The 116,053-nt window shown below is 40.8% G+C and overlaps 2 protein-coding genes across 2 annotated transcripts; one reads left to right on the top strand and one right to left on the bottom strand.

Moving 5' to 3' along the window:
* The first annotated feature begins 20,889 nt into the window (after positions 1-20,889).
* Positions 20,890-72,819, top strand: col22a1 (collagen, type XXII, alpha 1). The gene is made up of 64 exons (XM_073463608.1): positions 20,890-20,980; positions 21,067-21,633; positions 26,042-26,122; positions 31,891-32,002; positions 33,340-33,463; positions 33,810-34,085; positions 34,214-34,294; positions 35,735-35,851; positions 35,964-36,008; positions 36,112-36,174; positions 36,404-36,442; positions 38,090-38,143; positions 38,231-38,284; positions 38,378-38,431; positions 40,853-40,906; positions 40,997-41,041; positions 42,900-42,953; positions 43,071-43,124; positions 43,627-43,662; positions 44,302-44,331; positions 44,758-44,811; positions 44,957-45,010; positions 49,739-49,792; positions 50,417-50,470; positions 50,585-50,638; positions 50,765-50,818; positions 52,180-52,233; positions 52,361-52,405; positions 52,504-52,566; positions 52,920-52,973; positions 53,161-53,202; positions 53,352-53,384; positions 54,153-54,206; positions 54,786-54,839; positions 54,919-54,972; positions 55,070-55,123; positions 55,258-55,311; positions 55,973-56,077; positions 57,531-57,575; positions 58,101-58,178; positions 58,274-58,309; positions 58,392-58,445; positions 59,375-59,419; positions 60,050-60,085; positions 60,552-60,665; positions 60,987-61,040; positions 61,330-61,383; positions 61,527-61,580; positions 61,737-61,790; positions 61,957-62,010; positions 62,125-62,178; positions 62,329-62,382; positions 62,473-62,517; positions 65,416-65,469; positions 66,308-66,361; positions 66,536-66,589; positions 70,111-70,182; positions 70,280-70,315; positions 70,404-70,448; positions 70,665-70,844; positions 70,956-71,022; positions 71,156-71,338; positions 72,453-72,530; positions 72,626-72,819. Exons 1-64 carry the CDS (start codon positions 20,890-20,892, stop codon positions 72,817-72,819), a joined length of 4,869 nt encoding a protein of 1,622 aa, XP_073319709.1.
* Positions 72,820-78,197: 5,378 nt separating this feature from the next.
* On the bottom strand, positions 78,198-104,953 carry LOC140993498 (uncharacterized). Its single transcript, XM_073462955.1, has 38 exons — positions 104,907-104,953; positions 104,736-104,821; positions 103,120-103,191; positions 101,989-102,118; positions 98,106-98,502; positions 97,642-97,722; positions 95,441-95,458; positions 94,849-94,938; positions 94,669-94,704; positions 91,979-92,050; positions 91,843-91,887; positions 91,722-91,757; positions 91,588-91,611; positions 91,427-91,480; positions 90,573-90,644; positions 89,869-89,907; positions 89,619-89,675; positions 87,573-87,626; positions 87,315-87,368; positions 87,161-87,214; positions 87,025-87,078; positions 86,864-86,917; positions 86,732-86,785; positions 86,591-86,644; positions 86,403-86,456; positions 85,155-85,199; positions 84,940-84,993; positions 84,780-84,833; positions 84,536-84,589; positions 83,877-83,948; positions 83,730-83,765; positions 83,581-83,625; positions 83,449-83,481; positions 83,046-83,192; positions 81,700-81,754; positions 81,370-81,564; positions 80,679-80,765; positions 78,198-78,772 (listed from the first exon to the last, which is right to left on the bottom strand). The coding sequence occupies exons 1-38, from the start codon at positions 104,951-104,953 to the stop codon at positions 78,573-78,575; spliced, it is 2,865 nt and encodes a 954-aa protein (XP_073319056.1). The 3' UTR covers positions 78,198-78,572.
* Positions 104,954-116,053: the final 11,100 nt, after the last annotated feature.

Genomic DNA, 116,053 nt, shown 5'->3' with positions numbered 1-116,053 from the left:
AGGTGGATTTTTCCTTTAAGCAGCGACCAAAGTGCAATGAAATGACTCCAGCTGAATTCATAAGCAGTGTAAATTTTAATCAAAGGCCGTGCATGATCACGCTCCAAAGTCCTGCGTATTGCGTTATGCATGCCTGTAGCAGCTGACCCTGAGTCTGCTGATGAAAACCAGCTCAGATCTAAACAACGCAGCACCGAGAGCAGAGCTCTGTGCACTGACGTAGAAGCATGTAGATCTAAACTGACACCTCTCCAAGTTTGGATGCACTTTGGAGCCATTAAGGAAGCACAACCTGATAAACGCATCAACACGGAAACGAGCGGAAACGGTGAGGATGAGTTAATGTGAGGGGACGGCTGAAGATCACAGATAAAACAGCTGAATAACATCAGTATGATCCTTTCAGTTTCTGTAAAATATCCGAAGAAGAAAAAGGGATCGGGATGATTTTTTTTATGTTTGAAAGAGCTGATAAGTGCATGAACTTTATATGATGAATGGGGAAATTATTTCAAAATAACTTTAAAAGTATCTTAATGGCAAATACTCTTAAGAATGATTCACATCATGAGCTGTTTTTTTGCCAAAGTCTTTTTCATTCAAACTGTACAATAATGTTTGTTCTCAGGTTTGAATGAACCACCTTTTTGTTGTTTTGCTCCTATAATGAACACAATCCCAGAAGTGCAAGTGCATTGGCCAAACAATACAATGTACGTATCGAATTTTCATTCCACAACAGCAGGAATTTTCCAAAAAAGTGCGACTGAGATGCATCATCTCACTGAGGCCTGTGTCGCATCATTTTTGAGAGCCACATGTAAGCAAGTCTGGATATTTATGTTGATCACAGGCCTTTTTTTAAAGCCCAATGCGCCTTTTTTGTCACAGCTGGCCCAATGCTAGCATTTTCACTCTCACTGAGCTCCTAAATTAAGCAGGATTAAAGCTATAAACATCATTTCTGAATGCTTTTTAAGATGTAAATGTTTATTTAAGTATGTAAAGACCGGAGCTTTTTTAAGTTACACAGGGCTGGGAGCTATTTTATCCTTCAGCAAGTTCTATCCTTCAAAATCAATCAACATTTCTGGAAACCGACAAAACTTACACCAAATTTCTGGACTTTGACTTTCAGGAAATGTTACCTTCAGTATTCTTTGCAGCCTTAGTGTTTAACAGGCTTCTATTAATTTCCCGGGTAGCTGAGCATGCCTCACAAGGTGAATGCCACTCTGTTTGGGCGAATGGTGAAATGCCATGGATCCTATTCAGTCGTGACAAACATAACCAGGCGTGGAGTCCGAGATAAGCCCTAAAAGCATTGTTTCATTATTGGAACTATACTGGCTTGTCTAAATATCCTGTACAATATGTTTATAACAACCTTTGGAATAAAAAGGCCTTTTCATGGCTGAGATGCATATGTATTTTTACACATTAGCATATACGTGCCTTGAAGAAACAGCAGTCAGTGTTTCTGTTGAAGTGGGCACATTTGAATATGGTGGCTGCAGATCTGTTTGTGCTTTAGCAAACCTATTGGAAGATCATGGAAGTCTGGCTTTGGGGCTGATAGGAGAGCAGATGTGGTTAATGTATAGACAGATCAAAGTCCTGACAGACAAGTTCCCATGAGGAGATGAAAATCAACAACTGATCTCATATCTACCTTCTATAACTGTATACACACCCAGCGCCAAAGCAGACTGAATCGCTCCCATACAACAGATTAAATACGGAAGCCAAGAAAGGCCGTTGTTGCAGTTTATTTTTTTAAAGCTGTTATCTCGAGATCACAAGTTAATTACTACATTATGTCGAGATAACAAAGCTGGTTTTCTTGTGACAAAGGGTTAACTAACTCGAGAAAACAAAAGGTTGTTTCCTCTTATTACTTTTAATGTTTATCAGAGACCAGGAGTGCCATGCCAGCATGTAAAGATGGCGTCTTAAGTAGCCATTGTTGATCGAGGCATCAGACTATACTTCAGTCTTACCTTTTTATATACATACTTTACTATACTATTCAAACACCCACCAATGTGTATAGTTTCCTTTCCCTATGTATCTTATGAGCACGTTTTCTGGTGATAAATTTTCTCATTATCTTGTCTGTTTGTTTTCTCGAGATTACCTCACAAGAAAATAAACTTCATTATCTCGAGATAACGCAATGATTAACTTGTAATCTCGAGGGATTAAAAAATTGGGCCTGTAAAAATAAATTGTGGCGGTTCTTAGCTTCCGTACTTAAAGGATAATTCCAATGTAAAGCAACTTGGGTCTTCTTTCTTCTTCTTGTTTTGGCCATCACTCTTGTTAGTCATAATAGCATACTCACAGAAGAACTTGCTGAGGTTTGGGAATGCCACAACAATGCTTAAAAACAGGCCAGATGGTGCAAGAAACATAAACAGGCAGATGATTAGACAGGTTTAAAGCTAATTAACGCTTGCGATATTCCACTGAAAAATCCCGAAGCAAAACCAAAAAGGAACTGATCCTACAGTATACTAATTAGTATTGTCTGTTTAGCTTGAAACATCTTATCCCCATGTGCCATGCAGCTCCACTGTTGTCCAAAACTATTTAACAAAAGCACATAAATGAGCCACACTGTTGCGCTGGGTGACAGTGAGGAATATTAGGATGAATGTGGGCATTGTAGTTTATTTTGATCCCACATACTTTAACCTTCTATAAAAACTCATTAGAGCGTGTGTATTGATTCATCCATACCCCCGAACAAATGATAAACGACTGAATAACCTGTCTTTAAAGCTGCATTAATTGATTATTCGGCCGTAAACACAACATTGTGTTTACATTTAATTTAGAGGTATGTATCTGGAGACCTGATGAAGCCCAATTATCACTCCCTGTTTTTGTCTCTACCAACTCATCAGCTAGCTGCTGAATTTGTCTGCCTGCTGGTTGTAACTGGACAGGTGACACAGTGCAGTGGGTTTATCTGAGCTTTTTCACAGAAAGAAAAGGTGCCTGGAGACAAGGCTGAGGAGAGTGGGCCACAAACACCAGAAGATTAATCCAAAATAGACTTTGTAGAAGAATACCGTGGGTTCATCTCTACGAGCATTTCAATTCACCTCACACGTAGTTGAACCATTGTAGTGCAGCTTTAATGATTCACCTCTAGTGGGAACAAGTGGACTCACAAATTGTTTGTTTTTAGTCTTTTTATAGGATTTTTTGGCAAAAGAAAAACAAATAATTGCAGAATAATTTTGGCCTTCGGCTAGACTGTTGACTAGCTGTTAGTTTCGCGCCTCTTTGCTATTAGTTGTAGTGATGTTGCCTTGCTCGCAGGTTTAAAGTATTACAATTGTCAAAACAATGTTATAACCATAAGGAATGATGGCCAAAAGTGCAAAAATAAGACCCGACTTGTAATAAATCAGAAGAATCCTTTACATGTTTCTAATACTGATAGGGTTGAGCATATATCTACGTCGATCAGTGCCGCCTGCCTTCCATTCAGTTCATAGTCAAACTTTTCCAAGCAACATTTTGGGGAATGTATCAGCCATAATGGACCTTTTTTTGAGAGGAAGCAGCAAACAAATGAACTCATTTGCTTTTCATGAGCTACAAGTCACATCGTTTTTCATCGCCCTCCCACATGCACACATATTACTCAGATTTGTCTGCCATCATGCCATATTGATGGTCCTCGACTGAATGTTACTCTATATCACAGATGGCGTAGAGAAACAGCTGCACACACACCATCGCCCCTCAACAGACAAACAGTGTGACATTTTGTTTTCTCTCGTGGTTCCCTGCCACGTGGCATCAAACAGCACCAAGATGGATTGATACCTGATGGTTATTGGCTGTCGTTTGTTCTTCGGCATTTCGTACGTAGCCCTGCTTGGCTTCCAGGCCTCATTTACTGCATGTGGCAGTATGTGCAGGCCATTTTCTCTGTCAGTAGTGCCATGTTTTTCCTATGGCAGGGACAAAGAGACACAAATTGCACTACTCTCTGTGTAATACAATATAATAGAAAGGCTGTGTTCCATAACTTCTCTTTGTGAAATATCCTTTGCAATAGTTTCTTCTGTAGGTCTAATGAACAAATAATACCATGTACCATATTCTTACAGGAGATTATATCCCGTCTCGTTGGCATCCATGTGGTTTGACGGTCACGTTGAACCGACTGACGTCTTCTGTCACATTTTTGAAACTGATGTCTGTACAGTACACTCCAGTATGGGTCCCCTCTCTTTTCAACACGCAGAGAAGAGATTGTTGAGAATTGTTCAGAGTGAAATGAACATTTTACATAGCATTTTACATTTGTATGTTTTCTGTTTTCTTTTTTTCTTTTCTTTTTTTGAGTGTGTGTGCATGATTTGGTGTGGATGACTCACTGGGTTTACACGGCCTGGGTGAAGCCATAACACACTTGAATAAAAATGATGAGCCTCCTTCTGAAAGCCTCTGTCGTCTTCTTCTTACTGCCTAACATCACCGGCTCCACTGAGAAGTTGTTTTAATCCACAAATGAGTTTTTCATTGTTAAAAAAACAGTCAAATTCAGGCCCGCAGCTATAGTATTACTTATTCATTCAAACAACACTTTCAATGATTTCTAAATGTGCCGCAGGCTGCTTTCTCAAACTAAACAGATTCTAGATCAACTTTGAATTGACTTAAAAATTCATGAAAACTACCTCTTGGGTATGTTACATTTACAAAGCAGAAACCAATACTTTTCTCAAGATCCCGAGACATTTTTTTAAGTCAAGGTTTAGAGAACTGTGTCTTTCTAACACTGAAAACTCAGGAAGCCTGACCTCCAACAGTATCTGTTGATTAATAAAAAGAGACGCTGTGAGATAAACTGAACCGTCTTAGTGTTCAATATTCACACTTTCCGGCGAGGATCAGATCAAAGTGGAAAAATATTAGCTGTGAGAGAAAAAAATAGATGATTTTAAGCTAACCACATCACTTATTCTAACCTCTGTTCAGCTCATTTAACTTTCACTTTATTTTCACAACTCTCAGGCCTCAGTCAGACCAAACCAGACATTACAGTGATTAGCAGCAGCTTGTGGGGTGATGTGGGAGGACACAACTGGGAAAGTATCATCGTATAATCTGTGAACTCAGCCTGGTTAACGCCCGGCTTCTGCTCTGGCCCTTCAACAACTCTTCCACCAACCACAACAAGTTTTATTTCTCCTCAGCTGCTGGTGCAGTCTCCTTGCTTGCACAGCACCGAGCAACATAACAGAAGTTCAGAGCAACTTGGCAAACCTCTGAATGTTCAACAAATCCTCGCACCTAGACAACTTAATAGGACGATTTAGGTTTAGGAAAACATTGTGGTTTGGTTCAAAATAACAATGTTACGTACGTAACTGCAGTCACGTTATGTACAAGACCTAATTTCAATACGTTAGCAAGAGAGCAGAACTCACCGTTGACTTCTGGTTTCACACTGGACACGAACAGCTGTCTCCTGGTTGAACGTCTTGTGCTTGTAAAACCCAACCGTCCATCCCCGGCCTCCTCGCTATGTGGACTTCACTCTCGACACTCCTTCACCTGACTTCCTCCCTTACTGCTGCAATAATTATTACAGCCACTAGAGGTCGCAGCCTAACAACAAAATTCAATATGGGTCTTAATAAGCTTTCATTGTCAACCTATACTTTATGGTTGTTTTTCTGATGAGGACGAGCTGGAATGTCAATCAGGCATTTTTCTTCATTTCGAGTAGCCAGCTAGGCTAGCCGACTGGTTCATCTTGCTAGTGAGGTGGTTATCACTAAATACCATTGATATTTACTAAGCTAACTGTGAAAAGTGAAGTAACTGACTTAAGGATGAAAAAGCAGTGTGATCACTCTGGTTGGAGGCAAACATCATTACTGTTGAGCTGACAGGAGGTAATGCTAAATGACATTGTGCATGTAAAGTATTAGCAAATTAGCCTTAAAAATCTCACGTCAGAGCAACTTTATGGTGTGCTACGTCTGAAGAACGTGGGCAGAATTTGGCTAATAAAGCATCTCTGCTGTCCAGCGGGCTTCTTCTTCTTTGTTAGTGGCCCGAGTAGTGCAGCTGGATGTTCAGTAGGTGGGAGAATGAGCAGGCAACATCCCTTTTTATCCCTTCCCACACCGCAGTAATTATACTGTCAGCTGTGAACGTCAGGCAACGCACAGGGCGACACAATAAGAACAGTGGCAGAGGGGCGTTAAGGCCATCTCTTGGCGTCAAGCCTGTAATTTCGCATCTTAAATGATCATGTAAGCGCAGCCAAGTTGCTCTGCAGCGGGACCGTCTCCACTATACCAATGATATGATGAAGCTTCGCAATAAGCAGGTGCTGACATGCTGCTTTTTTCGGGGCCCGAGGCGAGAGAATGAGACAACGGAGAGCAGGAGATTTTCAACGATGATTGAGTCTGTCTGCCTGATGAAAAATGGATCTACTGTAGGAAGCACAACTGCCCGCTAATACGACTCTCATCCATCGCAGGGAAACTCGGCGACAGTCTGTCTCTAAATATAATAAATGAGGCTGACGTGGGAGCGATGGAGCTAAAATTTAAAACAAGCTGCTGTCTGAAAGTGATTAAGATCTGCAGATATTCCTGCAGGCAACACACCCCACATCATTGTCTTATCTAGCCTGTCTGAAGATATTTACCCTGAAAACTATTACCAAAGCCAGGGGCTTGGAAGAGAATCTGATCAAAGTTTAACTCTGGTGAATGTTGACAATATTAAGGACCTCTCTCTGATATTGAGTTGAAGCACCTTTATCCACTATTCAGTCATTTTAAAGGTTACAGATCTTAATTTCTTTCTGTGACAATTGTACTTCCTTTTTTATCTCCCTCTTTGTGACTGGTTTGTAGTTAATAAAAGAAGGTAAAAAAGACATCATAGATTCATCTCCTCAGTTTATTTAATAAAAAGCATCTTAAAGATAAATCCAGTGAATACAAGGCTATAAAACACCACAAAGTCACAATGCTGCTGCAGAAAATCACATTTTTAGTTTTTCATTTGGCACATTTTTTGTTAAAAGGCAATCAGTTCTTCTATAAGATAGAGAAGGAAACAATGGCTGCACTGCTGCCTATGGGCTGACACATTAAAGGATAAATTGAAAATGTAGTCATTATCTACTGCCGATAGAAAGTTGGGTGAAATTTCCTAATCCACAAAACATTTCTGGAGCTTCACCACACAGTGTTGTAGCATTTTCCTAAATAATGAAGTAGATGGGGACATAATGGCTCCATTCAACTCAATCCAAGCCTCTGGAAGATCCCAAATTCATATCAAAATATAAATTTGCAACTTCAATTACATGGTTAAGCTCATGCACCGACTTGAGACATGGTGCACACTAACGTTTTTAGCTTAGCAGCTATCGTGAGGATTTTGTCTTAAAAAAGGCTGAAAATAAAGTCTTTTCAAATCAATTTGGTATCTTCTAAAGACCTGGATGACGAGCTGTGTGGAACGTTTTATGATTTAATGTTGTTTCTCTTGTTTTTATTTACAGTTTAGAACAAGTCACAAAGGTGATATCAATTTACCATTAAGAGCAAAGACCTGGTATTTATAGCATTAGTGGTACTTAAATTACCTCTCCTGTCAAAAATATGTTTTTCTTGTTCCTACAGTTACATTTTTGAACTTTACTATGTAGAATGATGTCGGGGGACAGTTTGATACTAGAAGGCTGTTTTCACATTCACTGCTGAAAATGTAAATTTTCTCTGTGCTCACTGAACATCTGATTTTGAGAGCCAGGCCTATACCAGCATGATTTGTGACATCACAAATAGTTTGGAAGCCAATCCTGGTCCAATAATCAGTATACATTTTTACTAAAGGAGAAGAAATACAATTATTTTGTTATTTATAAGTTTGTCTGCAAAAATCACATCAGACACACATTATGGAATTTTTTGTATCGTGTGTGGAGTGGGCCTTTAACAATTTGGGCTTGTAATGTTCCCTACTGACCTCTCATCACAAGCAATGGCCTTAGTGTAGACATGGATTGTGAACAGTTTAACCAAAGTGATTTTCCCTCTTGAATTCTTTCTTTTGAAGTATTTATATAGAGCCTGAAGAGTCAAATGTAAAACAGAGATTTGTGGAGATCATGCAGGAAAAAAAAATTGTTCTGTGTAACCCAACAACCTGACACATCGCATTTTTCTCGTGATGACTTGAGGGGTTCTATTTTCATAAAAGCCCTTCTAGGGACGGGTGTTGCAAATTAGCATCTGCTACAAACACTGTGATACTTGCATCGGACAGCTGTTTCAGTTTGTCTATGTATAAACTATCTGTCCCTATCAAATAAACCATGAATAAATGCATACTAAGCCCCAGCTTGAGAACCACTGACATAAATATTTCCAAAGAAAATAAAACGGTGTACTGGGATACTGTAGTATGTGTCTATGTTAATAAATATTTCAGGGGGACTGTATCTTATCTATTCTATCCAAATCTGAAGGCACCACATGCAGACTGGGCTTGTAATAGATGAATTCACAGTAACCCAACATGAGGCTGTGTTGTGCTGATTTCCACCAGTTTCTCAACAGCTGCCTGTGCTTCACACCTAATCATGATGAGGCCACAACGCTGCACCGTTGATGCTGATACACAGAGGAGGTCTCTGGCACCATCTAGTGGTGAGTGGCGTTAAAAGATTCCTGCTCCATTTGACTTATTCATCATCATTTAACATCTTACTATTCCTATAATGTCAATTTAAAGTGGCACTGCAGATGATGAAAACACACTCTTATCAACACCACTTTGCCATGAGTGTGAATATTGGCTGCATTGAGCTGGAGATCATTAGTGATCACTGTGCTGCACGGTGACCCTAATCTGCCTAATAACATTATGGCTGCTAAAACCTTTTGCAGCTGCAGTGTCACTGCCTTTGGCCAGGTGACACAGAGCAAACACGCACAAGGACGACAGCAACAACAACAACACTGTGGTTCTGCTGCGCTGCAAGAAGTGATTCAGCGAAACATCGAGCAGGAGATGTTCTCCAGAGCTGTGAGTATACAGGAGCATCTCAACAACACAAAGTTAACTAGCTTTAAATTGTTTGTTTGTTGCAATGTGCACAGCTGATCTTAGTTTGAGTGATATGTAGTGAAAGTGAGGAAGTTGTTCATAGCAACCTGATCAGCTGCTTTAAGTATACTGTATACTGTGAGACATGTGTACTTTGTTGACTGCTCGTTAATTTAACATGATTTATTTAGGGTATTGTGGACTCTTCAGTTTGGCATTAAAGACAGTCAGGGTGCATGTGTGAATATAATTATCATCTTGTAATATTCTCTATCTTAAAGTTGTTTTGTGACTAATTCCTTACAGGGCGTACTTTATAAAGGGTGCATCATTTCTAATTTATGGCTTTAGTAACGGTTCATAAATTATTTACAAATGGTTTTAAAATGAATTAAAACAATTTGTACGAACATCTGGCTCTGTTTGGCACAACTTGTATTTTGTCTTTTTAGCTTTAGATCTCTTTAAGTCATCACAAACAGCCCTCCAGTGGACCGCTCAACCACTTGTATACCCAATCGGACAGGGGTGTCCAAAACTTTATCCCTTGGAGGGCCAAAACTGAAGGTCCCAAAAAAAAATCTATTGATCCATTTTCTGTCTGATCTAAATTGTTTTCTCTTCAGTGTTCATGACTTAAGAAATATGTGAAACAAATGTTTTGCCAGAATAATCTTTTAAATCTTTTTACCCTGCCTGGGCTTCAGTAGGATCCAAAGGGTCATTCTGCTCGCTGTGCTCAGGTAATAGAAGACGATTAATAAGTAGGGATCCTACATTTTTAAAGAGGTTTTTTTTACCTCACAAAAAATATTATAAACAGCATTTTATAATTTTCTTTTTGTTATTATTATTTTTTTCATGAGAAACATCCGAGAACCAAATCAAACCTCATGGTTGGCCTGGTCAGCTCTGCTCTCTGGAGCTGGTTCCCAAACTGTTTTGTGCCCCTTCATTATGAAGCAATATCACAGGTTGCATGTCTTTAGTTGTGAGCATTCATGTGGACATCAAGACTGAAGATTACACATAATTCTGAATGTCAATATTTGGATTTTTCTTATTACCCATTACTGGTTGTATGGGCCCAGACCCCCACAGATGGGAACCACTGTTCCAGAAAAGAGCTGCCAAGCATTTGGTCCAAAAAATAAATTCATAAACAACTTATTAACATTTACATCTCGAAACTTGATGGATGATAGCTGCAAAACAGCCATTTAATAATACCAACAGACCAATGTTTTTTTCTTTTATAAAGAATGGAGCCTATGATCCCTCACTGATGACTTACTCGTTTTAAATCAGCCATTAAGCCTGCAGTTCTAAATGTTAGGAAGCAATGAGTTTCTCAGTTTATAATAAGCCATCTAGTCTGCTGTTGTAAAAATTAATCCGTTGTCCGCAGACAGCAGCTCAGACGCTCTGAGGTCATTTTTCTTGAAGTAAGTGGTCACATTGTTCCTCAGAGGGTCTTTCTGATGAATTAAAGAATTATTTAAAAAAATAATACAAAGCTGCTATTTTTCAGTACCTAGCACAAAGTTGTCCTCATTAATGGTTTACTCTCAGTCTATAAAACATGAATAAATAATTTATTTACATTAATATACACCATAATTAGGGTTAGAGACCTTTATTGAATATGCCTTATTGGAAAAGTGATACCTAAGTTATTCATCTTCAGCACTACACATTGGATTGGATGCTTAACACTATTGTGGTAAAACTTTTTCAAGGTTAAGTTGTTCTATATAGAACAGAGGCCATGTTATCGTTTCAGTAATATGACTGATGTGAGTTACTGATGTGTCTTCTGTTCAGGGGGCTCCCCAGCGAGAAGAAATGTCGACCGTCCAGGTTAAAAATACCATGTTGCATCTGACTGGTCAAAACCTCCGACTGGCAGCTAAAAATGGCCGCAATTCAAAAACACCTGGCCTCCATCTGTCAGCAGCACATGGAAAGGATGCAGTGGCTCGGCTTACGGCCTGCTCGCCGACCCGGGAGGGCACGGCACAGTTGGACTCGCTGCTCAAGTCACCCCGGCCTGACTTAGAGAGGGAGGTCGAGAACCAACCGGTCAGGCGCCCTCTGACGCTCGCCCCGCTGGAGCTGCCGGAGGAAGTGAGGGAGACTCAGAGGCAAAAACTGAAGTTTATCCAGCAGGAAGCCAAACCTGCCTCCTGTAAGGCGGATGTGACAGTGAATGAGCCCCGTACGAGGAAGGTGAAAACCTGTGCGCGGCAGAGAGTGGTGAAAACCGCAGTGTGCCCTTCTGCTTCCACTGAGCCGCTCAAAGCCCAGCAGCAAAACAGATCGTCCAGGCCTCAGCTGACACGCTGCAACCCCATACCGCAGAATGGAGACTGGCATCTGGAGGAGGTGGTGTGTCTAGGTACCCCAGCTCCTCTGCGCAACAAGCCGGCCCCTCCTTTACTTCTCCCCCATGTTAAAGCTCGGGCCGCACGTGGCGCAGAGGCAGCACATCAAAACCCCGGCACCCTTGAGGGGGAGACGGGGAGGCGGCGACTGAGGCTGAGTAGAGCGCGATGCCTAGAAGAGGATCAGTGCAATTCAAACACGTCAACGGGGGGATTATCTGGGGATAAAGGCAAGCTGGCCCAAGGAGTCCAAGGCAAAGGGCAGCGGTTGGAGAGGGCTCCGAGAGGCCAGCCGCATGCTGGAAAAGGCATCAAAGAGCCTCTTGCAGCCTCCCGCGAGCACGGAAGCGTCAGGAAGAGCCATCAGGAGGATTGCAGTCAGCAATCTGGAAGATGCACTCTGAACCGACAGTCGGCTGACGGTGGAAGCAGCGAACACGCACTTGATGGTGCTAAGCCAAGTGCTTCTAACTGGAGATTAAAGAGGAAAAAACCCTTGATCACAAAGCATAACAATGCAGTCCCTCTGGACTGTCTCCACCTGTAATTAAATTGGATGTTTCACTTTTGCAGCTCAGGAAAATGATGTCATGCTTAGAGATGCACTTGTGTCATTAAGAGAGCCAGCAGTAACAGTTTGGCAGCTAATACATAGTCTACTAAACAGGATCCACGCTCAGATCATTTAAAATAATTGTAATAAAAACATGTAGGAATCAGAAAATGCTTTCTAAAGTTGTGCCATCTGCTCTACAGGAATGATGAAACTGGTTTTGTTCTTTCTACTCATACACATGACAACATGGACAACAATAAAGCTAATTTCAGGAACCTATTCTCAAGCGTTTCATTTAAACAGCTCAGTCTGTCATATTATTTGAACAACTTCTTTTCTCCCATCCCTTTATTAAATGAAATGTCCCGTACAGTGTACTGCCGTGAAATCTCCGAGGGAAACTGCAGTGGAGCAGATATCTCTGGCAGAAAGCCCGACCAATCTAAAGTTCATTAATGGTCCGACGTACTTTCCCTTGCGCTCCCAAAATAGAAAATAAATAAATAAATAAATGAGCAACCTTTCATAAAAGTGTGTGCCAAGTCGCTCTAAGTTATGGATTGTCCCATTTCCAAAAGCTATTCCCCAGATCAGAGAATGCACTGATTCAATTAGGTGAGGCAGGCGCAGCACAAAGAGAGGCTGCTGGCACATCACAGGGAGAGTTAAATCACTATAGATGATCCAAAATAACGAAGCAGCACGGAGATGTCTCCTAGAAACAAAGGTGGTGTGATCAGTAATTAGGGGGGAAATTTAACAGACATGATATTGACCAGCAGTCAGTGAACTTCTTTATGTGGCTGTTTAACACCACTTTCATCAGTCATAATTGTGTATCTATGACTATGGTGCATATTAATTATATAATCCAATTTTCATCCGGTTTTGTCTGCTAAATGTCCCATGCTAATAACTATCTATATGTTAGATCACAACAATATCAAAAGAGGTTACATTCACTTCACTTTGAAAGACATGACTCTGTTTCGTTGTTGTTCCATGGCCCTCCTCCCCCACCCACAATCCCCTGCACTCTGGCAGATTAGGCTAATGCTCAAGTCCTCCTTGAATGATGCTTGATGCGACCCTTGGTCATTAGCCAGACAGGTAAACATTAGCGATATAGCTCAGCATTAAGTGGCTCCTTATGATCTCACTGCCTGTGCCATTATCCTCTGTCAGATGTTTGGTCTTGATGCAAAGAGTGTCTGTTCTTTGCTTTTCTCTCTACACTAACCTTCACCGAAGACGATGAACACTCTGAAGTGAGTTTCCTCGTCTTTCACTCAGAGGCATCAGTTAAGAACACCTGAGAGATGCCACAGAGCAAAAGTTGCCAAGGTGTAGCTTTAGTTCGACAGACTTCGTTTCACAACTTGCTGTTGGGTTTCTTTTATCGATCCCTCTTAGTGAATCACGCTCTTGCATAGAAGATGGTGACTGTAGTCAATCTGAACTCAGAAAACAGTTTCCATGGACTCCAGTGAATAAAATAAAGCATAGAAACTTCCCAAACCAAACTTCATCAACTGCATTAACTGCATCAAAATCTGCTACTTGGCTTTGATAGGAGGTAGTCACACTTGTCAGATGTTAAATGAGCTGTTCAACAATATCCAAATATTGTTGTTTTATACTGTAGGCCTATGTTAAAATGTGAAATGTTAGCATTTTAACCTGAAAAAGTTAATACTGCTAGCATGTTAGCAAACAGTTATTCACATTTGCATTCATTTGTGCTTCTGTTTATCTGTCAAGTAAGATGGTCACTCTGTTTTGGTCTCTTCCAACTAGTAGCTAGTAGCTTATAGTGGATTTCATATTATTCACTGAAAACAGCTTCCTGCACTTTAAATAGAGCTTTTTAACAGTAGCCATTTTGCCACAAAACAGTTGGGTACACACGGGTGTGTGATACTGATTAAGATTCTGTTTCATTCAGTCGAGGTGCTACTATTGTGCATGTTGGCTCACTGGAAAGTCTCCGCTACACTAAATTGAACGGAACCTTCATTAATTGTCATTAATTAAACCTGTGTTTACCTTCTATTTCATGTCAATATGGCTGCCGTGGGCGACGAGGTGTGGTCGTCAGCCCCAACTGACACTGACTCAAATGGCATCACTTCAGCTCCCTCTGAAGACACTGAAGCAGGGGTCTTCAACGTTTTTCAGGGGACACCTACACTTATATAGAGACGGAGCAGGGACCCCTACAACATATGTTTTATAAAATTATATTGGATATTAAATTTGGCCTTTAATGTGGCTCACAAGAATGTCCGTACACTTGGGATAATATTACAGATAACTGGCCAATATGTTTCAAAAACCTGTAATTAGCTTGTGAGCGTATTAGTTTTCCATAATGGATAGGTGCTGCACTGAGATTTAGCAGTCACAGACTCTCGTTCATCAAGAAAACTTTTTCTGGTTTTCTGCTGATGTCCTCCAGCTGCTCTGCCTCAACACTCTGTGATTTATGGAGTTTCCTGATGGACAGTTAGCTTTACTTGTCCTTAAAGTAACCATTAACTGTAGCTATTTCGCTCAGTCTGGACTGGGAGCTCAGAGCACCAGGGTGTGTTGGTGTGAGTCTTTACACGTTTGTAATGGCTATGTACTTATGTTTATTAGACCGTATGTTTTTGGCATTTAACCTTTTTTTTTTTTTTTTTCTTTTTTTTTTTTATGATGCAATATTATTTTTTTTTTCCAAAAACTGCAAAACTCTGGTCCTGCCAGGACCAGAGTTTTGAAGGGCAGCACCATCTTGCTGTTTCTTGCTGTTAAGCAGTACAGCAGGTTTCCCACTAAACTGAGTCATCTGGTGGCATACATGGTGAAACAATGTGTAAAAATGAATGTGACTAATACAATCATATGGTGAAAATGTTAACTTAAAAGTTGAACCTAAGTTCTATCTTTAAAAATTCATAGTCTCTTCTGCTTCAACTCTGTTTCGCACATGAATATTTTGAACATATTTTGGAAGCAGAGCCTCTCTCTGACGTGGGAGGATGAAAGCTGGCTGTCAATCAGATGACAGATGGCATTCTCTAACACTACATGATGCCCGCAGCCTCTCGCTCACCCAACATGCTGGTCACCTCTTTAGCCCTCTCACATAAGGCGACAGACGGTTCCTCAGACTGACACCATTACTCATAACGTGCATCTGCCCAGAATCGTCAGCCCACTTCCCATCCACTTCACACTGAGCCTATAGATAGCCTGGCCTGCACTTACTTGCCTTGGCTACAAAGGCCCTGTAAATAGGCCTGGATGTAATGGCTGACATGTTTGTTGTCCATGACATTCAAATATTGACACTGTTATTTAGAGAATTTTGGTGCCCCGACAGCTCCGCGGCAGATTTGGATGCGTTTTCCTCCTAATGTAGGAGAAACATGTGGCGACGACTGTAGGAGCACTTTGAAGAGGAAAGTTCAACCAAGAGCAGCCAACATGAGATTTGTGATGCAGAGGACTGTAGAGGAGAAACACAGAAGGTCTGCCAAGCAGGATGTCTGACACACACGGAGACAGAGGGCTGGTGTGTTTCACTGCAGCTTCCTCCCCTGCCAGGGAGCGTGACCACACATGATAAGGACATCAGTGTACACTGAATGTGAATTACAGTCATCCTTTCAATGTGCATATCATACCAAGTCACATGCAGATGTAAAGGTTGGCAAACTATACTGACTTTTCTATCAAGGAGGGCTGGTTAGAGAATTAGAAATGTGACTATTCATCCATGAGTTGTTTGCAATGTGTCTCGTGTCCGTTTGCTTGTTGTAAATAAATAATCAGAGTGGATATTATTAAACTTTCATCATGTCTGAGGCAATTGTGCTATTGCCGAGAATAAAGTAAATTGTTGGTATCAAGAAAAAGCTTAGAACTGAAAAAAATGTCATAACACTTGTAGCATAACACACAGATCCACACATTTCATGGTAAGTAGGTGGTAATAACCAAGTTACATATTTGAATTTTCTCTGAAATTAACCCCTAATTACAGCAATAATTAGCTCATTCATTATAATATTCGACTATTTTCCATAAAGCAGCTAATAAACACCAACGTCTTTAACACATTTCCAGGAAACTTCCAACCAGTTTCTGCTTAACTTCTGCTCATCATGACATTTTGATTTCCAACTCTGTCTAACTTCAACCAGTGTCTATCACTTTAGCAGATCAGTTCAACTTCGGATCAAGTTTCCTAAATGTAAGTTCTGTTATAGTTAGCCAGCATAAATGCTAACGCTAATCACTGACAAATAGAACTACAAAATCAAGAATATAGTTAGTAATTAATCATTCCTTAATTACTTACTGAGGCATAATAATAATGTCTTTAAGACAATGAAGTTAAAAGTCAGTATTGTTTTTATTTTGAAACAAATTAATTCATAAAAGGGAAAAACGTTCATAATTACAATAATTTAAGTATGTGCATATAATAACTGTGTGTGTGTGACTGAGAAAGAGAGAGAGCCTGATTGTTGACTGATGAATTGGTGAGAATGTACAGTAAGTGGTTTAAAAATCGACAATTTACTGACCTGCAGGAGTTAGACAGACACTAGAAGTTCCCTGGAAATGTAACAGAGAAATTACTTTTATTATTTACTAATTATTGGGGTAATTTTCAATCAGTTTTGGGATGATTTATTGTTGGGGTCATTTCAATGAAATTTACATTTTTTCCCTTGTAATTACCACCTTCTTACCATGAAATTTCAGGACCTGTGTTAGCAAAATGTCAAAGTATGACTCAGAACAACAGACACTACTAAGCCAAACAAAGAAATTAATTAATAACTATATATTTCATATGAAGAAGTGTAAAAACATGACAGATGTGCGGCCTGACATGATTGTAAACCTGTCAGAGCAGCACGACGTGAGTAATATAGATCACAGAGCTTTACTGTAAGTCAGTGCAAGGACAGACATTTAACACAAAGCTGCAAGCATCAGTGTTCTGTAATCATTTCCCCAACTTAAATACAGCCCTTCTCCATAAGTGTGTGGCTGGTTGAAGCCAAACGCGGCCCGGCCCACCACCAGACCCAGGGCGGCTCCGCTGTGGCTATCGCAGTGGACAGTTGAGGTGGTTGCCAAGTAGCTGTGCCTTTTCTTTGAGGGCAAGACTACAGATGGGTGCAGCCATAAAGAAGAGAGAAAAAAAAGAGACCAAAATATCCAGAAAGTTGGGTCTATAATTGGCTGCGCCTCTCAGCCTTTTTTTATGTGTGAGCACAGCCCAGTGAAGAACCAGTGAAACCCTACACTTTCTCCTCTCGCAGTTCCCTCCTACTCTGTCCACCCGTGCACAAGGTTTCTGAAGCTCACCTCACCTCACTTCTCAACAACACTGTACACTGGATTGTCACCCTGGATTATATAATAATCTCATCTTGATTTCTGGCACCTGCAGGGAGGATATTTTGGATTATTATCACCTGATAATGATGCTGCCCAGGTGCTGATTCAGGCTGTGAGTGCTGGAAGAAGAGAGACAGACACCTCAGTAACGCTGACTGAGTGACAGGCCAGGTATGAAAAAAAAAAAAATCATAAAACCATCCATCTGTCACTGCTATCTTCCTCTAAAAGCTGATTCTAAAATAAATATTTATTCTTTAGCTGTTTTGACTTGTTGGCAAGATGTGCTTTTTTTGTATCCACATGCTGTTCACATCCTCTATCAGAGAGGAGACTTCTTTTTTCCTTTTCTTCTTGGGTTGCACTTGGAAAAAAAAAAACAGTTTCTGTTTTTTACATTTTGGGAATGATAAACGCGGTGCTTCTGTTATAGACATCCTCATTGCAGTCCCAGGTTTACCATTGGGAGAGGAAGTGGAAACAGGCCTGATGATACAGAGCAGCAGTTTGTAAGGAATCTGGCCTCAGGTCGGGATGTTAATAGAAGCAAGCCATGTTGTTTGTAGCGTTACCTCGGATACTGCATCTGCTTGTAAAACTATATACGGAAGAGCCATATAGTGGATTAAAATGTAATCAGAGATGAAAGGGAAACAAATGAGAATATGTTAGATTTGTACAAAGTTGAGTAAAAAAGATTAGGAGCATGAATCCAAATCTTGTTCAACTGCTTTCATCGTTTGTTTTTCACTGGAATCTTGCTGGACTGAATATCTCTGATTTTTAAATGCACACTAATTGGGGCAATTAGAGTGATTCAGCTAGCGTGCCTCATTAATAGCACAAGTGAGACCAAGTAGCAGAAATAGCCTAATGGAGAATCAGATAAGAAAAATTGTGTCTAGAGGCCAAAGCACTTTCCTTCACCCACAGTAAATAATGCACTCTCTATTTCACAGGCTATATAGGTCAAGCCACAGCCATTGGGTTGCTGTTTTTAAATTTGTGTTTGCTGGAATTTTTTCTGCTATAATTACTTTCTATTTCAAAATCATACAAACATATACTCTTATACATTTATTATCCTGTCATACTACTTGAAATTCATTGTATGCCCAAACTTCCACTGACTGTTATAGTCATTAAAAGTCTAAAATATGCTACAAAGATATCAACATATTCACTTCTTTCAGTGCAAAGGGAACATAAATAATCACAGCCTGTATCAGTTAGTTACAATACAGCACAGTACAATTGGATCCAATAACTTTTTAACTTATTCTACTGATGTATTTCAGTTATCAGATATCGTCACCGATACATGAACTGATTCAGGTTCCATAGTCTTGATTGATCATCAATTTACACTCTTTGAAATGTTGTTATTTTTTAACACATGTATAAAAATCTACGTACTAATAGTTAATAACTGTGCACTTGGTTTGTTTAAGTTTTTCAATTCATTAAAGGAGTTGTCATGGTAATTTGCTCTGCTACACCTGTTTGCAGTGGCGGACTCTGGATGTTTGAGGGGCAGGGGCAAAGAAAATAAAAGGGCACCACCCTATAGGGCACTTTATTACAATTTGTCCACTGGAAGGGCACATGAGAGGGAGCTGTATCAGGTTTTATTTACCATAGGGGCATCCAGGAAGGCACTTTTGTGGCGTTTTTCGAAAATGTGTGTACATTCTTTTTCCATGGTAATAGGAAGTACTGTGGTTTGCAGCTTCCTGTACATAATACCTGAACAACAAAATTTATGCTAATAATGATCATAATAATGATGAATGATGAAAGGATGGACAAGACTTTAATTTCTGTCTTTTATTTATGATCCTTCAGCTGAGAGATGCTTAACTTAGACTGGGAGCAAGAGCAAACAGTTAGCCTACTGCCACTTCATTACATAAGCCAACTTATACTCAATGATTAATATAATATTTATTATTTGTTTAATGATTGTGTAAAACTAACAATGTGCTCTTTTACCAGAGGTTCATAGAGCATGTGCACTAGCTGGCTGACTTCCTGTTAGTTCCCCACGAATTTCGACTTACGACTTCAAATGAAACGCACCACAAGCTCTGCTTGAAGTCACTGCTCTTGGCCAACAACTAGTCCAGCACATAACCCCCAATAAGACTTTCAATTTGTCGTTTTTATACTTCAGTTTTTGTACATAAAATACAAACATCTAGTGAGCCTTACATATCTTTTTTTTACATTCTAACACAGCTGTACTAGCTGTTTCCAGTCTTTGTGCTAAGCTATGCTAACAACACTTCCATAAAGCACATTCATGACAGGATGCCATTCACCTCAACGAAACAAATACAGTTACAGAGACATTCAATGGAAAGAACTCAGAAGGGTGATGCACTTTTCCTGGTAAAGGATGTATTCAGAACACAGGGGACTCATGTCATTGCTTTCCAAGCTGTGCATAACTCAGACTCTCCTCAGCCTCCCCCAGTGACCCCCGCAATGAGACACTCTCCCAGTCAGGATGAGTCCGTGTTATGGCTACAGTCAGTCACACATGAGCCCTAATGGCAAGCAACACAACCACTTGTGTACAATAAGAGCAAGAATAGTTTTGTGTTTATATGGCAGGTGTCTGTCAGGTCCATCCAGGCTCATAAATGAAACCAACAGAGATGGACTGATCGGTCCTCGAATTACATTGGTGCTGCACAAATTTTATTCTCGGTACTCAAAATGACAACTAGAGATGCCAGCATAAATTTAAAACAAAAACATCAATGTGGAAAAATCTTCCAGTGCAACATCAGCAAACAGCACATCCCTACATTGCTTTTTTACTGTTCTGTGGGTGGAGACGATAAAAAACTGTTTTTGGCAGCAAGTTGCAACACTCTTTGGTGAGTCCAGTTTTCACTCGCTGTTGTAGAGAGGTGTGTATTTCAATCTTAGGTTTCAATTATCACATCTTGAGAATGGAGAACATTTCCTGCCAGCTTTCATAGCAGAAAAAATTTCAAACAGGAGCCAATAGAAATACTGCACAATAGGGAGGGTGAGATAGAGATTTGTTTTTGTCGGAGCCCAAGTTTCTATATACATACAAAGTGCCTAATTCAGTCCTGAATCAGCTTTCCACCATTCCCTTGCCAATATAGAGATGTGGCAGCAGTCACTGTAGGAGGCCTGCTTTTTTTTTTTCCAGCAATCTCCCTGCACGACAGGAAGTGCTTCACCCATTTTGGTTTCACTGTTGGAGAGAAATTATTGCAACAATCCTGTTTGCCAAGGGACAGCTTGGCAAACAGGATTTAGATTTTGAACTGTCTTATTTTGTCTGCTAGAGTCCATGTAGTCGTGAATTGTTGATGTTTCCACTGACCTTTCCACAGACTGGACAGCTTGATGGTGGTAATAAGCTAAACAAAACAGACCCAAACTGAGGCCGAGATGGAATTACGACTGGGATTTCGGATCACCCTGGTCTTGGTCATCCTGGCCTTGACTCTGTCCGGCGAGACAGTGGAAGCACAGAGGGCAGGTAAGACCATTAAGATTGAATATTCTGATAACTCCAGTGGTAGACATTATATTCACACTAAATCCTTCTGTATTTATCTGTGGCAGGATGCAAAAATGTCCACTATGACTTGGCGTTTATCCTGGATACGTCATCCAGTGTTGGAAAAGAGAATTTTGAGAAGATCAGGCAATGGGTGGCCAACATTGTAGAGTCTTTTGATGTGGCACCGGACAAGACAAGAGTAGCTGTGGTTCGCTACAGTGACAGACCCACCACTGAGTTCAACCTGGGCAGACACAGGACCCTGGAAGATGTGAAGCGAGCCGCCCGTAACATTCGCTACCTGGGGGGGAATACAATGACTGGGGACGCTATCAGCTACACCACCACCAACATCTTCACAGAGCAGAATGGAGCGAGGCCCATCGCCAGAGGCATTCAGAGGGTGGCCATCCTTCTCACAGATGGCCGAAGCCAGGATTATGTTCTGGAGCCTTCTAAGGCAGCTGCCAAAGCTGGCATCAGGATGTTTGCTGTGGGCATCGGCGAGGCGCTGAAGGTGGAGCTGGAGGAGATCGCCGCCGAGCCAAAGAATGCCCACGTCTTCCATGTGACGGACTTCAATGCCATTGACAAGATCAGGGGCAGGCTGAGGAGGAGGCTGTGTGAAAGTAAGTCAGCCATCAGGCCCGGTGCCAACACATCACTCACACCGCATGCCTTCTGTTTGAAGCCTCGCTTTGAAGACGCTGCCTCACCCTGAACGTGCGCTAAATCAAATTAGACTTATTTTAACCTTTAAGTACCATGCGGAGGAAAGACCCCAACCACAAAACCCCACCCCGACCACAAAGAGGTGCAGCACATGCACACAGAGCTATCATGGCTTCTTTTTGACTGAGTATGAAATGTGTGAGGGGGCTGTTGCAAAAATTGGCTTGTAAATGACAACTCTCTAACCGAGACATTTCTGTGGCGTAGCTGCCTTTTCGACTGCTGCTTTGGTGCAGAGGTGTTTAGCACTGGAAAGCCTGTCTTAAGCTAACCTCAATGGTTTTTCCACTAGTCTGCTGAGAAAATCTTTCAACACAGGCACACAGGCTTAGAAAGTAGCTTACAGAGCCAAACAAATTCGCTAAAATAGGCTTAGAAATAGAGTAATAGCTTTATGTTGTCCAGTAGCTGTGCAGAGAAGTGAAGAAGTGTCTGTGTGCGAGTGTTTTCACAGAGGAGATGGATGCTTTGCACTCCAACGCTTGAAATTCCTGCCTAAAATTAGCCAGACAGGAAAGAAAAGGATGCCATAAGTCTTAGCCGCAAACAGTAAATACAAAAGCGGAAATGACATGATTACATGGTTTAAGCGCACAGATGAGCAAAGATAAACTCTCAACTCTGGCTCTAAATTGTCAAGATTGACGAGGCAAAAGTAGAGACTCCTCAGAAGAAAGAAAGCGTTGATCCAGACTCTAAAACTAAGGGCGTATCATCTTGCAGAGCGATACTGGTGCAAGGGCAACATGGAGAGTCATTTTAAAGCCACTGACCTCTGACCTTGCTCCTTGACTCCATAGACTCCCAGTCTGCCAACCAATGATGTAGGTTATATTATTATAAAACATGTTGTACATGCAAGTTCAGAGTACAATGAGCTATGTAGAACTGACCAAAGGCTAAATTTACACTAAAAGACAGTTCCAGTGTTTTCTTTTCTCTAATCTCTAAAGTGGCCACGAGTGAGTCTCTAAGTATATCAGTGGTCAGCACGACTGGCTCACTGAGCAATGTAAGTTATTTTCACCCAGAAAATTATAGCTCTAATGTTTCAAGTGGGTCCTTTGCAGCCACTCCAGTGTCCATGTTCAATGCTTTCACCTTTTAATCTATAGGTTTAAAAAAGGACACTACTTATTACAGGCTGCACTGATTCAATAGACCATGTGTGGCCTCACCGGCCTATAAGATGACACACTTGACCTGACATGACTCCAGTGATGGGACAACTCTAATATCAGAGCTCTTGTCTAACACCTGCAGGGTATTTAAAAAATTCAGCAGCCATAACGCTGACAGGTAACACTGGTAATAGTAAGAATTAAAAATGTATCAGTCTCTGAACAAATGGCGGCTGTTAGGTGTGCAGTGCTCAAGCTTCTGCTGATACTGTGAACCTGTCTGAGACATTCATTTCCACAGGCAGGTTTTTACATTGCTTCCATTTTACAGCCAGATCCCTAAATTATAGCTTTAGGGCCCACAAGTGCAGGGAGTAGCTCAGCTATCTAGCATGCTAAGTCTCAGGGCTGTGCAACAACACCATCTGTAAAGAAGAGTGACGCACTCCCATTCATTCACAGAATGGTAATTTTTGGTAGACTCGCTGGCTTTATAAACAATATAGAACTTGTGAGATCTTCAATTATAACAATAAAGACTTTAAGAATGAAAAATAGAATCCTCTCATTTGAACAAAAAACAAACAGATGACAGACACAAATGAGCACAAACTGTACAGCTGAAGTTAAAAATAAAGCATGGGAAATGGAGATAACACCACTTGTAGGATCACTAAAAAGTATGCAAATGCTGACAGCCAAATTAGCTGCTTGGATTTTCCTATTACACGTTCTTTGTGCTTTGCATGGAACAGAAAAACAAGCCATGTCAACGGAGCTGTCCTCAGGTTAAAAGCCACTCTGACATGATGATTTTGATAGCGGTGTTTTAAGAAAATTGCAGGGTTTCATAGTAGATGTTTGGCAGATACTTGATCTATGTGGGGAGCTGGAGTGTCTCACAGTGACATTCTCAGCCACATTGATAATATTTGAGACTGACAGTCGTGATACAGACAAATTGTTGGGCTATTTTAGTTTTAATAGTTTTAATGAGAAGTTCCTCTGAACTGATTGATTACAAGCTGATGAAAAGACCCTGCATTTGCTGTCACACTCAATCAACAGTGTGGACATGTATCTTGCCCTGTGGGATGGATGAGAAGGTTTTATTTATGTTCATCTTGTCAGTTGTGAAATGAATGCGGGGAAAGAGATCAAAGACCATCATCGTCAAACACTGATGAGCCCAGATTTGTCTTGATAGAAGTAAGATTCAATCTGTGGCATTAGTGAGCTGGGACGGGTCATTCTTTTCTGTTGCAGTCCTGCTTTTTAGCCTCATTTACATTGATAAATTGAGTGTTTTGTTACATAAAAACGAGTCTAAAACCGTGCTACAGTAGCTGGTCTGTAAGGCACAGAGATGCATTAAGCTGAATGCTAATGTCTGAGTGCTAACATGCTGATTCACTGGATGTAGACTGTTGGTATAACCCCTGCCACTGGGCAACTATTTCAGGCGGCATTCTTGTCTCTTCCGCTATCCGTGTGCTACTGCTTTCGACAACTTCTGCACTAGCAACCTACGCGTTCAAAAGTTAGTCGCAAGTTACCCCAACTCTAACCTGGTTGCTAAAGTTACAAACTTTACAAAAGTTAGCAGCTCTTGTATTTTTTTCAGCATAGATATTGAAGAACTAGATAGTGAACACAAAGATGGCGCCCATACAGTCCAATAAGAATTGCTTGCTTGGCACATTAGGCAATAAAGTTATCTAGCGTCTAGATTTATATCCCAGTTAAGTGTCCTACTCATTATGCGCAGTAGAGTTTGTCCTTCTAGCTCCGCCCACGACTTCCTGCTCTGCCTAAAGACTTTACATCATGAAGACGTCATGGTTTTTTAAATAGCCTTTCTTGGCTTAATGAAACTTTAACAACTATAAAACCGACATAGATCTTAAATTCATAATAGAAAGAGTCATAATCGACTTTGTTTGCATTTTGAGGTGTCCTGTCAACAGTTTTACAGATGTCTCTTTTATAACGGTGACCTCTTGGGAAAATGCTTTTTTGGGGCGCAGGGGAATTTTTGCTGCAATACCAGAAGTGGCCACTGAGCAGAATTAAAAGACTGAGCTATGCCCTTGTATCCAGGTCTGTAATACACTCATGGGATTTAGCGATTTTAATGGGCTGAGCACCTTAGACTTTCAAAATATAAATGTTTACGATTTTCACCATCTTAGTATATGTGTTAGCATGCTAGAGGTTGGTAAAAAGCATCAATATTAGTCATTACTTTTGCAGGTATTTGGTCATAAACCAAAGTATTGGACAAAATGAAATTTGACTAAATCCTCAGCAAGATGTCTGTAGAAGATTTCAAGGCAATCTGTCCAATAGTTATCGATATTTCAGTCTGGACCAAAGAATCCACCATTGACACTGCCATCCCGACAGACACGGTGCAAACATAATATTTTGACGTCTTTCCAGAAAGGCTACAAACCCTTTTCCCAGGGAAGTATTTCACAGGCAGAAAACATCTCCAATAAAAAAGCTGTTGATAGTGCGGTCTGAGAAGAGACGAGAAGACTTTCAATTTTCTAAATGAGAGCCATAATCAAAGCTCCCCACCTCTAAGTGACAAAACATGTTTGTTGTTTTGGGTAATTAAGGTGCACTGACCCATTAAAAATGTCACTTTCATCACTAAGCCAATGTTTACATCTATTAAACTAAACAGGATCCATATATGTGGTCTTTAGTAGTGAGGCTGGCATGTCGATACAAATAGAAAATATCCCTCCTGCCAATAAAAACTGAACCTGACACTGTTGCCTTTCTCACTGTCATCACCATCACTGAAATATGTGTGTGTTGAAATATAAAACTGTTGCTGCTTCTCGGGCCTGTGGATATGCCTCCTGTTCTTAGAGCCACCCTCCACCCACACACTCCACTCCTCAGACATCAGACAGCAGCGACGGATGGCAGTCTGTCTGTCAGATCACATATTAGTCTAAGGCTGCACACCTTCACACCTTTTTCCTCTGACCCCTCATAAAGTTTCGGAATGTTACTCGTCAGCAATACCATGATTAGATTTCCAACAGTAAGATACAAAGTTACCAATGAAAGTGTTTCAACAGTTCTCTTTGCCTACCCTTTGTTCCCAAACAAGCATCACATCCTGATTTACAGCATGTCTCACCGAGCTATTGTCTTCTCTCCTCAGATGTCCTGTGTCCAAACATGAAGGTCCAGCCTGATCGTTTTAAGCCCAACAGCACCAGTTATGGTCTTGAAGAAGTTCCAGGTATGTGCAAAGTGTTGCTCTCTCTCACGACAACACGCAGCGCTGGCGACACTTTTCAACCACAAAGTCAGCTCTTTACTTTTGAAAGCATTTCCTACACTCCCACATTTAGCTTTTCTACATCAAGAGAAACAACATCAGGACATACCTTCTTAAATGCAAGGATATAGAGCGTTTCACTCACAGTTCCTCTCTTTCTATCTGATTCGAAACTGAATTGGTTTTATTCATGACTTGGAAAGTGCTACTTGTACGGTACATTCATTTTCTATCTTGTTTTAGGCTGCCATTAGAAAAACTCAATACACTTGCAAAAACAAAATTCAGACAGCTAACCATTGTGGAAACCAAGCTACAATGTTTAAGAAATGAAAATTTGAAATTTGTCTCTGGTTCCACGCAGCTACTGGCATACAACCATCTCCAAATGAAATGAAAATACGTTCATGTACCATTCAAACTGGCTTGAGTTGTATAATCAATACATTCATTTTCTAAAATGCATTCAAAGACAGTGAAATGTGAAGCAAACGTGATCTGTAGTTAAAGGAGAAGTTTACAAACAGCATAAACTTTAACCTGATTACATATCAATTTAAATGATTACATCATCAGTTTTGGAAAAAAATATCCACATGAAAGGTCTTACATTATAATAATGTCATACCAATATCAGTCTGGACATTTTTTTATTTGTCAAGTTAGCATGTGGGTATATTGGGTATCACAAGCCATACACATGCAAAATGGACGCTACAGGGGTAGGCAGAGCGTCAGAGTTGGAGGATTAGGGCCACTGATGAGTTGCCAGTGGTTTTCAAGTTCAGCGGTTGAACTTGTCATCTACCAAGTGAAGCACATTACTAGTTCTCCATCACTGAATTTTTTATTTCATATATTCCGTGAAGGTTTCTCAGAACTCTAGAATAGCGTTTATCCAGAAAGGTCGGATGTTGTTACAAGAGTGTCTTTGGGGGGATCTGAGTTCCTGTCTGTCTCCCACCCACATCCATCACGCTAAGAGAAAAAACAGATGCCCAGGCATTGGTGTTTGGACTTCATGGAAAGAGAGTTGTCAGACCGCTGAATGTTGTGTTTTAGAAAGTTTGACTCTTACCACATTTGGCTGGCACACTGACACCAACATGTGCTAAAACACGATGGCAACAGATATGAGTTTTTGATAGTAAATTACTGACATTTTGCTGAGGGACTCTTTTGTGCCAGTATCCAGTTATTTCTTTCCAAAAGTCAAAGCAGTCTGTGTTCCTTGTGAATTTCATTCTTGTCAAGCTGTAAAAGTCTCTATAAACAGCATTTCAGCCTCATGGGTCACTAAAACTCACTGAAACCCAGAGCAATGAAATTCTTCAAGAATCATGACAGTGCTTCATGATGGAAGACATTCCAATGAGCAATTTGTTTCAAATATAAATGTGGGATAATGCTATCCCAGCATGCACTGGATAAGAGGCCGGGTACAACTTGAACAGATCGTTCAGAGATGAAAACTACAATAATGAACCATCACACGGCCAATTTAGTGTTTCAGTTCATGGAGCCATCTTCTTGTTTTTGGGCTAAGGGAGGAAACCAGAGTGCCAGGAGGAAATCTATGAGACATATGCAAACGTTTATGCTATCGGGCTACTATGGTAACTACTGAGCCCAGAAATAACATAAGAAAAAGAGACTTAAATGTCTTTGCAAGTTTCAAACCAGCAGAGATAAATGACAATGACAGGCTGATATTTGATATCTAAAGCGTTTTTAAGCCTTATTACAAATCCGGTAATGATGCTTATTCCAGGGGTTACCTATAAGTTACACAGCTATTAACTGCTTTTTACTTTTTCTTGAAGCCAAGCCGTGGTGGAAGAAGTATTTTTTTTTGTTTGACTTAGTAAAGTAGCCCTACCATATTGTGAAAATTAAAAAGTTGAGTCCTTCACATAAGTAGCAAAATCAATATTTACAATAATTAATCAATTCTATATGCAATTAATCCTTCACAACATGGTCTTGTTAAAGATTTGTTTGTTATAAATCCATTGTAATGTAGTGTTGGATGTTTAAAATGGATGCCGTTTGGAGTAAAAGGTACCACATCTCCTAGAGTGGTATATAATGGAAATAATCAGGTAAAAAGCTCAACTAAATTATACCAGAAATAGAGAATATCTCAAGTATGGCTTTGAGTAAATGTACTTTTTACCAATAAAGCCACGTTAGTGTTTCCCCCCACTGTTAAGTAGAGACAGTTTTGAGTTTTATATGACAAGTTGACAGATAAAGTTAACAAGTTAAGGAACAGCCAATTAGGGATAATCTGGAAATATATACTGTGTGTGCGTCTGATCATAGCTGACAGCTTCCCATCTCAATGATGAGACACATCATCAGATCCTCTCCAGTGGGCAAGTGCTAATTATGTGGTTATGCTTTTCCTCTAAACTGCAGAGGAATCAGACCAATCTTCAGATAAATCACTGAAACCACTGATGTTTTCTTAAGCAGATGTACCACTTTGTCAGATGTGTTGTAAGCACTCTAATTGGAATAAATCCTTTTGGGCTGTCTTTTGCTTGTCTTTTAATGTCAGTTCCAAAATCTTTCAAAAGTTGCAAAAGCCAAAAAATGATATGAGAGTCTCTTACATCTAAAATATACGACACTACTCTGATTTAAATTTCTTTTACATTTAGCAAAAAGCACCACAAATCAAATGGTCCCCGCTCAGAGCTACCAGTCACTATAATCATTCTAAATCCTCAGTTACTGTCAAAGTAAGATTTCTAATTTAGAAATGGATTTCTATATCTTACCAGTTCTCACAGTACGGTCCAAAGAGCATCAGGATTACATAAAGAGGCCACAGCAGGTCCCCTGAAAAATGTAGTTTTCATTTTACACAAAGTGAGAAAAAGTTTAAGGACGATTATTGTCTTTCTCTACCTACAGTGTAGCACAGACAGTTGTAATAACCAGATCTAAGAGCCCAAACCTGCACCGGGCCCCACTTGGGGCAAAATGTTATCAAACAGCGGTCTGAGGTCTGAAGCTCCCTGACATGACAAAGATGTCCGGGGTTTTCCAAAATGCAGTAAGTCTGTAACTGTGGCCTTGCTCGAAGACATACATTGTCAAACTTACTTGGGTAAAGTACTTTATTTTCAGATTGTGGCCGAGCAGACATACAGAGAAGAACAAGATAAACAGTATTTATCGTCACTGCAGCAGCAGCTCCTGTACACTCCCACTTATAATTACACAACAAATGCTCTCTACGCTGGTGCAGAGAGTGTATTCCTCCGTGAGAAATGTCAAGACTATTTGCCACTGATTATGATTTGACAGCCAAGAGAGCTGTGGTTTGAGTCAGACTTGTATTTATCTAGTCTGACCCCTCGGGGGTACTGAGCGCACACAGGAGGCTGCGGAGTGTCTTTGCGGCCCTGTGCTCACTATCTACTGCACAAATGTTGCCATCTGCTCTGATCAAAAGAATGCTGTGTGGATGCGTTTGCTTTCCCAGTCAGTGAACTCATCTGGCTTTTCCCGCAGATCACCCATTGGCCGCTTTTGGCTGTCCAAAATAACTTTTTGGGTTGATTATACGCTATCTGCTGCCAGTCCAAATTACAGCTCTGTGCTGAGATGGCCCGCAAACAGCCAAAGAAACGGCGCGGTGAGCGTATGTGCACGATGCGAGCGTGGTGACGGAGGGGATCAAGGCCAGTAAAACTCACAGCTGCACGGCTTCCTCGAGAAACCCTTCAACAAGACTGATAAGCAGCAAAACATCCCGTTCACATCACCAATGCTTAAAAAGATAGAGCTGAGCATCGGAAAACATTAGTCACTTGCTAAATGTTGGACTTCTGCTCTGATTCAAAATAAGCCACATCCTTTTACATGAGACTTCTATCAGCAGAATTCAGTAGCATTTTGTCAATTAGCTGCGTGTATTGAGATGCAGGTATGACTTGAAGCTTGAAGACAGGTACCATAAGAGAACACAGCGACAATAATGGATCAGACTGCTTCAGCACCTTCAGATATGCCACCAGTCTCTGTTCTTAGTCTGATGTCTTGCCACGATGTAAGCATGTGATAATGCTACAGTATAAGAGCCATACTGTTGTTACCAGATAAAAAGAATAAATTATTATAAAAGTAACTGCACTGTTATTGAAGGTACAGTGTGTAGGATTTAGTGGCATCTAGCAGTGAGGTTGCAGAATGAAACCATCTGAATACCCCTCCCCTCACTCACCCCCTCCAAGCGTATAGGAGAAACTACGATGGTGCTAAAAATGCTAAAAAGTCAAGTCATCCACCACAGCCAGTGTTTGGTTTGTCTGTTCTGGGCTAAACATGGTTGTGCCCCTAGGAAGAGTGCCAGGCTTTGAAGCATCTGACTATCATAATTTGAGCCATCTGATCCGGTAACACTTGGAAAGTCCAGAAGAGCCACATGATCAAATAAGATGAATAAGTTCATCAGAAGTTAGCCACTTGGCAGATGGAAGTCTCTTGTGCGCACGCTCTATGGGCCCCACAATGCAGAAGCTATGCGGAAGATCTGCGTAATCTAGAAGGATCAAGATCAAGCACATCAGCTGTTAGAAAACTCCCAATACAACAAAAAATCAAAGCAAACTGGTCATTGTGTTTATATTAATAGAGACAGCACTGTCCACTGACCAGAAGAGGTGATTGTTAAAGATGCAAGTGAACAAATGGCATCCAAAATGAATGGAAGTGAATGAGAAACGTCCTTCTTCACTCTATGGTGGATGTAAAGAGTAATCTGACTGCACGGTACTCTGTCACCACTAACAGTGCATCTGAGACACTTGCTGGCCTTCACTGACAGACAGAGTAGCATGGCGGATGTCTGGCCCTCTCAGTTATTCAGTCTGTCGTGATGGCTCTTCTTCTACTGTTATTTTTTACTCTGTTGCTAATGGCACAGGGACAGCCCGTGTGTCTAACCACCTGTTTCCAGGCTATTTCTAATGACATCCACTAAGCTTTTGCCAGACTCTCACATTACCACCTTAATGTCCCAGCTTCCTCTTTGGAAGATTAGTGCGCCGGTGTTAATATTCCCACTGGAAACTTTACATCTCATAGATTTTGCTGCATTACTGAGGCCATGCAGGAATATGTTGAGGCAGTCCTCATCCAGTCGGCTCACTAATGGCACAGTCTGCATCCAGAAGGGCTCAATCCACAAACATGACCACCAGCTTTCAGCAAGATCTGCTGGACAAACTGGCAGCATTAGTGCCGTTCAGGCTCTCATCGTGCTGCTGGCATTGCCATAGCTACAGCACTTGTTTGTTGTACAAGGGAGTGTCCTTTCTAAACCACCTAAATATGGTCTGTGGTTACACCACTTCAAATCACACACTGCAGAGCAATGTACACACACGTGCACACACTCTCAGACTCACACGAGGACCTTACCAGTGATGCCAGCTAGTTTTTTTCCTCTGGCAGCAAATCTAACAAATGTTGAAGGGCCAACAGATAGCCCTGTTTTCCACTTATTCAGTAATACTGTTATTTTAATCCTCCTCTCAAAAGCCACAAACACAGAGGCTGCAGGGTGTGGTGGGACTGACCCAATTAAACCCCAGTACACCCTGAGAAATCTGACAAAACCATAACTCAACCTCACAGCTCAAGAGCCCTGTGTGCTTATTTATGTGTGTGAGAGACTGTCTTGAGTCCAACCAGGCTATTTACTGTTGCTGCAGGGTTCGACCTGATGGAGTACTTCAACGTGAGAGATGTTCTGGGAACCAGAGATGATGATGGCCAAAGTTCTTACGTCCGCCTTGGAACCATGCCCATTGTACAGCAAACAGAGTAAGTGACAATCCAGTTAGACAGCAATACATTGTACATCTTCTTCTAAATATTCGTAAAGATGTGACCTAAAGTTGTCGTGGTAAGAAACACACACAACACACACACACTGCCCTTGGGTAGATGTAGTACATGCAAGTTCTCAATAAGTAATAATATTAACTAAATGGTTTTAGTGTGATAGTTGTGTGTAATCATACACAAAATAACTATATTTAGTTATATGTATCAAAGAAGCACAGCATTGCCTAAAATAATAATGGAGACTGAATTACATTTTGACACAGGCCCCTAAAAAACAAGAATTACAAGTAATAATGCAGGGGTCACTTTAGTTGACCAAAATTTCAATCATCAACTTACCAAAAATCAATTAAATTGTAGCTGTTAATATGAGGTTACAGCAAGTAGGTGGTTATTTTAGTACAAAGACTGAAAACAAGGAGAGACAGCTTGCTTGGCGCTGTCCAGAGGTTACAAGCTACAGTTCCACCTACAAACATCTCAAAGCTCACTAATTAACACGTGAGATCTCTGTTTGCTTAATCTGTACAACAACTGAAGTGTGAAAAGGAAAGGTTCTGGTTGGTTGGGGCATGTGAACTGTGCAGATCCAGGCTACCCCCCTCTTTCCAGTCCAAAATGTATTACATAACAAAGAATGTTTTCATGCATTTTTCCTCATCAAATGCTTAAACAACGTAATCGTAATTTCATTCTCCACAGAATTTATGAAATAGAGAGGCACACCTCATTTGAATAAGACATTTTTCAACTTGAGAAAGTCGCAATTTGTCATAAAACTGTGAAAGTACATAATTAGAAAGACTACAATCTGAGCAGTCATGTAAGTGATGTGGTTCTATTTAAGGTGACAGCCATGTATTGGCATTTTACTATTTTAACGACAAACTGTGACTTTCTTGACAGGCAAAATGATCTTTTAAATTGTCAAACATCATATGTGTAGTTCAAGATTAAAAATGTGTCTCTCCCCATTGACTACTGTACAATTTTTTACTGAAATTGGGTCCTATGGTGCACACTGGAAGGGGCGTGACTTCACCTCTGTAATATCAAACAGCATGATGTGTCAATGTTAAATGTCAAAATAATACTGTATGAAAATGTTTTGTTTGTAATCAAAATAATAGAAAGTCTCTCTGCATAGGAAGCAGACAGAGTACTGTATATATGAGCAAAGCTGTTACCAGGTGAATCATAGACACTGTTTGAGTTGAGGTTTGTACATTACTTGGGTCACTGCAGCTGTGTGTATATCACATAAAACAAAGTGAAGTTTATGTGAACAATAACAATGTGCTTTTATTCTGCAGAGATGTGTTTCCTCAAGGGTTGCCAGATGAATACGCCTTTGTGACAACATTCAAATTCAGGAAAACCTCAAAACGTGAAGATTGGTACCTCTGGCAGGTTTATGACAAATATGGAATCCCACAGGTGGGTCAGCAAAATGTAAACAGTTATAAATGTGACTATTATGTGTCTGGATTTAGCCAATTACACGGTTAACTTAGAACAGGCTCAGGTTTCTATTCATATCCTTTTTAAATTACTGGGCATAAAACATGGAAATAGTGTATTTACCTCTGCCAGGCCAGATAAAATTAAATCCAGACTCCTGATCCTAATTTTCAAATAGAATATCAAATTGTAATACGCCAATTTCGTAATTGGCCTCAGGGGAAAAAGGTTTTCTCTGTACGTCTCTATATTTTGACTTGAACTTGATCACCTGTATGTTTCAGCTTCTATTGTTAACATGTTCTTGCCTCTGACTTGTCAGGTGTCCATCCGCCTGGACGGTGAGAACAAGGCGGTGGAGTACAACGCTGTCGGGCTGACAAAGGATGCCGTCAGAGCCGTGTTCAAAAACCCTGACGTTGACAACCTGTTTGACCGCAGCTGGCACAAGATTGCCCTCAGCGTGGAGGCCAAGTCTGTGTCTCTTTACCTGGACTGCAAACACATCCAGACCCTGCCAATTGAAGACAGGGAGGACATTGATATCCAGGGGAAAACAGTGATTGGCAAGAGGCTGTATGACAGTGTGCCGATTGATGTGAGTCTTTACTTGTATGTGAACAAGGCTGATATGCTCAGCACTCAGGAGATATTATATTCTGTGCAATGCTCGGTTATTTTCTCGAGGTTGATCTGTTCATCGTTTGTTTGTCTGTGTTCGTGTAGTTCGACCTCCAGAGGATGATGATTTACTGTGATTCCAAGCATGCAGAGCTGGAAACTTGCTGTGATCTTCCCAATGGACCTGTGAGTATTTTAGGCAAATCATGAAGATTAATTAAAGATTTGGTTGTCTCCAAATACGCTGCCCTTGTGTAAATTATGAAAGAGGGATGCGTGAAAAAGACGGGATCTGTTTAAATTAATAGTTACAGGCAGATCATGCAGATTTGTGTCCAATTGCAGGCCACTTTAAGCTCTCTTGTCTTTATCCCAAGCTAGTCTCTAATTTAAAACACTTGGATTTTTAGCTGGAAAACACACAACGAGGTTAACGTGAACATTAAGTATTTGACTGTGTGGCAGCTAACATGCCACCTCACTAAATTTGGAAAGCCACTTAATATTATTACAGGCTTACAGATGTGCTCAAAGCAACGGCGGTCAGCTGCTAGCTAGACAGCTAAACTAAAAAACAAAACTAATCAGCTGTATCAGTGACAAAGATTGTAGTTCGCAGTCACAAAAGCACATAAATCAACCATTTTTTATGTGGTTGAGCCAGACAGTCTTAAATGTGAAGGTGTAGTTTAACATTTTGGTAATTATGCCTGGAGTCTCTGTTGGCTGGCTAGCAACCTCGCGGTGAAGACAACACTGTGCCGGCCATTGTTAGCTAGAATATATTTACAGCATATAATTTCCTTTAAAACCATTTTTTATGTTTTTGTTTTTTTCCAATGGATTTAACACATATGATAAAACATTTTAGTTAGGTAGCTTTAATGTGTATTTTTGGACATTGGAGCCAGTCTAAATGTTTCCCTCCATGCATGTAGCCTATTATTATTTAGACCTGGATACGATGGCGCCACTTAGCCTTTCTTCCAGTTTTGCCCTGTGGCCACTTGCGGTATTGCAGCTAAAAATTCCCCTGCGGTCCAAAAAGCCTTTCCCCATCGAGCACCAATGTTAAAGAGACGTCTGTAAAACGGTTGATAGGACACCTCGATTTGCAAACGGGATCATTTATGACTCTTTCTATTATGATTTTTTGATCCATGAAGGTTTTATAATTGTAAAAATGAAAGTGATGTAAAAATCTAAATCATCACAATGTCAAGTCTATGGGCAGAGTGAGAACTTGTGGGTGGGGTCAGCAGAAACCCTACTGCGCATAACCAGGAAGTAAACCCAGAAGATAGGCATGTTTTTGCAAGCAATTCTCATTTGACTGATTAGGTGCCATCTTTGGGTCTGGTATCTAGTTCCGTTATTAATCTATATGGTTCCTCCCTGTATGTCCAGTCTTTATGCTAAGCGCCTCTGGCTCTACTGCCCTGTATATATGATTTTTCCTATCTCCATACTTAATACACAGGCATGAGATTGGTACTGGTACGTGACTAAAATACATTTTTTGTCATGTGGCTCGATGCTCATCATATCCTCTTTCCCCCTCATTCATATTAGCTTTCTTTTTTATGGTTTGATGATCACTGTTGGCTTTTTGTAATCTCTTTTCAGTGTCCAAAGAAGGTTGTGACAGAGGCCCCCCCTGTGCAGATTCCCACTCCAACGCCCACTGCTGCGGAGCAACAAAGAGGGCCTCATGTGAACTGCTCCTGTCCTGCAGGAGAGCAGGTAAAGCCACCTGACCTTACCAGACCTTATCCCTGCCTATTACTTCCATGGATGAGCGGGAATCCTTTCTTTAATAGCTTTCCAAAGACAAATGTACTTTTATTTCTCACAGGGAGAGATCGGCGCACCTGGTGTTGCAGGTCCTAAGGGTGAAAAGGTCATCTTCCATTGCTTTTAAGTACTAGTTTGTGTGTGACACAATTGTATTATGTTCCAGGGTTTGTTTTCTGCTTTTTTATTGTATGAACATACGTTTTCAGGGTGACACTGGCACTAAGGGCGCCATCGGACCGCCGGGGCTCAGAGGACAAAAAGGAGAAACTGTATGAAAACTAAAAATGTGCAAATTTACAAGTGTTTTCTTTTAACAGTTCATTGATTGAGTTTCTTAGGCACATTGTGTTTAGTGCTGTAACGATAGCTTCAGAGCTTTGTTAGCACTGCAGATATACTATCATACACATTTCAGATTGCATGCCTTCCAGCTATTATCTCATCTGCCTTTCCTCCTGCCTCGATAATAATTGATCCTTATCGATTAATTATTTGCAGGGCAGAGTAATCTCTGTCAAAGGTGACAGAGGTGAGAAGGTAAGTAGACCTGCTCTGACTGATGCTGCATGAGCATCATGTTAACCTGTTTGTCTTTGTGCATATTTGATATGCATGTAAATATAAGACACTTTTCTAATTTCTTTCTGTAAAAAATACATTTCATATCTTTCCCTTTCCTATCTTTTGTCTCTTGTTTGTCTTTTTTGGCCTCTTTTCCGTCAGGGAGTGGCGAGGAAAATGCTCATAGCTGTTATTGTCAGAATTACAGGACAGGTTACCACAGAGGATGTGTAGCAGAGAGCGCAGGCCTGTGCAGACGCCCACCCAGTTCAAATCACAGCCTCTGTACTGCCTGGCAGTGCCAGCTGGGAGTCTGGGAGTATAATTTATTCCTTCAGACAAAGTCCTCTGCATGCATCATTCAAGCTGTCCAGAGAGGGACACTTAACATGGCCACAAGAGGTCTAGAAAACGAGACATGGTCCTCTCATCTTATTATCTAGTTTGGTTGTAATAGTTTTGAGATGTTTTGGATAACACAGAGGTACCTGCAGTAAATAACTCTGTTCTCTCATTTAAAAAAAGATGAGAAGGGAACGTTTTCATTTTAACATCAGTAATGCAGTCAGACAGGCAGCAGAACTCATTTCATGATAAATTTATTTTCCTTTTGTAGTGTCTTGCTGCCGGTTTGATAAAACTGCATTAAATCAAACTTTAATGCAGAGCATCCCTGTTGCTTTTTCTATTCCTCGCTGTCTGCATGAGCATCTGTCTCCACTTTCTTCAAGAGAAGGCTGCAATTTGTTGTTATAAGCTTTTTTCGAAAGCTGATGCAAAAACATGACGTCAGCCGACGACTTCAAGCTGCGGTTCCAAACGGCTGTGTCGGTCATCAAGTCGTACGGGGTGAAAGTGAATCCGTCCTGCTTTGATTGCTTCTAATTGCATCTTTAACTGACAAGAACAGGCAATTCCCCACGTAGCAGCGTTTAGATAGATAATGTCTTTTTCGTTATAGGGCACAGAAGAGCGGAGGCCTTTCTGCTAATCTCTGTGATGAAAGAAATGACGTGCGTTAAAATGATATAAGCTCCTAAAATAATTAAAGGGCAACCTTGTGTGACTTGTAAAGTGGTTTATGAAGCAGAGGGAAGTCTTGCGGTGGGCAAGACCTCGTGGTACTGTGTAATTTAACAGCCATTACTTTTCACTCAGTCCAGCGTTCAGATTCCACGGGATTCCTTGGCATCGTGTACGACATCAGTGTACAAACCAAAAGTGCAACAGTGTGAAGACATTAGAAAGCCATTGTTCCTTGAGTCTTCGGTTGGATGTGCGACCAGACCATAGTGGGTCTCGGTGAAGTTGTTGACAGCTGTTAGCATATTCTGGCTCCCAAACATTTACTCAAAAGTTTGTGTGTGTTGTTGTGTATTTTTTTTTAACTCTTTGTGTTCTAATTTTAAGTGTGAATTTCTCTCTTTTGTCCAAATGTCTTCGTCAAAAGTCATTTTATCTCTAACTTTTGTACTGTGTTCTACATTAATCCTCCAACCACCATGTACTAAACCGTGTTGTGTGGTGCTACCAGGTTGACAGCACGCCATCGTCGCCATCGGCCATCTTGCATGCTTCTGTATTACAGACCAGTCAAAGTAAATACTTGCCTTCTGTTTGCAGGGTGATACAGGCAGCATAGGGTTGACAGGTGCTCCTGGACAAAAAGGAGAGAAGGTGTGGCACTTGAGAAACTGGACGTGTGGAGGATTTCTTCAATATGTCCATACCGGTTTTAATTATGTGTTTCCAATCGTCTGACAGGGACTCGGTGGTGTACCAGGTATCGATGGCTTATCTGGAGACAAAGGAGATAAAGTAAGGAGCACACTTTTTTATTATTTCAGTCAGGGTTTGGGAGACGTTTGTGCAAATGTGAATGTTTTCATCCGTGTGTTTTTCTGTAAACAGGGTGCAGCAGGAGCGGCTGGTGCTCAGGGGCAGCCAGGCCTAGCTGGACTGAAGGTGTGTAAATGCGGTCCTTCAATTTGCTCACTGTTGGAAGGATTTTTAAATGTGTGATGCAAAAGAAAAAAAGGATATATTTAGGCGTTCTGGTTTTTCGGCACTGGTCTCAGAGACACACTTGTTCTGTTAAGTGGGCGTACATACGTTTTTCTGGACAATTACCTCTCAGCCGTTCATCGATTTCCTGTGAAAGAGGGGGGCAGTTTGGTTGACTGTCCCTTGGACGAAGCAGCAGCTGGTGAATGAGCCAGCGGGGAGAGGAGGGAGGGCTGCTGGCTCAGGGTTTGGCCAGTGGACTGTGACAGGCTGCTTAAGCGAGGACTGGAGAGAAGGATCGCCCCCTTTTGATAGAACACAGGGAATAATAAACCACTTCTAAATGCTTCTCTCATGGGACTGTAGATGCATGTGAAAGATAGAGATCAGCCCCTAACCCTCGCTTTGACATACTGTACAGTATACCACTCAGATTTGATGTGTAATTGACATAATACAAAATAAATTCAGTAACAGATACAGTATGTATCACTCAGTGAAGAGGAGTACACTCATACAGATATAACTACAAGCCTAATATACCTCATTTTGACAATAACTTGCCAGCTAGCTTTGTAACATGATGCCTAATCTGCAGAATATGTGATAAAATATGTTTTCTAATGTTGAGTGGGATGTGTTTTTTATTAAAACACCACGATTTGTTTTTAATCATAGCCTAGCTAATGAACCAAATGACTATGGCTACAGTAATGGAAAGGGGTCACCCACAAAGATTAGGCTAACTGACAGGTAATTATCACCAAATACAGCCTTTAAAAGCCTCTTTTAACTCATTGCTTTGTTTTTTATTGCACATTAACTTCATGGTTTAGTGTTTCTGCTCTCACTAGACTCCATTACCAGCAACACAGGCTAGCGTATCTTATGTCTGTAAGCAGTTGTTTGCTACCTTGTTAGCCATTTTAACTGTATAAAGCAACACTATTCCAGGCTGTGGTTAACTGTGGAGTTGTCCTGATCCCAAAGAGTAAAAAAAAGAAAGAAAAGAAAATAATATAATAGTAATGAAGCTTTTAAGCTAGGCAGTGATGACAAAACATTTATGCCAGCAGGCTGTTAGCCCGACCCTGGAAGACAGCTAACTTACTTTATATGACAGTATAATAGGCCCATTTCACAGCAGCAGATGCAGGAAAAGCACAGGTGCTATCAGTAACATTAATGCTGACACTGTGACATAGAGCCAAATTCAGCATATTCATTTCATTATTTACACCTGAGCTTTTCCTCTGTGACAGGTCAGAACGTCTTTGCGTTAAAAAGCCTATTGAATGGATTCTTCTTTACGATACACCGGTTAATGATCTGATTAAGTACTTTTTTCTGCAGTCCAGTTTGTTTGACTACTTCCTTGGCCCTGGCACAGTTGGAAGGGGTGTGCTTCGGCACGGTACGGTTGCTCATGCACGAGCTCAAGCACGGGTTTGCACCGTGGACGTGAGGTATAACCATGCATATTACGCCACCTTGCATAATCAAGAAATCCAGGAATGTTAGCAGGCCGTCTGACCAAAACAACACAAAATAAGTCAGTAAAGTTAGTCATGTGTTGTTCTCCATTGTGCTGCGACCACGCTACGCTGTCATGGCTTATGTACAAAAGGTAACCGTGCTCAGGCCCGGTTGCAGCCGGAGCAATTTGAGTGCAGGCCAGCAGGGGACTAGGGAGGAGGTACAATCATGCATGGTTCGGCGCAATTGGGCCAAGTGTGAGAGTGCCCTTAAAGAGACTCTATTACACAGCAGTATCATCATACTTTCAAGTCTTCAATACAAGTTGGTAAAACTGAACAAAGCATCATTTTCCCCTCTGTGTTAATTGTGATAAACCTGCTGAAAAGCAAAAAGGAAACAAAAGCTGTCAGTTATTCTGTCCTCACAGCTTCAAATGAGTTCCACAGTGTAAACAAATGGCTTCAGATATCAGTCAGGGCGACAGCTATTCTGAGGCACAACTGCAGTTAAAGAGAACAAGCCGAGCTGTGGTGTATTATTTAAATGAGAATACTTTCTGCATGAATACCTTACCGAAAAACAGAGCGGTGACAGAAATAAAGTGTGTGCGAATGATTGCGAGAGGACGCATTTCTTTCATTCTTCGCAAGAGAGAAGAGTGAAAGTGAGGTGAGAGTTCAAAGGTCAAGGTTCTCCCATGAGGAGGTCTGGTCACTGACATCTGCTGTTTCTTTTTTGGAGGTTTCAGGTTTCTTGGTTGGTCCGTTACACTTCTTACATTGATTCAGCTCTGACTCAGCAGTCTCCCAGTTGGCCTGCTGTGTATTGCTGAGTCACTCTGACACTTTTAGAAAAAGTCAATAACGTCCATGAATATAATGTTGTTCACTTTATGTCATACAGGGAATTCAAGGGGATGCAGGAACGCCTGGCATGCCAGGACCGAAAGGCGTTACAGTGAGTATAATCTGAAAGCAGTGGTCAGGATCTGACACTGGTAAATAATAATATTAAGTTTTTAAATCATATTGTGTTTTTTTGTTGTAGGGTGAATCAGGCGTAAAAGGTGAAAAAGGAACTCCAGGAGACAAGGTAAGTGATACCGCCTCCTTTTTCTGATAGTGAAAATATCAAACTTGAATTGGGAGCCTCACACAGTTCCACATGTTCTTACATATGACCAGCCTGCTACAGCTGCTGGTGCTGAACACATAACACTACTTCAACCAACAGGAGTTCAGTAGCTTCCTCAAGAGCGCTTAATCAAAACAGTAGTTCCTTCGGGACAAGAGAGAGCCACTCGTTTACTGTCCATGTTTTCCCAGCTTGTCCTGGGGTTTGAACCATGATGTTAGATTGAACCTGTACAAAGTAGAGTTCATACTCCGAACCCTGACAACAGGGTTAACTTCTGAGAGGGACCATTCTTCACAGAGGGACGGAGAACTGAGGGGCGTAATTGTGCAAACAGATGTGGTTTCCTTGATTCACTCTCCACACTTCCTGTCTGGGACTGTGTGGGGGCGTTTGGCTATAATGCAGCTCATTCAGGTCGGATAAAGCTTTGTTGATGTCTGAAGTTTCCCTCTGAGCTGTGAACACCTTCCACCTCTTGTAGCCACAATGAAGTTAGAGTGCAATTCAGACTAATGAATCAATGAAAGGTTATCTCCCAGCATCAAAACTGGTTGATCTGAAGTCAAGTTGTCAGGATGTTTTTGTGATTTCAGTGAGACTACAAGTAACAGATTGAGCAGGGCGATATAAGAAACAGTGGTAGCAGTTACTTTGTATCATACTGAGATGTCAACGTCAACTTAAACTTAAACAGCTTTAACAACTGGTCTGTATAAAGCAGTAAACACGGAATGAGTACACTGATTACTTTTGCATATGGCATGAGGATGTGGAGCAGGATCTAGGTATACTGGAGCTCCATTCAAACATGCTGAAGCCAGGTTTCAAGCTTTCTGTCAGTCAGTCAGTTATTGAGCAATTTCCTGTAGGTGAAAACTGGAAAAGTACTTGACTCAGTGAAGTGATAAAGGGAATAGGTTCAGAGGAGTCACCTGGGGTTGAAGTCAGGCCAGTGTTTGAAAGGTCAGAGGTGTGTTTTGGGTGAAACATCACTCACCGCTGTTTGAAATCTGTTCTCTTTTAGAGTGGTAACCTCTAGGGATAGTAACACAGGTCTCCATTTTGGATCGGACAGAAATATCTCAACCGGACGGATTGCTGTCAACATGTTAACATTGTGACATTGTGAGCATGCTAGAGTGCTGACATTAGCATTTAGCTCAAAGCACCGTTGTCATGGATGTTTCTAGCAGAGCGCTGTGCCTCACAGAGTTACGAGCGTGGCTGTCGACCCTTGGGTCTTGTATTCTACCTTCGCCTTGTAGATCGTGTTTTTCACCCGTGTCTCTCTGTTTGTTGGTTGGTACGTTAGCAGAATTACACAGAAACTACTGACCTGATTTCCATGAAACTTGGATGGGGAATGGGTCTTAGCCCAGAAACTTTTGCCGCTGGATAAAGGGACAGATCCAGGATCTTTTTCTCACTTTCTGTCACATTGCTGGTTAAACCCTCAGGGAATAATGTATGGATCTTGAAAAAATTGAGGTCTATTGAGGTGGCTGGTATCTATGAGTGAGTACAATTTGATGCTGATCTGGTGATCTTAAATTATGGTTCAGCAGTTGTGGGTGGTTAAACTAAGTGATACTATCCTATAACCATAGATATATTTTTCCATTTCGTTCACTACTGACAGGTCTTTTCCTTTGGATTTTCTGTTGTTGATTCTGTTAATATTTGAGTTTCTTGACCTTATACATACCTATATCATTTATGTATATATGTGTATATATATAAGTTATGTTATATATTATTACATATTTCCTATAGCAGTACTTTAAACATGCTCTCTTGTACACTTCCATTTTAGGGCGAGTCAGGTTCAGCTGGATTTCCTGGCAAACCTGGTGTTCCTGGAAAAGATGTAAGTCGTGATCCTGTTGAAGATCGTGCAGCTACAATCAGACCACAGATATTAATCTGTGACAGATTAGATGAGTCACCCTTCATACTAATGAATCTGTTGTCTAAAATGTATTAGGGCCTGAGAGGACTGGTTGGTGCGCCTGGGCCCGGCGGAGTAAAAGGCAACAAGGTACGCCCCAAAACACTCTGTTCACTTGATTAGAAACAATTCAAAGAGGATTTTGCATGTGAGCATAATGTTATTAAGCTGCATTGATATAAATCATGAAGAAGTATCATCGGTTTGCCGAGCTACTGTCTGCACTCTCCAGACATTCCTCAGTCTCCTCTGTGGACCATCAAAGTCAGCCCACTCATTTGTCTGAGTTCATTTGTCTGTCTGTAATTACTGACTTTGATGATTCTTCCAGTGGTGCACACATGCTGATACCACACCCATACGCATGCACGAGGATGCACGCATTCACACATATGCACAGAGAATTTCGGCGGTCGTTCACGCACAAGATTCGCTTTTCCTTTAGGCCTACGATAAGTGCGCTCTTTAACGAGCGTCATCTCATAAATTATGGTCGTTGCCGTATCATTATCATATTGCCCAGGGTGCTTTACTCTGAAAGCGTCTTGATTCTAATGATGGGGTTTTCATCCTTGTGTGCACTACGTCACAGGGGGAGAGAGGCCTTCCCGGATTACCTGGGGACATGGTGAGTACCGAAAATAGACCAAAAGGATGGAAGAATTATATTCTTGTGGATTACAGGCTTGTTTGGGGGTGAAGAACATGATGGAGGGATGGAGTTAGAAAGATTAACAACATTTTTAAAAAGCAAACCAAAACAACAAACAAACATGTAACTAAGATATAATTAAAGACAGTTATGCACTTTTATGACTATTATTTTAACAAACCAGGTAGTGATGGACAAGATTGACCTACTGACCTCGTTCTTCAATAGAAAGCACATATCTAGACGGAAGAAGCTAAACAATTAGTTGATGAACTGGTTTATCAGAAATGAATAATCAGCAGATCAGCAAAAATTCTAAATATAATGCCGAGCTCTGAAACTATGAGGTTGTTGAGCCTTTTCTTTTTAAAATGTGATACCCGACATCACATTTACATTGTGAATACTTCATGTTATAGGTATTTTTAATATTTTTTTACATTTTTTATGTAAAAGTTTCCTCAAAAAATAATGAGCAGAATGATAATTTCCCACACAAAGCCACAGAGGGTTTGAAACACAGTGATTAGCCCGAGGTATCACGATGAATCGGATAATGATCATTTTAAAAAAACATAATGTGATCATTTATTTATCTTTTCTTCTTTACTCCAGGTTCAACAAGAAGGCCTGCGGGGTGAAAAGGTAAGTAACTGCTCAATGATGAAATAGTTTATTGTGTTTACCACATTAACATGTAAGTCAATATTTAAAGACTACCTCGTTGTATTGATGATATTAGTAAAGTATAATTAACTGCTGGTTATTAGGAAAAGAGGTGGGTTGCAGATTAAAAATGTGTTAATGTGTTAATGTGCAGTGTTAATGCCATAATTACAAATGCAGTCATCAACATGAACACAAATACAACTATATACACCACCATGCACTATGTTGGTGTATTTACTTTATATGAAATTGTCCTGAATGTGAAAAATAAACTACATACTGTATGTTTCCTCAACAGTGTCAACAGAACCATGTCAACTGTGACTGTAATCTCCAATCATAATACCAGCTATATCATACAGTTATTTATTATGGCTTACTCATGTGTTTGACCTGTTTTAGGGAGAGGCTGGACCTCCTGGGCCTCAAGGGCCTGAAGGCCCTCAAGGGCCTCCTGTAAGGATCATGATTTATTACTTCCTTCCTATGTTTTCTCTCAGCTGCTGTTTCACGTTTCATATTTTGTTGTTGTGGAAAAACACCTGTGCAGATGTAATGCTGAGCAATTCAAAAAAACACTGCTGAACGTTTTATTCCACAGGGTCCTCAGGGTCATCAGGGTCTACCAGGGGAGCCTGGAGAGTTCGGCCAGAGGGTAAGAATTTAATTTTCTTTTACTGCTGTTTCTGGCAGTTTTAATATCTACGATTGAGTTCACAGCACATATCGAGCGGAGAAACTGGGGTTCTCTTGTAGATGTTTGTTCCGGAGGCAGAGCAAACTTCAGTGGAGTTACAGTATATCATTGGACAAAAGGAAAACAAGTCTGGTTACTGGATTGGCAAAGAAAATCTTTAGTGTCCATCCATCATTCCTTCTTTTTATGAAGCTGGCACTCATGATTAAGGCTAATATGGCAAATATGAACTCTGGCAGAACCATTAACTTATCACCAGTTACTAACTTCAGCCACTGAGGCAGTACTTCTCACTCTACAAATCACATCACATCAGTTTCACCAGAGGACAATAGTATATATATGCAACTTCTGGTTAGTTGTGTTAATATGACATATAATGATTTTTATAATGTCATTAATGATGTCAGACGATCACGGTTTGGTTAGGTTGAGGCTCCAAAAGAGATTGTGTTTCAGGTTGAACTAACTACATTCAGTCTTGTAGCGTAATATACTTTTACTGTACAAGACAGACTTTGCATCAAAGAGGGATGTTTAACTGTTGACATGTGACTTGGTAACGTTAGCACATTTACCTTAAACTAATTACAAATCCACGTCTCACTTGTTCCAATTACTGCTCAGAAGAGCTTCATAACGTTCGCTATAAGAGCCAGGGGTGTAGACAACCTCTTACTGACCCTCAGACACAACGTTACCTTGATAATCTGTCCCATTTACCTCGTAGTTAACTTCTGAATTGCTGAAATGCAGTCACAGGTAAAGTGGTCTGGAATCAGTTTTTTAATCTTCAGTTCACGTTATGCACAGTAATAATGTACACACATGATTGGCACCAACAATGATAATGCTGATTCATACCAAAGACTTCAGACTATAACATTATATAACGAAGCATAAAGCTCATTAATGTTACGAGCTTGAGAGTCAAAATACTTAAAAACATCTGGAAAAAGCTGTTCATTGGGTAAAGTTCCCACAATGCATCTGTGCATTTGAAATTTAAAGTACTGGTCCAAGTAACACTGTATTCATGAATATATTGAATAATATATTGAATAATGAATTTACGCAACATAAGTCATGTACGTCGACGTACACTTACATCATTTATGCAAATTAAAGCTGCTGTAAGTGTCATCTGTCATCGGTTTAGCTAACTTCCTGTCCATTTTGCAGTTATCAGTCCCCTCCCTCCTCTCTACGTCACCACTACGTCACTAGTTGCCACACATAGTTCACTGCTCTGATTGGATAAAGTGAGCAGGGATACCAGAACATTTATTTTGTCTTTTACTGCATGAGTAGGGGGAGGAGAGACAAGGGTTACTGACCAATCACTCTATAACAGTGATTACTGTTGGAATATAAAGGTATTTAACACTAATTTTAATTAAAAAAATACATCACTTGCAGCAGCTTTAACTTACCTGCATCCTAGATTAAAAACAAATCACTGTTGAGTCTGGAGGGAACGTGAATTACAACCCCCGACATCCACTTCAACAAGAACTAAAGGGGAACCTACAGCTTCAGACTTAGAGGCGTAGGGTCACAGACGCGGCTGCTGTGTTTGACGCGTTGAAAGTGGGAACGTGCTGGGAATGGCCACACACTTAGTTTAGACAGACAGACAGACAGACAGACAGATAACTTTATTAATCCCCGAGGGGAAATTAGGTTATCATAGCAGCGAGTACATTCAAGTACAAATACAATCAAAATACAAGGGCAAATATAGAAACAATAAAATGCTTAAGTAGTTCTAAAATAAAATAAAATAAAATAATATACTGAGGTAAATAAAATAAAATGCTGAGGTTAGAAACGATTGTTGTGTTGGTCAAACACTGACGAAGTCAACAGTGACTGAAAGCTAAAAGTAGAAACTGTGTCCTTCTAACTATCTGACACCACAACACTGTTTGTTTTTGTGTTTACAAGAAACTGAACCTTGTAACGCTTAAATAAAATGTGATAATAAGGGAAAAAATACACGAGAGCTATTTTCATGCTGGGTGTTCTGGGAGTTCTGCGCTTTTTTCAGCCTCAGTCTGACTTTACATATGCAGAAAACCTGTCTGCTGAGCTTTAACTAAAGTGAGATTATTGTGCCTCCAGAGAAGCTCTTGCAGAACAAAACTCTAATAAGCAGTAATTGGAAGTTTACACTGTAGTCCCATAACTGCGTTTATCATAGTCCACTGGGATTATGTAGAATTAAGAAAACTGATATTTATTCCTCATGCTAATGAGAATTCATACTGTTGCTTGTGTTTTTTATCTACAAAAACTGTCCCTCGTCGCTCGTATTCTTTCCCTCGGTCTCGCTCCACGCCGGTCCCGTCGCACAGCAGTGTGTAATTAAAACAGACACAGTGCTTCGACATAATTTGTTCCTCAAAAACATTAACAAAGATAGTGACCTCCGTTCCCCCTTTCTACTGGGAGCAATTAACTTCTCATCAGCAATATGTTGGAATTAACATTTGCAGCTGCTCAGTTGGGCAGCAGAGGCGAGGCGAGGCGAGGCGAGGCGAGGCGAGGCGAGGCGAGGCGAGGCAAACCTCCTCTGGCCACAAATGAAAGACTTTTTTCCACCACCAGAATGCTTTGTCCTCCGCCAGACAAGCTTCTGTGAGATCGAGGGATTTATAGTTTATTAACATGAATAACACGATCACATTGGGTTCAGATTCCACAATATGAGGAAAATTGTCCTCTGTGCAGCCCTTTATTTTTTTAATATCATTGGAGGTCCCGCTGAAGCATTTTACAGTCCCACAGGATGCTTTCCAAGTGTATCCTAGAAGAAACAGACAGATGGTGAGGAGCTTGACCTATTTTCCCCAGCTTTAGGTTTGTTATACCTCAGCTGAAGATGCACAGGGAGAGGGTGTGAGGGGGGGATGAAGGTAGGCTGAGAGCTGTGATAATAGGGCAGTCTCCACTGCTGGCAGTGCTGATAGAGAGGGCTGTATGGTTGAGTTGGTATAGATTGAGCCACTCTCACCTCCACTGCAGCAAAGCTCTCATCAGTCGTGTGTGTCAGCGCTGCTGAGGCCTGTCTGTTCACCTCTATCCTGATATGACAGCTGAGAGCAGCCCGGGCTGGAGTGTGGACGCTCTCATAGGGCTGCAGTGGACAGCATCAATAGAAAGAAATATAAGACAGAAAATGGTTTCAGAAGCAGGTGGCAGGGTGTTCGTGTTGACAGGCGAATGGAAATGTGACAGTATTTTGGGAATGCCAGGGGAAAAAATAGTAACATTAATATAATAATTAAGTTAAATTATTCAATAATTGATTGGAAATGTATTACTTTAAAAAAATATATATATAAAGTTAGCAAAAACCAAACCAAATCACGTGATTTTCCCTGGCAGGAAAGTTATTGCTACTCACTTAAGCTAGTTACATTAGCTTTAGCAGGAGTTTTGGGTTTAGCTGCTGCCTCACTTAGTTGTGGAGTAACCGACTGAATTATCTGACTGGTTTACCTTTTTCCCCCCTCCAGTTACAGAGAACAGTTAGGGTAGAAATTTGCAAGTAAATTTAGTTTACAATATAGCTTAGCTAAGGCTAGCTGTAGCCGTCTCACCAGCTTGCTTTCACTGGGAGAATGTAGCTCTCTGTCTTCAACAGTTTCTATGTGACAGCCCAGGAACTTTAGACAGAAATTGAACACGTTTATGCCATAATGATTTTTAAATGTTAAAACAGGTATGAAAGATGTTAAACTCTAGTATTAAGAACATTTTGACCAAATAGAGGTCGAGTTCATGTGTTTTGACTCTGTAGAGCAGAACTGCCTTTTAAGCTCCACACAGCTAGCTAAACATCAAACTAAATAACCATCTCAGATTTGAAATTTCAAAGATGTAATACGTCACGACCGCTGATTACCCAAAAGTATAAATATATGTCTCACTCAGATCTCAACAAAGTTAATTAATCTCAATTTCGACAATTTATTCTTGTGGAGGAAAATGGAAGTAGGCTTACACTTCTGTGTTAAAATGCCAAATAATGGCCGACTAGACCTTGACTGTTGTATATTTTGTTGAGTTGTGTACTTTATTTCCAACAACGTTCAGCCCCAGACAGAAAAGAACATCATTTTATTCAAGGTTTGTTTCCTTTGGTTCTTCTGGGACTGAGTCAGAGAGCGAGGAAGTTGGCTGACGTACTACACAGAACGTGAATCTATTAAACATTAGCTTGTCTGTGAATATTTCTATCCAAGTCGTGTCAGATAGCATTTCATCAGCAATGGTTACTTAACAATAACAACAACTCCCATGATCCCACACTATCCTACTGAGGTATTATATTTAGAGATTTAGAGATTACATCCTTTGCAATTAAATGACAGACTTGTAAGTTTAGGTGTCACTGTTTTATATTCTATCTTTGTTTTCTAAATGTTGTTTCAGAGCCCTCTCTAACCTGCATCACTCTGGTGGAGAGTGGTGAACAGTTAAATAAAACTGAGTTTAAAATTGATGGGCCTTAAAAATGCAACTACGGGAGTGTTTAAAAGCAGCTTGATTTTTTAAAACCCCACAGTGGGAGAAATTACATGACGTCATTGCGTCAGTAGTAGCTGTTAAAACCTAGAAAACAGCTCACCTTATGCATTGAATGTTTTTTAATTTGAATTTCTGTCTGTTGTCTTTCAGGGAAAGAAGGGTGAAAGTGGATTGCCTGGAGTCGACGGCCTTCCCGGACCCCCTGTAAGAACAAATTCCAGTTTCATAACGAGCAAAACGTACACACATGTTGGTAACACACTTGTTAAAAATGACCCTTTTGTTTGTGCGAGAGCTCCTGCTGGTGCTTGTTCTTGCACCTCAATGACCTCTCAAGGAGAACCGAGGAGAATTAATTTGGTGTTTTAATTGCGTGGGTTTGTGTGGGATGGATTTGTGTGACCCACAGAGCACAAAATTACTGCTCTCTCAAAGGTGTCTTCACTGTGTGTTTTAATGGAGGGAAAATAAACAAGCTTTATTAAAACCAACAGGTTATGTCAATTAATTTTCCAAATTGCTCCCTGGAGCAAAATAGAAATGCACCTGTCTTCAAGTGGTATCCAAGGCTGAATGAGCTGTGAACAGCGCTGTAATACCGCCCTCTGGTGGCTGCTCACTGGTACTGATGTCTAAAGAGGTCCAGATGGATGAAATTCTAGGTCTTAAACACATTTGGCAAGAGAGTATTCAGCATATATGGCTAACTGGCGCAGTGTTTCTATTATTTCTATCTACAAAACCCACATTATATGAGTATAATCATGAAATGCTGATCAAGTTATCAGCATTTGATCGTTCTCACTGATGTTATTGTTTATTTTGCAGGGTCCTCAGGGTCCACCTGGGCCAGCAGGAAGCCAAGGACACACTGGACCTCCTGTAAGTGACGAGACGTCATCATGACACATTAATCCTTATGATCATTTGTTTTTGGCAACAAATAAATGTCTGTTACAGGATGAATGCTCACATACCTTTTGTTTCTTTATGAAGGGTCTGCCTGGTGAAATTGGATTTTCAGGCAAACCTGGCGAGTCTGGAAAGCCTGTGAGTTGGCCTTTTATTCTCAAATAAAAATACATTGTATTGTAAATGGTACTTTGAGTCATCGGTGTTCAACCTCGTCTCTGTTCATGTCACTAAATGTCAACCTTTTGTCATTTATCTTCAAAGGGTCTTCCTGGAAAAGACGGTCTGGACGGTCTTCCTGGAAATGACGGCGCAATGGTGAATGTGACCTTTAAAATGAATTTTCTTTCTCTCTTTGTTTCTTGTTTTTCTTGTTTTTGCCTTCCATGCTCACAGTGAACAAATCTAGCAGGTAGAGTTTGAAGCCGCACCAGTCAATAATTTAATATGAACAGTGGCTGATATCATTTGTTGTAATGTGAAAGGGTTCACTTATATTGACAAAACAACTGAGAGTTATCACCCAAATCAGCTTTTTTCTGTCTTATAGCTCATTGTTTTGATTTTCAGTCTGCAACTTTAGTGTTTTGGTTCACTCTCACTGCTCTCACCTCATCTCGAGCTGCAGCAGGCAGCCAAACATTTGAAAACCTACCGTATGCTACCAAACAGCAGACAAAGTTAGACACTAGCTGTTTAACAAAGGTTAGCATCTAGCAGCTTAAGATATGTTTCTATGGAGTTGGTAAAGACAACAAAGGTTCATCAGATGACCAGAAACATCACTTTAAATGGATGCTAATGATGATTTGTGTTTGGATGTGTAAGCAGGCGACTGTTTGATAACATGTTAGCCGCGTCAACTCTACAAGGCCAGAATATGTCAAACGTGTGTTGTTTAGCTCAGCTCTGTGAGGGGTGTGACTTCAAAGTCTCTATGCTACAAGTCACAAGTTAATAGAATTTGCTCCTTTTTTAATATTTGAGTAGCATAACACATAAACATATATATATATATGCTAAATAAACTGAATGTGTTAGCTAACGGTTTTACGAGAGAATCTCAATGTGAAGCTAGCAGCAACTAGCCTAGTTCTGGGCTGAATCTCTGTTTGATATATAAATCAAGTGAGACATAATAATAGTTCAGTAGCATTTTAGGCTAAACAACAGTGCTGGAATGTAACTAAGTTATTTATATTTACTCAAGTACTGTTATTATTTACAATTTTGAGTTATTTGTACTTGAGTATTTTGGAGGCAAATCCTGTACGTTTTACTCCACTACATATATGAGATAACTTAAGTCACCAGTTATTTTGCAGATGCATGCTGCATCGGAGCCAAAGCAGTGTATCTTGAACATAACTTTATTCTGTAGGCAGTCAGATGAAGAAGAAAAAAAAAAACATCCATTCTGATAATCCCAAAGATCCCTAGTGTACAGTTTGCACAGTACACACATGTAAATATATGTATATTTTTAAGAAGCTTCTCACTTTTTTGATTTTTTTGAAGAAACATACCTTGTTTAAGACATTTGGCTCACACAATAAATTGACACTGAGCTGTATTGGTTTTACCGTTAAGCCTGCGACACACAGTATCTGGCAAATGTTTCTGGTAAATACAGTTCTTCGAAAGTATGACATCTAAATCGAAATCTCGTGTCTCTGAAGGGACCCAGGGGAGAGCGCGGAGCAGATGGTTTTCCTGGCAAGTCTGGACCTAAGGTACTCTGTCTTAATCTTACCCAGCAACACACTGGACACGACCGAAGACATATGCAGCTTATGAGATAGCAAGTGTATTTTCCATATGCAAATCTAACATTTGAATGGCCGTGCGTCTTCTCCCCAGGGTGACGACGGGCCTCCAGGACCAAGAGGACCTCCGGGAGAGAGAGTGAGTGAACAGCTGTTGACTTTTCTTTTTGGTTTGGAATATTTTGCAAGATAATGGAACATAATTTATAACGCCACATGTATGTTGCTGTTTGACAGGGAGAGGGTGGTTCTCCTGGACAGCCGGGTTCTGATGGAGCAAGAGGAGAAAGAGGTGTCCCGGTAGGTGTGATTGTGCTGCTTACAGCTTTTTATCGAGAATCACCAGGAGTTTGTTCATTCACAGCTATAAACCTGCATTTTACAAAATTATTCCTGATTTAGTATTGAATTGTGTCATGTCTACAGCGGTGCATGGGGAGATGTTATGAAATAAATCCTAGTGAAATTACCTGTTCCTAATTTGGCTGGGTTGTCTCCAGGGACAACCTCAAAGGGCCGCTGGGTCTCCCCACATGCCGCTTTGAGCACTTGACTTCCTTCTTCCAATTAAAAAAGTCTCTATTTGCCTGTTTTAAGGTGCATATTTCCTATGTGAAATGTTTTAAATCTTGTTTTTGGCTTCTCTTTCATAGGGAGAAAGAGGACAGGATGGACCACTTGGGCAGAAAGGTGATAAGGGCGACAAGGTAAATAAGAAATAAGCATTTGTCAAGTATATTTAAATGCAGGAGCTGAATCCACGCTGCGTATCCTACAGTGCCACAGTAGTCACAGAGTCATCCTCTTGTGTCTCAGTAATGGCCACCCTGCAGTATTAGCTGTAATAAGGTCATTAGTATGCAGACAGTGTGAACATATTGTCTCTCGCCTCAGGGTGAAGCGGGTGCTCGGGGACTACCTGGCGCTCCAGGAGATGTAAGTAAAACTTCTGCTGTTTCTCATGTTCATGCTAACATGGAGTTAAGTCACAGCCAGGCAATGTATGACATTACCATGATGGAAGAAATGGAGCCGGTGATTCTGCTTTACTGTGTTTTATACTGTCTGTTTTTTATTCTACACAGGTGGCAAATGTCATTCCTGAGCCTGGTGAACCTGTGAGTAGACTTCTGTTATTACACACACCAAACAGATGTTAAGATGTAGCTTTTTTTTGATGATGATTCAAAGGTAGATATAGTGATGAATGTAACTAAGTACATTTACTCAAGTACTGTACTTAAGTAAAATTTTGAGGTAAATGTGCTTTACTTGAGTATTTACATTTTTTCTGCTAACTAGTAACTAGTTATCACATCTGATAATCTGCTAGGATGGTAATCTGTTTACCCACAGTATACAGTATGCACACATGTACATATATGTATAATTTACTTTTACTTTTGATATCAGATACTTTAAAGGTGCAATATGTAAGAATTGGCCACCTGTTGAATTCATACTCAATGCAAAAAGGAGGTAGCATATCACCAGTGTAACTGCTAACCACACCTGACAGCAACTGCCTCTAGCTACTTAGCTCAGTTAGCCGTGCAGCTAGTGGTACGGAGTGGGAGCTTGGTAAGATTTGTGTTTTTTGACCGCTAACACCGGAGGTTTGGAACCAGGGCTAGCTCGTTAGCATGCTAACTTCAGCAGACATCTCTGCAACACAGTACATAGACGTCTCTAACAAAACATTAACGCTGTTGTTTCACCAAAGTAATATTTTGGGTACTTTTTACAACAAAAGTTAGATATTTGTGTTTTTATATACAGTCCTGTACGGTACTATATACAGAGCTGAAGAGCTGAATCTTCTTTTGTTCTTCACCTACTTCTGTTCTATCAGCACTTCTCATTGCGTTGTTTGCTCACGTCTTTAGGGAAGACCTGGAGAGAAAGGAGAGAAAGGGGATCAAGGGAAGCCAGGAGAGATGGTGAGTGTCTCTCTCTTTGTTGTCTTCTTCCCCTTCACATGACCAAACTTCACCTGGCAATATGCAGAGGCTTCCACTAGATGTCAGTAGAGACTCAGTATGGCAGCGTTGCTTTACCTGTGAACTCGGGGGACTATCTTTAATTGGCTGAGTAAATTAAACTGTAAGAGAGAGAGAGTATTACACTGGCCTGATTCTCTATCCACTTCAGTTTATACTACATTATAGTAGTTGGACCAGAATAGAATGAAGAATATATTAGTAAATTTAGGTTGAAGTTGGCCTGGAAGCAGCATTATGCACCACATTTAAAACCACACTTGCTAGCCAGAATGTATTTCCATTATCTTTGGCTTCCTCAAGCACCCTGTGAAGATGATTAATAACAGAACATTGTAATAATTCTTCATGGATGGATGTTGCTAGTATCTATAGCTTTCATTGCACAAGCCTCATTAATTTCATATCTTCTATCTTTATGAGAAACATGACATCATAACTTTGACAAGATTATGTCTCTAATTGGCTTGTCGACATACACTGTTAAAACTCATGTTATTTAATGCGTCTTCTCCAAAGGGTCAAAGAGGGTTACCTGGTGAGCAAGGCTTTAAGGGACCAGCTGGACCGATGGTAAGACACCTGTGATCCTGTCAGTGTGCTGTAGAGTGATTTAAAGTGGAATAGGTCTAATTTGACATTTTAACTCCAGGGTCCAAAAGGTGACACTGGACCTACAGGAGAGACAGGACGTGTTGGAGACCCTGTAAGTTGTCTGATTTCATGTAATACACCTTTTTTACACCAAATAGGAAGATGTTACTGTACAGTTCCAGCTGTAACGGCTGATGTGTTTCTCCCAGGGTCCACCTGGCATAGCTGGTCCTCCAGGTGCCCGTGGATTACCAGGGAATGTGGTAGGTCCTTTGTTACTCCTCAAATTAAATTAAGGTGCAAGTCATTGATATATATCTGCATTTTCTGCAACAAAATACAAACAATATCTCGTGACAATAAAGTACTTAACTCTTAAACGTTGTTTGTCTTCTAGGGCATACCAGGGATCATCGGGCCTCCTGGTCCAGCTGGACAGAGAGGAGACAAGGTCGGCCTATTTTTTAAAAAAGTGTATGCTTGTCTATGATTGGATGTTTCTTTGGAAGTATTCTGACTACATTCAGACCGGTTCTGGCAATGCAGATTCTGAATCACACTGCAGAGGAGAGAGTGACCTTGTACGTCCTCCATTATTGTTTCAGCAGTCTTTGAATTCATTTCGATCCTGCAGCAGCAGCAGCAGCAGCAGCAGCAGCAGCAGCAGCTACATGTGGCTGTGAAGTGTCTTTCTTCTGTGTCTCATGGCTTTTTTGTTGTCTTTATTTTCACTCTTTGTTTTTTTCGTATGTGGTTTTATTCAGAGGTTACTGCAGTGTCACACCTTGAATGTGTGATTTGTTCCCACCTTGTCTTTAACGTTCACTCACCTACTGTAAGTTAGGACGACTACAGGCTGATAGTTTAGCATTTATTAACAGGACGTGATGCATATCGGTTGTCAGTGTGTGTGAGGCTGTGGTACTAATCACAGTGCAGTTATAAAAATAGAATAGTATTGTTTGTCAATAGCAATCCGCCATTAAAATTAGAAACCACAGCCAGTGTAGAATTCTGAACAATAACGGCTTCATGTAAAAGTATAAAAGGCACCTGCTTGTTGTATCGTTGAGAGTCAACAAAGTTTTTCTTAATTGTGTTGTTTCTTTTAGGGCGAAGCAGGTAAACCAGGACAAGCAGGTCCCACAGGCCGACCCGGAGAGCCTGGTGTAATTGGACCTCCAGGACCACCAGGGAAAGGGAAAGACGGGCAAAGTGTAAGACACATATGTTTTCTGTCACACTATGTTTATCACTTAAATATACTTAAGTTAACCTCAGACATGTTGTAGATTTGCACAGATTTCCCTTTTTGAATGTATGTGTAAGTATCAGGGCATTTAAAGGGAAAAAGAGAGACTGGGAAATATTCTTTTTTAATTACTTACTTTTTTTAAATAATTTTTTTCTTACTTTTTACTTTTTCATATGTCATATATATGACCTTGTGATTTCTTGTATTCACTGCTACCATCGGATTTAAAGGGTAGGTTCAGCATTTTCAACCAAGAAATAGTTTCATTAATGTTGTTTCCTGTTACTCGTGATGAGAAAGAGTCTCACTGATGTGTCTCATATCGTCTATTTCCAGTGTCTTCAATGAGTGAAATATTTAAATATTTAAACATTAATATGTGACAGTGCCAGACCCAAATGTAATTCTTGATTATAATCTTTGAATAAGCTGTTTCAAGTTTAAGAGTGCCGTTGTCACATTAGAGACACATACTGGCAAATTTACACAATTAGTAATATTCTGCTAGTGTTCCTGACTTATTTGCAGCATCGATGTTGCGTAAAGGTTTATTTTTTCACATTTTCCATCTGTAGTAGTAGTATTGTGCAGAAGAAGAGTCAAATGACACACCAAATGCTCCGTTGTATGGGAACGTTAGTTAAAGAAGAATGTCTGAAGCAAGTCAATAACCATCATTGTGATAGACATTATCTGTGGCTGGAGATTCAGGTTTTGTCGAGCCAGCTCACAACCTGGCTCTGTCAAACTTTTTTTTTGTCCCCTGTCCCCAGTCACATTTGCTTCATAGTACAGGGCCCTGATCAGTGAAGTTTGAGCTACAAGACATGTCACTAGTAAACGTATTAAAAGTAAAGGTTTCATTAGGGTAGTGCTGTGTGTGATTGTAAGTCACAGGAAACAATATTTTGATAGTAGAAACGTATGTTCATCAGCTCACTCATTCTTCCTTAAAGTAATAGAAACCTCATTTACGTGCAGTCTCGCGTCTTCCACATGTGTTCTGCTTGTAAACGTCTCCCAGCCGGCAATACATGTTGAACCACAGCACAATATGACCGGCTGTATGGGGAGAAAACGAGCCTGAGTAGGCACATTTTGCGCTGCAGCTCAACATGTCTCTTCATCATTTTTCACCCCAGACATGTGGCCGTCCTGCTGACGAGGCGAACAGGAAAAACATTGTTAAGACATATCACGTTAAAGCAACACGGCAGCACAACAGATTTGGCTCACAGCAGCTCTGCTTTTTTACAGCTGCCAGGTGCGGCCCTGAGGCCCCGCTGCAGATTTCGTGCATGAGGCATCGCAACACGTGCACGCTTTTAAACTCCAAGTGATTTATTCAAAAGAGGCTTAATTTTAGTGTTGGAGTCGCAAAATACACGTAATTGTTGTGATTTGTGATATTACAGGGAGATCCAGGACCACAGGGAATTCAAGGACCCCCAGGACTAAAGGTAATGTAATTTCAGAAGTTTCCAAGAAAGTCTGTTTGTGTGTGCATGTGTGTGTGTGTGTGTGCGTGTGTGGGCTTCATAGGTTGCCTGAGGTGGCTTTTTTTCATGCACAGGTGTTCTTTTGTTGATTTTTTTTGGCGCGGATAAGAAAAACAATTCATTTTTGTTGAAAGCAGCAAAAGCAATTTCTATGTCCACCGCACTGTGACCGCTGCTCTGATTATGAGCGTCTCCTTGCTGTGAAGAGCTTGATGTCGAGGGCACCGAATGGGAGAGGCTGGACAGGGGCATTTGCTGGATTTATGGTGTCAAATCGCTCACCCTCATCACCCATTCGTTTTCTCTTCTGAGTACCAAAATGTCAGCTGTAGATTGTTTTTTTTTTTCTTCGCAGATTAAAAACAGAGTGGTATTTTTGGGATCAGCAGGCATTGCTGATTGTAACAGTTTCTCTGCCAAACATTACGGCTGAGCTGACATTATCTGAGGTGCAGGATGGCGAAGTAAACTTTGTTTTTCTCACAGGGTCAACCCGGATCACGAGGAGAACCAGGGTTACCAGGGGACAGGGGTCAAGCAGGAGAAGGCAAAGTGGGACAGATGGTATGAGCGTCGACGTCAGCCAGTGTTACATCTGCATCTTCCTCCAGTGCTTTTATGTTAACGTTTTTAAATGTGCAATGTTCCTTTTTTTATAGGGGCCTCCGGGAAAGAATGGGGAACCTGGACCTGCGGTAATTATTTTCTTAAGATTGATATCGAGTTTGTTTATGTCTATAAAAATGTCTCCCTCTAATATCAGTTCATCTCTTCCAGGGCTTGAGGGGTCTGCCGGGAGTTGCTGGTCCTCAGGGCCCAGCAGGACATAATGTGAGTCCACAAATGAAAACATGAGTGATTGGATTGGATGAATAAATAAATGTCCTAAAATAATAAAATAAATAAAGGTATTGAGACCCATTAAACCCAAAATGACCGCAACAGCCTATTACCTGTCTGGCTCCGATCTGCTTGCCTTGGTTAGAGTTCATAAACTGTCATAAAAAGTGACATCATGAGATGAAAACTTGTTTTATATTTTATGGTTGCATCATAAATTTTGTCTGTGTTCACTCTTGTGATTAATTCTTTAAGGTTAAATTTATGACACTTTGAACACTAATGTAGCAGCAAATAAATATTTGCCATGTAAGGATATAGTGGAGCAACAGCATCCTGAACCGAGTATGAGGTCACACTCCCTCTGTGTGTGTTGTTATCTGAGTTTCTCTGTTTATTGTTTTGGTAGCCGGTCCAGCCGAGCGCGCGTGTTAGTGCATGTGAGTCCCTGTGAGTTTTTTCCACGTCTGTTTTACTATAGCTTATTATAGCTAAACACCAAAGTGTGGTTCTGAAAACATTTTCAGGGAGAAACAAGCAATATAGTAACAGAATCTTGATTCATATTGATCAGCACTGCCTAATTTGTCAGTTTGATCTGTGTTCGGTTTCAAAGCTGGACACAAAATGGCTGCCATCTGGTCATGAACTTCCCTTGTTTCAGTAAAAAGTACATTAAAATGTGATTCTGAAAACATCCCAAGCATGATATAGACGATGCAGTAACAGAATCTTGATTCACATTTGATCACCACTGCGTAGTTTGACAGTCTGATCTGAGCTCCGTCACCATGCGTATATTCTGGTCTGAGAAGCTGCTGCTCTGGTGTCTAGTGGCAGTGAATGTTGTGTAATTTGCTTTTAATGTCTTAATTTTTTTATTTGGTTTATTGATTCATTTGCCTTTGCTCCACATGCAGGGTTTACCAGGAAGACCCGGAGAGAAGGGATCACAAGGAGAGCCTGTAAGTACAGAAAATTTTTTTAATTACTGATGACATACACAAAGTTAACTTACATACTATATTTCACAGTCAGATGTAAGGAGAGAATGATCGTGCACTATTAAAACACAAGTCTGTGTGTGTAATAAATGTGAACATAATCATACAGACTCAAATAACCTGCCTCATTAAATAGATTAAATAGATGATATTTACGCTCTTTGGTCAAAAGTATGTAGACACTTTTCATGATCTGGGTTACCTTCTTAGCGAGCTGTCCATAAAGAAACAGTTTTCCCAGTTTGGTGTAGCTGAACTTGGCTGGCCTGCACAGAGGTCTGACCTCAACCCCACCCGACACCTTTGGGATAAACTGGAACACCAACCATGAGCCAGACCTCATCACTCATCGACAGTGTTAGACCTCACTAATGCTGCTGTGACTGAATGGGAGCAAATCCAGACAAGTGGAGGCTGATTAAGTAACGTCCATGGTGTCAGAATGAGATGAGTTACATAAAGGTGTTAACATGTAGAATGTACTAAATGCGTGAGGACATTTTTGGAACAGAACCCTCAGTTAGCTGCTGAATTAAGACCACTAATCTTGTGTTGGCTGATTGATTAACTCTTTCATTCGCTGTCTCTCAGGGGAAGGCTGCAGACCTGTCTGACCTGGATCTGAAGGTAAGGAGCATCTCCACCAGTCTGCAATGAGAAATGTTCACACTTTGTATTAACCATCATTAACAAATGGTAAGTTAATAGTTAATTCAACTCTAGTTAATAGTTATTTCACTTTTAACAACCAATGCAATACTTTACAAACCATTCATCAAGCAGTCGTTAAGGTTATAGACTTTATAATTGCCATCCAAATAATGGTTATAGATGAACTACACAGAATTTATTAACAATTTACAAAGTATTATAGACATCAGTTTTAACCTTACAATAAACAATTGCATAATAAATGGTTTGTAACGCTTGTCTTTGTTTGTTAACACTGAATTAGCTGTTTGAGAATGTTTCATTAACTATTAATTTAGCGTTTGTTAATGATGGTTGATATAAAGTTTAACCGAAAAAAACTTTATTGCATGGATCCTGAGACCGACCTCTTTATCACAAACATGTTTCTGCCACCTTCCAGGATGTTTGCTCAGACTGCCCTGCAGGTCCACCTGGACCACCCGGTCTCCCAGGAGTCCCAGGGGACAAAGGACACCAGGGACCTCCAGGGAAAAATGGTGAAAATGGATACCAGGTACAGCAGGATACAGCTATTAATATTCAGCCATCATAACCTCACTTCTCCTGTAATGAGAGGGCTATTATGATAACTCTGCTCTTCTTTAAAGCTGTATTATAAAGTGTGTGTCTCCACTGTATTAGCCCTAAGTGAGGCATGAGGTCCTCGCTGCACGTTTGTCATCATCCATCACAGTTGGTGTGACGGATGGAGAGCCTCTCTCTGCATCATTAGCTCGGCCTCCTCTGGGGGCAGCAGTGAACGATAAGGACCCAGTGACGCTGCTCTCTACTGTCCGCCTGGACAGAGACTGATGCTGTGCTGGTGTCATTACAGGGCCCGCCGGGAGCAGCTGGACCTCAAGGACCCCCTGGAGCTGACGGTGGAAAGGCAAGTCTACATACTAACTGTGCCCTTATGGCTCCCAAAGGGCATGATGCTAATTAATTGCTATTGTCAACATTTTGCCTCACAAGGTTCAGTTAATTGGATAAAAGCACAACTCATAAAATGCATTGAGTCATATTTCAGAGCGGTGTAGCTGCTGCTTCATCCTCCTCTTTGGTAACATTTGGAACATTTTGAGGTTTTATTTTCTGTTGACAAACAGTTTCTCAGATGGATGCTTTCCTCTTGAGATTTGACATTTCATATGATCTTTCTCTCTTTTTCACCACAGGGTATTAAAGGTGATCGAGGACCTGCTGGAGGCCCTGGAGACAAAGGAGACAAGGTATATTTGTCGCTTATGACTCATGAGTCTCGCCCTTAGTTGTCGCTTCCCCTCCTTTCTTTTTGTGTTTAAACAGTTTCATTGCAATATTTTTGTATGATAAAATGACATTAGAGTTTAATCACTTTCCTCTCTATAAACAGGGTCACCCTGGACCCCCTGGCCATCCAGGAACTCCTGGCTTGATGGGTGCACCTGTAAGTCACTATTCTGGGCTTATTTGTTCATTTTATGCTCTAAATTCTGTATTTAAACTCGGTGTAAACAGGACTTGTTTGTCTGGATTTTTTTATCTCACAGTCAGGCTTTCTATTTCTGTTGACCTCCACTGACACTGTCTCTTTCCTCTTCAGGGTAACGATGGACAGCCTGGTTCCGTCGGCCCCCCGGGGCCCCCTGGAGAAAAGGTCAGACTGCACTCTGCGTACTTTCCCCTCAGAAAACTTATTACCCATGTGTCATTATTGTACAAACCTCTTCCCTCTAGCATGTAGGTCAGCCAGCCTGTGTGGTAATAGTGGCCATTAATCATTTCTTTTCCTTTGGTGACGCTGACCTGTTTGTTTTCACCAGGGCAAAGAGGGTCTCAAAGGAATCCAGGGACCACCAGGTCTTCCTGGCATGATCGTAAGAAAAGCAATTTGATGTGCAACATCGTGAATATACATACAGTCACTGCAGTGTGGTGTTGACAGTCTTTAGAGAAGCGGACACTAAATGATCACTTTCATTGATCTGCAGGGTCAGTCTGGAAAAATGGGAAAAGATGGCAGACCAGGTGAAACAGGAGAACCTGTAAGTAGATGGAGATGTTCACCTTGACATTGATCCAAAGAGTTTATAAGTTTTGAACAACAACAATAAGGCATTGTCTGCTTTTAGGAAAAAAAAATAAAATAATGTGACCAGACAATGATGATGTAACTGTGTCTGATTTTATTTCAGGGCAAACAAGGTGAACCTGGACCACCAGGAAATCCCGGGCTTAGGGGACTCCCAGTAAGTGAGCACCAGTAAACAGATCTGATGACAGAAACTGGTGGTGCAAACCTCTGTGACTCATTCACTTTTGTTTCTCTTCCTGTACAGGGCTTTAAGGGCCACAGAGGAGAACCTGGAGCACCAGGACCTAAGGTGAGCACAAACAATGAACACAAACAATTTTTACAATATTTGTTCACATCCAAATAACTCAGTTTGGACAAAAGAAGATCCCACACACTGCTCTCGCTCACCATTACCAGATTTATTACTAATTTGTAGTGTAAATAAATGTGGTAATCCCCAGCAAGACCAGAGTCGGGGATGAATCACAAACCCTGTTTGTTCTTTAGCACCATTTTCCTGCCTAATGAGCTGCAGCATCTGTAGGGATTCCCAATTACTTCCTGTCTGGTAGATTGCTCACCTATTACTGTGATGAAATGTGGAGAAAACAGGGACATGTCACCAGTGGCCTAATAATGTTGAACTGTACAAATGAATTTATGTATTACTTATTCTTGTTTTCCATGTGTTGTTGGACTCACATAGGAAACTTCTTACCTTCTTATTTTGTTCAAGTATGTTATAACAATACATTTGTGCAGTTCACCCGTATCTGCAATGCCATGAATAAAAAAAGAACACTTGCCTTCGGATTTCAGAGGATGAGAAGCACCAACATGTCTCATTTTACTTTGACAAGGCCACTTGTCACATAAAAGCTTTCGCATTTTATGCCAGCAGTGTTCAATTCAAGTTCAGACCTTAAAATGGTTTAATCTGATGCTGTATAGGAGAGCAGAAAATCAACCCCAGTGAAGCTATTATTAGGTGACAGTGTTTTACTCTATTTTGAATAGGAGGTAAAGAAGTTTATAGAGACAACATTTCGATCCCACTTCTCTTTATTAAACTTCTGTGGCATGGAGTGTTCAGTGTCCAGGCGTTACGTTCTATTTAATCACGCATTTTCATTACAGCCTTGCGCCTTAGTGATGTGCGTATAACCAGCCTCTCCTTCTACTAATTGACAACGTAATAAAGATACAGCCCATCAGACAAATGTGGAAGAAAATTGTCTTGAGGTGTCAGCATTTTTGGATTTGTAAACACTCCTCAGCTCCACAGTCATACACCCTGCAGGAGTTCAGGGAATGGTGCAAAGCCACATTCAGATTTCGTCACGCTGCACTGCCATGTTAATATGCATCATGCACTTTCTTCAGACACCTTCTCTGAGAGAGTCACTGCACCTGCTGCTTTGTCTCTCACACAGCACACACCCGCAGGAAAGGTTTCTGCCACAGTGCCATGACCAATAGCATGGCTCATTACAGACGGCTCTGACTGAGCCCCAGTGAGGCGCTGCCTGCACTGCCTCACCGACAGCAGACAACTTATTAGAGGAACTGTGGAGTGTTTCCATAGACACACCGACAATTACCCTGCACTGCTTATGATTTACTGTCACTAAATGTCAGTCATACGGAAATTATATTCACTATTATTCAGGAAATTGAAAGTTGATGCCGACAATAAGAAGTGCAGATTGAGCACAGAACCTCAGTACAATGCAGAAGTGTCATATCAATCCTTATAATTAACTCTGTGGATCTCGAGTCTGGTCTTTATTATGGAGCGCCAGAACTGACAAAAAGCAGTACAAGATTATCAGATGAGGCAAAAATATAACTAAATGAATTGTAATTCGCAAAACAATTAAAAAAAGAAAAGAAATACAAGCTTTCCATTTTTCTTTCAGGGATGTGATGATGAGATGGGGTGTTTGTGTAGGTCCAGGAAATGTAGCTAGCTTACGCAGAAATGCTGCAGGCTAAACCTTGTCAGGAAGCTAACTAGCTACAGCTAATATTAATAAGACTACACCTGTGAAGGTAATCATCCATATGCTGCTGAGTGACACTGTGCAAACTCTTCTTACAGCAGCTAAAACATTTAAGCTAGCAAGCTAATGCCAAAAAAGTTAACTTGCTAGCACTAGCCATTCATAAACACCTCTGTCTCTAAAACATCGTCCTCCATTAGCCTTTTGTTTATTTTACAATTTGTCTTTTGTTTATTTTACTTCCTGTTTTCGGGCCCTATGCTGTGTCAATACAGTTTGTTGTACTGTGTTTTTAAAAACTCTTCATGTAAACCTGATTTCTTATTTTATCTTAAGAATTTGCACTTGCATAAAAGCTTCATATATTATATTTAGCAGCTTGCTAATGATACTAATACAATACAGCTAATAATATATTAAGTACAGTAGAGATAAGCTTTTAAGGACATTAACATAACATAACTTTAAAGCCGCTATGTGTCATATTTTAATATTTTGTATTACACTGTACCCCAAAGTGTAATCAATATTGGTAACATCAAAAATATGTGTGCCACATATGGCAAATTATGGGGGCGTTGGACCCACCTTCCTGGGAATAAAGAGAGTTGTCAAGATCAATGACCTACAGTATATTATTGTAAACGTATTCTTTTAAATAATATAGTAATATACATTTTAAAAAAAAACACTTGTGCTAGTTAAAATAATGTGTTTTTAAAGATTTGGTCCCACCTTTAAAAGCCTCACAGTACACACAAGTGCTCGGTATGATTTGTCCTTGGAGCAGTCTCTGCTAGTGTGGGAGTAGTGGCTGACCTCCAGTAACTAGATACTTTGCAAAAGTTACCTTCAAACAAAAGATGTGTCTGACATTTTAATTTAATTCTACCAGTCAATAGAATAAAACACATTTGTACCTTTGGTGTCCCCTTCAGGATTCGCTCTTGAGAAAATGTCTGTTGTCCTCCCCAACAGCGAAATGAAATACATCACAGAATGATTAAATGTCATAAGCAGTAAAGTAGATGTCAACTTAGTAATAAAGTAGACTGGCCGAACTGGATCGAAACATTTTGCTATAATTATAAAACACTGTCACTGTGAGCGGAGACAATTTTCTCCTGGGCGATCAAGCAAACCTTACCTTAAATTAATCCTTGAAGTTTCTCTCATTTGATATTTTTTCATGTGTTAAACAGGGAGAAGATGGAAAGTCTGGATCAGCTGGGCGTGATGGCAAACCTGGGAAAGAGGTTTGTTACATGATATTTTTACACAGTAACTTGCAATTTCTATTCTATACACACTGGAATTACAACAACCAGGAGGAGAAGATTGTTTCTCTCTGCAGTTCCCTCATCTGAAACAAAGAAATAAAGTCATATGAGAATACAGAAGAGAGCAATCATTTTTAAATTATGAAACATGAGAACAGTAGCATCTTTTTATGCATTTTTATAAGCAGTATACATGCCACCCACGGCAAATATCTGCCTTTCGTTTTATTCCCTACAACACAATCTTGGCTCCGTCTCCCAGTCCTGTAAAGGAGCCAATCCTGAGAATAATCATTACTGCTGTCTGGAACCAGCCTCCACTGATCGATTAAATGCAGATAATACTTCTAAGTTTAAAAAGTTTTTGACAGAATACAACATTTTCCAGCAGACCACAGAATCTTTAATCAAGTCTCTTTAACACAAGAGGCCCAGTACTGACAGTGTAAAAGTTTAAACTGCAGGAACTTCATATCTTATGACATCGCACAAGTTTCATCAAATGACAAACCTAAATCCCTCTCACATACACATTTAAAGGCCACAGCACTGTTATCCCCCCACTTGTCTCGTTGCAGGATGTAACACTTCACCCAAAACCCTTTTAGCTAACTCATCCTCCGGATGTGGGGCTTAGAGACAGAATGCTCTCCTGAAGTCAAAATATTTTTCCCTCCTACTCCCTCCACAAAAACTAGTCAGTGCTCAAGCCTGCAGTTTTCCCAGCATGCCCTGAAGATGAGATATGATTAAGATCTCTTGTTTTCAGCATGTGTGAGACATAATAAAACTGCCTGTTTTTTTGTTTTCGCAGGGCTCTATGGGACCTCCAGGCCGAGAAGGGCTTAGCGGTCCAAGAGGAGAGCCGGTGAGTCATTTTCAATCACTCGCCAGGCTGTCTGACGCAAACAGAAGACAGACGCAGAACAGTGTCAAGCAGACTAATAGATATGGACAGCAAGTGGCACTCAAGTCGTTCCTCTTCCAGTCTTTGCCCATATATTTTCTCACTTTCTTTTTTTTTTCTTCTTTTGCATCCCAGGGCAAGCAAGGTGAACCCGGGCCATCAGGAAAAGCAGGTGTCCCTGGAAGTCCAGTGAGTCATGTAGTCCTACCTGCATCACCTTAAAATTGGATTTGCAATAGGCGCTGGGATGACTATCAGCGCAAAAGAAACACTTTACCACGACACATCAATGAACACATTTAATTGAGAAGAGCTAATAGAATGAATAAAAGGCAGGGTGGATAATTAGGGACAAGTAGCATTTTCAGGGCTAATCGAGCGAACAGTCACTGTATGTGGGATCTGAAGGCGAGAGGAGGAAGCAAAGGATTTCTAGAAGAGATGAGCTGTCAGATTATGATGGAGGATCGGAGTAAATGTTGTCCTGACGGGGTGGAAACATCGCTCTCCCCTGGGTGAGCCAGGATTGAAAGGAGTTGACCAGGCTGCTGCCAGCAGGAGAAAAGTGATTGCCGAGTAATATCAGAGCACGGGGAACAGGCTGGAGCGGACCGTCTCCGAGAGGCACGGGGCCTGTAATTCCCTCAGCAGGTTGGCGTGCCATACAAAGGTTTTGAATTTCACAAGTGCATCCGTAGACAAATACCCACGCAGAGTCCCCGGTGACAAAGGGCCTGAATCATCTGATGATGCAGAATGCAAATAAGGTCACGTGGGGATACATGTGGGGAAAAAAAGCGCAGGCTCGTCAAGGTTGTCCTTGAGTTAGAGATGTGAATATCAAGCCGAGTGTGTAAGGATTGGTAGAAAAGATGAAGATGTAATTAAGAGGCCGCTTTACAACTGGCATTAACATAACTACATTTTAATTGAATAGATGGAAAAACACATCAAATCCAAATAACAATGAAGATCTTATGCCTCTTGTCTGAAACAACAATGGAACAATGTCCTCTTTGTCTTCTGCTTGGTGCTAAGTGAACTCAAGCCCACCCTGAAATAATACGAGGTGCTGTTTGAAATTCAAATCAAATTCATATTTATCAAAACAGATTGGTCAAGGTTTAATTGCATGTAAGGCAGTTCATTAAGTCACACCCAAGACGTGTTTTCATCCCCATGACACTGTCTTCACCAGTGAGCTGAGCACGTTTCAGGGCTGTCCTTGCATGTATCGCATGAAATACATCCAGACTCCTGGTTTAAGATTCATAAAACATCATTACTGCATCTCCTGTTCAATTCCAATCAGGTACCTTGATAGCATGTTTCACCCTTTGTTTTTCCCATTATATTCAGTTAAAACAAGGTTTAGTTCAGAAAAAAGTGCAAATGCTATGGTTATTTTAAACCATAGTATACAGGCATTCTGTAATTTTGCTGTCTAATGTCAGTATACTATAAATTCATATAATAATATTATAAGCTAAATAGTCACCCTAATCCTCTCCACTGATTTTACCTGTCCAATATCTGGGGAGTACTACTGTAGGTGTTAAGAGGGAGCTGTTAGAAGTCTAATCAATCTCCTCAAGTGATGTCACAGTGCTGGTTGGGGCTGAAGATGACATGTTGTGTAAAATCTGGTGGTGTGGAGTCTCTGTAGCTGCTCCTCATTGCTGCTCGAGTCCACACTAGCTGCTGCCAGCCTAACACAGGACACAGGACTGGGACAAGGAGTCCAGCAGAAGGAAACTCCATGGAGGTAGCTAGTTATAATGAGAAGAGGGAAAGACTCTGGATAGATCTAGTCCCAGTGATGACCCTCACAGGTCCACAGGCTGCATGTACTGTATGGTAGTGTTGTAGTACTCCACTTTTGTCTTAAATATCTGTATTGTCTCAGAATTGACTGCATTTTTCCTCTCAGACAAAGAGGATTTGTGCCTCTAATGATGACCCAGAATGCCTGAAGAAGTGAAGTTCATTTGGTTTCAGTGGGTTTTTGACAGGGCTGTGGACCTTTCATGTCAATTTAAGGACTGTCTAACATTTCCATGTTCCACATTTTAACGCAAGTGCAGTGGTCTGGTCCTGGTCTTGACTCAGTATCACCCTGCCTTGGTCTTGACCTGGTCCCTGTCACAGTTGTGTTCTCAGTTTAGGACCTGATTAGTCTGCGATGGTTCAGGACTGCTCGACCTTAAAATCAGCAAGTGCTTTAGTGTCCCCTGAGGATGTCCTGGGCCCTGATGCACACATGATGCTAATTCAGAAAGTTTACATCTATCAGCGAGCACTGTGCGCAGGTCTTCGTTGTTGTTTGTTTAAGTTACCTGTGATAAATGATCCGTACACTTTGCTGCCCAGGTAACATGTCATTTCAAAGTGTTGTCCCAGGACTCATAAAGCTTTCAGAGCCCATTATACACTACACAATCTCACAATATTGCTGAGTACACAGATGAGGTTAATTAAAGTCTGTGAGGGTTCAGTGATTACAGGGTTTATAGGCTGACACTGGCACTGGGGCCAGGGATGGACTCAGGCTGTTTGAGGGCTAGGGGCAGAAAAAAATTAAACGGGGCACCAGATGGCAGAAAGTTGTGATGCATTTATGGTGAAACAGTTAAATTAAAATAGTTTTATTAGGTGTTTTATTAGTCCTAACTACTACACCTCTGTAATAAAAGACACAGGAAACTATTAGCTATTCAACCATTTTAAGACCAGCTAAGTTTCTAGTTCGTAAGGCAGCATTTCATGATGTTTTCTTGCACATTGGTCCACCGTAGAGGGCACTGTGTCATGTGTTATCTGCGATTAGGTATCTGAACGGGCATTTTATCAGTCTTTTTACCTTGGGGGCGCCAGGGGCCGGCCTGGAGATGAAGAGGAAGGGCAGGCAGAGGTCATCATGACAGATATAATACCTAATGTTGGAAATCAAATGCAGTTACATGTTGTTATGAGACCTGTGAGTGAGGAGGGTTTTTTACTCGACAAGACAGTATAATTTGCAACACATTTGTTCGGAAACAAATGGATGGAGCTGCACACTGGTCTGTGGGCTGAAGAATGGTTTCTTGGGAGGAGGAGTAACCGCTGCTAACTGGAGGGCAGACGATATGCAGCTATCAGAGAGGAGTTGATGATATCAGTCAGCAGAGGGAGCAGATGATCAGAAACAGCCTGGAGGAGGGTGGAGGGCAGGAGCCAGATGCAGAAAGGTTGGCAGAGGAGATAGAGAGTGATTTCAGTGGAGGGTGGAGGTATTTAGTGGGAGGAATTAGGTAATGCCAAAACTGTTATCAGATGGTCACATTTACCACACAGAGACAGGAGGGTGTAGTGTATCCATTCAAGAATATAAAAATCATTTCTGAAAAAGAGTTAATGAAAAAGACGAAGAGAAATATTCTCTACCTTCTGCTAGAATTAATGAATTTCTTCACTCTGTTTCTGTCACAACCAGCTTGTCTTGAGGCCCACATGTCCTCTGTAAATATGAATTTTAATCTCTTCAAGCTGGCATGTCCCACCGCAAGACTGGTTTATGAGATATTTATCCACAGCACTGCTGCATGTTGATAAGGACTGCAGCTAGCAAGTTAATCTTGCTGTAGCCTCAGTAATGAGCGAGGCTTTTAGAATACTGTAAGCCATGTGTGTGCCATGTGATGGACGGCCATGTCTCTGCTGTCACACAGGGTCTCAGGGGGGACAAGGGAGAGGCCGGCAACCCAGGATTACCAGGCTTTAGTGGGCCCAAAGGCCCCGCGGTGAGTGCTGGATTTGACATATTTTGATTAAAAGATTACTTGCAGCTCATAAATATGACCAGCTGGGGATAATGCCAACTTTCATCTTGATTTCCAGGGTCCACCTGGTCCAGTCGGCCCAGAGGGGAAACAAGTAAGCACTTCACAAGACCACTGATGACTAGCATGCTATAAAGTACACAGCTTTCACGCTAACATTGTCTGTTTTTGGTGTTTTGTAGGGAATGCCAGGCAGAGCTGGTGATCGTGGCCTGAGAGGAGATAAGGTAGCTACTAGAGATGATGAGAAATACAATACATCACATGGATATTAACAGATAATGTGTGATAATAGATACAAACTTGTCACCTGATTGCCAAAATGGAACCAAATGAACCATACACAAAACACATGGGGAACACCCTGTACTTCCATTAGGGCCTTCTTCAGTTTCCAGTAAGCTATCAGTCAACATATTTCTAACTGCTCTCCTCTAATCCAGGGAGACCCAGGAACGAAGGGAGATAAAGGACATTCAGGAGATCCAGGTATGCCTGGAAACCCAGGACCCCCAGGAAGAAAGGGCCACACAGGGATGATGGGCATGTCAGGACCACCAGGCGAATTAGGAGCTCCTGGACCACAAGGACCTTCAGGAAACCCCGGTATCCCCGGCCAAAGGGTGATTAATTAGATTTTGAAACAAAGATAATACTTCAGTGATATTCACCACAGATGGTTCAGATCTCAGTTTGAATAATTGAGTAAATCATTAACATGTTTGTTGTCTCAGGGAGAGTCAGTATCACTGGAGCAGATGAGACGGCTCATCCAGGAGGAGCTGGCAAAACAATTAGATGGTGAGGAGACAATTTCTTTTTGGGTCTCATCCTGCCTGCAGATCTCAGCGGGATGTTTGATTCTTCTGCGCTCATTAAGGAAAACGATGATAGACTTGTACCAAATTTAAGTCACTGTTCTTTTTCCGTCCAGCCAAAATGGCTTACCTCATGGCTCAGTTCCAGCCAGCCCACGTGAAGAGTACAGCGGGCCGTCCAGGACCACCAGGCATTCCGGGTAAGGACGGTGGTACTGGACGACCTGGACCCCCTGGAGAGCCCGGTATGCCTGGGCAGAATGGAGGAGAAGGACCCAGGGGACCCATGGGCCCTAAAGGTAGGACTGATACCAGTGTTATTAGTTTTGTGTGTCTCGTACACTGATTTCACAACTCCTATTGAGTCCAGGCCATTTCAGATTTCAATTTAAATATTAATTAGTCCAACTTAATGTCTTCAACAGAATTGTTGATATCTGATGGATGTTATATTGTTAGAATACTTTTTGAGAAATTTGCTTATTTGCTTCTGTACAAAGTTGACCAGTTCTGGTAAACTTCATAAAAAATACATCACCTCATGGTTTCACAAAGGATGGGGGACTATTTCTGAGGTGACGTGTTTTAGCGAATAAGGACCCAAATGCAAGACTCAGGGAGACAAGTTGTAGAAACAGAAAATGAGCTTTATTAACAAAGCTGATTCCAACAAAAGAAAAAGCAGACATTGAAAACACAGGCAACTAAAAGCAACAATCCAAGAGCATAAAAACACTAAACCAACGTTTTTGCAAAGAGTACAAATCCAGAAGACACAAGGAACAGAAGCAGCAAACGCAGGTAAGACACAAGGTGGAAACCAGGCCTGGGGAACAGAAGTGAAAACACAGACGAACTGACAAAGAGTCAGAGAAAGAAACTTAAATACACTACGGAGGGAAGAGAAATAAGAGGCGGGTAGTAAAGGCATTCACAAAAGTGCAAAAGAGGAACAAGACACATTAGACACATTAAAAGCTACAAAATAAAACAGGAAACAACTAAACTAAAACCTGAAGCCATGGAGTCTCCAGGAAGTGACTGCACTTTGACAGAGCTACAGGAGATATTATACAAAGCTGAGCAGACAATAACCGTGTTATAACGGCTTGGTGCTGTACACAGACTCCATCGATTTATCAGCAAATCAAAAAGGCTTTCAACGGTTCAGACAACCTCTCTACATCATACTAGCTCATGAAATGTCCAGTCTTAAGCCCGTTCACACTTTCTCTCCTTTAGACTCATATTCCCCACACAATTAATGTTATACCTTAAAGACTACTATACATGTCATGAGCCACTTTCAATTCACAGCGATGTTCATGGTCGTTCAAAACTGTTGATTAGTAAATAAAATGACTGATATTGTGCAGAAATCATAGTGACTGTTATTTTTCCTGTTCCTTGCAGGTGAGAAAGGAACCAGGGGAGAGAAGGGAGATCCTGGTATTGGTGAAAGAGGAGAGTCTGGACCTGCTGGCCCAATAGGTAAAAAAAAACATCCTCTTAAATACTGTATTTATTTCTTATTAGCTGCGTTTCAACCAATTCTGAGCCCTGAATTGTTCCTCTTCCCACAACAGGTCCAGCAGGTCTGCCTGGTTACGGTAAAGACGGAAGCCCGGGACAAGCCGGAGCCCAGGGAGAGCCAGGAAACCCCGGCCCCCACGGTCAACCTGGACCTCCAGGTCCCCCTGGCCAATGTGACCCCAGCCAGTGTGCCTACTACGCCAGCCTGGCACAGAGACCCCACACCAAAAATGTCAAGGGGACTTAAAGAAGAACAGACACATGGAGCTTGAAGTCCAGCTGTATTTATGAACTTGGTCGTGTCAGTCTGAATCAAGAACTTTTCTTTTTCAAGATCACCTCAGTACGGAGGAGCTGAAGCAAAATGTGCTGCCGGTCAGATTTTTGTTTTGTTTTGTTTTTGGTATGAAGCTTGGGGTGGATGGGGATTGAGCATCGAGGGACTATTTCAGATTAAACATGGGGTAAAGAGGGCAGCTACACAGTTTTTTTCCTCACTTGCATGCTTCCTGTAAAACATATAGGGAGATAACAAGGATGATGCAGTTCTCTCCTTTTAAACCCCACATCGGGAGTGAAGATTCGGGAGTGTGATATTGTATTGTTTCATCGGTAATTATCTCAGAAGTCCAGTTTGGCGTTTTCTCGCAGGAACATGTCTGCACCACAGGCTGTTCTTTTTATCCTGCCTCACACCATTTTGCATCAATTACCATTCACAGCCCACACTGTCCTGCGTCAATACATGTCAGTTACTGCTCACTACATTGATCTCTCGCTGGGGATCTTCTGCCAGTCCATTGGTAATTACTCAGTCAGGGGAATTATCTGTTTTATTGTCACTGATGGGAAGGAGGAAGGACAGTGTGAGGCACAATCTCAAATACCAATAGTGATTTTGTGTAGGCGGAGTGTTAATGAGTTAGTGTGGAATGTGATGAATGAGCACATTTGTGCACTTCTTGCCTCCAAGCTGGTAGCGTTGTTCTTATGTAGCCTTGTTTTGGATAGTATTGGCACCCTGACACACGCTGAGATAATTGTTCAAAAAGTCCCCTTTAAACAAATTTTTGCTCTATTTGTAAAAGTGATCATGTCTGATTTATTCAGACGGATTAAAACAAGATATTATTTTGGGAATAAACTGGAGGCAGCAGAAATTACTCATAAATTAGAGCTTTGGCATTGTTGCTTGAAGCTTTGGGAGAGATTTGTAGGATTTCACTTCAAAATTCTGTTTATTTGCCTACAAAATGCAACACAGCACCCACACTATCAATCATTTTGTATGAATTTCTATCACTTAAAGGTGGATATGCAATTTGAAGATGAAAGGCTTGAAATTCTGTCCAAAACAGAAATAACGTGACATGTATGCATAAATTCATACATGCCGTGTAATGATTTGTGCCAAACTCACCCTCAGGATGCCTATTAGTCTAAAAAGAGAGACAGGAAGAAATGTCACTGTTAGATTTGTACTTTTATGTTTAATGAAGTGGCTCTGGTCATTCTTGCTTTGAGGTGTGCATAGACTTGAGCAGTAAACAGCTTTGAGGAGGTGGTATAATTGCACTCTTTGTTCACCTTTCTTGAAAAGCGGCTTGTTTCACCCTACTTTCTTTAAATGTGTCACTTCCTTTCTGTTCAGTGAGGCCTATTAAGTGCCTACGCCGTGGCAGTCCCCGGGCCGCTCAGCCCTGCTCTGAAAAGACCTTGCCTTTGTTATTTGTCCCCTGGAACCTAAAATTGGAGAGCTGCTTCCTTGCATCCTGATGACCAGAGCATTGTGAAATCCACTTGGAAGATGTTTTGCCTTACGTCCCTCATGGACCAATTACACCTCTCCCTCACCCTCAGACGTGCTGGTAATCTAGCACCTATTAAATAGCCTCCACAAAAGGTATCGCATTTATCTTCCTTTCCAAAACATGAAGAAACAATTTAATTCACACAGGTGCAGAAGGGAAGAGGGGAGCAATTATCAAGAAGAGAATATGGAAATCTTATGTGAGCCTGCCAAGACGTACATGTCAGAGGTTATCACTATATGGGCCAGTCATACGTATCATCTCATGCTCAGGTTACCCAATGGAACGTCTTTTATAAAGAATGTGAAGCTGTGGCTCGTACACAGCTTAGTTTTGTAGACGTTGGTAAAGAAGACTGAAGATTTTAGATAAATATTTCTGGGCTGCTCTGGAGGCACGAGTGATTTAATTTGTCGAGGACTATGTCATTTTTGAAAGAGGAAATAGCACATTCTTCACCTTACAAATGAAAAGTTGAATCCATAAAAACTTAATTGCACCCTTGATTTTTTTTTTGGCACACTCAGGGTTTTTTTTTCTTGTACAGCCTCACTTGGTCTGGTGTGACCAGTAGCTTATGGTGGCTAATGTTAGCAAAAGGTTGCATTTAACATTTACACTTGTCCTGCCTTATACATATTTATATATATATATATATATATATATATATATATATATATATATATATATATATATATGTATAAAGTATAAAGTTACAAAGTTGCATTGGCTTGCTTTAAACGACAGTAACCTATTTCTCCAAAAAGTTAGCTAGCTGGTTGTAGCCTATACACCACAGCTTGGCCTCAAAATAAAGAACATTTACATAAAAATGACTTATTTGGCTAGTTTAAAATTAGTTTTCCAGCTATGCTAACTTCCTGCATTTCCATGAACATTACATTATCAACAAAATTGTAGAAGCCACAGTAATTACATTTATTTTGCCTTCAGAGCAGCTCTGCTTCAAGAAACGTTCATATCAGTAAAACTAGACTATGTCATTTTTAAAAGAGAAATTAGCACATTACAAATAAATAGTTGAATTTGTTAGAAATAATATGTATCCTTGCTAAATTTGGTACACTCAGGGGTTTTGTCGCTACTTGGTCTTGTGGGACCATAAGCTTACTGTGGCTTATGTTAGCTATTAGGTTGAATTTAACATTTACCATTATCCTGCATTTTTCACATTCTTCCAGACATGGAGAATGGCCTCTGTTAATCAAATGCTACATAGTTACATGTACTTTCTTTAAGCTTCAATAACTGGGTGTTATTTTTTCAAAAAAGGTTAGCTAACTGGCAACATAAACCAAATAAAGTATGGTCTCAAACTATAAAACTTTGGAACGAAAACGGCCATTGATGAATATGTGGCAATTACGTGAGGTTAGAAATTACATAACTATCTATAAATTGCTGGTTTTAGCTAGCTGGCTAACTAGCTAGCCTGCTAACTAGCAAGCAGCTTTTTGTTGGCAACAAAACTGTAAATATCACAGCATCTCTGAATGAGATTTTTTTTTTCTTGCCTTCAGAGCAGCCCTGCTTTGAGAAATGTCGATATCACTAAAACATAATGTTCAGAGAAGAGTTTGGTCCTAAATGTGCGATTATTTGCCCGCTCTGTCAATATTGTCATACCATTTAATGTATCTTGCTATTAGCTGCTTCTTTGTCAGTGATGAACCGTATCAGTATTGCCCTTTCATGGTTTTGTAAATGCTTGTTGCAGATACCGATAGACTAGGTGTTACAGGGTGGGATGGTGAGTAGGTGCATACAGCTTAAAATTTTATAATAAATATACAGTAAGCCAAATATCTTTCAATATTCAAATTAGCAGTTTTTGTTAATTAAAAGAGTTTTCTAAGTTATGCCGCTAAATTATTCATTATTTGAACCAATACAAATGTGTTTCAATGCAGTAACTTGATTTCCCCAATTTTCCTGATGAATTGGTGCTAAGATATTTTAATTAGTAGCATATTGTAAGTATTGAAAAAAAACACATGTACTGTACTGTATAATAAAGACTGGAACAGATTCATTTTATAATACAGGCTTTGCTTTGTTTTTTGAATAGGCAGCACTGGTCTCACATTGTTTGACCACCATGCATTTATATAAGGGTCCTTTGAGTTGTACCTCTGCCATCCTTCATGTTAAATACTGTATCTGTAAGCTGAATATAAAAAGCAATCACCAGTCCTTTGCTGTTTCAAACTTTATGAACCATCCTTTCACTTACGCACACAACTTAAAATTCACTGGCTCTAAGCCACAATCAGATCTATTAAATCAAAGGGATGTCCTCTGGATGGCTGCTATGCTGACTCCTTCCCGCAGCTTGGTAAAGGTCATGTTTGATCTGTGAATGTATTTGTCCTCTGCAGACAGAGGTACTGTAGGGATGATGTTGACTCTCCTTTGTAACCAGGCAACAGTGAAATGCCTTCCTGAATCCAGATTATATCCATAACAACCCAGGGAACTTGTTTTCAATACAAAACCATTTTACTGTAAAGCAGCTGTGGAGTTTCACAGATAGACCACATTGCAAGTGTACACCAATCTGCATAAAGCAACAATATGTAGAAATTGGCATTTTGGGCAAATTAGTTCCCCCCACAGTTTCTAAGTGCAATCCCAGGTCTGTAACAGTTTGTCAGATGTAATGTAGGTGCTAACTACAGACAAAACTTTACGTCATAACAATGTTAGTGTTGAAAACTTGAATCTTGAAGTAAACATGTATGTAACGCTGTGATCCTACCCTCTCACTGAAGTTACTGAGTGCAGAAATAAGTGATGAGGGGCTGAGTGGCTGAGACAGAGACACCATTCAGCCTATTACAAGACACTGAACCATCAAAATGATTTTGAAGCTGTTATTTTGAGGTTAAAAGATCACACAATGTTGCTTTAAAAGTGGCCAGAATTTGAAGGTAGCTCCAAAACTATAGGGGGCAGCGTAACCGCTACCTGCTGCTCACTACATCTTTGCCGTGGCTATCTTTGGCTGTACTGACTAGCTGCCGTTAGCAAGTAGCACAGGCTCAGCCGCCTTTCAGTGAATGACAAAGGATAGAGTATGGAGGCAATTTACAGCGGCTGAGATTGGGGGCGACAAGACACAGCAGACAGGGTGTACGGCTGTATTTTCCTGTTTAGAGAGGAAAAGAGGTTTAAAATATATTCTTTTTGACATTTTGTGGTATTTTGTTTCCTTATTAGACAAAGAAGTGAACTCGCCCCTAGCATAGTTATATAAATGTTTTTGACATAACCTCAACACTGTTGTTTCTTCACATTCTGTTATTAGTTTATTTTTTGTATGATTTAAAATAAACTAATGGCCATATCTTACATTTCGCCCCTTTAATTCTCTTAACTGTGCTATGTAATGATGACTCATCATCACTTGCATATCTTTGGACTGTAATACTGATAGAGCAGCTGCAGCAGCTCTGAGATAGATGTTTTGCCCCATTAAACAGTCTCAATACAGCACTGTGCACACACGTCCAAAACATATTCACTTTATTACATTGTTTGAAAAAGAACATTAATATGACAAAATCAGGCAAAACAAATGAATGAGCCTAAATGAGAAGCACATTGTTGAAGAATTCAGCTCAGGTCTGCACTTGAAGTGAATGTGAACATTTTATTCATTTTTAAGGTTTTGTTTGGGAAGCAAAGACTGGAAACATCGTTCCACTTTACTAAATTCTGTTCCTAACTGGCTCATGAATGCAGCAGTGAATAGGCGGGTCAAAATGGCACCTTGTATTCATGGAGCTAAAAGAGTAGAAACAATATTTTCATAAAGCTTATTCAAGAATTGCAAAAAGCACACGCACAAGAGGAAATCAGAGAGATGTACCGTTAGTATACAACTCGCGGGCGTGTGTGCCTGTCGTCAGCTGGAAGAAGTTGCTTTGGCATCAGTAGCAGCTATCTTTGAACATTAGATAAGCTCTCACTATAATCACATACAAGTTAAAATGTCTATACAGTATTCTACAATTGTGCCTTGTCTCTATTTTCCATTGCGTCTCTTGGTTCAGATGGAGACATTTGAAGACTCCCAAAGATCACCACGCCTGGATCTCTGAGAAACCCCTGGTAGTGGTCACCGCAGGATGAGATCTGGAGTGTTTCAATGAGCTGTGATGTCTCATTAGTTTTTGTAGCCGGCAGACTTCTTTCCGCTGACCATATACAAAGGTGGAAGTCTGCCTATACAGGTTGATGGATCACAAAGCCCAGGTGCCCCTGTAGGTCCCCTAGGACCGGATGCTCCTGGGGCACCGGGACTTCCTGCCTCGCCGCGTCCTCCATCTTTGCCATCCTTGCCAATTCCAGGAGCGCCTGGTTCACCTGAGGTGGAGATAGAAGATGTGTGAAATGTTTAAGTTGAACTGAAACTAATATTCATTTTTGGAAGAAATTAGTACAGTATACACATACATATACCCCCAGGTTAGTTTTGACTGAAATTTTAAATTTTAGGCTAATATCAAAAAGAAGGTTGACTGCCAATTTTGGTAGCTGAATTTAATTGGTACAGTTCAACATCTTGGGCACTAAAAATAGTTAATAATAACATTGTGTCATTCCCAATGGCTACAAAGGAAGCTAACCAGCAGGAGGATGGACGTCATTATTGTCATAAAAGTTACAAAGTGAGACGGGCTGCTGTTTCCGAAAGTGTTTTTTAGTAATCCGTCTTGCCACTTAAGTGAATAATCATGTTCTGTCCCTCATTTGGCAAAGGACACTAAATACTCTTGTTTAAAACTGGTTTAAGTTACAGATTCTAAACACAAACTTTAGCTTCCTTCCATGTTAGCGGTGCATGTAACAGAATCAGAGGTACTGTCATTAGTAGATTCTTGCTGACACGCACTTCATTAACCTCTACTAAGGCAAGTTTGTGTGTACACTAGCTTGTATTTTTTTTTGTGTCGATCAAAGAATTATTAGATATTTTCAAATGCAATTGTTAAGTCTTTGGCAGTGATAATTCAACTAGGAGAATTCAATGTCAATTCAAGCCGTAGCGGTGATCCATGAGTGAGGTGTACGGACTGTATAAAGAAGTGAATGTAGCCACTGTGATGTTATCAATTGGTTTTGGGGTCGCCATCTTGCTGTTATGGAGCCAGAAGTAAAAAAACGACCATATTTAATGATTTTATAGACTTGAAACTAGCAATTGAGATCATAAACTCACCAGTAAACTGTTTACTGAGGTAATAAATCAAATTAGAAGTAGGGTCATTTTCTCATAAGCTTACATAAAAGCGAACATCTTTTGAAACCAATGGATTTGCCCCCCGCTGGCCATTAGAAAGAATGCGGGTTAAAAGGGCAATTCAGCATTGGCTTCACTTTTCAGACCAGATAGCTACGCCCATATGTTGTACAGTCTACAGTCCTGTAACTACGTCTGTAGAGAAAAATGAGTCATTGCAACTCTATTGCTTTCAGCAGCCTGTACATTAACTTGTTAGCCTAGGATGCTAGCTTTTGCTTTTTGTATTAAAAAATAATATGAATGACACAAAAACTCCTGCTGAAACTAATGCTGAATGTTGTTCAGGGCCACATGTCACATGCAAAACATCTTGAATGACTTAGAGAGGAGACAGGAAAAGATACCTTGTATCAGGCAATAAGCTCCTCTTTTTTTGCTTTTGTCGTGCTTTATGATGAACATGGATGCATAATGTGCACAGATGACACATCCTGCCAATAATTTCACACCATTCCACTGATCCACAGTGGTTATATACCAGTGATGTGACAGCAGAGGCAGGGAGGAGGGCGACTGCTTGGAAGCAGACTTCAATGCAGGATTTAACACGTTAAAAATACAGCTTTGTTAGGTTGTCAGCATGTTTGATAGACCTCAGTGATTCACACAGTGTGTTTCGGTGAGTAACACTCAGTGTAAACAGAAACTTTGTTTGTTCACAGGAAAAGTCCACAGAGCATCTTTAACAGCAAAGTCGGCCCTAAAAAGTCAGTCAAACGCTGTCGGGGGAGACGCTCACCCAGAGGTTTTCAGCTTTGATGCTGTTTCCACAAATACATCCAGTTTTGATAAAAGGGAAATCTGCACAATAGCAGCACCATTATAGTGTATATTTCCTTACACATAAAGTGGGGAGTGTTGAAATTTCAGGTCCACTGTTCATAAAAAGGAATGAAGACATTTTGAAGACCCATGGGTCCACCTGAGCAGCAATGTGCTCTTATTATGACAAGAATGTAGCTTCACCTGGTGCACCTGGTGCTCCTGGGCTTCCTTTGATTCCTACACCGTCCTCTCCCTTGTCCCCCTTGTCTCCCTTCTCCCCAGCATCACCTGCAGAACAGAGAAGCACATGGAGGGCACACAAATGAACGCTGAGATGAAGTGGAGAGGCATACAGTTTTCACAGTGATGGGATGTAATTAGGTAACTTAATGACTCCACTGTGACTCAGCCTTGTTCAGTGAATCATTGATTGTATAATGTTATGCACGGCTGAATCCCTTTTCATCTGCAGAGCGCTCTGCATCACTTCTTCCACTGCTGTGGCAGTGTGAAGACAAAGGCTTACAGCCAGGACCCACAGCCTTGTTTTCACTAAAGGCTTCATTTAATTTCTTGCCACTACATCCATTGTATTAGTTCTGGATGCTCTCCAGGAAAATAAAGCAAAAAGCTATCACAACAGCACAGCACCTATCACAGTACGGATTAAATACATTCAGCATTTGCAAAGCATTCAAGTCCTTTGTGAAGATTGCTGAAGTCAGCTGCTTTTTAAATCACTTTGTTGAGTCCTTACATGTAGCCTCAGGTCTGAATCGAACCCAGTTGGCTGCTGAGGACTCACACACTCAACCAGGTGAGCTACAAGGACACCCCACGTCTAGAGTTCAGTATTAAGTAGTGAAAAATGGATTTGAAAAGGTGCACTGACCTTTCTTGCCAGGTAAGCCTGGAAGTCCAAAGAAACCTGGATGACCTTTGGGACCCGCCGGCCCTGGGACTCCTGCTGCTCCTGCCGCTCCAGCCTCTCCAGGGGGGCCAGGAGGTCCTGCCGGTCCAGGTGTACCAGGGGCACCGAGGGCGGCTGGCTTTTTCAGAAACTCTTTCATAAACGCTTCCATTTGTTCTAAATAGACAAATAACAAATCATACTGAAACAGGAACGTATTCTACAAGAGAGGCCCATCATCAGTCTGATCATGAGTGAAATATATGTGAAGATAAAGATGTGATAATGTCAAATAAAGTGAACAAATGGCACCTCCAACAACAGCTGAGCACATCTCCCGAAGCTTCTCATCGCTAACCTTTGGGCCCTGTCAATATATGAGTAAACATTAACACAGAGAGACCAGCGATGTCTTACAGTTTCAGTCAGTAGGATCAACAGAATACATAGATTCAATCATGTTTTATGCTTTAAGGCAAAGGATGAAAATAATTTGTAAGAAAAAGCGTGTCAGTAGGGAGCAGTACTGTTACTGTACGACAGAAATATCACTCCCAGTCTACAGCCATGTTGCAGCTGTGTGAGGCTGCACCTGAGCTACAATAACAATGCTAACATGTAGATAACAACGTTAGTGTTCAGTTAGAAGTTAGCATGTGATGTGCACATAGCTAACTTACAAGTGTGATTCAAATCAAATCCTTCAGATGTAATTTGGATAATTCAGAAGTGTGACTTAGCGAATACAGAGCGATACAGAGCTCTAGAGATGATCTGAGGAGGAGGATAGAAGAAACTGGACCTAAACCGCAATCTTTGGCAATGTTAACAAAGTTTTTGCCAGCTGAAATTCCAACACATAACTCCTACAATTATTTTTCTCTGCTTATTAACCAAGCTCACTAACGGTTTACTGCGGATTTATATGATAGGCGGCGCAGAGTACCGAAGCCACACCTCTTCCGGTGGACCTCATGCGACCTTATTTCGGAAAAAAGAGAGACAAATAATTTTTTGATCCTGTTTGAATTGTGCCATGAACTGCACATATGATGTTTGTCAATTTAAAAGATGATTTTCCATGTCGTTTGTCTTAAAACTATAAGACTTTGAAAATACATAGTAATTAAGTCACAATTCAAGTGGGATTGAAAAGTTATTTGTCCCTCCCCATTGATTACAATGTTTTTCCACATTAATAAGGTCCCATGAGGTCCACAGGAAGGGGTGGATTTCGGCTCCCTACTAGCTGAGTTCTGAGCAAGTCATTAAAAGAAAAAAAAAGAGGAAAGATGGGCATTTTGATATTAAAATAATCAAACAAAGTATTTTTTTGATGCATATTAAGCACATACCAAGAGATAAATGCACACGTTTTTCATTTCTGTTTGTCTCTAAGCAGATATGATGTGTTTACCTTCTTAATGTGTGTCAGTGCTAACATTTGCTCCCTATGACACTGACATTGCCATCCCTGTAGCACTGCTAGCATGGCAGCAAAGACTCTATACAACCCCATGGTGCACAACTAAATATGACGTGAACAGATCATGGGACCAGAGTTTTCAAGGTTTAGCTCTTGATGGCCACTGCTGCTACAAAGTCTGTCTCTCCTGCACATATTGCTTCTCCTGTATATTGGTAAAAATAACACTTACAGGTAGACCTCTGGGGCCTGGTGATCCAGGAAGGCCTGGATCTCCCTCCATACCTCGAGCTCCCATTGGACCAGCCAAACCCTCGTGGCCCGGCGGTCCTGGTCTGCCATGGTCTCCTGTAGCTCCTCTTAGGCCCTTCTCTCCTCGCTTAAAGTTGGAAAAAATAGATATTAGGATCCAATTTTGACATTATTGAGACTATTACTACAGGTGAGACTTAATTCCTTGTTTCTTTAATATGTGTAGGGTTTTCATCATGCTACCAGGGTACAAGTTCAACTAGTTTGCATTATTTTAATCATATAATTGAACCACTTGCAGGTGTTACAGCACTTCTATGTGAAAAGATCCTTAAGCCACAGTTCAGTATGAGAGTTGGAGTACAGACAGCAGTTTTTTATACCTCTCCTTTGATTCCAGTGACGCCAGGAGGGCCCTAGAAACACACATAAAGATTAGTTGATTTCTTAGAAACTAACACACAGAAACCCTTTTTCAGACATTTGTTCCCAAAACAAAACTAAGCTCCACACACCTGGTCTCCCTTGACCCCGATATCTCCAACTGGGCCCGTGTCCCCCTGTTCACAAAGGTGTCATGGTAAGTGTACAGAGACTGTTGGACTAGTGGAAGGTCATTCACAGATACATTCAAAACAAATTCAAAGATTATAATAGTTCTTACCTGACTTCCTTTTGGTCCCATTGGTCCCATAGGCCCCTAGACGACACATGAATAAATGTTATATACCAGTACTTCACCTAAGGATTGTCTCATTATGGATTTATAACAAAAGGAACAGGTGACATTAGTAAAATGAGATTTGTCTACCTGATCACCTTTGTGCCCGGTATGACCCTTCAGTCCTTTGGCACCATGGTCACCTTTGTCTCCTTTGTCACCCTGGAAATACAACATTTTATATGTACATCTAGTGTATACATTTTTACATTTTTTACATTTCAAATGTTGGCAATGATATTGGTTTTTGTGTCTATATATTCTCCTCTGGGGACGATTATATCCATATCTGTGTCAGTAATTTAAGCTTGAAATTGATCATTAGTTGCTATATTTATTATTAATTAGATTTTCCCTCATTATGAGAACAGACACTCGCTCAACCCTACTGTCTTTATCATTATCGTAAGGGCTGCTTTGTAAAGCACTTCCTGGGATTAAATGTGCTCTGTAAACAAGGTTTCTTATAATAATTATAGCATTAGCAATGTTACTACCTAACGTTGCTAACGCTAGCTAGCTAACATTTAGCTAGCTAGCGTTAGCAACGTTAGGTAATGCAACAAGTTGGCAACCGCTTGAGGGGGCAGATGATTTGGACAACAGCGGCGTTGTGACGTGAATGCAATGGAAGGGGGAGATGAAATGCCACATTTAGTGGCTGAATGTTATCAGTAACACCTTTGAGTAAATATCCTTAGTTACATTCCAACACTGGAATATGGACCCATATATTGGTAATGTCTCACCTGGATGCCTGGTGGACCTGCAGGCCCCACTGGCCCTTGTTTTCCTGTTTCACCCTGGAAATTGATTATTGATAAATTGAACACAACAACAATAGTTTAAACATCAACTTATTCATTCTGATGTACCTTTAAGCTCTATAAAAAAAGTGCATCTAACATCCATTAAACATCAATATCAACAGAAAAGCAGGAGCAGAAACATTAACATGACCTACACACTGCTGACAGGTCAATATAAACTCACAGTTTTTCCTTTATCTCCTGGTTTCCCATCATCTCCATCTTTTCCAGCCTCCCCCTACATGAAAACAAACAAACATGGAGAGAATAAGAATCGCGTCAGACTAACAGATAAACAGATGAATAAAATTAGAGTGTGATAAGGCTTGATGGGAAACTCTCACAGTCTTTCCAGGAAGTCCAACTGGTCCAATGGCTCCCTCTGCACCAGTATCGCCCTGAATCCACAACAGAAACTGTGTTAGCCTTCAAGGTTTTATTTCTATCAGTCCCGTCTGCATGTGATGAGTGAGCTGTGTGGAAGTTTAATAGTGCAGCAATGAAATGTTGGATGTACAATGTGGGCATGGCTCATTAAATAGGAGATGATTCCAATTACCTTTGCACCGGGGGGTCCCACTACTCCCTGCTTGCCTGGCAGCCCCTTGGAACAACAACACATCATATGAACAGAAACTTAGAGGCAAATGAATGTGTTACTGCTGCTGAAAGTATTTTAACTTTATCAACAGGAAAAAGGTCAATGCATCAAAAATAAACAACATATTTTCAAAGACTTAGACAAAAGATAGTCTACAGCCATACTAGTGGCTCCTTAAGGATATGCTTATGCAATTTAGTGAGATTGCAGCTGGACTTCCAATAAGCATAGAAGAAGAAAATATCATGCTAATGCACAGGATTACCAAGAAAGGTAGCAGTGCTGTAAAACATGTGGGAAAGAAAGCGTTTTTACACCTGATTTTAGGGCAAATTCAACTTTTTAAGTGTTTTCTATCAGATTTGACTGATGATTCTAAACATGCAGTTTTTATGTCCCAGTGACCATTGAAAGTGAAGTTCTGGCTCTCTTCCCATTCATTTAGATAGAGGCCTGGTCTTGTTAGCCCAAAATAACTGCCTGGGGGCGATGCCAAGATGGCTGCCAAGACGTGCCTAAAAAGACTTTGATTAAACCCAAATTTAATGCTGGTGCTATATTGTCAATACACAGTATTTTAATCCTCATACAGTGGAATGACGTGGGATCTTTACCATCTCTACCAATGACATTAAGTCACTTACTGTATGTGGAATGATGATGTCTGTTACTTTTAGAGATATGATGGCAGCAAAAACACACACTGACACACAAAACCTCCTTGTAAACATCATTAGTCGAGGCTTTATCACAACGCATTTTCCTAAAGTGGCTTGGAAATTATTTACTTTTATTCCCCAGTATTCTTTACAAAATCACTCTAAAGGAAAAAAAAGCGGGAAATCATAACCACTTTCAGAAAGCCGTGAGATAAGTGTATAAAGCGTGCTGCTCTTTTTCTACAGTGCTGCTCAGCGACTATTCAAGCTCTATCTGTAGCCTGTCACCTCACATACTTGCAGGCAAAGGTGGACGTGCTCTTGGCTTTAGATTTTCCTTCCCGCTGGTTGTTTAACTTTCATGTTTTATTTATCTCACCTGCTACATGACCTCAGAGAGCAGCTTGGCCTCTGTCAGCTTTAACTCGCTGTGACTCAATACAAATATAACTATTCCAAGTCACAGATAGTCCAAGATATCACTGAAAATCATGATAAAGTTTAATGATCTGCTTTTGATATAGAAATAAAATGAAGTTGGACTTACAGGAATACCCACAATGCCCCTGATACCAACAGCTCCAGCAGTACCAGCCTCTCCCTGTTTAGTAGAAGTTCAAGCAAACAGGCATAATAATAAACAGGAGAACTCAACATGTGGGTATTTTTGGTAATAATGAATACAGATATCGAATCCTAGAACAAAAGTATTTGCTGTTAAAGATCAGAAGTCACCTTGGCTCCATCAACTCCAGGAACTCCATCCAAGCCGTTTTTACCAGGCACTCCCTGTAACATCACACCACACAGTCACAGTCTGAACAACAGTGTGTTAAAGAATGAATGAGCCTCATTCAATCCAATCAGCGTACTCACAACTTCTCCTTTATCTCCTTTAGTACCCTGCTCTCCTTGAGCTCCAACAGCTCCCTAATCAGAAGCAAAGTATTTTTTACTGAAACATCTTTCAAATAATATTTTGAATCTAAGTTGAAGAATAGAACTCACTTCTTCGCCCTTGGGTCCCTCCAAACCCTGACGTCCCCGGATTCCCTCCACACCCTGAGAGAAGAGATTTAATCAGAGGCAATCCAGACAGTTAGTTTTCAATCACACCGATCAATAGGAGAGTAACTTCCAATGAGCAGAGAACTGATCAAACTGCTTACAGGAGCTCCAGGTGGGCCAGTAGGTCCTGGGACGCCATTGAAACCAGGTGGACCCTGTGGACGGAGGAGTTTTTATCAGAAAATGAAATGCTACAAACATTTATGTCATCGTCAGCAAAACTTTGGTTTAACTTACTTTGTCTCCCTTTTCTCCTGTGGTACCAGGGAATCCAATGGGTCCTCTTTGTCCCTAGATGACCATTTAAAAAAAAATGTAAATATGACACATAGAGACATACAGTATACCGGTCCGTAATAACATACTGTGACTGAGGAATTAGCTTCCTTACATCATCTCCCATGCGACCTGGTGGCCCCTGAGGACCTTGTTCTCCAGCGTCTCCCTGTGGAAAAAAACAAACAAGAACAAATTAGTTATATTCCAGGAACAGAGATAATCATATTAAGCTGTTAATAGTCCAGAATCTAATCATTTACATGCAAGTTGTTCTTGGCGTCAGACTCCTTCCATACACAGGAGTTACTACAAATGGGAATTCGGTGCAGAGGGAGAGTAAAAGAGGGCTACTAAGAAGTCTCATATATACCTTATCTCCAGGAGTTCCATCTTTTCCAGGCTCACCAGGCAAACCTTTGTGTCCCTGAAGGCAGCAATCAATTATATTAACAATTAGGTATTATTAGATTTGATCTTATTACTGTCACAGCTCGAGGTTCCTGTATATTAATTATGAATTTAATCGTCTAAATGTATCCCAGAGTTTCCCCTCCTCCTGAAGTGGATGTCGATTTCCAGTCTCTCGAGCAGCTGCTGTTCTCCGTTCTTCTCATAATGTATAACTACACAAATGTTTTTAAATAATGCTAATGTCAGCATGCTAACATGCTCACAATGACTGTTTATTATTTACTGCCATTCATGTTGCATGATGATGTGCTCAATGAAAAGCTAAAGGTATCAGCAGGGTTATAATAATTCATCCTGTAGGGCCTGTGAATGTCTGCACCATAATCCGTGACAGTTCATCCAATGGTTGTTGAGTTATATCATAAGCAAGGCTGAACATCAATTTGTCTATTTTGCCTCACATAAACAAGTGAACTGTGAACGCTGTGTCACCGTTCATTTCATTTAAATATTTTGTCAAAGTGTGCAACACGCAAGAAAACACAGTGTGAATGAGTGATTCAGAAATTACTGAACAGAAGTAAACAGTAACCGTTTTTATTCATGAAGCAACTTAATTCACATTATCTTATTATCAAAGGTTCTCAAAATGTGGCCCATGGGCTGATGTTGGCCCTCAGACACATTTTGTGCGGGCAACAAAGTGACATAGAATTAATGCATTATGTTGATGAAGGTTCTCAGTCATCCAGGTCATGGTAAATCCAAGTGCTGTATCAAAGGCAACTGGACGTCTTCAAGAAACTGAAACAAGTCCAGTTGCCTTCGATACAGCACTTAGAATTAATGCATTATATTCGATTTATTCAATTTTAATACCTTCACTTCCCGCAGCCTGCATTCAATACTCGGCTAGTTTGTAAAAACAACATGGAGCGAACACAGATGTTTGTAATATAATTAATGTAATTGATATTAAAATAGAGTCAGTTGCATCCTGGTGTGCGCTGGATAATTGATTTTTTGACAATCACTGCTGTGCACAGGGTTTCACTCACTGTTGACTTTTGATTTCACACTGGACATGCACAGCAGTCTCCTGAGTGAAAGTCTGATGCTTGCTCGTCCAAACCGTCCATCCTCGACCTCCTCCCTACAGACTCGTTGCTCTTCATATACTTCTTCTCCTCACCTCCTCCTTTGCTGCCATTATAAATACCATGGCCACTAGAGGTCGCTGCCTATCTATACTCTCTCAATCTAGTGTTTATAGCATTTCTTTTCTATTGTATTTTGTCTATTTATTTGAGTATTTTTTTATTTTATTCCATTTTATATTTCTCTTAGTCAAATCCTACTTTGCGCTGCTGATTTTTTTATATTGTGTTGTTTGCACACTGTTTGGTCCTTTTACTGCTGTGCCAAATAATCTAATCTTATCTTATCTTATAAATGTATATAAGAGTCATGGTAAGCTGCTTGCACAGTCGACCTATATGGTTGTTTTTCTGATGAAGACGGACTGGCCAACTAATGGCACCTCTTGAGTGTCGTGGAAATTATATATAGTCATCAATGATAATGCTGTATTTCAGCAGAGGACTCTGCAGTTTAATGTGGAAATGAGATGAAAAAAACACCAAGTAAGAAACAGTTAAGGGACGGTTACAGGAAAAAGAGATTCCCTTTTTCTTCATCCTCAGGGAACAACAGGTGAAGTCCGAGCTCAAAGAATTTAATGTTCAACAAGACCAATCATAGAACCCACGACAACTTCATGGGTTTTACTGTGTGTTTGTTGTTTTAAATGAATTCCATGTTTGCTTGATGTTTATGTCTGTGTTGCTGTTTGTATCAGTCATCTGAGCCTTGTGAAAGCTACACAGGAACACATGACTTCACTCACTGCTAAATCTCAAACTAACTCCCTCGTAACTAAACCCCAACCAAGTCAAACTATGTGGTGCAGAAAATATTGCTATATATTGACAATGACATTTCTCACCTTCATCCCCGGTAGCCCAGCCAATCCCTGTGGTCCAGCAGGACAGGCAGCAGGACACTACAAACATACACAGACACACAGATGGGATTAACATGAGAGACAGGACAGACCGTCTAATACCCAACAAGCATGGCTGCCGCAGAGCCTCTTAGCTTCAATGACTCCATTTGATCAGAAATTCACTGTCACCGCTCCAATTGCCATGCATCCAGGAAACATTTGGCAGTGTGTAAGACAGTAAAACACTCACAGCTTCCCCACTTCCCTCATTGCTGGCACCAGGCGGTCCCTAAAACACAGCAGAGTGACATCTAAAACAGTCGTGGGTGTTTAGATGTCCACATAAATCCACCACAGCAGAGACTCCCGGAGAGGTAATGTGAAAAGAGACTGCAGCATGCAACATCATCATACACTCTGATTTTACATAGAAATCTGAGCTCAAGAAGAAACTTGTCATGTAAAATGTCAAAACAGAGATGACAGATTAGTATGAGGGCTGTTGGGGTTACACCTGTTCAGCAGATGGTCAGTATGCAGCATGTGGCTGATACTGAGCTTAATTAAAAGGTATGTAGACTCTGACCATTTAATTTTGTCTAACGTTGGCATGATACAATAACCAAATTTGACCAAGCCGACGTGGCACAGGGTCTATGAGAGGCCACTAATGAGAAGACTGATGAGAGTTCACAAGACAATGTATGGAGGAATTTAGCATCCCAATGTCTATATGCTTATTCAGAGGCTTTTAAATAATAATAAATAATACATTTATTATATGCAAGGATATCAGATAATATTGTCAATCAGCATTGAGCTGTAATCCCAAATATTAGTATCTGCATACAGGCACTCAAATATGGAAGATTTAAGTGCATTGTATGGAATGTATGAACGACTAACGATAAATTAGTAGATGTCAGCAGAACATGGGTTAGCTCTGGTTCTTACCACAGGCCCCGGTAGACCAGGAGGGCCAGGAGGACCTGCAACGCCACTTCCCCCCTTGGGTCCAGGTGGACCCTGCAAGTAAAGGAAATATTATCATAACATTTGACATTAAAAACATAAAAACAAGAATTAGATATATGTTCAACAGCGATGCTTAAATGATGCTGTACGGATCGTATTTCAAGCTTCGTTTGAAAAAATAGTTTAGAAGTTGATTCATGCAGTCATCTTGATTTTTTATGACTTTAACTATATTCATAAATTGTGAGGGGCAGACGAAGCACTCAGGCCCTTTAGTATAAGTAGCAATAAATACTCATTACAAGTAGTCACTCTTTAGTGGATCTGCTAACAACTCAAAGACTGCATTGTGGATCCCGCTGCTTTTCTTTCTAAGACCCGCCTCTGACTCACTTTTTCTCGCTGTCTTCTTCCTACTCTGCCTCTGACTGGCTTACCCTGAAATTCTTACACTAACCCTAATCTATCTCACTAACCAATCGTAGGCAGACTAGAGTGGGTTCTAGTAAGAAAAGCAGTGGGTTTTATAATAACACCTCACATACACCTGAATCATGACAAGCAGCCATGAGTAGACACTTTTTTTTGGTTTCAAGAGGTCACAAGGCAAAACAATGTTGGGAAACACAGGTTAAATCTTCAACAATGTCTTGTATTTTCTAAGGTTATGATGTGTTTTTATTTAAAAAAAATAAGAGGTAACCACAGCTGTAAAATAGATATAGGGGAGTAAAAAGTACAATATTTCCCCTGAGATGTGGTGTTGTAGAGGCAAAAAGTAGCATCAAATTAAAAATCTTTGTTTGTTTTGCCCCATCACACTTGACACTGACCTCAGGCCCTATGTTTCCTTCATCTCCTGGGATCCCTGGTTTCCCTGGTGTTCCCTGTTGGACACAGGCACACAGCGGTAAATACAGCAGCACATTCACTGGTAAGCCATGTATGAGCAATTCAACAAAGTTTCAGAATTAAACGAAAATGTAGCACATACAGCTGGTCCTTCAGTTGCTGGGCCCTGTGAAGAAGAGACACATTCGATTTTGATTAACTGAAAGTATTGGTAGTTTCTTCATAGTCAAATACAATTTCAATGCATGTTGCTTTAATGAGAATTTTTCTACTTACAGGTGGACCTGGAGGTCCAGGAAAACCAGGAAGTCCCTGAAACGAGGATGGGAATAGATCAGTAACATTGCCATCCTTCTTATGACTAAATGACTTTGAAGTGATCTAAATGGTTACTCACTCTCTCCCCTACAGGCCCTCTGGGACCCATTGGGCCAGATGGACCCTGAAGACAACAATAACACACAGTCACACACAGACAGAACCAGTAGATAATATAAAGAGTGTGTGTCAGTGGACGAAGTGATGTGTCGTACAGAAGATCCTGGAAGACCGGGCAGGCCTCTCTGTCCAGGAAGACCGATCTCCCCCTGCTCCCCTTTGCTGCCCTAGGAAACAGACACAACAGGAATAAAACAGCTTTATCTTCTTCCTGCATCTCTCTGCGCTGTTGCTAAGATACACAGAGGCAGTGACAGTCAACATTTAATCAATGAAAGGTGGGCCGCTCTCGTTGTTTCTTAGATCAACCACAACCCAAGCTTGTGTAAGGCTAAACAGATAACAAATGGGTTGGACAGGAAAAGAGCAACGGTAAATTACAGAGGCACCATAAAACATTTCCCCTGCAGTTAACCTCAGGCTCAACATATAACAATTACTAATAAGTTGTTATGCATCAGTGCAATTACATATTGTGGCATTATTTGTGTTATGAGTGAGAAGAATGACCCTGAAGAAAACTAAAATGTTGTCAAATTAATTACACAGTACAATACACTGATCGACCTGGAGGCAAATGCTGTCAGGAAGGACTGCTAGATCTCTGTATTTCTTGTCCTTTCAATTGAAAGAGAGCAAGGTAACAGTTAGTAAAACAGAGCGAAAGAGGAAATCAAGACAACTACAATGTTCTTCTCCTTCATAGACGTTTATTCACAGGAATTAAGGACTACCCTTTGTGGCTCACCACTGCATCACTGTTTTCCACAGTGTTTTGAGATGCTTTTCATTTGCATCCTACACAAAATGAAACAGGGTAAACTCTGTATCATGTTTAGTGGGTTTTCACTGTTAGCACGCTGCCACTATGACCAGACCCCTGGTGAACAGAGGAAAATGTATAGATGGTTCTGAGTTTACTGTCTGCAAACAAAAGACAGTTTACAACTGCCTAAACCTGCCTCACATTACGTTGGTTGCATCTTAAGTTTGAAATCTGAAATTGTGCAATATTGGCTTGTTATAGTACTTTTATATCTATTGCAGTGTGGTTTAGATTTTTGTTGTTGACCAAACCCAACCTGAACCCTGATACCCTAGACCTGCCAGGTTCCAGTTGAACACAAAGCTTTGTTCTGTTGCACAAAGATCTTAGCTGGGGTAGGGTTTGGGTATGGCCGCCCAAAATTGCTACTGTACTATGTTGAAGAGGTTTGTGTGTCCCTGTGATTCTGGGAGTTGTGTTGTCGGCGAAGCTCGTGGTAGGGTCTCCCAAGACAGTGGAGAGCCAGACTAAGAGCGATTCAAAGACCTTACATAAACAGCCACAAAAAGGATGGAGGACCTTACGCGGAATTAGGAAACCAAGGTCCCCCTCTGGAACCAGACCTTCGAGGGAAACTCGAAACCAAGAACTGTCTGGTGGCTGGGCCTTAATCCATTTGGGCTGGACACAGCAAGAAAAAAGAATGAGAAAAAAATATGGAGAAGCCACCCTGTGGGCCCACCACCTGCAGGCATAGGCATTGGGGTCGGGTGCAAGGTGCAATGCCGGGTCACAAGCAAAGGCAAGGACCTATGCATCCTGACCCCTGGCATTGCAGGCTGGTCTTAGGGACATGGAACGTCCCCTCTTGTGAAGCAAAAATCCAGGTGGGGGAAGAGTTCGGGGAAGCTATGGAGAAGGACTTTTGGATGGCCTCAAGGAAGATCTTGGAAACAGTCGACCACTCAGGAAGTGAAAACGGGTGGCACCAGGCTGTGTTCAGCCAGCAGGGAAGACTATTTCTGATCCGCTGGGGATATTGTTGGGTGGTGGAAAGACCACTTTGAGGAGCTCTTGTGGGTACTTTGGGGGGTACTGCAGCTCAGCCTTAGAGATAAAGTGAGGTGCTCACACATCTGGAGGTAGCTCAGAGTAAAGCCGTGTCAGTTTGGGATTCTGATTGGGATGTCTCTTGGGCGCTTCCCTTTAGCGATCTTCTAGGCATGTCCCACTGAGAGTAGACCACCGGGTAGACCTATAACTTGCTGGAGGGAATAGATATCTCATATGACCTGGAAGCATCTCAGGATCCCTCAGGACAGGCTGGAAAGTGTTTTGCTGAGGAGAGGCACAACTATCCTGCGTAGCCTGCTGCCATTGCAACCCAACCCGGGAGTAAATGGATGGATGGATGGATGGATGGATAGTATAAAATATACAAAATATATGGTAATATATAGTATCCGCCTCCTATTCCTCCTCTGTGACCATTCGTGTGATGTGTTGCCAATAAATGTGCAATGCCCAATGGGAATTTGGAAAGAGACAGACTTTAGCCAATGGCATTTGCATTAGTCTGGCAGCTAACATACAGTAATAAATAAAGTAAACATGCTGTGAGTTTTAGGGCTGGATTGTGTCTAAGTTATAGGCCTCTGTAGAATTTTACTGTGGTTTAAAAAAGATATAAAATGTGTGTTGATTTGTAAAGATTATCTTGGTTATCAAATGTCTGAATAAGCCCATGAATGCTACAGACTTTATCTTTTTAATTTCACCCTTCAAAAATCACTGAAATATCAGATTACATTTTTCTGGGTTGGCATAAAAAACAGTGTGATCTCTCATGTAATGGGAGGTCATATTGTCTTGGTAAATTGGTTTTGAAATTATGTTAATGCTTGAATACAGAGGTAAAGTGAATGATGTCCCCCATGGCATTACAAACAAATGCACAAAACGAATGAGATTGGATCAACAACCTGGTAAGTATTATATTATCCAGCATTTCATACTTACAGGAAGACCTGGACTGCCAGTAGAACCTGGAAGACCCTAGACCAATTAAAACACACAGTTAAAGAGAGCAGAAACATAAAGACAGCAATACTTGGTTCGTGTTAATAGAAATTATTCAGACAATAAAGGACTGTAGATATTTGTAGAAAGAACCGCCGTTATCAAGGAGGAAATACTTACATCTCTTCCATCTCTGCCGTTTTCTCCTGCGGGCCCTCTGGGGCCCTCTGGGCCAGGAGCTCCTGGGGGGCCTTGGACTGATTTGTCAGGCTGAGAGTGGACACAACGAGTGAGCAATTGATAGTGAAATAACTAAATAAATACTATGCAAAAGCCTTTAATTAAAGAAAAAAAAAGTGACTTAATCCTTCAACGACTGGACTCCAGAACGGTGAAATGTTTTACATCATATCAAATTTAATATATTGTGCTTTTAAAACAATACAACATAAATTGGACAACTGCTTAGACTGAGACAATCAAATGAATGTAAATGGTACTGATATGTTAACGTAACAATATAAAATTATGTGTGTCTTTACAGCCTGCAGAGATGTTTCTGATAACAGACAGTTGGCAAACTGAAGAATTGGCAAAGATATGTAAAAATGTCTTTCTACACAACTGTGAAAACAAACAAATAAAACCACCACCACAAATTAGATTTAGAACAAAGCAATGAGGCAATTAAGCAACCAAAGCACTGAAGTAGATTATTGGCTCAAAAAAACAAAAACAAAGGCAAAAGGAAGTAGAGTAGATAAATAAATACCTCAGCATTGGCATACATCTGAAGAAGCAAGAGAAATCAGATAAAGGGAGAGTTAGTGAAAGTAGTTACACCACCCTCACCAAAAGTGTCAGCAGAAGCAAACCTGCATATAACCATAGTAGTGAGTATATCATGCTGTCATTTGAATATACAGCCCATAGTACAGTACCGACACTCCCCATGTACAGAACCACCTCACAGCTGGATGCAGAAATGTTAGCCTGAAATCTAATAGAGTGCACCAGGCCAGGAAATATGTATCTCTATAGTGAGTAGGAATATTTGCATCTAGATACAAGTGATTGGATAAAAACATGAACTGCAGAAATATACAGAATGAGATGTGAGACAGAATTATATGATAGACTGCCAGTATTTCTTTGAGGCAGAAATGTCATTAATTCTCCTAAAGCAACACTGAAAAATGTTGGATGATCTTGAACCACCCTCACCCTGAATGATGGTTATATGATTGCATAATTGGTAATGTGAAGGTAAAAATTACAGTGTGTTGGGAATATAGAATTTAATCAAGTAAATCTATGTGTCATTACTTTGAATTATGGACTTTGGCTTACATAAGTCAACCATATTTGTTTACCTTTTCAGGCACTTGTCAAGTTGCTTTCAGAGAAATACTTCCAGTCATACTGACAATTCGGCGGTAATTACAATAACAACTTATATGATTGCAGCATAATCTGGTTTAGTCAGGAAATGACTCTACAGAGGCTAGATTTCCTAATATCCAGACCGAACACGACAGGAGTGTAATTTCATACAAGACACAAATTTGCCTGCGTGAGTTCAAAATGTTTCAACTCGAGCAAAATATTGCACTTATCCAGGGGCTCTGTGAATCTACTTAATAAACATAGAGAAACAGGAAAAAAGTTAGAGAGGCTGGAGAGAAATAAGAAAAAAAAAATGTAATTTTTGAACACAAACACACAGGCATACTCCCACGCACACGGTCAATGCTTCCATTTCTAGCTAGCTCACGTGCTAGCTAGAAACACAGCTTTGGAATACCATTTCTGACTTGTATGTCAAAGCTAAAGAAACAAATCTTACTTCCCGGATAAAGAACTGAAACCCTGTGAAAAATGTGAAAGGTAAGAAAAGTTAAGTTACTCATGAAGCCTATTGCTTACGCTACGAGCTTAAAAAGTTCACGCTATGGTAAACTATTTTGGTTAGCTAGTTGAGCTAACTGACCCTCGAAATTTGCGGTAGTAATAATCTCCTATAGTATAGAGCCTCATCATGGGATGAATTAATCTAAAAAAATCTATTTTCATGGATATTGTCTTAGAGTAGCCGACACATATGTTTGGGGTTGCTAGCTTGTCACGCTCCTCGGCAACAGGGGTTGGGAAAACCACCTTTAACAGTCTAAAAAAGCAGATGGCAGGTGTTAAACTGAATTCCTGTCAGCTGGAAATTGTATGAGGAAAGTTACTTCAGGCAAGGCCGACATTCATAACCTGTCAAATCAAAATGTCTACAAGTAAAAAAAAAAAACAAACAAACCCAAAAGTCTATCATTCTACATTAAACGTACCCATAACTGAGACTTATTAATCTTATCCTAACTTTTGTGTGGGCAAAGTCAGTGGAATAACTTTTCAGTTGATATGTAACCATGTAAAACCATGTTGCTGTTTGTGGGCTACATGTGGTACTTGTTTTCCAACGCTGACACGAGTGGCACGTGCTTCTGTTCTGGACTGAAATGAAACGCTAACCACAAAAAATCTGGCACTATGCACAGTCTGCAGGTTTCTGATCTCACACTTTTAATTTGATCAAACTTCCTCTGTGCTGTTTTAATGTTTGCCAGTTAGCTAACAAGCGTTTATGCTTTGGCTCCATGCATTGAGGTTTAACACAGCCAATAACATTACGTCTGCCCGGCCCTAAACAGCTCTGCCTCCAAGAAATGTTTGTAGAGCTACAACTCCAATCTGCTGCACCGTAATTTAAATAAAAACTTTTGTCCAACTTGCAAATTGTTCTGGATGAACAGCAAACCCCTGGATGTACTGAAGGAAACTGCTTGGCAAAGTATTTGTTACACTTCTGTAACTCTACCTCAGCATTTCTGCCCTGTTTTCCTTCAGTATGCTGGAAGCCCTCAACCTGAATTAAACCACAAACCACAGCAGCTGCTGAGCAGATCCGAGTCCTTGTTACTGTACCTCGGTGGCAGGCAGCTCGTTGCAGCTCTCTCTCTGGGCTCTCTTTGGGTCACAGTGTATCAACATCCACTGGAGTTCAAACTGAAGGGAGATGTTTAATGTTAATACAAATATTTTACTGTGCATTCATTTTTCAGATGTGACATTGGCAAAGGATCCTAAAATGTGCTGTCATGGTGCAGCTATTTCTTTGTAGTTCTGAATCAACCAATCCTCTATGGGCGGTTGAGCTTGATTTTACACCAATGCTATTTTCTGCAGGGATTAAGTTTTTCCTTTTTTCCACTGGAACCCAGCTGAGCGGCTTTGCTGTGACAGCAGCACTTTAGAATTACAGCCGAGCTCAGCACACATATAAACCTCAACGTGTTTGTTCGCAAAAAGCACCATTTCACTGATAGTGCTGGTGAGGAGAGTCAGTGAACATGATTAAATACAGCAGGCAATTCTCCATCCTCACTTACCACTACGGAGGCGTTGGGATCAGCGTCCAGCCTGCCAATAAGAGTGTCTCCCTCTGTGTTGATGGGGCCTTTGCCCTTGATGGGTTTCTGATCCACGGGCTGGCAGTCCACGTACAGAGTGACCTGGTCGCGCTCCACGCCAATCATCACCTTGTGCCACCTGGTGTTGAAGAGCACAGAAAGGCCGGGGAAGGTAACGGTCTGCAGGTTGCCATCAGCGCCCATCAGGAAGTACTCCAGAGCCTGCTGGTCCCCATTCAGCCTCAGTCCGGCTTGTTTGTAGCCGTCTTCGTCAACTATTTGCCAGACATTCCACACCTTGCTCACTGTGTTCTTGATCATGCGGAAGGTCACCATGAAGGAGTACTCGTCAGGGAAGCCACGAGGGAAGTTCAGCCTGAGAGGGATATTAAACACACAGTATGTCATCGCTGCAGCCCAGTCGTCGGACAAAAATGTTGGCAGTTAACATTGGATACGTTCACATTTGTACGTGTCATAAGCTACACACCATGGAAATATCTCAACAATAGGTGTCATATCTAGTGCATACGTTTACGACGTGACTTTCATGTCGGTAAGCAAGGCTGCCAAGCTAGTGACCACAGTTTGAGAGGGTTAGGGTTAGTAAGCATCACAGCACTGGATTTTTTTAAGGAGACCTCAGGACAATTTCCAGCCGTGTTTGTGGTGACAAAAAACGAAAACTTTTGGGAAAGTCAGGACATCTCAAGCTGTGTTTGTGGCGACAAAACCAGGTGTTTTTAATGAGACCTCATGACTTCTCCAGCCATGTATTATAGACTAAAGTAGCAGATATTTTCAGCCAAAACGTGATCTTCTTCTAATCGTAACCAAGTTTTTTGTTCCTTTCTATCTTTCAGAACTAAACAAAAGACGTAAGTAGCATGGGATCATGGGAGTTACTGCTCTGTTGTTAAAACAACCAGCATTGTTGATGGAACCATTTTTTCATGGACAAGGTAATATGTTGAAGTTTTAATAACGTTACATTAGGTCACGTTCGCCAACTTCCCTACGAACCCTCTGACTCTATCATGGAAGCCATAGCGACAGGCGACTTAAGGAGTAAAGTTATGGATTTCTCTGGGTTTGAACATCATTGACATCATTCGAGATTATGCCAGTACAAAACATTTTAATGCAGAAATGTTGCACATTATAGCTTTAAGCACAGGGGCACAACGTTCCAGCTCGTCAGACTTGATTGTGTTTGTTTAATGACACCCAAAGGAAAAGCTTAAAGACAACCGTCTACTTGCCAGGTTACATTCTCAAAATATCTTTTATGTCAAAGTTAATTAATGATTACAAATAAACATCACTCAGCAAAACTATCATCAAATCAAGCACAAGACATGGATAAAAATAACTACGCCTCGCCATCACTGTCTTTGAGAGTCAAATAAAAACAAATTCCCTCAAAGACACAAAGGTAGGTTTTAGGCATGCTATCAAATCACAAATGAGATGCTTGGAGAGAAGCTGCCGCCGTACATAAATCACTGCTTCAATTACAACATGCAGTCCTGGTTAGCATCCACAGTCTGGTGCTCTCTGTGTTTTTAACAAGCCAGATTCTCAGTAGGTGGTGCATTAATAGATGGGCGCTGCAGCTGAACTTTTACCATCTTGTAAACGATCAAGGTGAGGCAATAAAAAAAGCGTTTCCTGTAAGCCAGTTAAACAAATGAAGACCACGCTCTAGTGTTGCCCGAGGTGAAAAAGTCTAAAAGTATGTGCTGCTTTTGCCCTGCAGAAAAAAGGGAGGGAGTGCAGCTTAAAGCTGCCAGGGACAGACTTCAAAGCACAGCCTGTGCCACTGGACCTGTGGAGGAAATAAACATGTATTTACATTCAGTGTGACAGGCCCGAGTGGTGTAGAAGCAGGGTGCCAGCGAGTTATATAACAGCTTCTGAGGAAAGCTGGCCTGCAGGAACAGATTAGCCAAAACAGACTGGAGCAGGCACACTGGGAAACACCAGGAGATGTATTTGGTTATGTAAAGTGGTGAAGCCATTAACCTGCACACTCTGTACTGAAGCTTTTTCAAATTATGTCTTAAACAGCATGCCTTTCACTGGTGTTAAATAAAGTGAAAAATGACTCTATTTTCATACTGCAGTTGCAGAGCTGGGCTGTGTTAAAGCCTGAAGCTGCCCCAGGATCACAGACCTCAAAGGGCCATGAAACCCCCGTGTGTCATTCGGTTTGTGGTGATTTGATTAATTGAAAATGTAGGGGCAGTTCAGTGTACTCATCTATTTAGTTTGTCGCTCCAGGGAGCTTTCCAAAGTTATTAATATCCCTGATGATGTCATCACAACAAATTTCTACGTGACAGCCTGTGTTAGCAAATTGGGAATTTGAAAGACGTACCAGGCGCTGAGGGTGTAAGATACTACTGAGATGAATTAACGGTGGGGATCAAGCACTGAAAAAACCTAACTCATACTAGTGACTAAAACTTGAACTTGCTGCTTTGGTTTTAACCTTTCTGTTGTGAATTTGTCTTTAACACCTGTCCCAACTTTATAGGAGTGCAACACAAAATAACTGCAGTGCACCATAAAGGTGTAACTTGTAGGAAATTGAAATATTTTGATAGCTACAGCAAGAGTATACTGCTGTTCAGAATACTCTTTGATGCAGCTATCTTTGGCTGTAGGGACTTGCTGTCGTTAGCAAGTAGCTCGTCGTTAGCAAGTAGGCAGCTCAGTTAGCTGCTAAGTGGCCCTTTTAGGTGATGAGAGTCTGCCTGGACCGTGACTTTGGATCCTGGGGGAGTCTCCGTGGGCAGTGTGGCTCAGCTCTGTCTGGCCCAGCTGCCTCACAGTGATGGGGGGGGGAGTAAGGAGGTGATTTACAGCAACCCAATGTTATGTCTTCAAATTGCTTGTTTTTTCCAACACGACACAAAAAGGCGTTCAGTTCATAATGTTAGCAAAAAGAGAAAAGCAGCAAATGTAAGTACATTTGGCAAAATGTAACTAGTGGATATTTTGCCCTTTTTTGCATGATAAGTGGCTTAAAGGGGCAATCCACCAACTTTGTATATGAAGCTCAGGGAACTTGCCACTAGGAATACTTCACAACCTGTGCAAACAGTTGTATAATGTCTTCTGTGTTTTCAAGACGGAAAAAGTAACCCTGATGATGTCACAGGGCGATCTAAGCTTCAATTTGAGATGAAAGAAAATCATGTTTGAAAGCTTTTGTTGCACCTGAAGAGTGTAACACAAACATGATTAGTTGCATTATGGGAAATGTAGGATTCACTGATATCAAGTCTAAGCCTCTGTCTTTTAAAAATCAGATTCTTGCAGGTCGCCTAATCTTATGAATTGAAACATGAGGGGGCTCTGTGGAAGTTCTGTTTTGTCGTTTGATTAGATGATTTATTGTCTCAAACAACATATCTTCTGTGGAGTGGGGCGTCTCAACAGGGGCCCACTGCTTATTATTGCCCCAGGCCTGTTGCTACAACTAACCTTTAATTACAAAGCCAAAATCTTAACAGGAAAGCCTCTTTTCAGTCTAAACCTCTAAAGCAGTATGTACAACAGACGACAAAGCATTAAAAGGCAGGGTGAAATATGTTTCTTCACTCTACATTTACAAGTCCACACTCACTCACGCTCACACATACACAAAATGCCTCTACTCTGCCTTTCTGTCTGAGAGATACCAAATAGGTTCAGACACGTTTTTCTTTACCAATTATATGCTGCTCGCCATGTGCAGTAACATCTGTGCCGGACCTGTAATAATGCAACACCTGCGTGAGGAGACCACTGCTGCCTGTCAACATTTGTGTGTGTTTTTATCTGTTTTCTTTTAAACCCTCTTTACTGTACTTACATGGTTGGAATTTGGAAGTTGGCCTCCCTGTCGAGGCGGTAGGCCACCTGGTGGGGAGTGGAGCCGTCCACCTTCCTCACACCTTTCAGAGCGATCACATCCAGCTGGAACTGGGTGATCAGATCGAAACCTAGGAGAGATAATAAATGATAATGTATACGATAATGGTGATGTTTGATAATGATCATTATCATATACTAAATATTGTGTAGCAGGACTGATAGTGTTATAATACAATACCCAACCCTGCTACATTTACAGGAACAAACATTACTTATGTTTTTATCTTAAAGAATAATTCATCTTTAGGCCATGGAAGATGATTTCATGTGTGTTATGTTCTGGTACTCATGATAAAGTTAGTTTGAACACACAACATACAGTAAGGAACCTTGTAAAAATCACAATTTCACACGTGAATTGAATATTTACACGTGAACTACAATTTAAAGTGCGAAAATAAAATAATGCCACATGTGAAATGCTGAGGCACTTCACTCAGAACCACTAATCTCACCCAAGTAGTTAGGACTCATCCTCTGAGGACCATGAATTTCTGTACACAATGTCATGATAACCCATCCAATAGTCGTATTTCCATCCAAGTGGTGGACCAACCAACATAGCATTGGTCATACATCATTACGTCACAATAATGGTATGATTATGTCATAGTTACAGGAAATACTATTATAATACTATAATAATATGAAAAGCTTGTGTTGACATTGCAAAATGAGGTAACAAAACAAGAAACAGTGAATCCATTGTGAAATAAACAACTTTGTATTTAACAAGCTTTTTCAAACCACAGGGCACAATGTGAGCAGATGTGTGGAGGAGGTGAACTGGGCAGCGGTGAGCAATTACAATTGAGTTGCTGAGTTTGAATTGTTCCAACTAGAATTCTGTGGAGCTCAAGTGGAACTTTTTATTTGCCTCATTTGAAATCTAAAGGTGTCTCGAGGCTCACTGAAGCCCACCCTCTTCAACTAATTAAACTTACCACCTTCCTTTGGAAAGTCTGTTTTCTCTTGTAGGGATTTTGGAGGCTAAGCTTGTGGTTTTAGAAACAGCTTCATCTGCTGCTTTCTGCTTCTGTTTGGATACAACCCAACGGGAGGTCATTACCTGGAAGGTCATCTTGTCCGCTCCTCATTGGCGGGCAGACGGTATCGCCATCCAATCGGTTGAGATCTAATTCTGATGGGACAAAAAGCAAAAAAAGCAATAATCTTGATATGCCTGTTCTTTGCTGAATTTGACAAAAGCAATATATGTGCAGTCAGTTTAATTCAGTTGGTGTATTCCAGGAGACAGATACAAGGGAAAAGCAAGGTCTTTAATGTCAGAGTGGATTAGCGTCACAATGCGCTGCGGTGCATTTTTAATGTGAGATTTTCTTACAACTACACTTACAGTGTTCCACATAATCACACATTCCAAAGCATGAACACAGACCAATCAACACAGTCTGAGATTTATAATGCGCAGACACCCCTTGTGATCCAAATATGTCACCAGAGATGGAAACGTAATCTTGATAAATATGGGAGCTAGTGGTGCGCGACTATGGCCGGAGCCATATGTCATCAGAAACATTTTACTGCAGAAGGTCAATATAGCAGGTGAGGCTCTTTCCTTTTTATTTATATGTGTCATTTATCAAGATGGAAGTCTCCTTTGGTGGAAACCGCAACCTGCAATTCATCTCACTGCCATTTGATTTCAGCTTTCATCATTACTGCATCTCAGTTTTTATTTGAAAAATCTATACTTTTATCTTTTGTTTGAGTTTTGTTTTTGTTAATCTACAAAATAAAAGCATGGCCTGGTGTTTGATCCAAATTAATACACTGATGTTAATATAAATTGTGTGTAAATTCATAAAAGCTTCATCTTTCACTTTCGATACATAAGCTGTTTGCAGGCCCCTAGACGTGCTTCAAAAAATTGTCACAGTGGAAAATCAATTCCTGGGATGTGTCAGAAGAGGGCGCTATCCCTGAGTCGCTACACTGCTGTTCTAGAGGGGAAAAGCCCTTAAAAAATCTCCATGAAACAAGGATGATGACAGCCAGAGGGCCTCCCCAGTCAATAACCTGAGTCAGCTCATTTACAGTGAACAGCGTGAATGCAACACATCTGGAAGCTGTTCCCTGATCCCACATAACTGCTGAGAAATGAGATAAAGTGGTGAGACGGTATTTATAATCCCGTATTTACTACCACTAAACACTTATCTGACTGTGCATGTGGGCCTCAAGTTGTTAAAGTTACTGCCTGCCGCAGCATTACGCTCAGAAAGCCAGTCATTAGTGCAATGAGCGGGAGATGAACCACAATTAAGATGTCACATGCAGTTGCACATGCGGGCCGTTAACAATGAGGCGAATTTGACAAAGCGGTACACCTACTGTATCTGGAACTCACAGTGCGTTCAGGTTAGCTTTATTGTGTCCCCAAACAACAGCAGAGAATGGTTGCTGTGATTATCGGAGGGGACATTTAATCTGATTTAATCCTACAACACAGAGCCGCACAGTGTGTCTGCTATTTCTGGCCCTTGCTTTGTGGTTTCTGATAAAGAGAATGACCTAGCAACAGTCAACATGCGGGCGTTACACATTAACCTGAGGCCTCTTTGTCTGTGTTTACAGGACAAACAGCGTCACGGTAATGGTGGAATTCATGCAATATGCGGTACACTGGTTCTGTGATGTGTCGACGACGGGTGGGTGACTTACGTCCAAGTGCTGGAGCGAGGAGAAGGGACAGCAGAGCCACGCAGGCGGGGGTGTACGCCGACATCGATAGATGCCGCGGTTGCTTTCTGTTGAGGAATGATGGAGAAAATCAGCATTCAGTCATGCATCTAATTCTCTTTGACAGTTTCTTTGAGTCTGGATCAATATAACACTGCGGGGATGACATGAAGCACTTTGCTGGTGTCCTTGGTGCTCATCTCGAGCACATTAATAGAAAGAAAAAGTTTACACAGCCCCTTCAAATACATCCAGTGAAGATAAAAAACACATTACTGTAAGTGGGATATGATCGAAAATGATAAGTGAGAAAGTCATATCACATAAAGGTGGAACAAGTGTTAACAAATACATTCTTAGGAATTGGATTAGCACAGGTAGACACATGCTCAAATTCAACTACAAATTGTCTATTTCTCACCCTAACCCTTAAACACAACACATTAAGTGTTATACATTTTAAGGCAGACTTTTTACCTTTGGACGGAACCAGGTTTGCTTTTTCCTCTTGCTTCCTGTTTTAAGGTAAGCTAACCCCCTTCTGTGACTGAAATGAAGAGTTAGACCAGTCTTAATTATGCTCTTAAATTAGTCTAAAGCATTCTAACAAACTGATATTTGATGTCTATCTAACAGCTTGCTAAACTTAGCTAACTTAGCGAAACTCTTCACTTAGTAGAAGTATTGAGGCTGCTATAATCATTTTTCGAATGAACAAATGGACGTGTTAGTCATAGTAGGCCACTGTTGGCCCGCAACTTGAGTTGTTTTGCTTCACTCTCATCAACATTCTTAGCGTCAAATGGCAGACAGACACAGTTGGAGGATAGCTGGTAAGTTAGCATTTAGCAGCTAAAGAAAGAAATATTCCCCTCAGTAGTCGGTGGTGACCAAAAACTGAGCTATAAGAAACATAAATATTAGACTGACATTCATAAAGAGAACCCAAAGAAAGCTAAAGTTGCTCTGTATCTGCTGGATGTGTTGCTAAGTAAGCATATATTTGCTAGTATTTACCATGTTAGCATGAGGTGATGACACGTCAGTGTTTACAGCTTGTTTCTGCTGCCGCCAAGTGGTTAAATCAGTAAATGCAGTTTTACACAAAAGATATGAGTAAAGCAAGAGAGTTCATTCTTTATTTTAAAGGCAAGGTTCTCTGACGTCATCGTCGTCATCCTCCTGACTGCTTGACTCTTCTCTGTTATGTTACTTGGCAAGTCAAGAATGTTATGGTTGGCTCCACCCATTCAGATGCAATTAAACCAATCAGATCATTTCTGCCCTCCGAGCTGTCAAGTTTTCTCCAAATCCCCAATCCGTCTTCAGGACAGCTTTCTTGCTGAAGACATAATTCACTACAAGCCTTCTGAATCAATTGCATTAGCATTTACCGAATACATAAATAAACATGGCTATTATTTACCAGTGTCTGCATTATTAATACGAAGGTGTGTTTCTGCTTCATTCAAGAAGTCTAATATCTGTACAAGCGCTTTGAAATACTGGAGAAGGTGGATGATTAATGACAGTGGCTATGCAGCTTTCCCACAGTGATCTTACGCAGCAGTACACATGTCTGAGCCGTGGTACACTTTGTCCTCACTCTCACTAGCATTAGCACTCTCTCCTCCTGGAGCTTCTTATACGTGTGTCTGTGGTTGTGACAGCTCTCCACAGCAATCCCAAATGCATCATCAACATGACTGATAGTGATAGTGAAGACTCTTTTCTAAAGGCTAAGGTTGTAGCTCATCAATCTGAGAAATGAATGGGTCCGGGGTGGTGTTACTGAGGGCTTAACCCGTCGTCAGTGTGTGTGAAACCTCTTGCAAATGTGTGTGTTTTGCTCGATGACTGTGTGCGTGTGTGGGTGCGTGTGAGAGTGCACTGTCAGAGAAATGACTAATGGCTAAGTCAGCAAGGTCTGTTCAGAGAAAGAGTTGTGCTCTAACAGTATGCCCTTCGCGTTAAAGGAGCATCCTCAGAGCCCCTGTGGGACCAACTGTCTGCCCTCCATGCAGATCCACCTACAATCTGGACTGGTGCAGCGACACGTCACTGATGAAATGCGACACAAAGGAAACTTTTGCTGTTGAAGCCTTAAAATTTACAAACCTATAGTTATTTAGTAATAGTTTGACATTGTGGGAGATAGATGAGAATATCAATAGCACTCTTATCCATCTGTTACAAATGAAACTACAGCAAGGAGACCATCAGCTTAGCTTATCTTAGCAGAGGTAGAAATGTCCGCAATTTAAGCCGCAAACTAATATAAGCAGGATACAAAATGTAAGTGTTGAGTTTCAGGTTGGCAGAAAAGCAGATTTTTACCTTTTTTCTGCTTCTTAGCTAAGCTAACCATTTTTTTGGGCCATTAATCAGATATTTTCGATGAGTCTACAGTGTTCGGACATTCTTAATTTTGCTCATAATTTACTCCAAAGCAAGTTGGACAATTTCACAACAATAAAGACTTATTTAACTCATTTTAAAGGTCCTATTTGTAAGAAACGTTGATTTTTGAGTCTCATTCCCAACTTCTCAAATACTGACGCATCAGGATGGTGGCCGGCCTGACAATCCCAAGGGGATTAGGGGAGACTGTGATGTACAATGGCGCAGGACTAAATTTGGCCAAATGGTGGTGTCCATCAGAGGAACACAGTCTTGGAACACACTGCCAGCTCATGTTAGAAACTGTGACATTTACACCACCTTTAAAAAGACCCTTAAACAGTGGTTGAAAACAACCCAGACCTGCTCTCATGGGTAACCTCTTCGTCTTTTCTACTTTGTGTATGGACTTTTAACTTTGATGTGAAGCAAGGCTTATTTTTTGTAAGATTTCTACATGTTTTATCTAATTGTGTAATGTCTGTATGTTTTTTCTATGATACCTGCCTTAGGACAACGGATGAAATTTAGCAACTGTGCTAACTCCGGCATATTTACATTGATGCTTTTCGCTGATATGTTGATTAATGTGCATTGTCCTAATCAAATAAATAAATAAATAAATAAATAAATAAATAATAACACAGACTTTAAGATAGAACACTGGGGTTTGTGTCCTGTATTGTCATATTATTTATTTATTATTTTTTCAAGAAGTTAACTTCTTACTTTCTGTTGGGTTTTTTTGTCGCAGCTTGGTTAATTTATTGTTTAAATATGAAACAAAAATACTTGGTCGGCTGTAGGAAAACATGGTTTGGGTTTAAATAGACCATTTAACAACATTAACCACATGTTAGAAAGGATCATTTCTCCCATGAATGTATTTTTAAAGTTTTTTCTCAGTGTTGCAGTCAACATGTTGTTCTCTGAATTGTAAAATGTTCTTGTAACTGTTGAATTCCTCCAGAAGGACAACAGGCTGGAGTAAATGGAGCCAAGTGATTTCACGTGGTTTCTTGGTCAGCCATCAACAATCTTATTTTACCCAAAATCTTCTGCGAATGAGTCTTATTTTAGATCATGACGAGAGCGAGACTGCTGTGTGCAACAGGTGAATTTAGAACTCTAATGAAACTTAAAGCACAGATACAAAAGCAGTATCAATCTTCTTTTCCAAGTCTCTGCAAGAAAGCTAAGAAGCACATTTCCCAATATGTCAAACAGTTTTTTAACGACAGGTACTGTATCTATGAGCATGGAGCAAATGAACACCAATATGAAACAAATCCAATTCTACCAAGTGTGATGTTGTATTAAGTGTTCTTTAAAGGATCTCCTCACATGATTGTAAAATAAGCTCCTGACTGCTCACTGTCTTTGGACGAACTTGTGTCTCAGTGTAAAACACTGCAAGGGATTCAAAAGATGGAATCAACATAAGCCTTGCTTTATACTTTGGTACTAAATCAATATATCTCCTGTCACATTTAAGCTAATACAGTGACAACCTTGCAAAACAATTGCTGCTTGACGTTTTTTGCAAAGCGAGCAATAAATCCTCTGGAGGAAGTTTTTACCGTAAAGAATGAAAGCCATCTGAAGATTGGGGGATTTAGGGACTTGATAGATGTCTTCATACAGGCTTTGAGCTGCCTTAGCTTTTTATTTGCCATCATACCAACATGAAATGATGTCAAACATGCCCCAAAATCACATTTACTGGAAACATAAATGTGTGTAATGTGCATCCTGCCGAATAAAAGGTGCTGTTTTACAGTTGTGGTTTCACAGATAGAGATACGGTATTTTGCGCTGCCACACTTCAAAAGGTTAAGAAAACACTCGCAGAGAAAATCCCCAAACATATTCCGGTAAATGTCCCATCAGTCAAATCAATTAGGTAATGACATGTCGTCTCCTGTCATTCCTGACATTCATCAAGCGTTGATAGGACTTTCCCTTCGCTGCCACCCATGTAGTGATGTCCCTCAGGTGCTCCCAGAATGCTGAGAGTGAGCCAACACCGCTGGCACGATTTCTGCTCTCTCATTTGTCTTAATTACCCAAGAATGGATCGCTGCTGAGCATGAAGCAGTCGGCGGCACAACTCAGTCATGTTAAAGTTGATTATTGCAGGAAATGTGAGGACAAAGACTTTGAGCGAGGGATGTGTGAAAATGTCTTCGCAGATATGCTGTAAGCGTTAATCAAATGTTAATTCATTCATCCAGGCTTTGTCCCAACAAACTGAATGGAAACACTGACAGGCGAGAGAACGGAAGCCTGGTGTTTATCACTTAAGAGCTTTTTTCCCCTCTCACTTTGTTGAAATGTCACGCAGCAGAGGTTTATAGGCTGCGTGTGTGCGTGTGTGGGCCAGATTAAAAGGCAAATGGCCAGCTTCTTTAATCTGTGCTAAGCTTCAGATCTTATTGCACCCATAAAGTCACAGTGAGTGCTGCGCAGAGGGAAAGGTAGATTAAAGGTAGATTATAAGTGAACACCCAGTCTGAAATTGGTCACAAAAAGCTCAAAGACAATAGCTTGCTGATGAAGTCCAACATGAGATATTTACCTGGAGCCGTGGAAGGCCATGTTTCACTCCCCTCCGTTAACAGGAGACGAGAAGAGCTCAGCGACGAGGCACAGTGGTGAGATGCAGGAGCAGAAGGAGCCACAGATATGAAATTCCCCCCAGAAGTCAGTCCTACCTGCGCATGTTGAGGACTGGCGGAGAGGAGAGGCGCAGAGGATGCTCAAGCATTTTCTGAGGACACATAAAAGTTTGTTCAATGGGTTCCCATTGGCCAGGAGTTCCTCAGGAGGTGGTGACTACTTTTTATTACCAACACTTAAAAAGATGCAGAAGCCCATGGGCCTCATGTGAAACCCATCCCCTCTGCTTCTGCTCTTTACGGTGCCTCCTAATGACACGTATGCCTGTATGTAATTCTCTTAATAATTATCGTCAGGGCAGGGAAGACGCAGTGACTAAATGTGGATTTCATAATCACGTGTGCTCATCAGCGTGGCTGAAGAATGCATGTTAGCCCGTTAGTGTTGACAAGAAGAAAGCCTTGTTATTACCTGGAGGGCCTCTGGCAGACATGCTGTTTATGCATCCTGCATGTTATGTAATTGATTCTATGCTGTTTGATCTGTGGGTTTTGCCGCACCTTAGAAGATCTGAGAGCCTGAAACGAGCTGTGATGGGACAATTTCATGCAGGATGTTACATTAACCTAAATCAGAAAATACTCTGTGACATTCTTTCTTGCTTTGACTTTATTTAGCTTGCACAAACATTTTGATGTTTCTTACAGGTATGACTCTCTCATCACAAACAGATTTTCCAGCCCCTATGATGCACAACCATTTTGAAGTGACAGAAACCACTTTTCCAGCGCGTACAGATCTCTCTGAAGTACATGTCATTTAAAAGCATGAATGTGCTACAAATTTTTGCAACACCTGCTTTAAACATACTACAGAACTGGTTTTGAAACAGTCTCAATTTAGTACTGATGCCTCTATATGACTTACATAAGCAGACAAGACCACCAGTGAGAAGATGGCTATGTAGTTAATATAGTTTAACACATTCTTAGCCCCAGCTTGGTCAGTGGCCTCAGGGTTAAAACTACTCTACCTACCACATCCATCGCTGTTTAACACGTGAAGGGCCCAGCGGTCAAGTTATCCATGATACGTAATATGCAATGTCGGATTAGACTTTCCAAATAAACCTTGCTGACAAACAGTTCACATGTTATGATATTTTATGATTTTTGTACTGAGATAATGTTGTCAAACAGTCGCAGTTTGGTTAGGTTTAGGCACCAAAACTCTACTTGGTTAGGGTTAGGAAAAGATCATACTCTGGATTAAAATAATAAATTCACTCTTGTAACTTACGTAAGACAAATGACATATGTAAGTGATGTAGCTGACATAAGTAGTACCAGTTTCCAGGGAGAAAGTGAGGTATTAGACCCATTCAACCTCCCCAGCCATCCTCTGACTCTGACTTTTCTTGCTTCTTATACTACTGCACTAGAGGGGCAGTTAAAGAAGTGACACTAGTGTGTAGCTGGAGTGTCAAACCTAGAGCATAGGGCCACTGAACAGGCTGCTGTGTTATGCGCATCTGGCGTGCAAACAGGCTTGAGTTATTCCTAATGCCTGTTACCTGTTGCATAGGTCATAAAATATACATATATTTATTTATTTATTTATTGAAGAGTCTCACAGCCTGAAGAAAGAAGTTGCTCTGTAGTCTGTTGACATGGCCTGGCGTAGTTTATTTTCTTTCACAGTTGTCATCTTTTGTCCACAGGGGCTGAAAGAATCCACAAAAAAGAAAGTTCCTTGTAGCAGCTTTCAAGGAAAGTCATTGTGATTTGAAAAAGTGATAACCACTGCTGTCCAGGAGCATAATGATTTAATTATGATGATGATTAAGATATTCTTACGAGCCACAGTGTAGAACTTCACATCATTCTTCAATATTTCCATTCAGAAAACTGTTTTCCTGTGTGTATATGTTGGATTATTGGTTTATTGATCCTGGCAGTCTCTCCTCCTGCTATATGATATTATATTGGAGATCAATAACCTCACAGTCATCTAATCCTCTGCAATTCACTACAACCAACATTGTAAAGGTAGAGTATTTGTTACTGTATCATATCACATTAATTGATTGTTGCACCACAATGCTGGTCTGAGAGAGCTGTGAGGGAAACATGATACAGTGACCGGGCCTCCTTACAGATCTGGCTGTGAGATCATGTGTCCAGCCTGGATAATTGAGAGCTCATGCTCTCAATGAGAGGACAGGCACAGACAGTGCAGGCAGAGGGAAAGAGAAAACAGTTAGTGACTATTCATCCACGCGGCAGGCCCCATGACTAACTCACTTGTGACCTGGAGTCACATACGGCCCTCCAGACAGGGTGCAGCTTGCACTGTATTGTATTTGAAATGTAATAACAGGAGTGTTATGGCCACAAAGCTACAATAAACAAGCAGCCCACCAAAATTAAGGCTATGTGGAGGTGACATCTGTGAACCCTGGTAGGTTTTGGATGCAGTGGTGGGTGTAGCTTTATGTAGCTGTAGCTGAGTTGACCTGGAAAAAGAGCTGGATGACAGGCTTGTTAGCTAGCAAGCCAGACACTAAGGTAATATGGGAAAGCATGCAGTCAGTCGAAATGTTTGTCGCCATGAGCTGCATGTATGCAGTGCATGTAAGGGGACTTTTTGAAACATGGATTTGGGTTTACTTACTCTTATTATGAAGCAGAAAAATTAGGAAATGTTGGGTTTTCACCTGCAGTAACTTAACAGCTAAAAGTGAACATGATGAAACAGAAAAATAGAGCAAATATCTGAATGTACAAACTGGGACTCAGGAGAGAAATTAAACGAAATTAAACACAGAGACTTTTAAAAACTCCTTTCTCTTAGGTTTCCTGCACAGACATGAGTTGAGGATCGCAACACAGGCTCGTTTGAGGGAGAGAAGGGGATCATCGTGGGTTGGCCGTGGTCCTGAGTTGCTGAGCTTTGGCCTGACTCTGTAGAAGGTCCATCCCAGGCTTGGCTAAACATGGCATGGTAAAGCTGGTAATGGAAATGCAAGTCAGCGCGGCTCAATTCAACACGGTGCGGCCAAAAGTGCCAGTGGAAAAAAAACCCACTACTCAGCTGTTGTTAACAAAGTAATATGAGTCTAGCTAACTTTAGCCATCATAAGCAACCAGGCAACCAGACCATAACAGTGGGTTTGGAATTAAAAAGTGATTTATTTATTCCAAGTTTAAGCTTTCATTTGTAAAACGACTGCTTACGAAAGTTCCCTTGCTTTGTGTACATTTGGAACTGGATTCAGGATGTGTGTAGCTTAGCTTAGCTTAAAAACTGGAGGCAGAAAGGAACAGCTAGCTTGGCAGTGTTCAAAGTGAAAAAAACAGCAAACACCAGACTGTGGTGGTTGTTTGCCACTAATGCTAACGTTAAGAACATAAACAGATAGATTAACAGGCAGAGTAAACGTACATGGCAACACTTCCATAAATATTAACAGTCTGCTTATTCAGTTCTCATAGATTCAGCTTACGCTAATCAGCAGTTAGCTGCTCATTATGTTATTATAGCCTGAGTCTTGGCAAAACTTTAATTAGCTGGGTGACAAATTAAAGGAAAAACTAACGAAGCATGCCTTTGCTTGGCTGTTGTTTTAAATTTATTGCAGATTTGAACTCGACTTCCTGAAAACTGTCAAAAGAAACCGACTACTATTCTGCAAATGTTAGGAGGTGGTTCATCAAGATAAACAGCTGGTGCAGAAGATGGTGCAATGATATGATGGAACCGAAATGGCACCAGACAAATCTCAAATGAATGAAAAAAATGTAAAAAACTTGATGGAAACATCATTTGTAATTGTCTCATATATTAATGGAGAATCTCTGGCAGCTATTTTTCATCTTTTCGGCGGATGTTTAAGTCACATGCTTCACGGGCATAATGACCTATTTGTCAAGCCTGTTTCCATTGCTCGTTGTCATATTCTGTACACTGGATTAGCTTGTCGGCGTTCTCGTTGACAAGATGAACTGAGTTGAGGATAAGGTTGGTGTGTCTGTGATCATCCCCTCTGTACATGACATCACCACAGAGCACTTTCTACCAAATCAAATTAAAAGCTAAATGCAGCTGATAAGATATAACCACAGCAACCACCGTCAGCCTCTGTGGTTCTCCTTTTGTCGACCAGAAAACAATAATCAGTCTGATTTTGGTGACCTTGCTGTGTGACCTCTCTGAAAATTTTGCCAGTTTTTTTTCTGTTTTTTTCCAGACTAAATGGTCATCTGGGCTCTGGCAACCATCTGAAAAAGAAAAAAAATCAATAGTGCCTCTCTCTTAATCAAGAGTGCTTGGAGCTTATGGCAGAACGCCATGACAGAAAAGCAGCAATTGACTTTGGGTTTCTGACGGGGAAGGTGAAGCTGGGAACAGAGGAGGGAAACAGTCGTCCTGTACGGGTTCAACTGGTGCATCAGAGGCACAAAACAACCAATGAGACTGATAGAGAAAATTCATTTCCTATTGTTGATACACCAGCGCCAACAGCTTATGGGTCATAGACATTTTTATTCATTTGGTGTTACATAATCCTCCCCTCCCCCTTATCTGACAAGCGATTAGTCTGTGAGAAGTTGTTTAACCAGGACAGATGGCATTTTAACTGCAGTACCTGACTGCCAGGAACAAATAGGAAAGTGCTGGTTAGTAGTTGTCTAGCTATTGTTACTTTGCATATACAGATATACAGTTTCTCCAAGGATCAAATCTACATTAGATATCTGATCATTTTCACTTCTTATATCCTTAAAATGGTGACGTGAAACAAAACTACAACCTTTATTCTTTAGATTTGAGTCGTCTTTTATCAAGTGCTGTTTCCATCAAGATCCTTCCTGACACACTATATGTGTAAGTGTGTCTAATGCTCTGTAATTGTCATCTTCTCCCCCTGTAATTTACTCATTCTAGCTCTTTCATGCACATTTACCTTTAAAGGTCTGTGGGAAAATCAATTTTTGTCTTCATCCTTGAAGACTGAGGAAAGAAATATTTACCACAGGCAGCACAATACTTGATTTCACCGATCTTTGCACATGGCCAGATTAACCTACCAGAAGGCCTTTGGAGAAAAATGAGCTGTTAACACCAATTAACCCTCTTTTCCTCCCACTGTGTAATGTGTACAATATTTTCTATGCTGGAAAACTACCTGGACCCACAGTGAGTCTATTACACAAATTCATTTTGGAATATGTAACTGAAATTTAAGAATTGTAATTTCTAGATTTGGCTGTGAGAAAATGGCTGTGTGCAATGCGAAAGGTGTTGCCTGTGGTGACGAACCACCTGAGAATTATTACCTGCAGTTCCTTTCAGATTTAAAGGTGCAATATGTAAGAAATTTAGTTATAAGCTTTCAAAAATCAAGTAAAATTATCAACAGAATGTGAAGAAATGACAGTTTCTGCTGAAGGAAGCATGCTAACCAGCTAGCCCCAGGCTTGAAAACCATTTTCTCCCAGCGCTTCAAAGCTCCTGTGCTAGTGGTGTAAACACCAACAGTCCCCCATTAGTCCGGCTAGCTGCATGGCTAACTGAGCTAACAAGCTAACAGTAGCTACATGGATGTACAAACAGAATACTGTTAGCAGCAGTCAGCTGTTGCTCTGGTGATATGCTGCCCCTATTAGCTGGGAGTATGAGTTCAACAGCTTGTGAATTCTTACATATTGCTCCTTTAAAGAGCATTTTAGCATCTTTCAGCTGATTGTTTTAGTTTTACGGTGCACAGCTCTACTGTTTTGGTTCAGCCTCGCCTCTCATCAAACAGCAGGCAGCTGCTTTCAATGAAAAGGCTCAGATAAACTCACTGAACAGCCAGCCCAGCACCAACAAACAGACAGCAACTGGCTGGTGAGTATAGTTAGCACTTTAGCTGCTGAAGAGCCACATATGAGTTGATGGAAACCAAATAAGAGCTAAAAAGCATATCGGCCAACACTCCAGGTACTGTGGGAGTCTACATATTTTTACCCCGCTATGCTTCTGATTGCTAATTTCTACCATTAATCTCCCGATGTCTTGCTGTACCAGCTCAAGCCTTTGCTCAGTTTGCCACTGAAAAGAAAAATATGCTTCCAAATTTCCCTCAGCTTGGTGCAAGGCCTTCCTCTTTATTGACATTAGCCTCCTGTGTCACTTGCTCATCCTCTCGCCTCCTCTCTGCAGACTGTAGTCCTGCAGCATTTCATCCTTATTCTTTTTGAAGGTCTACCTGATAATGAAAGCCTCTGACACACTCT

Source organism: Pagrus major, chromosome 3, assembly GCF_040436345.1.
Source record: "Pagrus major chromosome 3, Pma_NU_1.0".
Classification (NCBI taxonomy): Eukaryota; Metazoa; Chordata; class Actinopteri; order Spariformes; family Sparidae; genus Pagrus; species Pagrus major.
This window is presented reverse-complemented; position numbering and strand designations above follow the sequence as displayed.

What these genes read in the sequence shown, in the direction of transcription:
- LOC140993498 (XM_073462955.1), bottom strand. Translation starts at nt 104,953, where the DNA reads ATGAGCACCAAGGACACCAGCAAAGTGCTTCATGTCATCCCCGCAGT. An exon ending in CCTCGCTCCAGCACTTGGAC is followed by an intron (nt 103,192 to 104,735) that starts GTAAGTCACCCA and finishes TTGTCCCATCAG; the next exon opens with AATTAGATCTCAACCGATTG. An exon ending in TTGGACTTCCTGGAAAGACT is followed by an intron (nt 84,834 to 84,939) that starts GTGAGAGTTTCC and finishes GTTTTCATGTAG; the next exon opens with GGGGAGGCTGGAAAAGATGG.
- col22a1 (XM_073463608.1), top strand. Translation starts at nt 20,890, where the DNA reads ATGGAATTACGACTGGGATTTCGGATCACCCTGGTCTTGGTCATCCTG. An exon ending in CTGGTGTTCCTGGAAAAGAT is followed by an intron (nt 42,954 to 43,070) that starts GTAAGTCGTGAT and finishes AAAATGTATTAG; the next exon opens with GGCCTGAGAGGACTGGTTGG. An exon ending in CTGGCGAGTCTGGAAAGCCT is followed by an intron (nt 50,639 to 50,764) that starts GTGAGTTGGCCT and finishes TTATCTTCAAAG; the next exon opens with GGTCTTCCTGGAAAAGACGG.